Below are 111853 nucleotides of genomic sequence, written 5' to 3' on the forward strand. Positions count from 1 at the left end.
GCCACTTTTGGGGGGTAAATGAGAAAATTAAAAAATAAAGTTTTTCAAACTATATCGTGTTACATACCAAATGAAATAGCTCATTGTGAGAATCTCAAATATATTTTTTTTATAATTTTAGAATAAACAATTTAGAAGTTATTCAAGAAAATAGGCAAAAAACGACCATTCCCCCCCCCCCCCCCCCTTTATCTCCGAAACTACTGAGTCTAAAATTTTGAAAAAAATACACAAAATAGATCTTTACCTATAGATTACAGGAAAACCTATTAGAAACGTGTAGTCAAGCGTGAGTCGGGCTTAATTACTTAGTTTATGATCCGATCCCTACGGGGTTTTTAAAGACTTCACTCACGTTTCACATAAAAAATACATTGTTTAAATTGTGTATTGTACGGAACCATTGGAACGCGAGTCCGACTCGCATTTGGCCGGTTTTTATTTCTTATTTCATTTTTTTTTTATAAAATATATACTAGTTTTACCTGAGCCCTTAACTCGTCAGTATTCGAAAATCAATTGTAATCACACCTTCTTCGGGCATTACGCACGGTACTTGCGCTTCCAAAATAAAATAAAGGTGAGAACATTGTTATATATACAGGATTCTATTTCGCATTTTACAGTGGTACATTATTTACCTTTGAAGCGGGCTGAAAGTGAACTTAAAATGTTAATTAAAAGTACCCTTAAAAAGTTTGACTTATGTATTAAGTATAAACTTATAATCGTTTAAGTTTTGTAAAATACACATGACGGTTTAGTTGTAAAATACAAAGGTGACGTTCGGCAGCAGCAGTATTGCAGCGCGACAATACTAGCGACTGCTTTACTGTTGCAAATGTCAAAATCGAAATCACCGCCTGAATTTTCGACATTTGCGGCAGCTATGCAGCCGACATGTCATTCTGATTCCTATCAGTGTAATTGACCTAATTGACCTGTGTAATTTGTAGGTAGCAGACGTGACGGTAACACGTCTGTATGTATTAGTTAAGTTTGTTAACAGATTAGGCAATTTCCAGGTCAAACCACGAACTGTGGTTATAACTAGTTTGTAACCTATGTCGCGTTCACGGATACATAATAATGTATGACGAATAGTCACCACAGCCACACATCAACAAGGTTTTTGTACCGATTTGAAAATTGTATGGTCGCGCCAACCTTTGAAAAAACCAAAACGTGGAAAAAAAAACACAGAAACAAGATTGTATTTGCAAGGACTTTAATCAACACCTTAAAAGGTTAGAGTTGTGACCATAGAAAGTCACGAAAACATGTGTAATTGTCATTTATTTTCAATTTTATATCGTTACTCTCCATACCATAACAATATAATTTTAGCATTAAACATGCAGTGACATAGCCGAATGATCTGACAAGTAAAATTTTATACAGAAGTATATTACCTATCCGACTTATCAGAGTAATTGAGATAAAAGGTACAAAAACCGCGCTGCAAGCCGAGCACATGATTGACGCGACAGTATCTCGCCGCGAGATAGACTACCCGTCTAACTGTATGAATTAAAGGGGGACGGGTAGTCTATGTCGCGACGAGATTCTCTCGCGCCAATCATGTGCTAGCCCGGCTGGTCGCAAGTTTCGCGCGTACGCGGCGCGTTATATCTTTTTCATCTCAGCAGCTCGAACAAGTCTACTTTCGTCACTCCCTGAAGTGAGGAAAGTGCGATTTTCCTCACTCCAGGGAGTGACTAAAGTGCGACTTTCCTCACTCCAGGGAGTGAAACAAAGTAGGTAGCTTTTTAATTTAAAGGCCATGAACTGTTACTTCATACTTCGGGTCTATTACAAATTCAAAATACATTTTAACCTCTAATATGTTCTCACTACTGAGGTGAAAAATTATATGTGTCACACGAGAGTAAAGTTATTTTACATCAAAAAATCAACACTCGCAAGAAAAATCAACTTTCCTCTCTTGTTGCACAAATAACTATAGTCCACTTTCAATTTTATAATCCTGGCGTTACGCCCCCTCTTAATGCGACTCTAATACGCGTGCAAAAGGCCAGCACCAATCCGATAGTGTTCGATATATTTTCACAACTAGGCTGCCTCTAACTCCAATTAATTGCCCGAGAATCCCATCCCAGCGGGCTTAGCACGGTAGCATTTTTATCGCCTGTCACCATGCCTGTCACGTTCTAACAAGAATATAAGTGTGAAAGTGACAGGCATTGTGACAGGTGATAAAAATGAAACCATGCTGACACCGCAGGTGTGCTTACCTATTTAATTCGAGTAAACAATGGAAGCGTGCTTTATTTGACTGTCGTGTTCGCCCAATTTTTTTCCAATTGACTAAAAATTCCACAATTTGGAAAGAATCATGTGGTTATTGTAAATGTTTATTTACGGCATTCGCATATGATAACAACATCGTTCACAATTTCATTAGAACCGCTATTATAAATTTCATTCGATAGCATGACGTGACGTACCGTAAAATGGGGTGAGTAGGGTTTTCGGGGAGAGTTGGGTTATGAATGGGGAGAAAAGGGATGAAAGGGGGTCGAGATGGGTTTTTAAGGCTACTGCTATTACAAAAATAATGTATATATTTAAAATGGAGCTATATTAGTATAGCTCATAATTAAAAAAAATCGATCCAACAATCTTCCAAAATCACTTTTGTATGAAAACCCATCTCACCCCAATTACGAGGGACTACGGGGTAAGGTAGGATTTCCTGTTTATCGTCAAAGTTATGACATAGAACTACCCAAAATAAAATAAAAACTAAAATACAAACGTCCGACCATTCAGTTTGCATATGTAAAAAATAAAATGGTATCGAGGTTTGAATGTCAGTTTTGCTCCTACTCACCCCATTTTACGGTACGCGTTTGCATTAAATCTCATTTTGAAAGGGATTTTGAACAGCGCGCCAAGCGGGACGTGTTGGAAACTGAAAATCCCATACAAAATGAGACAACTCAAAATGTCACGTCACGCTGTCAAACGAAATTTATGCTAAGCAATTTACGGTCGTGTAATACCAGAGGGGTTGCAAGTGCGTTGCCGGACTTTATGATAGGAGTACGCTCTTTTCTTGAAGGCTTGAAGGAGATTTTGATTCTAATGCAAATAATGGTGTTGCAAGGTGTCCATGGACGACGTTAGTTGCTTACTCTCAGGCTCGTTTGCTTCCATTATATCTATAGGTATATGAACATAAATATTTAAATACATTTGTGAAGTTTTCAACCAAAAGGTACCACATTGTCGCTTGTCGATAAGGTTGATTTCGAATTGAAGCTATATGGAAATAGCGCCTTATTGACAACCAACAAGAAGTACCCTTTTGGTTGAAAATGGAATATTTTATTAAGTTTTTGTTTGTGTTTTATTAAGCGCGCTCCAAAACAGCGACAAGTACCTAATTAAGGAACTTTAAAAATACTTCATTTCATTAAAACAAAGACGACGGGCCCCGGAATGATAGCATTAGAAATTCTCCAAATCGCGGAGCCAAATGAAGTAAAGTTGTGCGAAGTATTCAGTGGCTGACTGCTAATTGCATCATAGATCACCGCACACTAGATCCTGCAGAACAAACCGTATACGAATCGTTCACCATCTTCTTATTTAGGTAAATAAAACAACCAAATCTTATTACTGTTTTATTTTTAACTTTTTGTTAAGTAAAGGTTTAATTCTCTACAATGATGGTCACCCGCGTCGTACGCTTAATTAATAAGGATAAATATTATGAAGTAAAATAAACTGACACTCTGGAGTGAGATACGACTTTTCAAAAGTAAGCTGATGATGATTTGATATGGATAAAGCAGTTTACATAGTGTTCTAATTTAGGATGACTATATGTCTTAAATAATATAAAACTTTTTTTTTTAACTGAAAAAACAACGTAAATTTCAATAATACTGGTAGGAAACAGTTAGCTTATCTGTTACTGAATGCGTAGGGTTAATCCTGCTTACGTCTCATAAAATCATACACGTAATTTCTTCTTAATAGGGTATCTGTAAGGAAGTATTCTGCCTCGCACGCTTCCACCTGTTGACGCTAAACTCCTCTTTATTGCTTTTCAACATTCATTACGTGGCCCCCGTGGGTGACGACATATTACTCTCATAATTGTTACTGCCAGATTACCTTTGTAGAGGACGACTGAACTAAATTTGAAGAATGTAATTTAGAGAATTTGGAGTTGAAACTCTAGGTCCATGGGGTCCCAGCGCGCACAAGTTGTTTGCAGAAATCGCGAAGCGTCTGGTTGACGTAACTGGTGAACGAAGAGCTGGCGGCTTCCTCGCACAACGTATCAGCATTGCGATACAGCGGGGAAATGCCGCCAGCATCCTTGGTACAATGCCTCAAGGGCTTATTTTAGATTTAAGCTAGTTATTAATTTCGTTTACGTAGTACCACTGTGTCTTGTGTATATGTAAATAAAGAGTTTTTCATTTAGAGAATTATTTCAGCTAAATAAAAGAAATGTCATACCAGAAGGTCAAGGAGTTGGCAGAGGACCGGACGAGTTGGAGTCGTTGGAGATTGCTCCACCGACAGGAGCACAGCTCTTAAATAAAAAGAAGAGAATTTAGGGAAAAGGATCCAAACTCACAAAAATAAAATAAAAATATTATGTGCTAATGTAAATGGAACCATTTTGGCCCACCTTTCCGGGTGCATACGACAGACATGTCCCGCCCAGTCCCACTTAAGCTTAGCGGACCTACGGAGCACCATAGACGGTGCAGGCCGGGGTTCAGGCAGACCAAAAAGGAGATGGCGGGACGACTTGGACGTATTCTACCCCAAATGGTGGGAAAATGCCGATGACAAGGTCGAGTGGAGAAAACGAGGAGGCCTTTGCCCAGCAGTGGGACACCAAAGTAGGCTAATAAAAAAAATAAAAAATGTAAATGTGTGTGTGTGTGTTATGTATATGTGTGAAGTTTTTATCTATATGTATCTATTACAAATATCGTCGTCTAGTACCCACAACACATTTATACTAGAGCACATTATAACCACATTTTTTTATTTGCATAAATTATTTTTATGATTTTGACCCATGTTCTTTCACTGATATGCGTTAAAATTGTTAAATAACACACGAAACCGTCAATACTATCTATTCGACTGTAGGCCAAAACTAGTAGCGCCCTCTGAACGAGAATCAAATTTTCTTGATTTTCGAGGCACGTTTTTTCCTTAGACTGTATCTATCTATTACGGAGTTATATCTATCTTTGGTAATAGATACATATAGATAAACACTTAAATACATAGAAAACATCCATAACTCAGGAATAAATATGTGTGATAAACACACAAATAAATGTTTTTACCAGGATTCGAACCCTGGACCTTCTTCGTAGGCAGAGTCACTACCGACTAGGCTATAGAAGGCCGTCCAAAATTTAAAAGTCTGCTTTTTAGCTTAGCAGGGCAACTGTAAAGGACGAATGAAAAAAAGGAATCAAATAAAAAAATTGTCAATAACATTTTAAATTAACTATTTTACTTTGATTATATTACTTTGATAACTATTTTCATTATACATTTCACTTTATACTAAGTGGACAGACAGCTTTAAGGTAAAGCTATAAATAAAACCTTTTTTTTGTCAAGTATCAAATAATATGCCGTTTAATGTTTTCCAACATTTAATCTTAATTGCTTAATCTATTGACAGTAATCTGGTTTCGCACACTTCCACTTGTTGATTTGGAACTTCCTGCTTTATTGCTTTCCAGTTTTTCATTATCTGAGATTCTTAGATCACAATTTATTCTTCGAAAGTAGGTATACCTACATTACCTACAAAGACCACAAAATTATTACCTATCACCATTTGCTTACCAAAATTTTAAAGAAATTGTATTTTATTAAAATTAAATAAAGTAGTGTCTTGCCTGAATTAGTATCTAGTAATGTGTGTCTTGCCGTTTCGTAAAACATCACAAGCCTTCTTAAGCTTACTCTGGGACTTAGTCAATCTGCGTTGGTAAGAATATCCTATAATATTTATTTATTTATTTGTCACGCACGTACTAAACTACTCAATACGACAAGTATTTATTAACTACCAAATATTGAACACAATTGTACTTAAATGTTGATAAAAATTTAATTAAGTAGACTGGATTAATCGAACCTGCTCACAGAAATTTAAAAAAAAACGTATCCATCGGTTTAGCCGTTTAAGAGCTTCTTACGGTGCCATAGACAGACACGACCCTACACACACGACCCTATTCGAACAAATGCTTATAAGAAGTCACAGCGATACGATACCGATCTGTCAGTGTCAAGAGTGACGTTTTTTTGTTGAAGACATGTCACTTTTGTCACTGACAGAGTCGTATCGTACCACTGTGACTTTTTATAAGCATTGTTCGAATCGGGCCGACACTTGTAACGCCCTTTTTGGCGTCGCGGGTTACGGATACCTAAAGTACCTAATTCTGCTATAGGTATACCTTTGTGTAATCACCTTCACCTATCCCACATGTGTCTTTCACGTCACGTTGATATGAGACACGCTCCGCGGCAAGACGTGGTAATAAAGCATTTTATTACTAATATAGTCAGCAAGGCTATAAGATATTAATTAAAGAGCTGCAAAAAACCTTAATAGGAGCGAGAAAAATGAAAGCTGAAAATGAGGTCTTTTATAACGAGTTATCTTTATAGGATAAGTAACAAGTTTATGCCTGTGATTTCGTCTGCTCGTGACTCGCAAATAAATAGGTTCCTATAATTCGTAATGTGCCAAATAAAAATGTATTTGTTTATGTTTTTATATAAATTAAGATCTCTTACAATCTTTCAACAAACATTCTTCATTTGACTCATGAAATGATTTTTTTTTATGTCAATGTTCTTCAACAATCTATTTAGCTTCTTTTTTTAGCTTTATTCTACACTAACTTGATTCGACAATTTTCTAATAGTTATCCCTAACAAAATTTCCTTCAAGTTTTTGGAATAAAAAGTATCTTATAAAAAGAATTATTTATTTAAAGTGTAAATTATAGGCGCACTAGTTCATGACAGTAGGTGTTTATTCTGTGAAATCTGGGACTACTAAACAAAATCAGAATATAAAAAGGAACATTAAAACTACAAAAAAGAATACAATTCAAAAATATAGAAAAAGTATAAAAAGTAAACATGTAAAAAGGTGCGTCGTCCACATAAAGCTCCATATTTCAGTTCATGATGTGCACTGGAGTAACGAGTGAAATCAGGTTACAAAGAGTACCTCTCCACTGGCTGCAGTTAGGAAGCTACCCTGCTAGTTGTTACGACTAGTTTCTCACCGTATGTTCCCATCAGTTACTAAATGCATACAGTATAAAAGCGAGAAAACCAGTGTAACTTTAAGGCGCTTCCCTGAGCCAGAAGGCGAAAAGTCTCCTTATATGATCATGTTTTTCTAAGAGGCGTTGATATTCGTAGACGTGAAAAAAATATATGTAGTTCTTGACTATATTATTTTTAATATCATAGCTTCCGATATACGAATTATGACACTTCGCTCGATACAATTAATTCTCAAAGTAACCTCTAACTCTGGCTTTTAATCCAACTTTACTCGGTTATTTATTATGTGATACTATAAACACAAAAAGGAGAAAAAACAATCTTACCTTAAATAGTAATTTCATAGCTTTCGAATTTCGATATTGTAAGGTAACGTTTTTAAAATAAATAAAAATCGACAAAATTCGATCAAAATTGACACTTGGCGCGCATGATCTTTCCCGTTCTTTCTTACGAAATGTGACAGTGACAGCGGCAAACCGATGGAACGGCCTTAAAGGAATACCGAAGATGCCGGTGGTCAATGTCACTGTGAGAGCGGGTAATTAAATTATGCACGTGCGATAGAGAAAGGAAATGACGGTTAATGTATGAAATTTCTCAATAAAACAACGCCACCTAATTGTGTTTGGGTTTGTTACAATTATCTCGATGAGTATTAGTTGCCTGTGTAAATAGAATGCAGTCAGCGATAAAAGCAAATTATTTTTTCGCCAAAAACTTAAGGTTTTTCCAAACACTCTAGCGTTATTCAAGCAAACCGATGAAACTTCGAGCTACCCAAGTAGCATTTATACGTCATTATGACGTCAGCGACGTCATAATAACGTCATTATAACGTCATTATGAGGTCGCTGACGTCACTTTGCTACCTGGGTACCTACGGAAACACGATACGTGGAACGTGTTCCGATTGTAGACGCCTCCGGGCTTTGACTTACTTCCGACCAAGGCTCTAATAATACCCTACTTAAGCCACACCAAATTTTTTGGAAAGTAACCTTAGGAGCATAACACGTTTTTATGAAATAAGTGCCAAAATATACATTTTTGAACTTTCTAACAGACGTACTGGCGGACAGTGGAGTCTTAGTAATAGGGTACCGTTTTTACCCTTCGTGCGCGAGTCTGACTTGCACTGCCGGTTTTTCCACTTTTAAATTTATTCTAAGTAGATATGATTAGAGTTGTGAGTTGTAAAACGAATTTCAAATAAGGAATAGTTATTTTCACCTCAGCAGCTCGAACAAGCCTACTTTCGTCACTCCCTGGAGTGAGGAAAGTGCGACTTTCCTCACTCCAGGGAGTGAAACAATGTAGCTTTTTAATTTAGTGAAGGCCATGAACTTCATACTTTTATTACATTTTTTTATGGTATGGTACGGTACGGTGAGGTACGGTACGGTACGGTACGGTACGGTACGGTACGGTACGGTACGGTCCGGTACGGTACGGTCCGGTACGGTACGGTCCGGTATGGTACGGTCCTGTCCGGTCCGGTCCCGTCCCGTATCGTATCGTACATATTATAATACTTTTTTTTCTGTTTATTCTGTGTAATTTGAAATACATTTTAACCTTTAATGTGTTGTCACTACTGAGGTGAAAAATTATGTATGCAACACGAGAGCAAAGTTATTTTACATCTCGTGCTTTTGAGTCCCTCGCTACGCTCAAGATTCTACCTTAGAATCACTCGCTTCGCTCGTGATTCAATTATAAAATCTTTCGCTTTCTCGGGACTCAAAATAAACACTCGCAAGAAAAACCAACTTTCCTCTCTTGTTGCACAAAATTTATATCGGAATACTTTGCTAAAATACTAGTTTGCTGGTTATTTGGTTAATTGTAAGTGACTGGAGTGCATAATGTCCTAATTATTCAGCAAGTTTCTATCTGGAAACTAAACACTGATGACTTATCAACAAGTTCATAGTCAATAAGTTTGCCTTCGTAAAGCAAACACCGACGCCGACGACTTGAGTCACCTCTCTTGTGTAGGTATACTACGTAACGTAACTAACTCAAGATAGGAAGGCCAATTCGAACGTACACTGTCATCAAATTGAGATATAAATAATGTTATTTCGCTCGTACTTGTCCGTACATGTATTGGCGCATGCGACACGCACGGGCGAATAAGAACAAAATGACATCATTTAGATAGTATTTTGATATCTAAATGTAAGTTTGAATTGGCCTCAAGATAAATGGATTAGATAAATTAATTATAAGGGTTTCATGCAAAATTGTGTAATAGTCTTAACAATTTACAGCGTGAGGTTAGTAGAACAATTTAAAGCCGGATATTTAAGAAACTACAGTAATTAAATAAATAGAATCTTTCGCTTGTCTTCTTTTAAATCGGAAAGTGTTATTTATGGAACGTATCAACATCATTTCGTAGCATGTTAGTGACAGAGTCTTTTCGTATAATAAAAGATAATTATAAGAAATAATAAATTTACTTTTTTAGGGTTCCGTACCCAAAGGGTAAAAACGGGACCCTTTTACTAAGACTCCGCTGTCCGTCTGTCCGTATATCTATCTGTCACCAGGCTGTATCTCATGAACCGTGATAGCTAGAGAGTTGAAATTTTCACAGATGATGTATTTCTGTTGCCGCTCTAACAACAAATACTAAAAAGTACGGAACCCTCGGTGCGCGAGTCCGACTCGCACTTGTCCGGTTTTATTTATGCCACTTATTGAATGAAACAGCTCCAACGCGAAGCCGAACCATGCGAGTAGAGATGTCAGTCAACACCCGGTGTCTGGCAGCCTTCCCGACACTTGATAAAGCGCGTTTATCTATTATTATTTTTAAACCAACGAAAAGCGACTCATATCTCGTAATGTCATGTCATGTTATATCTCGTAATGTTTGCAGTACATAGCTGCTCGTTAAATTTTCAAAAATTAATTACGGGGTCAGAGTTAAGAGTAACTTCGAAGCGCTGGTGGCCTAGCGGTAAGAGCGTGCGACTTGCAATCCGAAGGTCGCAGGTTCAAACCCTGGCTCGTACCAATGAGTTTTTCGGAACTTATGTACGAAATATCATTTGATATTTACTAGTCGATTTTCGGTAAAGGAAAACATCGTGAGGAAACCGGACTAATCCCAACAAGGCCTAGTTTCCCCTCTGGGTTGGAAGGTCAGATGGCAGTCGCTTTCGTAAAACTAGTGCCTACGCCAATTCTTGGGATTAGTTGCCAAGCGGACCCCAGGCTCCCATGAGCCGTGGCAAAATGCCGGGACAACGCGAGGAAGACGATGAGTTAAGAGTAACTTCAAAAAACTTCTTAATTAATGATTCCACGGATAAATTATGTACCTGCTTTAATTTATTGCCCGTATTGGATTTACGCACTGTATATAAATACATAGAAATCATCCATAACCCAGGAATAAACATTCCTGATATACACAAAATAATGCCCTTATACCAGGCCAGGATACAAACCCGCTGGCAGGGTCGCTACCAACTAGGCTTGAACCCCGTCAAATGTATTAAGTTCGGGACAATTTACCAAAGAAAATCATATTGTCTTATCTGTAATGTAATGTAATATAACCTTACCTGACCTTAGTAACCTTGCGCTTTCAATTCGGCCTTTGTTGTACTCATTCTGCATGAAAATTGAATGCTACAGTCGCAATCAGAAAGTGACCATAAGGAAATTTTTCATGGCGTTTCTACAGGTAATGTGAAAAGTCGCGCGACTTAACAATATCGAAGATAGCACAACATTGACTTACTGTGGTTTATTGGCAATACTAACTCCAGAGCCGCGGTAATTGCGAACACGGCCGTTAAACTAACTTATGGCGACTCCGAGGTGCTTCGAGAAGAACAATATCGACTGACTGATGAGAACGATAGACTGATGCTATACTGTGAATAATTGCTAATTACTTGCTGTTTGTGTAAAGGCGGGATTCCACCAGTGTGCGGCACTGTGCGGCACAAGCATTTTTGTACTGAATTTGCTTGTGCGGCACTGTGCGGCACAAGCATATTTGTACTAAATTTGCTTGTGCCGCACAGTGCCGCACACTGGTGGAATCCCGCCTTAAGTACTCGTATACACCTAACTTTGACTTTGCTGTTAAATAAATTGAATGCCTAGTGAAAATTTTATTCGATGGCGTGACGAGCGTTCGCGTTTGCGTTATGACTATTATTGTATGGGATTTAGAACAGCGCGCCAAGCGGGACGTTATGGAAACTCAAAATCCCATACTAAATGACACAACGCAGACTCGACCTACATCACGTCGCGGTATGAAATTTACACGGAATACTGATCCGAGAGGAGGTGCGAGTTTTTAAGTTTCGTGAAATTTCTAACTATTCCTGTCATCATCAAATCATTTATTTAGTATACTGAAAAATTTTTAAATTGTTTGTATGTTTGGTGCAAAGTATATTTGCGTGAAATTTGGCTTAGCGAAAGCATAATTATTATTTTGTATTCTCATAAAATCTCGTTTGTCCGTGTTAATCCTTGTGAGTCAAATGATAGTAAAGATGACGTCCGGATGACAACTTCAGCTACATTACTGCTGCGGCCTTGACGCAGGCGCTTGTATCTGTCAATTTCCTTGATACAATGAATGACGGATATTAACTAATCAAGTTAGCTCCATTTAATTTAGTAGGTAGTAGTACAATCATCGAAGCCCTATAAACCAAATAAACAAAACTAATTACAAGCGACTGATTAATAAGCCTTAATTAAGTGATAAGTATCACTATTGAATTGATTGGACAAATTAACGCTGAACGTAAAATCTCCCCAAAATGATCGGCATTAATTGGGACTCGATTCAATAATGGCTTTCAGCGGAGTCGCTATTCAGAAAGCTATCCGTTTTGTATAAATATTGACCAGATTCCAAAACCAATTTGACCAACGATAACTAAAGGAATTAAGAAAAAAGTTCGCGCTCCTGGATGCATTGTCCTTGTATATATTAGTAGTGTACCTATCGAACGACGTTCCACACGTTGCTTATTCTTTAAAAAAAAAACACTTATAGTTATGGAGTGCCAACTAAAAATGTAATTATTTTTATGTATTTTAACTTCTACTTGATAAATAAACGCAGCGTTCAACGCATGCGTTAACGGAATGTATGAAAAATGACAATGCGCTTACCGCTATACGCTTACCGTGTAAATCAATATTATAGTGTCATTAGTATCGTTAAAAATTATATGGATGCGAAGCGTGGACGTTGACCTTGAAGGAGGAAAACAAGCTCTTGGTGGCAGAGAGGAAGATCTTTAGAAGGATCTTAGGCCCTACAATACGGGAGGATGGCTCTTGGAGAGTGAGGAAGAACTTGGAGGTGGAAGAACTGGTGGGCGAGCCCAACATCATTGGCGAGAGCAAAGCTGCTCGGCTTCGCTGGCTCGGCCACGTGGAGAGGATGGGAGAGGATCGTGCGGCCAAGAGAGTTTATCTGGGGCGACTAACTGGGAGACGTCCGGTCGGAAGGGGTGGATCCATGAGGTCCAGAAGGACCTATGTGACATCCAGGCGGCTGAATGCCGTCGGATCGCACAGGATAGGAACGAATGGCGAAACCTAGTATCGGAGGCCAAGATCCACTTCGGGTCGCTGAGCCAGCGAAGTAAGTAGTAAGTAAATATCGTTCAACGCAGCGTATATCGCATAAAAACAACCGCACGCTTAAATAGCGGCTCACAAAATACACCTAGCTACGTTCCAAATTTCGTTAAAATACCTATATCATATTCCGAGTATAATGGCTGTGATATTTCCGAATCCGTTTCCAGTAACAGGAACACCAGGAATAATTCCGGAGCCCCGGCCCTGGTGTATCCGGAGTTAAGGGAAATTAACGCTACATTTTACTCTCGCAGGATTTGTCCGTAAGAGAATTAGAACAATGCATAAAAACAGGATTTCATTACGGAAACCACAGTACAGGGGAAATTACAGTAACATCTCATTTATTCATCCGATCTGGGAATGGAGCCCATTCTGATTTAACAATTTGTTACGGTTTTGATCTTATTTTGATACGAACTCGAAGATCGCGCACGGTGATTGATGAACATCGTGCGTCAGATGTACACCAATCACTAAGACGATCGTCAAGGAGGTATCAAAACCAGTTCAAAACCCATAACAAATTGTAAAATTTATCTATAGAAGCTCTCTAGGATTTCAAGTGAATTTCATCCGCGGGCGCACCAGCTCTTAAATAAACTCCCCGCCGAGGTTTTCACTAATAATATGTAATATTTCAAAAAAAGGAGCGAAACAGGTATTTTAAAAGGTCAGCAACGCGCTAGTTACACCCCTGACAGACAATAAAAGCGCGACCTTACGCCAACTGACTATGCCTTTGTGTGTACCTATTAACATAGAGTAACTTATACTAGAGCGGTACTGTCATAGTAAATTTTGTAACTCCAGTAAGTTCAGTGCCATCTGTCGACACACTTTAAAACTAAAAATGAAGATTTATAAAAATACGATAAAATGTATTTAAATATAGATAAATGTTTTTTTTATTTGCATTAATTATTTTTATGATTTTGACCCATGTTCTGTCACTGATATGCGTTAAAATTGTTAAATAACAAACGAAACCGTCAACGCCATCTATACGACAGTTGGCCAAAACTAGTAGCGCCCTCTGAACGAGAATCAAATTTTCTTGATTTTCGAGGCACGTTTTTTCCTTAGACTGTATCCATCTATTACGGAGTTATATCTATCTTTGCTATTATCATCAGTTACCACCAGATTGTGTTGCGTGTAACCTGCGTATTTAGGTAACTTATTTACCTAAGTACCGTTGATAGTTCTAAGTTACACTACTTTATTAGGGTTCCGTACCCAAAGGGTAAAAACGGGACCCGTTTACTAAGACTCCGCTGTCCGTCTGTCTGTTTGTCATTAGGCTGTATCTAATATCAAAATCTCATGAACCATGATAGACAGTTGAAATTTTCACAGATGATGTATTTCTGTTGCCGCTATAACAACAAATACTAAAAAAGTACGGAACCCTCGGTGCGCGAGTCCGACTCGCACTTGGCCGGTTTTTTATACAAATCGACTCAGGTGAAACGGAGCTCCACGCACAACGTGTAACCGCGTAACTCGCAAATTAAGAGCAAAGGTAACTGTTCCCGGACTTTCAAAGATTCGGCCTCGGGCACTGAATTCATAAGCAAATTAAATTATATTTAAACTTTTATACACCCACGTATGTTAGTAGTAGTAATGTTAGTTCGTGGTAATCGTCCTACGAAGGCCGCTGCAACGGCAGTCAACGCCGGGCCCTCGCGCGCGCCGCACGACCTACACCGCCGAACACGCGACCATTCCGTTTTGACATTTCAATTTTCACGAAAACTTCGTAACTATTTCAATTTGTGAGTGAAGAAGGCGTTTAATTTGATTTGGGATTTTTGACGAGTTCTCGGGAAGTTTGTAAGTTTTTGTATTTTTAAAGAGAATGTTTTACCGTTTGTTTTGATTATGAGTTACTCATGAGGTTTTTACGGTTTTATAATGAACCGTGAATAGATAAGGCACGTGATTCAGGTATTTTCAGGTAACCTGTCGTAACTGGAGCGATTGTCGTATTTAAGTGACTAGTAGGTATTGTGTATAGTGTAAAATATTTATTAACCCTAGGGCCTAGGCTCTCAAACAATTAAATGTCAAAAATGCTTTTTTTTAACCGAAACATAATTTTAAAAATCGGCCCCTTCAAAAAAAACTACAAATTCCTAATTTTTTTTTTTATATTGTCCTTTATCAAAAATGGTAAACTCAGTACGTTCAGTCGCCATCAGATATATCGGAGCTGCCGAGGTGCTCAAAAATATCTGAACACGCACTCTAACGCCTTGACAAATAGAGGCGTGTTCAGATATTTGTGAGCACCTTGGCCGCTCCGATATATCTGTTGGCGACTGTACTTACATATCTCATCTTACATCTCCTAAATGTAGGCGTTTTTAAGTTTTTATCCTACAATCTACACAATAACGGAGGATGTAAGACTATATATGGAGAGGATAATAATATAATATGCTTTTAGCAGTCTATGTATGTGGGTATGTTTGTCTCGTATGTTCCATTTTAGCGCCGATTTTGGAGAATGCGGTGTCAGTCGATTTTCTTTCATGATGTAGTTGCTACATACTTAACCAACATTAGGGAGGTTTTAAAAAATGTGGTCATGTATTGCTAGGCCGATTTATATTTCGGTGGCATTTTATTTTTTTTCAAAATACTATTGTACAAAATAAGCGCAATTTCACCCTATAATTATGTCCTATAAAATCTTCCACTGAGTTACGAAAACGTATGGTATTTTCGTATATAACAACGTATTTTACTCAATTACATATCTATGTCCTAATTTTTTGTCGCAAATTGGGATTTTGTACTATTTATTCCACGCAGTACAAGAAGCTCTTCAAACCAGACATTTGATCCATAACGTCCGTAATGCACGTCCTTCAACTGTTTAAAATGTGTTAATTATTTATTTTTAAATGTTAGTATTGTAATTTGTGATTATTTGTATATTGTTTCTTTTTCTTTTTGTATTTTCTGTGTAAGTTAGCAGTGGTTTGGTATTATACTGTCATACTGTTTAACTTGTTTGATAAAACAAAAAATAACGAATAAACATCGACAGCAAAATAAAAAAGTTTAAGTTTCTCGTTTAGATAGACGATATAGACGAAAAAAAAATTGATACTTAAAAACAGTGAGAAAAATCGCATTTTGCTCACTGAGTGAGTTAAGATGAAGTATCCGCAATTTGGACCGCATCTTACAAACATTTTTTTTTAAAGTTGTTGATTGAAGTGTCATTAGGTTTTGTTCTTGTGTTTGATTGCGGTAATTAAACTAAGGCCAGGATTACACTTGTAAGTTTTACTTACGTAAGTAGGGACACAGCTGTACTACAGAATGAGATATGAATATCGTTATCTCATTCTAGCAAATAGCTTTGTCCCTATATACTTACGTAAGTAAAACTTACAAGTGTAATCCTGGCCTTAGGTAATTGTTAGAATATCTTAAGAAAGTATGAAAAAGGATTACATTTTTCAGGTTGTGTATAATATATTATGTTCTCACTGCTGAGGTAAAAAGTTGTGTGTACTACACGAGATCAAAGTTTTTTACATCTCGTGCGCTTTTGAGCCCCTTACTACTCGTACGCTCAAGAGTCTAAATTAGATTCACTCGGTACGCTCGTAAATCTATTATAGAATCTTTCGCTTGCACGGGACTCAAAATAAGCACTCGAAGAAGTATCTAACATTTGCTCTCTTATTGTACAAATAACTATTAAATACAGTGCCCCTGTGTGCGTATTCCGGAAACTTGTCTATAATGCGAAGTTTGTTTGTGTCCCGCGAGCCATGAATTAGAGTCGCGAGTTCGACGTCCAATCAATGCCTTTTGTGCTCTGACGGTTCGGTCTCGTGAGTGTCATTTAAGGGGAAACTTATCAAGGGAAAAAAGGAAACTATACTGTCTCAGTGGGACAATGTTTTGTGATAGTATACAGGTAAATATAGGGCATCAGGGCCGTGGAGACACAACTATATAGGTATAGGTACGTTGAAACTTATCGCTTGTCAAACTATTTGTGACGCAAAATTGGCTTGCTTGACATTTTACATAGGTAAGGGTATTACTAACCACGTCATAATAATAATTGAAGACTGTTTTTTTGGACCTTTGATGTCATAAACTTATTTAGTATATTAAAATAGTCGTAACCTCAGTCCCTCGTGGTTCTTTAACTTTGGAAATAATAGTAACTAGTATGTTTCATTTTTATAACGGAAGTTTGTTTTAAACCTCATAAAGTAGTAAACCAAATCCAAATTCCAAACCTGGTGCCTGGTGGTGGTCCAAATTAGGTACCTGTCCAAAGACTCAAACTAATCTAGTTGTCTGAGCCTATGGAGCCTTTTAATAAGTAAACAATAATTTTTTAAGAAAAAAAACCGACTTCAACGGGGGATGCCGCTGAAAGTTCACTTATTGTTGATGGTGACCTCTTAGATTCCAGACAATGAAATGAAAAAGACAGCTTCTTTTGCCTAATTATGTACAAAAGGAGGTAAAACGACCCACTTTTCTAGTAGCATTTCGTTTTTGTAAGGGTCTCAGTTCTAACCTAACCTACTTTTATGATAGCATTTCGTTTCTGTAAGGGTCACAGCTCTAACTTAACCTAACCTACTTTTCTGGTAGCAGTTCTGTTCTGTGAGAATCGCAGTTCAAAACCCACCCACCCACCTAACCCACTTTTCTAGTAGCATTTCCGGGTCCGGGTCTGGGTCCGGATCCGAGTCCGGGTCCGTGTCCCGCTGGCCGGGTCCAAGTTTGGGCCAGAGTTCGGTCCTGCTGGATTTGTTGATAAAAATACAAAAATCACTATATGTATTTGAGGAGTTCCCTCGATTCCTCATGGATCCCATCATCAGAACTCGAACTTGACAAAAATGTTTCTTGAAAACCTAACTTGCTTAACAAACATAATGATGAGGACAAATCGCCAAACGTGAACTATGCGTCATTGAAGAGTTCCGTTCTGATCATCATCAGCAGTTCCACTTCATCAAATGTCACTTTTTAAATGTAAATGCTTGATTTGTTGATGAAAATACTAAAATCACTATATGTATGCCTTTAATATTTGAGGAGTTCCCTCGATTCCTCATGGATCCCATCATCAGAACTGCTTTTTGACAAAAACGGGATCAATCTGTATGTATATATTTATAATCAAAAAAAGAATTTTCAAAATCGGTCCAGAAATGACGGAGTTATGGAGAAACAAACATAAAAAAAACAACCGAATTGAGAACCTCCTCCTTTGAAATCTTGAAGTCGGTTAAAAATAAATAAACAGGCTCGGCATCATTGATATCAGTCAGGCTTCGAACATCATCTGAAAAAAAAATGTCACCACAATGTCATACAGTACCTAAGTCATATGTACCTAATACGGCTATGATTTACTATTACTCATTAACGAGCAAAACACGTGTAGCCATGCGTATGTGACAATGACATATGATATAATTAGTATAATTACGAAGGAATGACGGCCGTCCAACCAAACCGACAATCAACGGCCAATCGGCGCTGCCCTGTCATTACATAGATGTCACTGGTGATGTGGCCAGGGCTCGGAACCGGTATTTTTTTAAAACCCCGAAATAGCCCAATATTTTGAATTTTTTTATGCTCATTACGTAGGACTGAATCATGTATTTAGCAAACAATTTTGCATTATTAAAACGTCCCATTAAAAATGAAATTATAAACAAAAGAACGAAAAAGAACGTAATAATACCGGTATTTTTGTATGGAGCAAATACCGGTTTCCGACCCCTGGATGTGGCTACACGCGGCTAATAACTAAATTCCCGGGAAGACTAAACGGCGGGAAGCAAAATTCCCGTAAACATACTAGTTATTTTTGTCCTCATCCATGTCCATATACAGTATTCCCTTGCTGAAAAATCTTGCATAAACATGTCGTGGCAGGCACGTATACATCCTGCAAAGAGACGGTGAATGAACAAAGAATTTCAAATAGGAAATAGCTTGACAGTTAAAATTTATGTATATATACGACATGTTATAGCCCCTGATTCCTCTGAAGCTCCTTTATTAGGCGCAGTTTCCATATTTTTATGCTTGTATATGCGTGGTACCTCGTTTATTCAGGATTATTAAAATAACGGCAGATTTTTTTCCTATTATATTTCATTATTTAAGTTAGCAACCGTACGAAAAAATTAAAACTAGTTTACTGATCTTGATAATAAGTTATGAGCTACAGAAAATCGCACGACAAATAACGTACATTTTTTTTAACATAGTATAGACATAGACATAAACATAGACATAGACATAGTTTATTGGTAATAAGGTATTACAGGTATGGATGGTATAGAAAGGATCGCAATCTCTTATGGCAGAATTGTTGTAAAAGTGACCGCGTTAAGCTTTAAATAATAGTTCCTAATCTCTCCGGTGGCGCTAGTTAGGCTCTGGGACATGAGTATAACATGAACCATATAAGGCAACAAATAACCCGACCAAATTACGTAGGTTGTTTTTGGTAGTATTTCGGTGTATGGTGGCGCCGCCTAATTACTGTTTTTTGATGGACACTTTTCATACATAGAGATTTGGCTCCTTTATACAGTCTCCATGATTACAGGTCACAATTTTGTAACGCTGTTTGTTTGTTTTTTTTTTTTTGTTTTCAGTTTTTTTTTACGCTGGAATCCCTTACCTATGGAAATGTCACCAAACAGGCCAATTTGAACGTACACTGATATCACAATGACATAGATATCGCTCCTCCTACTTGTCCGTACATGTATTGGCGCGAACACAACTCATCGTTCATATATCATTCTGATTAGAATTCGCCTGAAAATTATTTTAACATTACAACACGACTTAAGAATGGAACATTGAAAGCCATTTCATTAGCAGCGGAGCACATGAGTATGGCCTATATTTTTTTACGGTGACATATTAATACCGTAATACGCTTCCAAAGAACGCAATGTATTAAAAATATGAATTTTATATACATATATCAAATTTTATAGAAAAATGTTTTTTATATAAGCGAAATCTAAATTTCTTTTAGAGAAAAAAAAACTTTAACCCGAAAGAATACTCAGAACGGAAATATCGGAAATATTGAAGCACAGCACTACGCGGCAGACGATCGGAACCGGACATTGGAATCTTTCATTATCGACGGCGCGTGGCGGAGGGTTGAGTCGAGCGATATGTTTTGTCGGTGTCATGTTGTATGTAACCAGCCGTTTTAGACAATTTCCGTGTTTGCTTTTTTTATTCGATACTGTTCGACATTTTATATAGTATAAAACAAAGTCGCTTTCCGCTGTTTCTGTCCCTATGTATGCTTAGATCTTTAAAACTACGCAACGGATTTTGATGCGGTTTTTATCTATCAATAGAGTAATTCTTGAGGTAGGTTTTAGTCACTAAAACCTAGTAAAAATTTAGTGTATAACTTGTAAAGGGTTTGTGTAACCCATTCGAAGCGGGGCGGGTCGCTAGTTTAAAATAAATTAGAGCTTAGATGTGATCACATCTCCTCCACGTAAGAAACTAATCGAATCCTGGAACATTCTAAAATTCCTAAAACTAATTAAATTCAGGATAGCATTCGAAAATCTATCTCTTTCTAATGCATTCGCGCTATCTCACGCGTATATACCGTTCCGTTCCGTTCCAAGCATTCATCAATCTCACATCCTACATAAATAAGTCGTAAAATGAGTAAAAGTACTTAAAATCTTATGATTCAACATTACTTCAGTATTATATAAGTGCCGGCATGTCGAATCACATTCGATAAGGCTGACATGTCTACATACCTTGCTGATACACGCGTTTGGTATTTAAGAGTATCATTCTTTTTTATACAAGTTATGTATAGTTCACGAATAGTAATTTTTCACCAAGATGGTACTAAACCGGTCCAAAAACTTTTTTAGTAGGTATGAGTTAAGGTTAAGGACAGGAAAGGCCTGTCCCTAATCCATACTAATATTACAAATGCGAAAGTCTGTCTGTCTGTCTGTCTGTCTTTCTGTCTGTGTGTTCCCTCTTCACGTTTAAACCGCTGAACCGATTTAGATGAAATTTGGCATAGAAATAGGTTGAGTCCCTGAGAAGGTCATAGGATAGTTTTTATCCCGAAAATCATCCCTTAAGAAAGTAAAAAGCGGGATGGAATTGAGATAATTAACGAAGTGCCTGCTAATTTGTGTGCATAATATGCTCAAATTTAGATTGCTATGAGATTTTCTCCAGGCGATATTCTTACTCTAGCTGCGGTTACTAAGTCCACGCAGACGAAGTCGCGGGCAAAAGCTAGTAATGTTATAAATGCGAAAACAACATTGTCTGGCTGATGTCTGTTATCTTTTCACGCTTAAACTGCTGAATCGATTTAAGAATATGGTATGGTGATTGGTGATAGTTTGAGGGCCGGGGAAAAACAAAGGATAGTTTTAACAATCACCATTATTGCCCACACAGACGAAGGTGCGGGCAAAAGCAGGTTCAGTTTTTCATAGATTTTCCTCAGGTAGTTGAACAAATTATCCTTTTCAGTTGTTCCCAAACATGACCAGTGAAACCTGTGCCAAAACGTTGAATTTATCTGTGAATTTACCCTTTTTTACCACCAAAAACCTCCACCGACACGCACGACTACAGTTTAATATATCAACCTCATTCCAAGAAGGCTAGATGACAAATTTTCATTAATGGTATCAATCGATCAGGTCTATTTTTAGGATCAAATGTCTATATGGGACCCATTGCATTAAAGCAACAAAAAAGTCAGAAACGATAGCTTAAGTCCGACAGTCGTATTTCACACGCGAAACGCTCCTAACAAAACGATAAGTGGACGTGACGTCAAGGTCACTGAGAGCCCATTTTGATATTTTTAAATGTATGGACAAAACAAGAAAATTGCGTTTTTGTCGGTGAAATATTGCGTTTATGTAATTGCCATACAATCTTTTTTTTTGATAAAGTGTAAGGAATCGAATGGTACCCTTACTTTTTTCCTTTTCGGAAGTTAAAAAATTACTTAAATTTTGAAACTCAAGTCCTTTTTTGTATTATTTCCATATATTATTTTAATATCTACATTATTGTGATAAATTGCTCATTTGCTGTCTATGTTACTAGATTTTGTTATAAAATTCAACATGTGTCATCCTTATAGGCGTAGCGTTCAAAGTGTTAACGATTAATAAATTGTATCGCGATAGTTCCTTACATTTTATTTACAGTTTCTTTGAAACCTGAAAGTTTCAGTATTTGAGAGCCAATTCCGCTGAAGGTACAAGGGAAACTATTTCCTTCGGGACCGTCCTCACGCAAGGTGAGTGTTTGTACATCGTTACGAGTACAAAAGGAGCAGTTCAGGAAGCCACATCCACGGCTACACTAGCTTCACCAGTATTCCGTGGCCCTTCGATGGCATAGATGTGTTCGTGTCTATGGTTTTAGTTATCATAGGTATTAGACGAGTTACGACGAGGTGGTTTCTTAAAGGTGTCAGGACAACAGCGCGTCTCGAAATCCCCTTAAATTGGTACAAGTATAAGTATAACATAGATAGTACTAAGCTCCATTTAGACGTTTCAAGAACTTGCATGCAATTTTCGATACAATACTAACTTCAGAGTAGAGAGTGCGAGGACAACTGAATATGTCGTTGTCGACAAATTTATGTTTATTGCATCCCTGCTCAGGCGAGTGAGACAGAGTCCCAATAGCATTCTGAATGTGATTGCTGAAAAGTTGATTGTTCGATTTTTGTTTACTGGCGAGGGCAAGTAAAACGTGTGGCAGTAACTTTTATTGATCAGTTTAAACATATTGTGTGTTCCTTGCTTTAGCTTTAATTATAATCTATAATAACACTAATACCCGTTGAATTTGTATACTAATACACTATGTGCTTTGAAAATATTCGAAATAAAGAATGTATTGTTATGTCGTATGACAGTAACGTGATGAAATTTTTAATTTTTAATAAAAATAAAAAAGAGCAGAAAAAGAAAGAATGAGTCAATCAGAATGACTTGAGTCAATGTCATATATGCGGTTGCAATGAGAATTAATCAAAGAAGTTTGCAAATAGATAATAATAACATAACTATTCAACACTCTTAATGAATAATTTTAACTTCAAGGATTTACTTACTTCGCATGTGTTATTTTGATGTAGAAATTGCTAACTATCGATATCGATGATACTTGAGTCGATACTTAATTTATCACTAGCACTAGTACGTTATTGTCCACAAAAAAAACCACCACGAAGGACTACTGAGACAATGCCGTGCTCGAAACGTCGGAGGAAGGTCATTTTAAAACTTTATTATACGCGATTAAGTCCCGTTTTCGTAAATAATAATGAGCGCATTGTTAATCGCACTTAAACTACCGTGAGACATATTTCAACATATTTATCAGCACGACGCACAACCGCCGCGGACACTCGTGCCTGAGGATGGATTCCCAAAGAATCCGAAACATGTCGCCAAAAGCGACTAAAAATAATAGTGAGTAAAAACCGTACTGATAAATATGTTGAGCGCATTGTTTTTAAGTAGTGTCATGACTCATGAATAAGCGGTTAAAGTTGGTCAGGTTTTTAAGCCCATTCTGACACGTATCCTCACATTGTTGTTAAGATCTTGGTTCCATACTTCCATATAACACGAGCTGTCAAATAAGTAGAAACATTAATGTTGACGGGGCAACAATAAGGTGCCTCACGAAATTCCTTGATATTTCAGGGAACTTGATATATTTTGAGGGTGTATGCCTATTGGCATACTCCCTCAGTACCTACTATCCACTATCGACCTTATGAAATATGATTTTAGGTCGACGTTCCTTTAAATGACTAAATGTCTTAAACTAAACCCACAATCAAGCCTTAAAATGTAAACCGTCACTCTAGAAGTTATTTGGTCACTAATTCGAGCTCCAACATACATCTTAATTAGGTACAGACCAACTAAATACTTGTCACTTCCCTTTTTAATCTATTTAAATCATAGAGCTAAAAACTAAAAGTACTACCAAAGATAGATATAACTCCGTAATAGATGGATACAGTCTAAGGAAAAAACGTGCCTCGAAAATCAAGAAAATTTGATTCTCTTTCAGAGGGCGCTACTAGTTTTGGCCTACAGTCGTATAGATGGCGTTGACGGTTTCGTTTGTTATTTAACAATTTTAACGCATATCAGTGAAAGAACATGGGTCAAAATCATAAAAATAATTAATGCAAATAAAAAAAATCATTTATCTATATTTAAATACATTCTATCGTATTTTTATAAATCTTCATTTTTAGTTTTAAAGTGTGTCGACAGATGGCCGTGAATTTACTGGGGTTACAAAATTTACTATGACAGTACCGCTCTAGTATAAGTTACTCTATGGTACTACTAAAGACGTCGTGCACGTAATATCCTATTAAAAGTAAGTGTATGACGCGCAGAAATGTGCAATGCTAAATAAGGTGCAAGTGCACGGGTCAAGGCGGGCGTGCAGGTCATAGCGCGCCGCATAATATGTATAGTCAAAACAGTGGGATTTCTAACAATGATTTCAATACTCAATATTTTATTGCAAATTCACAGTCAACTTCAACTTCAACTTCAAAAATCGTTTATTCAAGTAAGCTTAATAATAAATTAATAAGCACTTTTGACATGTCATACAAAATATAAGTAAAAATTACAATCATTAATAATAATAAAAAGAGAATAATAATAATAAACAATTGGCAACAATTAACAACAAATTAAAAGATAACGTCAAACATACATAAAAGGAATAGGAGTCAGCAGAGTACAATAAAATATAAATATTAAAAGTGCAAAAAAAAGGCACAAGTCAACTCAGTCCCAGGCATTTTTGTCATTAATATAATCCTTGATATTATAATAAGCTTTACCAAGTAATTGTACATGTGGTAAACTTATAAGCTAGGTCATTGTGGTTTGTTTAAAAATAGCTTACAGTTGAGTTGGCTTGTTTCGTGAGCAGCAGAGAGGGTGTCCGAAATAACACAACTAGGTACTAATTATAAAAGCAAGTTTGTCTGCAGATCATTTTGATCGCATACCCCGCTAAGCTTCCTCTGCATCGACTGTACCGTAAAATATGTTGGAAACAATATTATTTTTGCATAAGGTGTGGATAATAGTTATTTACGATACAAGTGCGGAAAAGAGGAAATTCGAAACGAGTGGCGATAAATTAAAACACGACCACAAGGAGTGTTTTAAATCGACACGAGTTGCGAATTACCTATTCGCACGTGTATCGTACAACGTTTTACAGTACATATGGCCCTTTAAACTTTCGACATATGCACGAAATATGCTCATTTACGCACTAGTGCGAGAAAGTAGCACCATATGTACTGTAAAAAAATTAAATTAACACTAAACGTCTAGTCTCTCTTTTTTTAGCATTGAAAATCCACTACAATTATAGCCGAATACATAGTGCCCATAGTGGCTGCTTATGAGTATGGGACACTTTAAAGGTGACATTTAGATGTCATCTGAAGCTGCATTACTGGTGTGACATTACGTTGGCGGCGTTGATGTCGTGTCGCCGCTGTACCTGTCAATTTCCTTGATAGAGTTAGTGACAGGTTGGACGTCACGGCCACGTCACGGTCAAGGCCGCGGCAGTAATATCGCAACAGTATTTTTAACACCTTTAATATTTGAAAATATTTCACAGAGAGGTGCTACTCTAAACGGTTTCCACTCTGACAGTGATGTTTCTCATAAATAAACTCACGGTTGTGCTCCGTACAATTACAGCACAATGGATGACATTGACAGCGCAATAGTTACATAGTTGTGTTACAATAACTATACAACTATGGAATACGTTTGAGAAATGCTACTCTCAGCTGTTTCCACTCTTTCGCATAAATAAGACGACGGGTCTACACCGTACAATTACAACACAATCGGTGACATTGACAGCGAACATAGTTACATCAAATTAAACATAGACATAGCATACAAGTAGTTATAGACGCGCCACCGAGCGACCGCGGGTAAGAGAAAGAATATTCATATATGTATACTACGCAATTTATCCGGTTTGCATGTCCAATGTCTTTTCTCTTTCACTCATAAATTTCGGTATTTCGCCATAGCCTCCTTGCTATGATGCCATAACCCGACCATGAAAAAATGTCCGGTCGGTGATAAAGACGTGATAAAGACAAAGCATGGCACTATTTTCTCTTTCCTCTTATAGGAATCGCAATAAGACTATCTTTCTCTATCAAAGATTGTCAGGCCCTTGAAATTAAATGAAGGATCGAACTTGGTATTGCGATAATTGTATTACTAAGCAACTCCCGTGAGATTTATACTGAAGTACAATAGGAAACCAGCATTTATGTTTTTGATTTCAGAGTTGATTCTCATTATTCATTTGGTGGGGTGTTGCTTGATTGATAACTAAATTTACATTTAGCACAGCAAATTAGTGCATTATGTGGATTAGTTAACGAGCTACAGTTTCCAACTGTTTGCATAGTCAAATTTCACTGTCAGCAATCAAATTGGTTAACCAACCAAATCGGTAGGTACGTATCTAAAGTCGGCATCGATATTCATAATTCATAATTATTTAATGCAACCATGGTACAGTATAGATGTCAATTATAATATAAAATGTCTCACATGGACCCTGTAAGGGCACAGCATATCAATAGCTTGCTCATAACATTTTATTATATTTATTGTATTCATCATCATCATCGTCATCATCATGTCAGCCGATAGACGTTCACTGCTGGACGCCTTCAGGCGACTACTACAGGCCTTCCCCAAGGCTCGCCACTCCGACCGATCCTGTGCCGCTCGCATCCACCGAATTCCCGCGACCTTCACCAGGTCGTCGCTCCATCTCGTTGGAGGCCTACCAGCAGTTCGTCTTCCGGTAAGCGGACGCCACTCCAGAACCTTCCGGCCCCACCGGCCATCAGTTCTGCGAGCAATGTACCCAGAATTTATTTAAAAAATATTAAAATAAAAAATGCTATTCTGCGAGCTATGTCGGTGACCCTAGTTCTACTGCGGATATAATCATTTCTGACTCTATCACGCAGAGAAACCCCGAGCATAGCTCTCTCCATTGCCCTTTGCGTGACCTTGAGCCTTCTTATGAGGCCCATCGTTAGCGCCCACCTCTCAGATCCGTATGTTATCACTGGCAACACACACTGGTCAAAGACTTTTGACTTACGACACTTTATTTACTTAAGAGACTTTATTGTATTGTATGTAACAAATTATTAATTTATCTAAAAAATATCAGGTCATATTGGCACAAAGAACAAAACAAGACACTCTTATTGTTTTACAGATAACGATATAGGTACCTATATCTTTTTGTAGAGCTGTTTTTATACTAGGTATTTGAAATCAAGATCAATATCTCAACGAGGTATATCTTATCAAAATTTTATAAAATGTGACATATTGACTAAATTGACAGGGCACACATCACATGTATACAAACTAAATTGCAAACATACACGGATCAGTTGCAACGAAAAATTACTAGAATAAATAACTAAACTAATAAGTTAGGCCGCGGACGCGACAACGGCCATAATCCCGTTAATTGTTTTTTACACCCTACCCGACCCTATTCTTAACGCTCGCCATTCGCATTAGACAAACCAGTACATAAATGGCTAAGATATTCGTAACACGCGTATGTAAATATTAACTTGAGATGAGTAGATGACACTTGTGTAGAGCAAGTACAGAAAAAAGTGTACCATTTTTTTCCAAATATATGTATAATTTTTGGGTGATTTCTACTCAAAATCACGAAGACTATAGATCTAAAAAGTAAAAAAAGTGTAAAAAAAAATGTTTCACATTATCAATTTATCATACCTACATATTTTGTATGAACCGTCACAAAACAAACTTCCAAATTTTGTATGAAAAACTGATGGAGACATTTTTATTTCTTTTATTTAATCAATAGTCCTCGGGATTCTGAGTCGGAAAAACCCAAAATTTGTTAGTTTTTCGAGAAAAGTTAATGGTACACTTTTTCCTGAAAACCTCTTACACTGGTTGTCCAGATGTGTAGTTCGCCCGATGTGCTCGGAAAGCTATTTCAACTATAGACGTCAGCAGCCGGGCCTTTGAAGATAATTATTTTACAATTCCCGCCAAAACTCGCAGCTACAAAAGCTTACAACTAGGTACATACTGTATTTTTATCAGGCTTTTAGATGAAGGCTTAAGGACTAAATCCAGATTAAAGTCGGGAGTCAAAGCCGCGGGCTTTGCGAGTTTAAAGGTTTCGAGTTAGGGAAATTCAATGTCCGTCGGCTACTGTTTTGCCAAAGGATATATATAACATAGGTATAGTCGTACAGAATCAGAAGTGGCTTAACGGGTGAGTTGGCGGTCAAATTTCGTCGTCGTCAAAAAACGTCTCCCTTAACCCTAAGGGCACACTAAGATATTAAACTTTAATATTCCCAAAAGAAGTAATTCAATTTGAACAATTATACTTAGCGTATAGTTATAATATAATAGGCAGAGGTTGCATGTGGTTGACGAAAAAAATGATTCATATTATCAATGTCAAGATTCAAGATGTCATATCAATGACGCCGACAGGTGCACAAATAAAACATTTTACGAAAACACTTCACTACATCACGTTTTGCGAATACTTATCATCAGGCATCGTAAACTGCGAGCGAAATCCATTAAAATGACGTACTTTGACTTGACTTGACCATAGAGTAACTTATACTAGAGCGGTACTGTCATAGTAAATTTTGTAACCCCAGTAAATTCACTGCCATCTGTCGACACACTTTGAAACTAAAAATGAAGATTTATAAAAATACGATAGAATGTATTTAAATATAGATAAATGATTTTTTTTATTTGCATTAATTATTTTTATGATTTTGACCCATGTTCTTTCACTGATATGCGTTAAAATTGTTAAATAACAAACGAAACCGTCAACGCCATCTATACGACTGTAGGCCAAAACTAGTAGCGCCCTCTGAACGAGAATCAAATTTTCTTGATTTTCGAGGCACGTTTTTTCCTTAGACTGTATCCATCTATTACGGAGTTATATCTATCTTTGACTTGACTAAGTAACAACCCTAGTACTTCAATGGATTTCGCTCGCAGTTTACGATGCCTGCTTATTATATCACTGTGTCAAACATCGAACATTTTTTTATCAAATAGGCCACAGGGACACTTTTACATGTCAAATTGTATTGTGTGTAGGTATAGGTACGTAGGTTCGTCCGTATTTTGTAAAAGAAAAGTTAGTCCCTTCAATCCTGAAATTCCACAACTGCTGTCTGTGACGTGCCGCGAATTTTAAAAACATCCGCAATTCGCGTGCTTTCAAAATTCTTAAAAACTCGATTATTCCGTTACACTCGTACAAACGGAACGTTAAAAGCTTTCGTCACTCTCAGGGATTTCAGAAATGTCGAGGGCTCTGCATTTGAATTCTAAATAGTGTCCGCATCCTCTTGCGTACTTTAATAACCTTCCTACCTACAGATGGGCACAAAACCATCATCACATTTTAAAATTAACTATAACTATTAACTATAACGGCCACACGATCCCACCACCAAAAAGCCGCTCCCATACAATTGAAATTACGCTCTTATTTTGAAACGACATGCTTATATTTGATAATACGGCATGAACAATGACGTAAAATATATTCGGTACTGACTAATTTGCGTTGTTATACGTGTACAAAAATAATAGAGCGAGTAGAAGTTTTGTATGTACTAATTTCAATTTGATCTCTTTATATTCCAATATCGAACACTAATAGGAGCGGGTTTGTGTGACTCGTGTGTAACACTATAACATCTAACGCAAATAGTAGCTAAAAATACCTCAGTAGAAACGTTACGTTATTATAGTTAAAAGATCACGTTATTTAATACTCCAACTGCCCTCTCAAAATGATCGAAAATGCTTCCAGATTTTTTATTCTGTGTACATTTTAATGTTTCTTTTAGTGAAAATAAAATAATTAATTCAATTGTAATATGTAACACAAAAAACATTGTGTTACCTATTACAGTTGAGTTAACTTGAATAGGTACACACACACACACACACACACACACACATCCTACATTTATTTTGCGTCTTTTATAAATATAGAAACCTGGGACACAAGCCAGGCTTTCCTCAATATTGGAGATTATATACCTAAACAAGTTACTTACTGTATTTCTTTTTTTATTTTGGGCAGGGTATTTTGTGAAATATAGCGAGGTAATGGCTTCTAAATCAATTCTCTGGGTTCTCTTTACAGACGAAATCCATAAAGAAGCCGATAATGCTGGAAAATTAGGTATTTTTAGTGGCATGCAAGGAAAGTCCTGCAACCTATTCCAAAACGACTTGTCTGAAAGCTTTTCTAATATAATCTGACTCCTCATTTCATGACTACTATGGGTAGTCATAGTTCAACATTATTTTGCAATATTAGAGCGCTGTAAAACGCAGGCAGTGCGCGGGCGAGATAGTGCGGAGGAGTCCGCTGCAGGTACTCATTGCGAACGCTTACCGAGCATTCATCGCAAGAAAACCAGAATAACATAGGTGCCTTTTTACCTATAACTGCAAGTGAGAACTAGAGTCTTACAAGCCAAGCCAATTTGGGAAACTAAACTCTGTTTTATAAAACTACGCTTTTCCAAATCTTTATGAAACTCAATACCGAAATCCGTAATCGACTTTGGAAGTTCGTTTTCTATTGAATTTTGTGTACCTATCTAAAGTCTAAAATCTAAGTTGTTTTCGAAAACAACGCGTCTTACAGACACCAGTCTCTAAAGAAAATCCAGGCTATAAAATCTGCAAATTTCAAAGAATTCAAGCTGATGCTAGGCATGATAACATAGGTAGATAGATAGACATAACAAATTTCCCAAACCAGTTTCAAAATGTTGTGTGGCCGCTGTGAAGCCGAAGTTAATGACTGTGCTCAGTGTACACTGTGTAAAAAGCTATTTGGTTTTTGTTGTGCCGGTGTGACCGAACAGGGCTACCGCAAACTCGGTACAGACCGAAGATCCTTATGGAAATGTACGTCATGCAGAGTGCCAGACCCTTCATCACCGCATACAAGTAATGAGACCATCTCGCTCGAGACTATCATGATGGAGTTGAAGTCTATGCAGTGTCACCTTGCAAGTTTACCGGGGCTGGTGCAGGATGTCAAGGCTATCAAAACTGAAATTACTGACCTCAAAAAAACCTGTGACTTCAACAGCCTGCTACTGGATGATCACAAGAAACGTTTAGATGGAGCTGAGGCTAAACTGTCAGAATTGAGTAGCTTAAAAAATACTATGCAGTCTCTGAACAAGGAGCTTGATAGTCTTAAAAACGACAATGTCAGTAGGGAGCAATGGCAGCGCTTAAATAATGTAGAAATAAAAGGTGTGCCGCTAAAGCAAAATGAAGACCTGTTCCAAATTCTTGACCAAATATCGATAGCGGTTGGCTACCCAATCCATAGAAGTAGTATTAATTATATTTCTCGAGTCCCAACCTATAATAATAAGGAAAAGCTAATCATCGTGGGCTTTATTAACCGCTACATAAAGGAGGACTTCATTGCTTCTGCCCGTGCGAAAAAGAAATTAATTGCTAGCGAAATTGGATTCATTGGAAACTCGCAGAACATCTTCTTAAACGACCACCTGACTCCGGACTATAAGAAATTGCTTACCTTGGCGAAGACGACGCTGAAATCAAAGGGTTATCAATTTATCTGGGTGAAGTTCGGCAAAATACACGTTCGGAAAGATGACTCTTCTAAAATCTTCGTTGTCAATAGCCAAACTGATTTAAACAGACTGATGTAGAATGTGTTTATTTTAAGACCGCATTGCAAAATTTCTTAGTGTTTGATGTATTAATTATTAAAAACCATTTATTTTTTGCTTACAGTTCCTTTTTTCATTTGCTATTATTAATTAAATATGCATATCATCGATTATCACAATGTAATATGATGACTTATGTTGGCTATATACTTATTTTCCTCGCGGACTGCCTTAAAAGTTTGAGAATCTTGCCGTCTGTGGAATGCTTTTGTTTGTTATCGCCACCAGTTGCCCGGCCTGTTACCTGCGCTCGTTACCGAAATGCATTTAAAGATTATATTATGCAAAGTATATTTGTCCCTTTTTTGCTTGTTGTAAATTACTATTACTATTATTGCTTGCCTTGTTATACTCGTGGAATTAGTTCTATGCTTAAATGGTTTACAAATGATGTTCACATTATATTTTTACACTGTTTTATTTTCTTTACGTTGCTAAGTGCCTTAAACGAACATAACAGCATAAATAAAATGAATGCTATTGCGATTAAGCCGTTTTGGGAGTGTTATTCTGGTAAGTTATTATTATGTGTTTATTGGATCTTACGTCTTACGTAATGGATAGTAACTTTAACAAAACGCTTTCCGTTTACTATCAAAATGTTAGAGGACTTCGTACTAAAACAATAGATTTTTACCGCAATAATTTATTGGCTTCATATGATGTTATTTTTCTAACGGAAACGTGGCTTGTGGACGGTATATCGGACTCGGAGCTCTTTGATAATAGGTATGTTGTTTGGCGGCGTGATCGGGACCTGTCGCTGACTGGACAAAGTCGGGGTGGTGGCGTCATTATTGCCACGCGGAAGGAGTTGGCTGTTATACCTCAACCAGCATACTATTCTTCGGCGGAGGACTTATGGCTCACATTGTTATTGAAATCAAATGCAGAACGGGATACGGTAAAATTGCATTTATGCGTTTTGTATCTTTGTAAACAAGGGCAAGGGTATTCATTTTCTGACCAACTTTCTAACTTCCTAAGTAAATTAGGAGAGGTTATGACTAGTAATCCCGACGATAAATTCCTTATCATTGGCGATTTTAATCTGAGTAACATTGTATGGACGCCTAGTGATCAATTTTTATTGCCCTCTAACTATTCCACTACGGATGAGTACAGTCTTGTTGATGAGTTAAATACTCTTGATTTATGCCAATACAACGGGGTTTTTAACGCGTTTGGGAAATTATTGGATCTTGTACTTTGTAATGGTGTAGTGAGTGTGTGTGATTGCCATACCCCGCTTGTACCCATAGACCCGTATCATAAGGCGTTAAATATATATGTAACATTTGCTTCCTTTGCTTCTCTTAAGCAAGCACCTGTCATGAAATATTTTTATAATAAAGCTAATTATGACCGAATTAATTTAGATCTTTTAGATATAAACTGGGACTTTGAATTTTCTACCCGCACACTCGACCAGTGTGTTGACTTTTTTTATTCAAAATTTAAATACTTGAGAGATAAGTATGTCCCTCATAAGTTAATTACCGTAAGTTCATACCCAGCATGGTACTCATCCTCGCTTAAGAAGGCTATTAAAGAAAAACACAAATATCGTCGCAGATATAAACTATATGGTAATAAGTGCGATTTGCTTGCTTTTGAGTATCAGAGGGACAGAGTTAAACGTATGGAAAGGCAATGTTTCATAAATTACACTATAACGGTTGAAAATAATATTAGTAAAAATCCTAAGCAATTCTGGTCTTTTATAAAATCTCGATCTAAATCTTTTGGCATTCCTAGTAGTGTACGTTATGGTGATACTACTGTGAACTCAGGGGTTGACATTTGCAATGCGTTTTCTGATTACTTTAAAACAAGTTTTTTGGATCCTGAATCGCATAACTCTTCGAATAGTGGTACTCTCCATGTATGTGCTGATTCTATTGGTGATATAGCTAGTATTTCGGTTGATAATGATTTGGTTACTAAACTCTTACTGAGCCTCGATCCAAGTAAGTCAGCGGGTCCCGATCAAGTGCCAGCCTTGTATTATATTAACTGTGCTAAAACCCTAACCAAACCTGTTTCCTTATTGTTCCGCCGTTCGTTTGCCGAATGTACCGTTCCCGCGATCTGGAAATCGGCTTTTATTACTCCTGTTATAAAGAAAGGTCCTAAAACGGATGTGACTAATTATAGGCCCATTTCCAAATTGTGTATTATAGCTAAATTATTAGAAAAAATAGTCCACATACAGGTTTCATCTGTACTCAAAAATTCCATAGATAACTCTCAACACGGGTTTGTCCAACGTAGGTCAACTGTGTCTAATCTTGCTTTACTTAATGACTTTGTCTCAGAGGCAATGGACAATGGCCGTCAAGTGGATGTAATCTATACTGATTATAGTAAAGCTTTTGATCGAATTGATCATGATATTCTAATATATAAGCTTTACTTAATTGGTATAAGGGGTGATCTTTTAAGATGGTTCATATCTTATATAAAAAATCGATGCCAGTCGGTGGTGATCAATAATTATATGTCAAGCTGGGTAGCTATACCAAGCGGAGTGCCCCAAGGCTCTTTATTAGGCCCACTTCTATTTAACATATTTATAAATGACATTAGTACCTGTTTCCAGTTTTCAAAATTACTTAGTTTTGCTGATGATATGAAAATTTTTGCTAAAATTGATACGCTTGCCGATACATATGCATTGCAATCCGATCTAAGCCGGCTAGATAGCTATTGTATAAGAAACAAGCTAGATTTAAACCCCTCCAAATGTTTCACTGTAACTTTTTCTCGTAAACGTGACATAATTCCTGCTTCATATTCGTTAAAAGGTGACATTCTACAGCAAGTAGAGAGCATGAGGGATTTAGGTGTTATTCATGACTCCAAGCTTATTTTCAATGACCATATTGACAGTATAGTGGGTAAAGCAGCTAAGTCACTTGGGTTTATAATGCGTAGTTCAGCTTGTTTTACTCGTCCTAAGACCCTTAAAATCCTGTATTGTGCTTATGTAAGGAGCAAGCTGGAATATGCATCTCAGATTTGGAATCCTCAATATCAAATTTATGTTGATAGGATTGAGCGATTACAAACTAAATTCATAAAATTCCTCTGCTTTAAAATGCATGTAAATTATAATTCTGCTAATTATTTTAGGCTGTGTAAAAAACATCACTTAATCCCACTTGTTAAACGCCGGGAAATTGCGGATATTTTGTATTTAATAAACATTATTAAAAGCCATGTTGATTGTCCTAGTTTACTTAGTAAAATCTCTTTCACTGTTCCATCGAGAAGGTTAAGGCACTTACGTCCCATTAGTACTAACGAGGCTTCCACTAAATATAGAAAAAACAGTTTTTTGTGCAGGGCAGGCAAGACTTTAAATAAAGTTTTGCTTAATTTAGACTTCGATATATTCAATGATAGCATATCTGTAATAAGAAAGAAATTAATTGCATTTTATATGGGTGATACTTCTAGCGCAGGTTCGGGCTCGGCTTACTAAAGTTGTCCTTTATAGGTGTATTTGCTTTTTGTTTTTTTTATTTTTATTTTTTGTTTAATCTTTAAAGTTTTGTGCAGTCAGCGGTTGAAGTGCATGGTTACTTTCTGAATGAATTCCATTCCTGTTGTGTCTATGCGGTTTTGCAGCTGGCAGTACACACTAACCTTGGCTTGTGCTGTCGGTACTTGTGTGTTGAACTGAATTTTAGTTATATTTGATTTTTGTATATTTAATTTTTATAAGTGAGAACCTGTAATTGGCTCTGTAATTCTATTGTAGCTTTAAAAATGTTTATAGCTGTTGGTTTTCCATGTATGAAAAAAAAAAAAAAAAAAAAAAAAAAATGATAAAGGGATGACTCACGCTAGGCCGAGCCGGGGCCGGGCCGGAGCTTCCGGCGCTTTGTTTTCTATGGAAAGAAGCACCTGATCAGCGATCAATCGTTATAGAAAATGACGTGTCCAACGTCGGACTTGGCTAACGACGAAAAGACCTGAAACAAGCAGATATGAACCCATATATGGAGATAACGGACAAGGAGAGCCGAGCCAAGTGATGAATTCTTACACTGGGTTGATACAGACTTTTGCGTAGGCGATGTGAATAAGCCCTGGCGTCATCTCCGCTCGCATTCCCAATTTCACGCCCCACGGACCACGGTGATAGCATTAATTTCTTTCACAAAAGAGCAGTGCACTTTAATAAAAATATTAGCAGTAAAGCAGTACCTTGCCTTTACTGACTGGATGGTTGTGGTTGCGCTTTTCTCGTTTATCGTGCCACGCGTCTCTCTCACTTGCGTGATCGTAAAGAAAACGGTGTTAGACGATAAATCGTTATCCATAGATCAGAACAAAGCAGCGCCTAGCAGCACTTAACAGAAAATTCCATCCCCCTTTTCACTGATGATGATTTCCGGGAATCAAACTATCTCCACACCACTTAAGGTTGATAAACAAGACAAAGTGCGAGTAATTCGAAAAACTCGCGCGGCTACAAGATGTAGATGTCAACTTTAGCCATTTTTCTCCGAAACGACGTGGACAGGATAACGCGGTTCCTCGGAAAGTCGGAGGTAAATTTAAAAACTAAATGAAATAATGCTATGCTAAATAATAATGGGTAAAAATCGTAAAAGTTTAAGTTACTGATGTATCTCCATAACAGGCAATGTTAGAGTTAGACCAAAGATGTCTGCAACAATTTTGATTCATTTAATTTCATTTATTTATTCTCTCATATAAGCTTACAGTAATATACAAAATCGCTTACACGGTACGGTACGGTTGATAGCACACGCAGTGTAACTTAGTGTAAGTGTTATTTATAAATACGTAATTTCATAGAAGTTTGACGTTTAAAATAACACTTGCACTCTGTGTGGTATCAAAATCGTTGCAGACTTATCTTGGTCTAAGTCTATTAAGTATAGATCACATGACATAACAGCACCTGAAGTAATCGATTTCCATTTTTATTATCTGAAAAAGACGAAGTAAAGTACGCACCTAACTCCATATTAAAAAAAAAACTACGTAGATCCGAGTAAATGTAAATAAAATCTGTAGACATAGTAGGTTAGGTTGATATCATACAGTAAGATGATGCAAATCTTCTCAGTCAACAGTTTGAATTTAGAATTTCGTGCGTGAGATTACGGTAAACAGTTGAACGTTTTTTCCAATGGCAAATGGGGCAGATTTATGGTAGGTATGTACATAATGTTTGTGTTTTAAATTGCGTAGAAAAAAGTTTGATCACGTATAAAAATAATGAGGAAGCTTACTAAATAAATGTTTACATTATATTTATTCACCAAACATTTCCCTGCAGTAAGCTCCTAAATGAAATTATTATTTAGCTTTGATCATTTTTATATTCCCCTGAGGTTAGGCAAGCTTAATAAAATTCACGTGGGCATTACTAGTCTTTTAATTAGCTTTCTCCGAACACTGAAAGTGGAATATGTTAGGTAATAAACGCAGGTATTCTGTAAATTAATTACGACACATACTCGTAAAGTTTGGAGGGTCGCGGATTGATAGTAAGATAAAACGGCGGACGAGATTGGCAATTTGGTATTTACCAAGGTTTACTGCCCACTTGGACACAGCAAACCAGTGTAGACTGACCTTTGTATTTTTTTATAATATAATGAACCGAACTCAAGTGAACCAAAAAATCTGTAACCTTGCAATCTAGAGCGTGTGTTTTTGATACGACCACATATTCCGCGATAAGTTTTATTTTATGACGTAGGAGGCAAACTAGCAGAGGAATCGACTAGTAAACAATGACCGTCGCCCATGGACACCTGCAACATCAGAGGGGTCGCAAATGCGTTGCCGTCCGTTAAGATGGTAGTACGCTCTTTTCTTGAAGGTTTGAAGGTTGTATCGGTCCGGAAATACCGCGGGCGACAGTTCATTCCACAGGTTATCATATCATATCATTCTGATGGCAACTGCAGCACGTTGTTGCTGCAGCGTCGACGCGACCGATGTCACGTTCATCTTCTTGATAAAACTGATGCCGGATTTTCAATCTCGATCAGCAGCCAAGGCAACGACAGCAAAGCAATCCATCAAGAAGGTGGAACCTTTTCAATGTATTTGAGTATGTTATGTGTAATTCGTAGTAAAAAAAGAAAAAAGAAAAAAAAAAGTGAAAAAAGAAAAAAGAAAAAAAAAAAATGTGTGTCGTGGGAAAAAGAGTGAGATAATGATTTTTAAGGCTAGAAACAAGTATCCCACAATTATACCTCCCGTCCCATTAAACGGCATCGCCCTCACGAGAGTCACACGCTTCAAATATCTCGGCCACGTTGTTACTGATGATCTGAAGGACGATGCCGATATGGAGAGAGAGCGAAGAGCATTGTGTGTGAGGGCGAACATGCTGGCCCGCAGGTTTGCTAGGTGTTCAAAAGCAGTGAAAATTACGCTTTTCAAGGCATACTGCTCTTCTTTTTACACTGGCAGCCTGTGGGTCCGATATACCCAAAAGTCATACAATGCTATTAGGGTGCAGTACAACAATGCTTTTAGGATGCTGATTGGCCTGCCCAAATTCTGCAGCGCATCCACCATGTTCGCGGAGTCACGCACCGATGGGTTTGCAGCAATCTTGCGCAAAAATGCAGCGTCTCTGCTGAGCAGAACGAGGGACAGCCCAAACAGCATCCTAAAGATGATTGCTGATCATGTGTGTTGTCCTGTAATTAATGAAATAATTTTAAATGTAAAATCAAATTTAATTTTTAAGTACTAACATTATTTTTAAGAATATACTAACAAAAATTAAGATCATGTTATCTTTATTGAATAAAATTGAATTGAATTGAATTGAATTGAATTGTAGTAGCTGAAAATATGTTTTTTTGAACAACTACGAGGGTAAGAAGAAGTATTGCGATGGTGAGAGGACGGTGGTCGCAAGGGCCGGACGTCGGATACACACTATTGATACGACTTTACATGAATAGAACATTACTATAAAGGTTGGAAATAGGGAAAGGTTGAGCGAGTGTGATATATACGGGCGAACAAAGGTCGCTTCAGTAACATAAGCCTGACAATGCGTCTTCCGGCTAAAGAATTTATATTGGTTTTTTCGAAAAATGCGGAAATTCGACCATAAAACTAATAGCAACCTAAAAGTCCAATATCGAATGCCGGTATTTACATAGATATATAAAAATAAGAAAACAAAATACGAGTATATTTGGAGTTTACGTCGACAGCCATAAACATATTGGTACTTAAGACGCATTTTTCTGAAAGATTTTTCGGGTTGGGAGTCAAACAAAATGTCGAAAGTCCAGACTAATAAGCGGGAATTTTTGCTAGATTCCCTTACTCATAATATCAGTCACTGTTGAGAAGTGGATTGGACGCACGCGACCTGCGACGCGGCGAGCGGCAAATCAAGGCCATCCATACGAGTACATTATTGTTCTCGACCAAACGTATGAACGGCCTTGATTTACCGTTCGCCGCGCCGCCACCGCGCGTCGGTTGCTGCGTTCCGTTTCACATCCGTAGCCTAATATTTAGCTAATCTCATTGCGGTGCAGACAGTGGTCAGTGCTACAGTATTGTAAAATCATTATCAAAACAAGTTGAGCGTTTAAAGTTTCGAATCTTTACTATTATAGGTGAAACAAAGATATAAGAGATAGAGGAAGATTGGAAAGCTTCGGAATGTGGTGTTGGCGAAGAATGGAAGGGATTAGTTAGAAAAAATATCAAATGTTAGGGTTCTGGATAGGATTACAGAGAAAAGAAATATAATAAAGACAAATAGAAAATAGAAGAAGAGTACTAATTGGACATCTTCTACGACATGATTTGTTCCTTAAGAACAACACAGCAGGGAAATAGAGGGAAAGATAAGAATAGGAAGACCGAGAAAAAAATATTTCAACCAAATAAATGAAAAGGTTCAGGTCGTGTCATACCAGAAGGTTAAAGATTTGGTAGAGGACCGGAAAAGTTGGAGATTGCTCCACCGACAAGAGCATAGCTTTTAAATATAAAGAAGAAGAGACTATTATAGGTAGTGTTTGTGTGGTGGCAGCAGGCGAGTTTACGAGCAAAATTAATTAAACGTAAATCGGACATAAAGCCGGAGTCCTCGCATCAAAAACCCATCTCGTGGTCGCCGCACAGTGGCCGCCGTTATTGAGCAACAACCTTTCTTCGAGGGCCGATGGGGGCGGACAAATATTTAGTCATTTCTTCGTTAAATATTTTGAAGATTGCTTGTTCAAAATATTGTGCGTCAATATTATGACTTGATTGAAAATACAATATACCTACACCTCAACGACAGATAGCAAAAGGTTTAGCTACGAGCTACAAAATATAAGGCTACAAATAGGAGTGAAAATTCCGGTTAGATGTGGGAGTCCGGAATTCGAGTTACGGATTGTAATAACGAACGTCACTAATTCCAAAAGAAAATTTACAGTGACGTTTAAATTGTAGTAATACCACTGCAGTCATAATGGTGACATTTAGATGTCAACGGAAGCTGCATTACTGTTTCCTTGATAAAGTGAGTGACGTTCGCTGCAAAATTACTACCGCGGTTATTCCGTAACTCATTTAATCAAGGAAATTGACAGAGACAGCTGCGACAACAACGACACTGCAGCAGTAATGCAGCTGCAATTGACATCCGAATGTCACCTTTACACATATGTAGCTAAGACTTTATCATGCTAAACTTAGATGTGTCTAAATTAGTCTAAAGCGCTATTGATTTTCTAATATTTGTTAGTCCTATCTTATACGTTTATATATATATATATATATATATATATATATTATGTGAGTTTATTAATTAGGTTAAGAATCCTAGCAATTCAAAATTAATGTTTTATTTCAGGTTGCAGACGGCGAAAAAGGCAGTTAAGGTAATTTTTTTACTAGCTTCGTTTAGCAAGATATTAATCTTATTCCAAGTGTCTGTACTCTTTCTTCTCTACTTGAAATCTTTTACCGAGTTTCGCATTATTAGGCGCTTGTCGCCGACGTCGTATTGTTAGATTCTCTTCTCGTGCATGTACCGGTACAGCGGCTGTGAGCTAATTTTTTAACTAGATTTGTAATAATTATAATATGTAATTTAAAAACTGGTTTCTAAAGCAAAGATTGTTGGGTCTGGTGGCTTCGAAATTAAAAATTGTTGGGTCAAACTCCTGTAAAAACTATGTACCTACAAAATAGTATCTGTGTTTTCAAACCAACCATACCTTCCATGTATGATGAGCTATGAGCAATGTGCCCAGCCCAGCCTTCATACCCCATTGCTGGTTCATGAATTACAGACCTAGTTTCCTGTCGACGACAGAGCTTTGAATTTTACTCATCTCACTGAGTTACAAGATCTGATTTCTACCACTTACCAGGCTTTAAATGTGAGAGAATAAGGCGCAGAACCCACGTAGCGGCGTGGCACCGCTCCGCGGCGCGGCACGGCGGCGGCGCCGCGGAAACCTTGTATGACGGTGTAGGTAGATAAACCGCCTAATTTGCGCCCTGCGCCACAAAATATATAATAGTACTAGGTACTGAAGATTCACTCCCTAACAAAAAAACGCGTCTACTACGCGCAAGGCGTAGCACACGTAGCACAAGGCGTAGCGCACGCGTTCCGGGGCGGTGCGCGGCAATTACTATGAAAAAACCTCAAAATTGAGGCGGCCGCAGGTACTTGTGAGACACGCCTGCCTGCGCCCACGACACGACGCCACGCCATCGCCGTGCCGCGCGGCACAGCGGTGCCACGCCGCTACGTGGGTTCGGCGCCAGAAGCAGCATGCATTTTACCTAACTTCAAAGATTGTAGGTACAGCACGCCAAATGATAAAACGTGCAAGATGTTTTTCAAAGCTTCTTACGAGTTGAACAATGTAGATCACGAGTAACAATTTTTACTATAACAATCCACCTAAAATCACAAAAATGGCAGTTTGGCTGATCGATGTCGATGTTTTTCTTTACCTTCTTTCATTATTTTGGACGGAATAATCGATAGAATTGCATAACAATCCATCTAGCAGAATATGGCTTAACTTTGAAAAAATACCCTTATATTTACTGAGTTAGGGTAGGTTCTTTTAATTTTGTGGAAAGGTCCAAGCTTCAATTAATATTCAAAAGCCCAAACTAAGCAACAAATAAACAAGAGAAACATTATTATTAAATTCAACACCATAATACCAACAATCAGTCAACAGCAGTATTTTATTTGACACTTAAGTAATAAAGCGGCTTTCAATAACAGCTACGAACCCTCGGCCCGTTCCTTTTGATCTCTTGCGTTCAAATTAATAAAGTGGTTGGTGCGAAATTCGGGTTGAATATCATTCTGAGAGCTTACCGAGTACTGGCCAAGAAGGGTCAAGCGAACCGATATTCATAGTTATCATACTCTCATTGTATCAACTGAGAGCGTCCATTGCTTGGCATAAAGCTTCTCCAAGGATCGCTAGAACTGGCCTTGTGCTGATCTCATCCAGCCGTTCGCAACGATCTTAACCAGTCCGTTAACTTGTTGAGGGCCCGGATGTCTAGCCAAGGTGACAATCGCTTGCGCTTCGACAACGAAATGCTTTGTATCTCTCTATCACTCTTCCATATTAGTGCGACAGTGACAGTTGCTTTTCGTTCACTACGAAGCGTAAACGATTGACATGTTGGCCACGCACCATGTTGCCCCAGTAACTTAATTTTACCAGGCACAAGTGTGCTCATAAGAACATCCTCTCCTCGAATATTTCAAATATCGTTATCCTCTTTAATTAAACTGCTTGCTGCACCCTACATGTGTATACCATGTGTCACGTTGTATACCATTCTACGAAATAGGTTAAAATACAATGTGTTATGCAATAAAGATTATGAGTATAAGCATGAGTAAATGTTATCCTCGAGGTTACATTATTTGACTTTGAACTTTTGCCCACGCTGGCCACGCCACACCACGCTCGCTCAAGCAATGAGAATACTCGACCAGGAAATTAGGTACGTACGGGTACGGAGTAAACAGACGCTATTTTGTGTTTGAAGCAACAAGGTGTCTGTTCAAAACGGTGGCGCTCTTCAAAACGGAAGCAGAGTACCTACATGGAATGGCAATAAAAATTACTGCGAGAAATTAGTTGGTAATTTATATGAATTGACTTCTCTAATTGCAATGTGATTATCTGTAGGTGCTTTTCTAATTCCGGTAAATGGAGCCCTGGTGAAAATTTACTCGCAAGATTTGAAAACATGTTTGATTTAGATATATCAGAAGGCGTTCACAAATTTCCGAACAAAACCTCTATTATCTGGCCTCTAAGAAGCACGTGGCGACTGTACGTAATTGTAAATTCAAAATCTTCCGACTACATTAAAACTAACAAACAAGTACTGTATAACAAATACAAGAAAATTTATTAAACCCCTTTGAAGACAAACATTTGTTTGTACAGCGTACATTGAACGCACACACTTCCCACACTTCAAAAGCAAATACCGTACCCTATTCGTCGCGGGTAAATAGTTTGTACTGATGATTTTTTATAGATGTGAAGTCTGCTGCCAGCTTCTACAATCTAGGCTGAATACGTGTCTTTCGGTTAAATTATTCTAAATCAACACACATTTTACAAGATGAAAATGAAAAACTTCCTTAACCAAAACCGTGTCACTTTGCCGTTTATTAATAATGAACATTTAATGAAATGTAGGCAATAAATTGAATAAAAGAGGCCGAATATATGGCTGGGAAGGGTATTGGAATTCCAATTATGCGAGTGCAGCAAGCGAGCCCGGAGTGTGCCGGAGTAGCGGAATGTGGTCAGAATGTTCTTGCTCTTACTGTGGCGAGATTAAGTGTCGAGACGAGAGAGGATTCGGACTTAGGCGATATACTCAGCAACTTAATTTGAAAGTGAAAGTCTTTGAGGTCGATCAAAAAGATTTGCAACAATTCTGATATAAGTATTTTGACTTAAATTTCAGAATTTCAGGTTTGGGCAAAAGTTTTGTAATATTTCTTAATTTTTGATATTTTCTGTACCTATCGCTGAATTGAGCGTCATTTTGGTTAATCAAGCATAGTCGCTTGTCGCCGAGTCAACAAAAATATTTATACTCGTAATATATGACGGTTCATCGTAATTTCAACATTCCTATTATGCTGATCATAAAATAAGCATTAACTTATCATGATTACTGACTAAATAATAACGAATAAATAATTCCTAAAACACATACTAAACTGTTATCTGGAATCAGATTAGCGATAAATAAATAAATGTTCCGGATGTTAAATAAAACAGTTTTTCAGTCTGGCCTGACTGGCTTTTTCTATGTAGGTTTTTACGTTTCTATGTAAAATTTTATACCTAACGATAAATTTTATGTTTAAAGTACTCGTTTTAGTTATTGATGATATGTTTTAATTGTCGAAACATAAAACGTTCATGCTCTGATTTTGCCGTAAACATGATATCAAAGGTTCGGCATCGTTTGGCGCTTTTAAGGCACGAAGTATATATTTACTTTACTTTTTCAATCAAATATATACTTACTTTTTTGTACTTTATTCCTTGGTAATAAGATGAATATTGTGTAGATATTTTTGATGTGAAGTAAAAGAGCAAAGGATAATGATCTTCAAAGAGACTGCGTGAGCGGCATCGTATTATGGCATTAGCAATTTATATTTTCCTAGAAAATGGAAAAATCTATAAAACGATTATGTCGGTGTGCTTTGCATTGACACGTATTAAATTGAAGTGTAGGTATAGGGACTACAGTTGCGAACGAAAACTCAAATGATCATTTCAAGTTTCGATTGGCCCTACTATAAATATGTCACTTAGCCACTTGGCCACATCTCAACACTGCACTTCACTTTTGTGGAGCAGCAACACTGTGCAACATGGTAACATTAGGTAACTTACCTTATTACACTGTTGCACAGTGTTGCTTCACAGTTGCTGCACACAAGTTAACTGCATTATGGATGCACCTTAGCAATTTGCGCTGCTAACTTTCTAAGACCATTTTCTTTTCAATCGCACGTTGAAAACGATTCACAGAATACTGCTGTCTGTATTGTCCTAGGCATTAGCTCTAACTGCCTCCCCTTTAGTCTCCACCCCACTAATAACTGTATTTACTTACCCCTCTACTCTCGCAAGTATTAATCAAATTAATTTCCCTAAATCAACGTCATGCGACAATCGAATTTAAACTGCCGTGTTGACTCAACTATTTTAGTCACTCACGCCGAAGAAAATGGCCTAGGCTCTCTGAAACGGATACGTGAGTTTAATTATATAATAAAATTGGCCGTTAAATTAAATGAGGGAGCCCTATTCAGATTTAACAACTTATTGCGGTTTTGATCTTAATTTGTTACGACCTAGAAGCTCAAGCTGGTTGGTGGATGCGAAATGAAGTAGGTAGGTAATAAGCATGTGATTCGCGCCAATCTGTTAGACGATCCTTAAATTAGAATCCACCTCAAAGTCATGTGGCCGTTACCAGCGAACACTGACTATCCCATTTGTCATCACATTTATATGTAGCCCTTTCCTTTTAATTTTCATTTATTTATTTGCGTCAAACACATAAAAATGCATGCAAATACAATTTAAAAAAAAAACAGAGATCACTACAATACATATTAGAAATAATAATACACACACACATAACTTAAAATTAGACAGGTAAGTTTAACAATAATACATTAATATAAGGATCACAAATAATAAAAACTATGTAAAAAAAACAATAATAATGTCAAATCAAATATTAGATGATTATAGTAAAACAAAATGCGTTAGATTAATAATAAAAGAGATGTCAGGTACATTGGTCAAAAAACTTATCATAGTATTCATTTATGGAGTAAAAAGGACGGCTCAAAAAATATTATGTAACTGCTTTGTCAAAAGTTTAAAAATTTTCTATACTTTTAATTTCGTCAGTCAATAAATTGTATACTCATATGGCAGTATTATTTAAGCTTTTATTTCTATTCCAATAAACGTATACCTCATGTATGTATATAGATATGTGAATGTTAAATAATGTTTATCTTGGAGAGGACGATATCACTTTATTTCGGTCCTTTCTGCCGGCGGCGCGTGTCCGCTGCCCTTGGACGAGGGGTGACGTGAAACTATCACTTTCTAACTTTTTCTAAGGATTGTTACTAAACTATTACAGTTCTAAGGGGCTACAATATCACCTGCGTATTATCGTAAAGTACTTTTTAAGTGAGCTTTCATTTGTTTAGTATGAATTTAATTAAGTCAGGTATGAAAATGGTCGTCGGAACTTTCTTTGGAGTAAGGAAGCAATCTTATTGAGTTTGGTCTTGTCAGATTATATCAGTAAGTAGCATATTCGCACTTAAACTATCGTGAGACATATTTCAAAATATTTATCAGTACGGTTTTTACTCACTATTATTTTTAGTCGCTTTTGGTGACATGTTTCGGATTCTTTGGGAATCCATCCTCAGGCACGAGTGTCCGCGGCGGTTGTACGTCGTGCACTGCCCGCGCCGCCCGCCTCGTCGCTCGTTGCGCACGCGCTGATGGGGCGGGGGGGGGACGGGCGCGGGGCAGATAATAATGAGTAAAAACCGTACTGATAAATATTTTGAAGTAGCATATTGGTCATTTTATTATAAGTTGTACAATACACTTTTCTTAAATTTGGAAATGTTTATGATTATAAAACTTTAGAATTACGAGCTCTTTCGATTTTAATAGGAGAAAAAAGTGTAAAAATCTCTTGAAGTGTAAAAACAAGTGAAGTGTACAATTTAAAATAAATTTGACCTAATGTTTTATAAAAAGTAGCTTGTATTCTTTAATTCGTTTAACATTTTGGCTAAATGTTTTTTCTACTTCCACAGCACGTTATGTATCTCTTGTTTAAGCGGTTGCCACACTAACATACTAAATTACATACACCACCAGTGTGGTAATAGCCATAACCAAAAACAATCTGGCAGTTTATAAATAGACGACCGGTCTAGCCTAGTGGGTAGTGACCCTGCCTGTGAAGCCGATGGTCCTGGGTTCGAATCCCGGTAACGGCATTTATTTGTGTGATGAGCACAGATATTTGTTCCTGAGTCTTGGGTGTTTTCTATGTATTTATGTATTTGTATATTATATATATCGTTGTCTGAGTACCCACAACACAAGCCTGGAATGTGTCCGAAACGAGGCAGAGAGAATAAACTTTAGGCAAAAGTACAACTGTAATTTATATAACATAGGTGAAGTTAACTTCATTTTGGCCAACCCGCAATCAAAAAAGGCGATGAAAATATATGAAATTGTTAACTTAGGTATTAAGCGTAGATAATAAGAGTTGATTTGTCTTGCTATGTCACAATAAGGGTGACATTTTCATTTGTGAAAAAACCCTTTTTCTAATAAAGATTTAAAAAAAAAAAAAAAAAGCCTTCTTGAGCTTACTGTGGGACTTAGTCAATCTGTGTAAGAATGTCCTATAATATTTATTATTATGTAACGTTTTTATAATCTTTCAGATCTAAATACATCACGCAATCTTATTGAGTCTTATTGATAGGTCTTATCTTATTGTCTGTTACTATGCTAAACTATTATCATTTCAAATTTTAATGTACGCAACGAACGTTTACGTTTCCCGACGAGCGAAACGAAAACAGTAGTTATTTCTGTAGCGGCATACGTAACACGAGTACGTCAGCCAGTTTACTTTGCGCTACAGATTTCAGACATTTCAGTACAGTACCCTTACCAAGAGTTTCGCTCGCTCCAATATAGTACGAGCGAGATTCACTGCGAGTGAGTTTACGTAGTCGCTAGAGTCCGTAGAAGCTAACTTTGCACCAATTTAAACAGAACAAAGTGAGGAAATGTCATTATAAACGGCACAGTTTCATAAAAAAATGATTTCAATATTGACATGGTTATTCAAAAAATTCAAAAATTCAAAATTCAAAATTATTTATTTTTAACTAATGTTTACAAACATAGGGTGTCGAATCCTCCTTTTAAGTTAAAAAACTTGTGTTAGGAAGTATTCGCTCTTTCATACAGTTATATTCAGCGCTAAAAACAAAAACAATATAATCCTTAATACTATTCTTAACTAATTATATGTAATTAATAGCTAATTTGCAATGCTAATTTGTTTTTGAGATTTTTTAGTTTTTTAATCTAGTTCTAGAGATTTTTTTTTACTACATAACATGGTTATACTTTGTGATTGCAAATACCATGCAGATTTAGCTTGGTCCGACTCTAACGAAAACGGCCGCGGTAAACTCATGGTATACACAACTCATCTGTGTATTGTGGCTTCAATGATGTGATACTTATATATAAGTATAAATAAACAATATAAACAATACAATACTACAAATAAATATAATAGAACAACCTCATACCGATCGACCTGATTCCACACTAAACTCAGTGAGGCTTTGGTTGTGAATCTAGACGACGATATATTATTATATTATACATAGTTATATATAAATACTTACTATAGTATGAATTTTCACAAATGATTTTTACGTCTAAGACCCTAGGCTGCTAAAGAGAAGCCATTGTTCTTTTGTGTGAGCGGTTAGCTAAAAAACCGGTCAAGTGCGAGTCGGACTCGCGCACCGAGGGTTCCGTACTTTTTAGTATTTGTTGTTATAGCGGCAACAGAAATACATCATCTGTGAAAATCTCAACTGTCTAGCTATCACGGTTCATGAGATACAGCCTGGTGACAGACAGACGGACAAACGGACAGACGGACAGCGGAGTCTTAGTAATAGGGTCCCGTTTTTACCCTTTGGGTACGGAACCCTAAAAAGCAGCTGTATGTATCGTGGTGGTTTTGAGGTTCAAGTCTGTGTACATCTAAAATGTTTTGGTAATGTAGGCCGATCGACCACCTCAATGTAGGCGAGCTCTCATATTATTACATAGATTTGGACCTTAAAACCACAAACGATACAACAGTTTTTTAAACGACATTGTTGCTTTGCCACGTGCTCTAAACGGAAGCTGACCGCTCGCAAAAAAGAACCAATGGCTTTTGTTTAACAGATCTTAGGCGTAAAAATCATTTGAAAAAAATCATCCTATAACTAACTCAGAAACAGATATCTGTGAATAACACACAAATAAATGCCCTTAACAGCATTCGCTACTTGTGCTTCGTTAGCGCACTTACCAGCATTCGCTACTTGTGCTTCGTTAGCGCACTTACCAGCATTCGCTACTTGTGCTTCGTTAGCGCACTTACCAGCATTCGCTACTTGTGCATCGTTAGCGCACTTACCAGCATTCGCTACTTGTGCTTCGTTAGCGCATTTACCAGCATTCGCTACTTGTGCTTCGTTAGCGCACTTACCAGCATTCGCTACTTGTGCTTCGTTAGCGCACTTACCAGCATTCGCTACTTGTGCTTCGTTAGCGCACTTACCAGCATTCGCTACTTGTGCTTCGTTAGCGCATTTACCAGCATTCGCTACTTGTGCTTCGTTAGCGCATTTACCAGCATTCGCTACTTGTGCTTCGTTAGCGCACTTACCAGCATTCGCTACTTGTGCTTCGTTAGCGCACTTACCAGCATTCGCTACTTGTGCTTCGTTAGCGCACTTACCAGCATTCGCTACTTGTGCTTCGTTAGCGCACTTACCAGCATTCGCTACTTGTGCTTCGTTAGCGCATTTACCGCCGAACTCACTATTACGAGTAAGTCACTCACTACCTACCGACTAGGCTCGAAAGCCGCCAAAAAAACTTTTAAAGTTTACAGTTTAGAATATTTCCCGAGTCTGAGCACTACAAAGATATCCCTTATATTGCTAAACTCAATTTACACACCTCTGCTATGCGAGCCAAAAAGTAACGAACTTCTGAATATATATTTTTAGATCCCGTCCCGCCATGCGACGTGTATTTATTGAATAAACCTTTTCTATTTTTCGTATTATATAATTGGATTCTTGTGCCAAAATCACTTGGAACCTAAATGTATTTGACGTTATATCAATGGCAAAGTTATAAAAGAAAAGATATCTTACGAACAATAGCTCCATTATTTTCCTTATAAAAATTGTTTGTAATATAAATAACGAGTCAGATTTTCTGCGTTTATCCGCTCGACAGCCCTTTCTGCGAGCAATTAATAAATGTACTCGTAATTCAGCTAAGTATGAGCAGGAGCCCGATTCAAATATTTTTTTCCCATAAATGGCTTTTAACCGCTCACTAATTTTAGCATGGATGATTCTGCCAATGTCAAGGTGTAGACTTTTGACTTATGAGATGAGAATTTTCGGTAAATGGAAAGGTTGGGAACCTTAAACAAACAACTGCCACTAAATATACAACCGACAAGCTTTTATACAACGGGTAAAAAGGTTTAAACGTTTTACGTTTAAACCTGTACAGTCACCTGCAATAATATGTTACTTTTTGAAGGCCGCTAAATATGTAACACGCTCTTATGGCTCCACAAATAAGATTCGTGTCAGATATTTAAGAGGCCTTCGTTGTGTAACATATTATTGAAGGTGACTGTACTAGCGTCGTTTTCTTGTCGTTGCTCATTTCTGTATTTTTTATTTTTATAATTTTACATTTTTGTTTAATAAATGAGGTATATATATTCATATTACTATGTTTATACAACGGGTTCTTAATAGACTCTTGCATCCAGGGTACGGAATATCATACATTTCTTTAATATGAATGTGATTTTATTCTTAGGACTGATTTGTTTTAAAATCACACCAATTTTAATACTTAGTTCTGCGTTTTACCTCTATGGAGAAACGATGGAAATAAAATATACCTAACATGTATTTATTTTATAGGTTCGGTTGCAGTAAGTACCAAAATGCAACTTTTAAATTTAATGAACGAACGAACAGACTTACCCTCGGATTCAAAAAACTTAGCAATCTCTTACAAACCATTGTCAGATATTTCCAAAAAACCAGAAATATATTAAAACGCTTTGTTAGAATAGACAGACGTTTATGAATAACGCCATAATCATAGAGACTATATAAAAGAGCCAAATCTCTATGTATGAAAAGTGTCCATCAAAAAACAGTAATTAGGCGGCGCCACCATACACCGAAATACTACCAACAACAACCTACGCAATTTGGTCGGGTTATTTGTTGCCTTATATGGTTCATGTTATACTCATGTCCCAGAGCCTAACTAGCGCCACCGGAGAGATTAGGAACTATTATTTAAAGCTGAAAGCGATCACTTTTGCAACAATTCTGCCATAAGAGATTGGCATCCTTTCTATACCATCCATAGCCATAATGTAGTCCCGTTTGCACCTTTTATACATGAAACGCTAAAAATGGCGTAAATTATGCTAATCCGATTGATTCTGGTTGAAGCTGATTCGCATTCATAGAGCGACATAATCTCATTAATATCGATATATCGAAAACGTGTTGCCGCGTCTATTGGGCGTTGTCGATGTATTCAAGGCCGTTACAATTGTGGCATTTTCATACGTCCATTTTCGTTTCAGTATTTTAGGAACATCAGAACGTCACATAAAAGATTTTGTTAAAGGCTATAACAAAGAATATACCTTGTAATTTTAGGTATGTCATATTGCTACATATTATTTACTTCAAGTTTATATAGATATTAGTGACTAACAATTAAGACATGCTGCGCCGACCCCAAATGAATGGGATAAGGGCAAGCAAATGATGATGATAGATATTAGTGACTAAGAAAATATAGAAGGGTCAATATTAAATCATTTTACGGTTTAGACTCACTTGTTTTAGTCACTCGCGCGACATGTTTCGGAGAGCCTAGGTCTCCTTTCTCGGTCGTCGTGAACGCTGCTCGCACTTTAGTGCTTGAGAAAGGAGACCTAGGCTCTCCGAAACATGTCGCGCGAGTGACTAAAACAAGTGAGTCTAAACCGTAAAATTATTTAATGTTAGTATGTCTCACAAAAAATTAAATTCGATTATAGAAGGGTCATACAGATCTTTTTTTTTTCATAAGCGGGATAAGAATTAATCCTGCATGGAAAAACCTTTCTCTCGCTCGTTCCAAAACCTTTTCGAAAATGAAATAGCATACAAAAGAAACCCTTTCCCAGTGAGTGACAAGTTTAGGAGCTCATTTGAAGCGACCATGCAGACGCTCAATCACCGCGCGGTCGTCGACACCTGCCATTGCATTTTTATTGCTATAGGAAACCAGGAAATACCAGGTAAACTGTGACCTCGGCATACTTTACTATTTCAATACTAGGAGAGCGCTTACATTGGTCTTCAAAGCGTTCGACTAGTAAAATGCCTACGTGTTGAAGCGACGGTCATCGCAAACCGTCGAATAATTGCCCGTCATCTACCCGTATACCTGACACAACGTGAGCGTTCGTTTTAGAACCAGCATACCTACATCTGTAACCATGACATTGGTAACAACAACTATAGGCAACAAAATTACTTATTACAAAATTAATTGAGACTGATGACGGGTGCTTGCAATTTTACAATGAAATGTACATTCTACATCTCGTTACGTTGTCGTTTATATTATAATTATACGTAATCGAAAACCACAGGTATACTGGTTCCAACAGCGAACGCTCGCTTAAAAAAAATTCGGTACTACACCTACAAATATAGGGCCTGCACACATTGCTTCTAATCGCCATCACCTGCCATTTCCCCGCGTGTCATTATTGCTTGGACGGCAGCTTGCGCCCTAATCGCCACCAAATGTGCCTTATATCGACTGTCGTAAAGGCGATTATTGCGTGGTTAGGTCGGATGTTTGCCGAACATGGACCACTCTCCGTAATGGTGCAAACACATCAATTAAACAATACGCTCGATTGCTTCCTTTCCCTTTGGAATGCAAATTTGCGGCTGGTAATACTGTGCGAGTAATTAGACGATTCATACGTTACAACTTTAACCATATATATCACTTGTAGGTATGACTGAAAAGAATCTTCAATAATCAATCATAAATATTATACGATCACCGGGGGGCCTAGCCAAGATGGGCCGCGGCCAATTAGAGGCACCTAAAAAAACACCTTTTGTACTTATCAAATATTGTAAATCATTCTTTCATCATTCTCCATAATTTACAATAACCACCATTCTGCACTTAACCGTTTTAGTTAAACCAGTACTTTGGAATATTATAATATCAGTTTACTAAGAATTGACGCTTTTTATTTGAGTCGTCGAGATCCTGACCTGCACGGCGGCTACAAGTACTATGAATCTTTTACCTTGCGTCACTTCTTTTAAAACATTAGTTGTAAAATGTAAAGTTAGAAAAGATTATCGTCTGAAGAATTATGCTTATAACGTCACGTATTGCCGTCAAGTCGCTCGATGAGAAGACGTGACTGCCACGCACAAGAAAGATCGTCTCGTGCCGCTCTCGTATATGTATTATCTTATGTATTTATTTATCGAACTTAAACAATCATGAGACATATTTCAAAATATTTAGATCAGTACGGTTTCACTCACTATTATTTTTAGTCGCTTTTGGCGACATGTTTCGGATTCTTTGGGAGTCCTTCCTCAGGCACGAGTGTCCGCGGCGGTTGTACGTCGTGCACTGCCCGCGCCGCGCCATATTTATTTATCGTTTAAATCCCACCAACATTTAAACTGCAAACGTGTTTAGGATTCGCCCAAAACGTATTGACATTTGTGTGATCATTGACATATAAGTATGTACTTCGTAAAGACTGGATCATGTGACACTAACGCTTTCTTGTCCCATTTTATTTTCTCATACGACACGGCACAAATTTACATATACAGCTAACTAAATGTATGCCCATATTTTCGTCAATCAAACTACAATATTCTCAACTTTACATCTGACGTTATGAAATGAAATACTTGCAAATAATGGTGCTGCAATGGCAACAATTGACCTACGGCAATAAATGCAGCTGTAAAAGTGAATGCGTCGCCGCTCAGTTTACGCTTGCAGGAATAACTGGCCTTCCGTCTTCGACAATACCTATTACATACGTTGTGCTTACACTGTTGTAGAATGCTGACCATACATGTCGAATAAAATTTCGGTTTGAGAAAAAAAACTTAGTAAAAAGATGAACTGACTTCAAAAAGATAACATAAAAAATAACTTTTATATGCCATATATGCGCTAGCAATTTACATGTTTAAAGTCGGTGCCAAACCAAATCTTAAAAGCGTTAACACATTGTGAAACTGTCAACTTACTGATGTGGCGCGACGACCCGAAGTGAATCTTGGCCTAAGGTCGTTTTGCTATAGGTACAAAACTTAAAACGGTAGGTACGGTACGGTAGGTAAAAAACTTAGTAAAAAGATGAACTGACTTCAAAAAGATAACATAAAAAATAACTTTTATATGCCATATATGCGCTAGCAATTTACATGTTTAAAGTCGGTGCCAAACCAAATCTTAAAAGCGTTAACACATTGTGAAACTGTCAACTTACTGATGTGGCGCGACGACCCGAAGTGAATCTTGGCCTAACTTGGCCTTGGTCGTTTTGCTATAGGTACGATTAAATCTGTCTTTTTTAAAATTCTTACTACAAATTGGCCGGCAAACATTAGTCTAGAAATGTACAATATTGTCCACATCTGATTGGAATGGCAACAATTGACCCAGGTCAATAAACGCAGCAGTAAAACCGAAGTCAGCGTCGACACGGCGCCTTTACGACGGCAGGAATAGCCTTTTACAATACCTAGCTTTGTACACTGTTGCAGATTGAGACCACGGATACATATTCTAGGGCTGGAGTAGATCGCTGAAATAGTGCTAGGCATATTCATATTTATTGTCATTTATTGCTTACATGTACATTGATGCATAGAAATACATGGTGTTATATTTATTGTTAGGAAGCGTAATAATTATTATTCGTTAAGTATTAAGGTGCATTTGCTTCCGCAAATGTCTAAATCGTTGTTGCTGCCCGGTAGTAATACTACTGCAGTAGTAATGCTGGTGTCGTCTGAATCCGATGGCACCTTTAGCAGAATGGCAACGTGTTGTAAAGCTTGTCATCGCTGAAATGAAGTTAGTGCTAAAAGCGACCCATGTATAAGTAGGTAGGTACCTATTGATGAATGAGGTCAATATTTTTCTAGCTGCTTTTGGCTAACCCAAAGATAATGAGATATGGCTGCTGGCTACAACAGCTGGCTGTCAACGTAGGTAGTTGGGAGATTTTTAATTTATGGAAACTTAACTGGTTTACTGGTGGCTGGTAACTAAACTTAGCCGGTTTATGATTTATCTGTATTAGATACACTTGGTGTCCCCTCTGAAGCATCGAAATGCGGCTTATCCGCGCCCCGGCCGCACCTAAAATGGCCGCTCATTCCGGGACAATCACCAATTACTTTTGTTTCCTTTCATCGCCCGCTAAATAATTGAGTGCTTTTGTTCGCCCCAAATGACTCTAGATACCTTTTAGCTTTAATTAACAAAGTGCGCTAGCAATATTGTTTTCGTTTCACCTGTGGAATTCGATCCTCAATTATTAGGAGAAACTAGATATGCATGCCCAGCTCTTCAATTTGGCAGTTAATAAACGCACCGGTGTCAGTTCCAAATCTTTTTAGGCGTATTTGAAGTGCGCATTCAATTTTGCGCTGATATCGCAATAACATGCGACAACCTTTGCTCTCATAGTACTAAAGAAAAAATAAATGATTCTTGCAGACAGAAGGCATCTTTAGGTACCTATCGTTTTCATTGTATTTTTATCAGATTCAAATAATTATACATAAAATCATTAAAATACGTAACACGTATATAGTTCCTTCAGAATGCAGTTTTTTGTAATAAAACAATTCAATATTATCTACTCTAGTTTCCTAGACATTATGTATTACAATGATTTAAATGTTATGTGTCTTTCGGTGCTTTTTGATAATAGAAAATGGTGTGAAGCATATCTGAAAAGAGTTTCAAAGATATATATACCTGTATGTGAGGTATCCAACCCGTTTTATTAGCCTCCTATCTAAGTCCCAGAATCGTTAGTCTCGTTTTTGAATTTTCAACCTCGACTTATTTAATCAAACTTAAAATTACGTTCTGGAATAAAGCCTAAAGGTCTCTGGGACTCAGGAGGATATGTCAGTGTGACTATCATTAGCCCAATTTCCCTAAAAGAAGCTTGACCTAATCATTTAGACGTGTAAAGGTGTAATGATTTAAAAATATTAATTTCCTTATTTTGACCTGTTTATAAATAACGTCATGTTTCCCTATACAAGCTCCATTCTATTTTAAAAGCCTAGTAACTTTCTTGTTACCAAAGTACATGAAAAGGCAGAGTTCCGATTCCGATTCCGAAGGCGGAAAACACCGCCCACGCCCTCACGCCCGGCTGCCTCGCCATTACCTTTGAAGAACTGATCCGACTGGGTACTGATACTTCGTAAACTTTATTATCATAGACATAAAGTCCTTCGACGGTCAGTAAAGAGTGTTTCTGTTACCACAGTCTATAAAATAATACAGTCATTCGACGAAGTCATACAGGGCAATCGTGCGGGGTGCGAGGGGCGCGCACCCATTGTCAGTAGCTCGGTATTACGTACAGGGCTAGCGTGTCTTATTAATTGTCACATATTATTTTGGGCAGTTGTGTAAAACAATTCATTTTCATTTCATTTCATTTCATTTCTGTCCATCTGTCACCAGGCTGTATCTCATCAGCCGTGATAGCTAGACAGTTGAAATTTTCACAGATGATGTATTTACTTATATTTTAGATTTGTACGTATTTATCTACTTACTCTTATTGTAATTGTGTTGACAATCCTTTTTGGGGCTATAATTTTATTTTCATCAGTATTTTAATTTTTTTTTATTTTGACGATCATGATAGAAATTCTTATATTTTTGACATTAATGCAAACTTATTATGTAAATTGTCTTTCATAGAATAAATCATCTAATCTAATCTATTACTGTTGCCGCTATAACAACAAACACTAAAAAGTACGGAACCCTCGGTGCGGAGTCCGACTCGCACTTGGCCGGTTTTTTACACTGTGCTGTTACTATTAACAGGACCACTGGTAACAATACACACAGTCCTCAAACGGCCCCTGTGTTGGAGGTTTACAGAATGGCTCAAAATAACGTTGACAAATAATTGTTAGACTTAGACCAAGAAGTCTGCAGAGATTTTGACAGTGCAGGTGTTATTTTAAACGTCAAACTTCTATGAAATTATGACGTATACTTAAATAACATTTGCACTGCGTATGCTGTCAAAATCTCTGCAGACTTTTCTTGGTCTAACTCTAGAAATATTTATCTTATGATTAAAATTAAAACTACAATCGACTAAAACAAAATGTATTATTTTCAAAACATTATCCTTCAGCTTTGATACGCAAACGCAAATGATTGTTAGAATTTTCAATAATATGCCGTAGTAAAAAAATATAAACGCATTTTTGGTGCCACGTTTCATACGTTTCTCAACTTTCACGCGTAGCTTATAGCGTCTCTATTTCACTTGTTGACGAGGATTGTCTACCATTATTTTACCTCTTTTAATAACTTATTTTTCTGAAATAATAAAGCGTAATAGGACTGAAACTAATTAACGATTTTAACGAGGCATGTTTTGCGTATAAGTATTGAAATCGAAATAACAATTTATAACGTGTTAAAATTATGGTGTGAAAATTATCTTTGGGAGATTTATTTAGTGCAGTGCGTTATGTTTACAATAATTAGATAAAAAAAAACTAATATGGCCTATTTCTGATGACAAATGTGACATGGCACTGGCACGCCTAATATATACGTGTCCATTTTCCTTATTTTACTCTGAGCAGCCATGCTGTTACAGCTGTCACATGGGCGAGTCAAGTATTATTAGTATTAGTATTATTGCCTTGCCCTACCGGGCCCATGTGAAACAAACTATTATATTTGTAACACCTGTGTACCATGGATGCAATAAATAAATATGCAATATGAAGTAATCACCTGACAATTAACTAAGCATGATTTTTCTTTGTTTGCCGACCTAGTTTTGAATGTAAATTAACCTAGAAAAGTATGAATGAAGATTTATGCCGTATTGAATCACAGCGTCGACACCTCGAAGATAGATCGCCCAAGCATCCCCAAGTGTCTCGTATCCGCTCTTAATCTATGAAGTTATCGAAAGTGTCGCTTTTGATCTCCGGGAAAAGTTGAAATAAGATAGCGGTTATAGTGAGGGTTGTGATAGATTTAAACTCCTAAGACACTACATTTTTATGCGGGGGCCACACTAACGGAAAACGGCGGGAAACGCCGTTGATTATCGCGATAATCCCAGTGTGGTTGTATGAAAAACGTCGAATTGACGCGCTTCCCGGCGTTTTCCGTTAGTGTGGTCAAAAATGAAAATCGGGCACACACAATTTAAGTTGATTATCGCCGGACATGTTTCGCTCCGTTTCAAAAATGCTGTGCCCGACCAAATACCTTGAATAATCATATGTTGCTGCGTGATTTGACCGTATTTTCTTCCCATGAACTCTCAGGTTGTCGATTGAGCTCATGTGCCGTGGTTTCACCTAGAACTTCAGAAAAACGTGTACAGTGTACAAGATTCTTAAAGAGTCGACAGAGCATCACATTGTTGGAAAAGTACACATCAAGTAGCCTATGGCAAACGCTTCCACTCGCTAGCTTATTATAAAGAGAACACAGACAGTACCCCAAAATCTGGACGCGCCTTTCATATTCCGACATATTGATGCAATTTGCCGTTTCGAGTGCTCCAATTGGCTAGTAATTGAGGTGTACTGTGACGCGGGATCTTATTACCGAATCCCGACTTGACTTGTGGCAGAACCGAAGAACCTTTTCCACCTATCTATACAATAAATTTTGGGGGTTTCCCATACTTGGAACTGAAACTCTAAAAAAATTTTTTCCTCAAACCCATACGTGTGGGGTATCTATGGATAAGTCTTCAAAAATGATATTGAGGTTTATAATATCATTTTTTTCTAAACTCAATAGTTTGCGCGAGAGACACTTCCAAAGTGGTAAAATGTGTGTCCCCCCCCCCTGTAACTTCTAAAATAAGAGAATGATAAAACTGAAAAAAATATATGATATACATTACCATGCAAACTTCCACCGAAAATTGGTTTGAACGAGATCTAGTAAGTAGTTTTTTTTAATACGTCATAAATTGTAAACCGCAATTTACCTTTCACTCACGTTTCACATAAAAAATACTTAGTTAAAATTATGTAATGTACGGAACCCTCGGTGCGCGAGTCTGACTCGCACTTGGCCGGTTTTATCTATCTTGGGTGCACTCGCTTAGTCAAGGCTATCAGCCACTGGTCATCTTGTAAAAAAATATATCTTCTCTAAAAACGACTGATAAATTGTGCCCCTTTTTTATATTGAGTTATAGCATAATTCAATCTTATGTTGGTCATCAAAAGATAAGTAGTCGTTTCATCCAACCGTGTCACTCAACGCGTAAAAATTATGATTAAGGCGGTCCCCTAAGCCAGAAGGCGAAAAATCTCCTTATATGGTCATATTTTTCTAAGAGACGTTGATATTCGTAGACGTGGAAAAAATATATGTAGTTCTTGATTGATACAATGACTTAAGGTATTGATATGAAACCTCAAAGGCGCTGTTTATTTTCTTTAAAATAAAATCCAAATTTTCAGATAAAATAACCAGATCTCATATAACGCGAACTCGAATCCGGGTCACCCTAATTAGTGTCTCAACTGGATATTAATAACTGGTTACCGTCTCCCCTTCCCACTATGCACCAATTCCGGACAACACGCTAATTAATTTCATAACTCACTTTGTTAACTTCTAAGCTGACGTTCTGTTTTCGGCGGAAATTGGCGAAGACCCTCCAAGTTAATTATTTCAGTTTAATAGGGATCCCTCTTCTTAAAATAACTTATTTCACACCGTGCACGACATAAAGCACCAGATAATTATTAGAAAAACATAGATAGCAGTTATTTTTAAACACAATTTGTGGTATTTTATATAAAAAGCCTTATAGTCGATGGCGCTTACGCCATTATAAACGATCCTCCGATATAAATACAATGCCGCGCGACGCTGTGCGGCGTATGCGCCATCGACAATAAGGTCCCTTTTAATCGAAAATGCCCCATTTCTATTTAATAAATCGGATTGAAATATAAAATAAACCGGCCAAGTGCGAGTCGGACTCGCATTCCAAGAGTTCCGTACATTACACAATTTTTAACAATGTATTTTTAGGGTTCCGTACCTCAAAAGGAAAAAACGAAACCCTTATAGGATCACTCGTGCGTCTGTCTGTCCGTCTGTCAAAGCCTATTCTGTAGTCGAAAAGGGCGGCAAATGAAAGAAATGTATGCATAAAAGATCGATCTTTAATACATATTTTGAATTTCGCGCCTTTTTCTACTGACAAAGTCAGTTTTACAAGGACAGGTATGAAAATGAAAAAAAAAATGAAATAGTTATTTGTGCAACAAGAGAGGAAAGTTGGATTTTCTTGCGAGTGTTTATTTTGAGTCCCGAGAAAGCGAAAGATTCTATAATTGAATCCCGAGCGAAGCGAGTGATTCTAAGTTAGAATCTTGAGCGTAGCGAGGGACTCAAAAACACGAGATGTAAAATAACTTTGCTCTCGTGTTGCACACATAATTTTTCACCTCAGTAGTGAGAACATATTAAAGGTTAAAATGTATTTCGAATTACACGGAATAATACAGAGAAACAAAAAAATATATAATAAAAGTATGAAGTGGCAGTTCGTGGCCTTCACTAAATTAAATAGCTACTTTGTTTCACTCCCTGGAGTGAGGAAAGTCGCACTTTCTTCACTCCAGGGAGTGACGAAAGAAGGCTTGTTCGAGCTACTGAGGTGAAAAAAATATTTATTAACTAAGAGTACAATTCCTGTAAGGTTAACTTTGGTGCGGGTGCACTAGGCGCGCCTGTATCGCGGGGACCAAAAACAGTAGGTAGTTGTAACAATACGTTCGTGTGCTCGCATGTGGCTCGCGTAGCCGATTTTATTTGCAAAGACCCGTGCACATCACGGGCAGGGCATTATTTATTTATTTAAAACCGAACCAGAGAGGACCACAGAGATCCTAAAAAGTTCTTCGATGACGAGCTAGTTTCGGTGCAAGTTGGTTCCAGTTCCAAACTCGTAGAAACTCTTGCGGTTTCTGTTTCACGCAATTCATGTTATAGGAGCCGCTACGCTATCCGTTCTCTGTTCAAATATCATTATTTCGGTGAATAAGATTTTGATAATATGATAAGATAAAAGTTTATCTTAATGGGCATGATCTTGAATTGTCTGATTTGTTTACAAAGCTTCTTTAAATATTTGTTAGTCAATTTCATCATCACCGCGGACCTATATCATAATACATTATTCGTGAAGGTGATATGAAAGGTTATAGCTACTACTTTTCTAATCTCAGGAATCATTATTGCAAGATTTGCAAGCAAACCTCAGCCCGCCACTTCGTTTCTATACCTATATAGATTCGTGGAACTGCCGACCTCCTCACACCCCCTTCTTCCCCCTTAGTAGCCCCGTACTTTCGACCCTCATTTAGGGGGCCCTTTTAGGGGATGAATTGTGGGGTTAGTATACGTAATATGCCACGTGAAGTTGTAAATATTAAGTAATAATATGAACAACTACCTGAACATACCATACCTATACCATACCATATATATATATATATATATACCTTATACAACATATATTACCAATAATACCGATCTTTATTGGCATAGATGGATATACACAGACTAACTTATTTAATAAGAAAAATATATAAACTAACATACAACAATATCCAAAGACTTATATTGACCGGGATATAGACCGTGATTACCTTTTGTATTATTAATATCGGGAGCTCACAAATAATACAAAAGGTAATCACGGTCTACATCCCGGTCAATATAAGTCTAGTGAAACTAACCGTGAATCATTCAAAACTCTAACAATATACAACTAGGCATAATGTAAAATAATTAAATTAAATTATTCTATTACAAAATTAAAACTAAAGTTAAACCTAGAAATCGAAAATAGAGATTTCGATAGAGTCGAAGAGTATATTAATGATAAAGATGCATGGCATCTATAAGTAAATGAATAAATTATGAAATGTATTTGTATTGTATTTGAAATTTTAATTGTTGAATTTTGTATCTTGTAAGCTGTTATTTATTTTTTAATTTAGTTGTAATGTATTGACGATTCAAAAGAGATTGTAAAATCCTACTTGATTGAATGAAATTCTAATTCTAATTCTAAATAAAATAAAAACACAAACTATAAAATATACTTACCTACAAAAACCGAACGCAATTACAAAGAAAATATGGATATTATATTCCAAATTCAGTATTCAATGTGCAGTACCTTTAAATATTATTATACTAGCTTTTGCCCGCGACTTCGTCTGCGTGGACTTAGTAACCCAGCAAGAGTAAGAATAGCGCCTGGAGAAAGTCTTATAGCAATTATTCAATTTGAGCATATTATGCACACAAATTAGCAGACACTTCATTAATTATCTCAATTCCACTCTTTCTTAAGGGATGATTTTCGGGATAAAAACTATCCTATGTCCTTCTCAGGGACTTAACCTATCTCTATGCCAAATTTCATCTAAATCGATTCAGCGGTTTAAGCGTGAAGAGGGAACACACAGACAGACAGACAGACTTTCGCATTTATAATATTAGTATGGAATATGGATTTCTTACCACCCAACGAGATACGATTATACGTAATACCTATACCTATTACAATTACAGTAAATGTAATTTTGACACGTTTGATCGCAACATCAAATAGAAACAACACGTCGATATATTTATTTACACAACGATAATCTAGCAGCTCGTCTCTGCAGAATGTGGAATGAGTTGCCTCCTGAGGTATTTCCTTTGTGCTACGACATGGGATTCTTCAAGAAGCGGGTATTTAGGGTTCTCAAGGGTCGGCAATGCTTAAGTGGCTCCTGTGATGTTGCTTATGTCCATGGGCGACGATGACTGCTTCCCATCAGGAGGCTCGTCTGCTCGTTTGCTGACTATCACATAAAAAATAAAATTTACGTATAAAGCATTATCGTGAATCGAACAACAAGACTATACAGTCGAGGCCTATTCGGACTTTATAAATGTTTTTTTGCTATGACTGCTATAGTTGCATTGATAACTACATAGGAATTGAACACTCCTAACAAATGAGAACGAAACAAGCCAACGACACTATATAGTGGCCAATAGGTATAACATCAGTCACACTACTAGCCAATGTCAGCCTTCTGCGTATTTTCCGCCTGCCGTGTAGGTAAGGTACGTCTTCGTTTACGTAGAAATTCGATTATTATTAATAATATCGAATTTCTACACGGTACCTACAAGCACTACATATAAGCTTTTAAAAGCTTCCAGCCTAATTTTCAGCCCTTGGGATAGAATTTAAAAAAATCCTTCTTTTGTGCAGCTCTAGAATTTTTAATAAAGTTTTAAATTTCAAGTCCTGCTTGCAAAAGTTGTCTATGTTATGTATTAGGATAAGAGATCAATTCGTAAATTTGCCGGAATCGATCCTCGAATGTCATAGAAGTCGGCAGGGTGTGCTCCCTGTACTAGTTTTCTATACAAACTCAGTCCTGGAATCGGGAATTCCCGGGTCTCACAGTAGTACTATTAGTTATTCTGTGGTCTGGTCTCACCATACCACAGAATAACTAATAGTAATAGTACTACCATACACTTTCTTTGTAAATTGCCGAGTGGTGAAACGCCGCGCTGGCCACGTGGCGCGGGGCGGGGCGGGGCGGGGCGGGGCAACAGGTGGCTTAAGCATCATTCGCAAACGTTTCTGCTTGATTCTCATACTCATTTTTCATAATAATCTTAAAAAAATACATGTAAACATCATAAAATAAATTATTATCATCACATAATTGAGAATAATGAAAACAATTATGTCTAGAATTAAATATACAACATTAATTTATAATATGTACTTCTATAGGTATTGTGTTATTTTTAATATACCTACGCTTTGTATTCTGAACGCATATATTAATGAAATTAAAAATATTATAATCATTATTTGTAGAATCTTTACACTCTAAAAGTTTTCTGTCGTGTTATCCCGGCGCGGCTGTTCCCCTGCCGATGCCGTGTATATGAATCGATCACGCCCGACAGGGTGCATAAACACGCGCAGTCAAAGAGCGCCATCCATCTTGCGCACGCGCTAAGAGGAAAGGGGACGGCCGGCCGCTTGTCCATACAAACGTAGACCCCATTACCCTCACTGGATATTGACATTATGGACAATATTTTTATATTATTTGACCATATCTATGCCCCAACGTTTGACTTTTTTCGATTATTTGATTATTGTAAAAATTAGGTGCGAAAAATAGATTTTATAAAAAAATTTAAATGCTCTAACTTATGATAATTAAAAAATAGAAAAAAAAATCAAACATAGGGGCATAGCTGTCGTTGATATACAACAAATTGTGTCAAAATATCTTCAATAATGTTAATATCCAGAGAGGAAAATGAGGACTACGTTTGTATGAGAAGGCGATTTCACGCGGGTCCTCCACTTTCGTCTGTGTAAACTGCTATTAATATCCGTGCACTAGCCAATCATAGCCACTTCATAATATTACGGTAGTTCGTGGAACGATAAGGACTAACGTAAAAAGCCAGATGGTCTGTAAAACCATAGCACAGATAAAAATACCAGTGTGCACAGTAAAAAGTATCGAAATATGTAAATTGATCTTAGATAGGTAAAAAACTGTCTTTTATTTTGGTACGGTTCGTATAATACATATGTGGTTTCCGTGTGTACAGCACCATGCATCATCCCCAAGTCCTACAAATGATGATGATGCTCTCCTGACCGATTTCGGCCACAGCGACTGTGTGCTCAAATATTACAAATGTATGTCATATGTAATCTTATTTTGTTACCACTTGCAGTACATCTCACTCAATATATAAAACCACCGGCTACGCCACCGCACCAATATTAAATTTACAGTTCGCCCATACGAGTGCCTAATTTCAGATTAAATAAATACCATTTTTCTTAAATTTGACTCTGACTTCCTCCGCTTGATCTTCCAAAACAACCTCCTCCCAACATAACATAGGTAAGTACTTTAAGTGCATTAGAAAACTTATTCCATTGATAACTGTATTTTCGCGCAATGAATTCCAAATTCAAACTAGTTTTCCAATACCGCTGACGGTATGGTAAAAGTTGAAAGACCCTATTCGTCTTTTATGTTTTCGACGTTTTTAATGATTTAATGAAATACTCTGCAATAAATTTCATAATATTTGTATTAAAACAGATCGAAATTAATGAAACGTCAAACTTAAACAGATTTCTACAGGATTTGTGGTTTACGTAATACCTATTATTTATTGGTGTCACTTTTGTTATAGGGATGATTACTTATAAGATTAAGTATATAAAAGTGGCATACATTTCCTAATTTGTTAGGCGTTCTGTGCTGATTGCGAATGTGCTCATATTTTGAACACCCATTCACGGGTGTCGCGATACAAAGTATGCTATTGCGAACCGTCTGCAGTTCAAGCACGTCTTCAGGACTCATAACACCTTAATGTATATCTATTCTCCGCGCTTATCGTTGAGATTATATCCTACGCTTCTTCCACTGCTGTAAGTATAGTAGCTACTTAAATAGAATTGGTCTGTGATTTGGTTTAAGCATCAACTTAATCTTGATCGTATACACATTATAATTTACGCACAAGAAGCATTCGTCTTCCAGTAATGATAATCATGTGTGAATAAATCCAGTGGTGTGTTTACATTTACTTCAATCTCAAAGCTCCACAGTAAAGACAACGAAGCGTATCACAGGCCATTAAGAAGTTAAATATTTAGTTAACAGGAATAGTCGCAAATGATGAAGATTACCAAATAGTAACTACTTGCAAATTTAACGCCTTTACATTCCGTAAAATGATGCTCCGGTTTTTACAACACATAGAGCACACGTGTGTGATACTTTTATCTGTGTAGAAAGAATTTACTGTTTTACTCTGATACCACGTCTGACGAGAAACATATGGCGCGCGTTAACGCTATAAAAAAATGGCGTCAGGGCCGCGGCAATCTCAAACCTATACCTCGCTGCGCTGTAAACGACCAGTGTGTTTCTGACCTCCGATTACGGATAACTGTGTTTAACCTCGAGGTTAATGTTTTGCGTTACGCTAGTGAGTAGGTACTATATAGACTTATTTAGGTTCGCAAAAAGTTTTATTCAACTCGACACAACCATGCGTAAACGCAGATTTATTATCTGCGCTTGAAGTGCTACATAATATAGTGCACCTGGAAATGTTCAACTAATAACAGCAGATGGAATTAAACGGCACTAACGGCTGTCTTCCCATTTCTTGGCGAGCGTAAGCAAACAGGCGAACCCTGACTTCCAATTCTGAAACTATCCAAACTAACTAACTAAACTAGTAGTTTGAAACTTGGTTTTGGTGACTTTGCAGTTGCAGCGTCGTAGTTGCTGACGCTGTATCTATCAATTTCCTTGATGAAATTAGTGACGGAATGAACGTCATGATCGCGGCAGTAATACGACGGCGAATGTCACACATTTTATCAAGGAAATTGACAGATATAGCTGCGGTAACTACGACACCACAGCAGTACCTGGATTTGACATCCGAACGTCACCTTTAACGTGAACTATTAACAAGTTTGCGTCTTTGGAGTGCGTACTTACACTGGTCCACCTGACTCCTCTACGCTCTTTTCTCAATCAGAATATTATTCCTGAGCGTAAGCTATACCTACTAACAGAGACACTCTTAAGTGAACATAGATAGACCTTTTGGGTTCGCAATAAGGTTGACATAGTGTCAACGAACAGCGTGGCCTGCGGTAAGAACAATAGCGTAATTTTCCTTGAACGGTTGCCACATGCGGTGCAGATTGATCGTGCGTTAGTGAAACTAATCGCTTGCGAATCTCGCCACATTTTGCTACTAACCTGATGTTTTATAGTACTGTCAGCAGCTGGAGATATTAAGCGGGAGCGGTGAACTTATGGCCCAGGCAAATTAACCCGGAAAAAGCTATAGACACCATGATCTCCTAGAATAACCGATTTTTATGACTTTTGGCCTTTAATAACTTCCGATGTGCACACGCGATTTCCTGTGACTTTTAGGAAAATCTTTAGAACGCCATAATGTGGGTAAACGAGTTTTCAACTTATTATCTCTCATTCCGAAATGAGACCCTTAGATTTACTGGCCCATTATTTATTAATTCAATTCAATTCAATTTATTTATTTCGCTTGAACATACACAGTTATGGTTACATGTCATTGGGATAGGATTAGCATAGGATTACCAATTTTCTTTGACAAAATTGAAGATTCTTGGATAAAAATTGGAAAGTCTTCACATTTTAGGAGTAGGCGAAATAAAACTTTTATTTCCAAAATGGATTCCATTACTTCTTGCAAATTTTTTCAACTTTTAAGAAACTGTCCGTAACTTACATATCTGTAATTCTGTCGAATTTCCCCTCGATAGGTATATGGTTTGAGTGCTCGAGGCCTCAAACTCGAGTCGAGGGAAAACGCGATCGCAATACGTTTTATTGTGTATCAATTCCACCTCGAAATTGCATACGCATTATGTTCGTCATCGGTTGAGTTTCAACGCTTTCGAAAGGGAATAATGTGGAAACCTCTTGATACTAATTACTGTGAATGTGTTCAGGGCCTGAATACAAATTAAAATAGGCACGCGGCCTGATTTTTTTATGTGAATCTCCATTAATTGCCAAAAAAGTCGAATTATTGGGTCATCAGTGGGGCTTGCTGATGTAGGGCTTATTTATTTTACTTATTATTTATTCTGATGTAACTGTAAGCTCGAGATCCGTAACAAACGTTACGTAAAACTCTGCGTAGCTGGCTTTTACTGCGGTAGATAGAGGATATTAAAATGTTATTCAATTCTTGAATATATTAGGGTAAATCAACAACTCGTTGCCATGATTACGGTCTCGTGGGTCACTCTTCAAAACGTGATTTTAAGGCATTTTATTTCACCACACGGTGCTTTATGATAGTTATAAGCCTTTTCCGTTAAGGGCCGACTACCATTAGAACGGCGTGTTATTAGAACGTGGTGTACACGAGCGGGCGAGTGGTGTACACGTTCTAATAACAAACTGTGCTACTATTGTCCCCTGGCCGACAGGACAGAATAGTCCCCACTCTCTTATATTTATTTCTAGTTCCGTTGTTTCATTCCCAAACTTGTTCGGATTGCTTCGCTCCATAACCAGCCGGGCTAGCACATGATTGGCGCGACAGTATCTCGCCGCGTGATAGACTACCCGTACCTCTTCAATTAATACAGTTAGAAAAAGACGGATAGTCTATCTCGCGGCGAGATACTGTCGCGCCAATCATGTCCTTGGCCTACTAGAGCTTTATCGAGGGATGTTTGCGTTGGCTACCCGACTCTTGATCCGAATATATGTATATGTTTACATTTAATATATATTCTGTCCTAGTCTCTAGAGCAAGTCTCATCCTTTAGAGTTAATTAGCCTTGGGGCGTGATGGCCAGATAAATAAGTAGTTTAAAAAATTCACCGAACGAAAGAGACTTATTAGTTTAGCCAAACTCATTTCGTGAGCAATTTTCGTAAGTGGCAATTACGAACTAGTTGCTGAAAATTAGTTGAAAATACTTTGCTTTTGTTGAGTTTTACAATTTTATGTTTATTAGGTACTTTACTATTTAAACCGGCCAAGAGCTTGCTAGTCTGACTGGTAACCATAACAATTTTTCAATAATTTTTACTTATTACTAGAATCAAAGAGGATATAATAAGATAGAGCGGTACTGTCATAGTAAATTTTGTAACCACTGTAAATTCACTGACATCTATCGACATACTTTAAAACTAAAAATGAAGATTTATAAAAATACGTTAAAATGTATTTAAATATCTATCTATATTTTAAATATGGATAAATGATTTTTTTATTTGCATTTTTTTTTTAAATATGATTTTGACCCAAGTTCTTTCACTGATAGGTATGCGTTAAAATTATAAATAACAAACGAAACCGAAACCGTCAACGCCCTCTATACGAGAGTAGGCCAAAACTAGTGGCGCCTTCTGATCGAGAATAAAATTTTCGTGATTTTCGATGCACGTTTTTTCCTTAGACTGTATCCATCTATTACGGAGTTATATCTATATTTGCTAGAATACAAGCATTTTTTATTTTCCAGCCCTTGCCATGTAAATCTAGAGCCCGATTTAGGTATAACTACTTCATACGGTTTTGATCTTATTTTCACACGACCTTGAAGATAGCTCACGCTGAATGAAGTAAGTGGTGAAATGCGCGCTAATCACCAATAAGGTGATAATCTAGATCGTGTCAAAATCAGTTTAATACCATAACAAATTGTTTCATTAGAACGACAATCTATTTTGCAGACCATAGTCTGTAAGCCGAACTGAAGGATAAGGAGATACGTAATTATACATATGTACCTATACGTCGTGTGTGGTCTAACCAAAGTATGCACTAATCACCAATAAAATAATCATAACTAACTTCATAATCGTCTCTTGAGTGTTTTTATATTTGGGTACAGTATAATGAAGTTTAGATGGTCATAGCGTCAAAAACGACTTAAGTGCGTTGTATGGAACACGTCACACTGGCGTTTTGACTCAGCGTAGCGAATAGCGGCATCATCTGCATACTAATAGCATTGAAGGCATTATGAAGCGATTTCATGCCACATTGCCACATTGTACTCTCGGCTTTAGTCTTCTAAATAAAACAGCCATTGTCTTGCTTAGAACATTTTGAAGATGACAATTGAAATATTCAGTTTAACTACATTAAAACTTAGGTTTAAATTGAAATATTTGGGGAATTGTCTTGAGTATTGTTTTAGACGAAATAGGATATAATTAAATAAATGTTTGGAATTACCAAATACTTCCTCGTAAGGACTAGTTTATAATGGACTTGAGTTGATTAATCGTAATTACAAGTTTTTAGATTAACTTATGACAAAGCGGCGTGGCAACTAACAGTTATTTAATTAGGGTGTTATTATTTAGTACCTACTACCTATTATTATTTACTTTAACGGCACTTAATCGCGTATACATAAACCTTTAAATTAACTCCGACTTTTCGGGGACGGCATTGTCCCCGTGGTCTCGGAAAAAGACAGTGTTCATGTTTATACGCGATTATTTAAATAATAATACGCGAAAATCGTGAAACTTTAAATCAGTGTAGTGTACTACCTATTCCTAATTTCCTACTTAAACGGTCTGTCGTCGTCGTCTGCCTTGTTCGGTTGTCTGTCCTGAACTGGTGTCATTTTTGTCTTGTAATTTTATTGTCATGTCGAATTTTGAATTTAAATGTTGGTCGTTCCAAATACGTATGTCAATCAGCCAGTCAGTCAGTCGGTCTACGGTCGCCACGGAGGTTAGAAGCCCTAGCACTACTTAATATTAGTTTGGGGATATATTTTATACTGCTCGGTATAGAATGTTCCTTTAGAAACAGCTCATCGATATTCAAGTTAGGTACCGTACCGAATAGAGATGTGTTGAAAAGAAGCAATGTGATTCCATATTCAATGTGAGTTGGTTGGAGACGGCAAGCCTCGGCAATGAACTGTAGGCCCGGGTTTTGTCGTTTGCATTGCAAATGCATCAGCGGCACCTGCAGCGGGCTTACGATGCTAATGGGCCATCTAAAGGAGGAATCAATAGAGACCTTGAAATAAATTTTGGTGATATGGTTCCGTGAAATCGTGAATGTCTTCAAGAGCCTGTAAAGTAAGTGATTTTACAGTATGTTTTGTCATCGGACTGATATAGTCTCGCGCGAGTGAATTTTGTATGTATCTATCTATGTTAGTTAATGTGGGTCAAATCTTGGAAGCGTTTAACCCACTTCCCGATTTTCTATTGAGCTGAAATTTTGCATACATATATGTAAATCGGATGACAATGCAATATTATGGACTCATGATGGACTCTGTGATAAAACAACCCAAACTAATTGTCTATTATTGGATGTTATATTTATAAATATTGCTAATATGGGGCATTTTGTATAAAAAGGGACCTTATTGTCGATGGCGCTTACGCCGCACAGCGTCGTGCGGCATTGTATTTATATTTACGTAAGCGCCATCGACAATAAGGTCCCTTTTTATAGGAAATACCACATATGTATTTTTCATGCCACTATATGATGTCATAATGTTGTATTGACTTGTATGTAATAGAGTCCTTGATGCCTACTTACACAATATTTTTCTGAATTTTGGAGTTTTTTTGTGCGTGATGAAAGGAAAGAATAAGCATTATCGTCGTGAAAGAATGAGGAAGCGCACGAGCATCCGCTGACGCACAACCGTTTCAACAACTCACGTCAGACGCTCATTGGTTTTAAATAGCAGTCATTCCTAGCCGCCACTAACTTATACGAGTATGATATAATATTGATATAAGTAATACACAAATATAATGTACCTACCCAAAATACTTTCGTTTTTATTGCCTAATAGTTTTAATGAACACCTAAATTGATATCGGGGCATTTCCCCGTCCATTTGATAAACATGTCGAAAAAGAGGGAAGGGGGGCATGTTGTCCCACATTATTATTGAACGCGAGCGGCTTTTAACGCTCCGCCGAACATCACATTTCGGATTATGAATGCTGCTTGTGCTGATGGTTATTATATTATATTACCTATAACGTTAAACGTACGTCAAAGCTACGCAACAAATGCTGTAATAAAAGGATTATAACTTGGATATTTACTTCATAAAAGCTTCAATTTTGAGCCATCATCGTGTTGGGCGGGTTCCGTACCCAAATTGTAAAAAACGGTACCCTATTACTAAGACCGCTGTCTGTCTGTCTGTCCGTCTGTCACCAGGCTGTATCTCATGAACCGTGATAGTTAGACAGTTGAAATTTTCACAGATGATGTATTTCTGTTGCCGCTATAACAACAAATACTAAAAAGTACGGAACCCTCGGTGCGCGAGTCCGACTCGCACTTGGCCGATTTTTTAATACATGAGTGTGTTTGTACAAACAGTATTTTTTTCTTTTGTCAGAAACCAATTTCTATGTCTATCTTAGTTAGTATACCTAACAGAAATACATCATTTGTGAAAATTTAAACTGTCTAGCTATCACGGTTTATGAAATACAGCCTGGTGACAGACAGACGGACAGACGGACAGACGGACAGACGGACAGACGGACAGACGGACAGCGGAGTCTTAGTAATAGGGTCCCGTTTTTACCCTTTGGGTACGGAACCCTAAAAACCAGTTATAAAAAATTAAGATTTAAAATGTTATGCAATGAAATAGAAATAGAAATACTTTATTTCGTGTAAAACATAAAACTTAACCTATTAAATCTTATTCTAATATATTCTAACACCAAAATGGATGCCACTCAGCATAATTATGCCGATGACTAAGACATTTAGCCATGGCGCTGGTTTTCACGGCAAACAGGGAAAACAATGCAGCCGTATTTTCGTCGTATTACTTTCTATATCAGAATATGATCGTATTTGTCTACGTGGCAGCGTGATAATGCCGGTGTCTGTCTCTCAATCACTCGCTGTTCAAAAAAGTGACGTTCATTTTATTACGTGGATAACACCATCCATCATGCGCCCGCAGCGCTGAACACGATCCGAGGGTGTATTTTCTGAACTTTTAGAGCAGCTTTACGTAAAGGAACCTACAGGGCCTTAACCTGATTAAGGTTAAGGCCCTGTAGGTTGGTGTTCTTATCTCTTACTCTCACTGAGCGCAAGCGTGAGCGAGATGGATGTGCGTGCGATACCATAATATATGCTTTTGAATTTTTAGTTATTATAAGCATAGAGTAACTTATACTAGAGCGGTACTGTCATAGTAAATTTTGTAACCCCAGTAAATTCACTGCCATCTGTCGACACACTTTAAAACTAAAAATGAAAATTTATAAAAATACGATAGAATGTATTTAAATATAGATAAATGATATTTATTATTTGCATTAATTATTTTTATGATTTTGACCCATGTTCTTTCACTGATATGCGTTAAAATTGTTAAATAACAAACGAAACCGTCAACGCCATCTATACGACTGTAGGCCAAAACTAGTAGCGCCCTCTGAACGAGAATCAAATTTTCTTGATTTTCGAGGCACGTTTTTTCCTTAGACTGTATCCATCTATTACGGATTATTAACAAAAAAAGTAATCGATGAGCTCTCAAAACAATAGAATTAAGTACAAATGGCGGACTTAATGCCTAAAGGCATTCTCTACCAGTCAACCATAGGGCAAAACAGATTCTCGAATGAGGGTGCAGTGAGAAAAATATTTCGGAAAACGTACCAACTAAAATTTTAAGGGTTGTGTCTGAAGTGAAGGATCTGGGTTTAAATCTTGATAGTGAACTACAATTTCTTTCACATATTGGCAAAATTTCAGCGAAAGTATACAGATGATGGGATTTATTTTTCGACAAAGCAAGGATTTTACAAACCCTAAGACTGCAACTTCTATTTAACGCATTTGTTAGGTCAAACTTAGAATACGCCACTACCAGTCTGGAATCCTCATTTCAATGTTCACATTCACACAATTGAAAAAAATTAAAACAAATTTATTAGAACAAATAAATATAAATTTAAATCTTTTAGCACTGACAATTTAGTGTCTCTTCATCTTCAAACACGTACCTAGAGAAATACGAAATCAGATTTTTTTGTTCAAAATCTTACATGGCCTTATTGATTCACCAGATCTTTTAATAATAATAAATAAATAAATAAATTAGATATTAGAATTTGTTGTTGTTGTTGTTGTTGTGTGAACTGTGTGTTGTATTTTTGATATTTCTCCCTCAAGCTGCATAATGTGAATAAATAAGTACTTGACTCAATTCTCATACTATTGATTCTTTAGTATTAATGTCAGTTTTTATTCCCAGAGCAAGCCTACGGCACAATTTAAAATTAGATTTATAAACTCGTAGTCTACTATACATTATATACTCAAAATTCGAAAATATGCTAAACTTAGCTGACTCCTGATTTTGTACATTTTATCCTTGCTTCGCATATTGCGCCCGCTCTGCAATAAGTGCACTTTCGCCCTAAGCCAATAAAGTCTACAAATTTCATAATAGCACACAGCTTTCTGGCTCAAGTTGCAGCAATAAAACAGCACCCTCTATAAGCCTTGCGTTACAGACGCTTACCGTACTCGTTCACCTTCAAGAAACCAAGGATAGACTACGAATATACTTCTTACTTCGACTAGTTTTATTACTCGTACCCATATAAGCATAGCTAGACCAGAGGTCGAGGACCAAAACCCGGCTCATACTAATGAATTTTTCGGAACTTTATGGTCGAAGAAAACATCTCGAAGAAGCCGGCATACATCGCATTGAAACTTAAAGGTTCTAATTCATGCTTGTGCCCAACGGGCGGATAGACATCTAAGGCTTTTGACGATACTGGTTTATCTGATTGTACGCTTGGCAAGCTTTATAAATAACATCGGTGCAATAAGGGACGCCACACAACTCTCAATTTCCTCGCGTTTGCGGACAATAACCGGAGATGTCTTCCAACTGCTCACCGAACACTGGCTAATAAATCGCTTGGGCGAACCAGAGCAAAAACTCTTCGATAACTAAAGGACAGACGCTATTTTTATCACTTCTGACAAAGCTAAGAAGCCGATATTTGGCATGAAAATCTTTGATAATTTAGCTTTAAATTCAAATACGTTATACAGATTTTTGCAGGTTATTAAGGAAGCTGCTATACGCGTCACGTTCCCGAAAAGTATACCTAGACCTTTTTGACTACCGACTAGACCAGGAGACCGATCAACAACGGTTGGTCGAGAACTGGATGCTTGCAGCCAATCAGAATACAGTCACAACTAGATATTGTGAGCACACGTTTGAGAAGATTGTAAGATTTGCTATTTGCCCGCTTGCTGCAAACATGCGGTGGCATTGCGGCTCAATATGTTGCCGCGAAGCCGGCGTCACAATAAGCAGAAGACTGGTATATTATATTGCGACACGGGAGTGAAATGTATAAAATTGGATAAGTACGTTTCGCCTCCAGGGTCAAAAACTTTTTCAGCAAAATAAGTTAACGTTATGCGACTTTCTTGTGGACAGAACAAAACGGCAGATGTCTCTAATGTTATGCTCCTTGTGTAAGGGTGGCTTAAAGGTACGACCACAGATTTAATATATACGCTAGATGACGCAAATGTAACGATTTGTATTGAAACCAAGAGTGCCGACTTTCTCATACAAAATTTACATTACTCATTATATAATTTTAAAATTAGTTCTGTGATAGGAAATATGTCCTTGCCTTTGGGGGCTCGCAATTTTTGGGCTGTTGCAGTTAATTATCACGCAACGAAGCATTTTTTAATTTTTCACGGACGTCCGGCTGCAACAACTGACGCGAGTGGACTGTCAATCAAGAGCGAAGGTCAACCTCGACGCTTGGTCGGGGTTCGGACGCGAAGTAGATGCATTTGCGTCATCTATGGTATATTTATAACTGTGGGTACGACACGACAACAACGCAATTATGTGACACATACCAGCAATGCTGCAGCAGTAAATGCTACTGCAGATGCAATCCAAATGATTCGAAATAACGCTTTTCAAACAATAGTTTACAATTATACTCACGTACTACGTTTAGTCATTATACACAACATATTTCGGAAAACCTATGTCTCCATTTTCAACGACGTAGACAAAGAGAACGGATTTCAGCACTACCAGCACTCTCAGAACTCAAAAATACCTAACCTAGGTTCTCCGAAATTAAATATACACCTGAAAACATAAATGATGCTGATGTGCTCGCAGACGTATCCGGGGACGGCGATATCCTGACAGTCCTGACTGTAGGTACTGCCCGCCAGCTTTGCGTTTACCTCTGTGGATAGCTCAGAGTAAAACATTGCTTTAGGAAGCAGTCTTGGTGGCGCCATACGTACAGGGTGCCCACACCAGCGCAATTGGCCTTTTATGAGCAGACATTCCATACCCGGCATATCCGTGCGATGAAGACCTCCGAGTTTGGAACATGATCCTGCCACTTCAACCGTAGTATTATGACTCACAATAGTTAAAATTAGATGATAGTAACCCCAACATTTTCGAGGTGTTGTAAGTACGTAGTTTTTCCCCTAAACACTTTGGTTAAACACTGTAAGGGCTGAAAGGGGCAAACTTCAGCGCACAAACACGAGTTGTGCGTTATCCCACTGAAACTGGTCTCGTGAGTAATGCGTCTCGTCGCCGTTATTGTACGAGTAAAGGGCACTCAACTGTTCGACATTATTTTTGATAGCTTATTGTGACCTTACAACTTATGTGAACACTCCTTATTTATCGCATACCCCAATAAAAAAACAACAAAAAATACTTATTTCTAGAACAGGAAAAATATTTAACACTACAAAGTTTTCTCTTTAGATGATCACCTGCAAAACTATGATATAAATGAAAGATATTGACCATATATGTAACTTCTTGTAAGTGTAGTGTACTATGCAACTTACAGCAACGGTAACAACCATAACTGCCGCTAAAATGGCCACCATTATGGGAATATTGCAAGCTGCCGTTAAAACAGTTGAATAAGACCCAAGGACTCTCATTTGTCTGCCGCGGGCTGCGCCGGCCACCGCTCGACAAATGTATTCATAATTACCCTCAGAATGAAACATGACGACGAGTTTCTACAGTCGACAGATAATTAATCTACATTTTGCTTAGAAATTATTTACAAGCTGTACAATGTTCACCTGTATATTACTCTTTACTAAATAGGTACGACCGCATAAGAATACTTACTTTGTGGTGATTTATGCGGAAGGCTAATCAGCACTGGGCTCTTGTGGCGGAACCAAATGGTTCATGATATAAGAAATAGAAATATAGAAATATAAAATATAAAACTTAACCTATTACATCTTATTCTAATATATTCTAACACAAAATGGATGCCACTCAGCATATGCCGATGACTAAGATTTAGCTATGGCGCTGGTTTTCAGGGCAACCAGGGAAAACACAATTAAATTAAATAAGTACCTACCTATTTGAAGTTTCAACGGAAGAGACTATTAATCAATAACAAAAACACACCTACATCCAAAAACATGTTAAATATCCAACAACACACACATTGTATACCTACTTATGTAACAGTAATAATCAGTTCGTTGTTTATACGAAAATGATTACACCATTCAGCCGGCGGGTGTTAGTAAATATTCCCCAACCCATTATTGGCACATGCATGATAAATCTATCAATTTATCTGTAAGTTGGCTTCTCTCCAGCATCTACTAGTAATGTAGACCGTTTGCGCGGAGATTTGTTGCCTATTTATTAGCAGGTAAACACATCGGAACACATTAAGCTTTGTAATATTGCTTCCATATTAGATACCACATGCTACATATATGTTTATCGTACAACATTTAAACATGTAAACACTTACATACATACCTTTACCATTTATTTTAGGCATACTATCCACCTGATGGCAAAATAATTAAATAAAGTCTACTTCATTCATACACATGGATAAAGCTTGCAAATTCAATCGAGTCGGCTAGGTACCTGTTTTTAGAGTTCCGTACCCAAAGGGTAAAAACGGGACCCTATTACTAAGACTCCGCTGTCCGTCTGTCCGTCTGTCTGTCACCAGGCTGTATCTCACGAACCGTGATAGCTAGACAGTTGAAATTTTCACAGATGATGTATTTCTGTTGCCGCTATAACAACAAATACTAAAAACAGAATAATATAAATATTTAAATGGGGCTCCCATACAACAAACGTGATTTTTTTGCTGTTTTTTCCGTAATGGTACGGAACCCTTCGTGCGCGAGTCCGACTCGCACTTGGCCGGTTTTTTTTTATTAGCCTGGTTTGGTATCCCACTGCTGGGCAGAGGCCTCGCCTCGTTTTCTCCACTCGACCCTGTCATCGGCATTTTCCCAACTGGCACCTTGCATTTTTATCTCATGCTATGCCAGGGAATTTCAATAGCTTAAAATTGTTTATCATCACCTGAGATAAAGATAAAAGTACAAGGTGTTCCATATATATCTGCCAATACAGCATGAGATGAATCTTTCTTTATTCAGCATGACTAGAAGTAATGGCTTGTGGTATCACTTTTATGACAAGCGAGAAAAATAAGTTGAAACATGCCGAAATTGAACACAGAATCATTATGTTTGTATCGCGTGGGATGATCGTTTGCTCCGAGACTGAGCGCAACCGCGATAACGAGGAGACAATCCCATTACTGCGAATGGTCGGCGACAGATTGCTGGTACTCGCGCAAATTGCCGGCAATAGTTGCTGCGACAGACGCGTTTAACAACACGCCAGATACCCGCGGCAAATTGCCGGCAATAGTTGCTGCGACAGACGCGTTTAACAACACGTCAGATACCCGCGGCAAATTGCCGGCAATAGTTGCTGCGACAGACGCGTTTAACAACACGTCAGATACCCGCGGCAAATTGCCGGCAATAGTTGTCGCTACGGGTTTAACAACAGATTGTGAATGTGGAACGAATTCTTGTCATTGGCTGTAAAAACCACGCGGCACTTATAGAAGTTACGGGGTCGCTGGTTCGTTGCACTTGCAATTACCCCAAGGGATGGAGTTCAATTACATGTTTGTGCTGTTTGACTCGAAAGAGTTTAAGTAAAATAATCGTGTTAATAAACGCAACTGTTAAAAAGTTGATTTTCTGGTGATTAATGTCACGTTTAGTACGAATCAAACGAAGGCCAATAATTCAGCGAAAATTATTATTCATCAAAATTTGAAAATTAATCATCGAAATTAGCTTCAGAAAAATTACAATTTTCAGTCGAAAGATTCATTTTGTGAGGGCATTATATTCGACTTATATTCATACTTTGTATGCGACCATGATACCGCTGCTGGTGTGCAAATTTGAACTTCATATGTAGTTTCGACCCGCTTAACAGAGTGGTAAATTTACATTGTAAATTCAATCTGAGATGTATGGAAGAAAAAGACATGCTGCGCCGACCCCAAGTGAATGGGAAAAGGGCAAGCGAATAATGATGATTCATACTTTTTGTAATAATCAAGTTTTTATTTTTCCAAGTTTATTGCCAAAATATTAAAATAAGTAGATGATAGTGAATGTTGACGTATTACAGTGACATTTACATCTCATCTTCAACAATTTTAAGCGCGGCTTAAACGTATCGATTACTTTTTTCTTATTCAAAAGTACAAGAAAATAATTAAAAAACATGATTGTAAGCAATAGTATAATTTACTCAAGAAAACTAGTTCAATATCCGTAATATATTCATTCATATTCTTTATTTGTATTAATCATACATACTTTTTTAATTAAAAATAAATGTACAATAAATCAAAATGAATTCAAGAATAGCCACGCCGAAGCCGAAGCCTAAGGGCCAGTTGCACCAACCACAATTAGCAGACTGATTAACGTCAAGCAGCAGAGAACTATAAAACTTTCCATACAATAAAATTTAGCGAACGCTATAACGGTTGGTTTGGTGCAACCGACCCTAAATCAAGAAAGAGGCGGTCGCCGGTGTCGCAGCGCTTTTTATGCTGGTGGAGGGGCGCCACCACCACCTGGCCGGCCGCGCAGCAGGTAGAATCTTGGCGCGCGCTCAGGGTTGCCAACATGATAGGTATCCGCGCTCCCGGACATGCACTTCCATCTCGCTTACGCTTACGCTCAGTGAGAGTGAGAGAAGAACACAAACTTACTGGGCCTTAAGCACGTTTTAGCAAGAACACAAAATCGAAAATACGTCTCAAGTTCGTTCTGATTCGGAGCCGATTAAAACGCTTCAGCCGTTTTAACAGTCTCCTCCGAGTTAGTTGACCTAAGTGTGAGACTCAGGTGTACTCGGGCGCTTGACGTTTAATCGTGTGGCCCTAGCCCTAGTGTTAGTCGACCTACGAGTACCTACCTATGTGAGGTGTGCTCGAGCGCGCGGCATCTCGCGCCTCACGGCCACCCCGCCCGACCCGACTGAGCATCCACACTTCGCACCTCTCACCTCGCTAACGCATCCGGGAATGCACTCAAGCTGCAGAGCTGTTAACTGCTAAATTAGTTTAGGGCGTTAGTCATTGCCTACTGCTGAGCTCAGAGCTATTTACAATGTAAACTTACCACTCTGTTAAGCGGGTCAATATATCTATAATCTATATATTATTATCTATATATATATATAAATGCAAGTGTCCTGACTTCCTAACTGATTCATCTACGCAGAGCCGAAACTACATAACATAATATGAAGTTCAAATTTGCACACCAGCAGCGGTATCATGGTCGCATTTTTATCACCTGTCATGTCATGCGTCACTTTCGCACTTTCATACTTGTTAGAACGTGACAGGCATGGTGACAAATGATAAAAAGGCGACCATCTTAGCCCTACAGGTTGCATTTATAGTATATTGAGAAATTCAACCCCTAAGGGGGTTAAAAAGGGGATGAAAGTTTGTATGGAATCAAGTTTTATATTAAGTTAGGAACTTGAAACTTCGTAATATGACATTTTCATAAAATACTAGAAAAGTTATTTCAGCGTTTTTCAAAATTCATCCCCTAATAGGGTTAAAAATAAGTTGAAAGTTTGTAACGGGAACGATTTGAGTAGGAACTTGAAATTAGTAGGAATAGAAAATGTTAGAAATTACGAAAAAAAAAATTTAGAGCTTTTGAAAACTCAACCCCAATAGGGTTATATAGGGGTTTAAAGTGTGTTTCGGGAAATAAATCCACGCGGACGAAGTCGTGGGCAACAACTAGTAATCTTATAATCTACCTATGTATTTACTTCTAATACCACTAAAACATAGTTAGTGACACTAAAAACTAATTAAAATGTTATTAGATATCACAAAATGTCGTGTCGTGTCTCCGTGAAGACGGTCCTCGTAAATTGGACCGAAACATGTCGAGCTATTCGACTTAATAATACGTGAGTGACCCGATTTAAAATAATCTAATATCACAAAATGTGCTAAATTTATTGTTTTGTTTACAGGTGACGTCGAAATCCAACAAATAGTACCTATAGCAGCACAGCTCGCATCGAAGCAAATTGTATAGCACCAGGTAAATATGATTATTATGATAAACTTCTTACAAGGAAACCTACCCGACTCTCCGGCTCAGATTTGATTTATTTTTATATATTAGACGTATATTGACCGGGATATAGACCGTGATTACCTTTTGTATTATTTATGAGTTCCCGATATTTCGACGCAGTTACATGCATCATGTCATGAACATGATGCATGTAACTGCGTCTATATCCCGGTCAATATAAGTCTAGTGAAACTAACCGTGAATCATTCAAAACTCTAATTTTTATATATGTTATAGAGTAGTCTAAAATAACAGACACGTATTTTTTTAGCTTTTAGCTTCCCAAACAAAAAAAAACCGCATCAAAATCCGTTGCGTAGTTTTAAAGATCTTAGCATACATTGGGACAGACAGACAGCTGCCCAAACTCAACCTATTGGGAGAAATTGTACTCGGTTTGCTTACAAAGGACACACTTTATAAGCAAACCGATCGATTCCCTAAAAATATACGGGAACGATTTGAGTAGGAACTTGAAATTAGTAGGAATAGAAAATGTTAGAAATTACGAAAAAAAAAATTTAGAGCTTTTGAAAACTCAACCCCAATAGGGTTATATAGGGGTTTAAAGTGTGTTTCGGGAAATAAATCCACGCGGACGAAGTCGTGGGCAACAACTAGTAATCTTATAATCTACCTATGTATTTACTTCTAATACCACTAAAACATAGTTAGTGACACTAAAAACTAATTAAAATGTTATTAGATATCACAAAATGTCGTGTCGTGTCTCCGTGAAGACGGTCCTCGTAAATTGGACCGAAACATGTCGAGCTATTCGACTTAATAATACGTGAGTGACCCGATTTAAAATAATCTAATATCACAAAATGTGCTAAATTTATTGTTTTGTTTACAGGTGACGTCGAAATCCAACAAATAGTACCTATAGCAGCACAGCTCGCATCGAAGCAAATTGTATAGCACCAGGTAAATATGATTATTATGATAAACTTCTTACAAGGAAACCTACCCGACTCTCCGGCTCAGATTTGATTTATTTTTATATATTAGACGTATATTGACCGGGATATAGACCGTGATTACCTTTTGTATTATTTATGAGTTCCCGATATTTCGACGCAGTTACATGCATCATGTCATGAACATGATGCATGTAACTGCGTCTATATCCCGGTCAATATAAGTCTAGTGAAACTAACCGTGAATCATTCAAAACTCTAATTTTTATATATGTTATAGAGTAGTCTAAAATAACAGACACGTATTTTTTTAGCTTTTAGCTTCCCAAACAAAAAAAAACCGCATCAAAATCCGTTGCGTAGTTTTAAAGATCTTAGCATACATTGGGACAGACAGACAGCTGCCCAAACTCAACCTATTGGGAGAAATTGTACTCGGTTTGCTTACAAAGGACACACTTTATAAGCAAACCGATCGATTCCCTAAAAATATACCTATTTTACACAAACGAAGCCTAGTGTGTCTGTCTGAATGAAACATAGAACTCGCAATTTATCAATTTCCTTGAATTTTCAACTTATTGCTAAAAAAAATGACTAAATTCAAGTTATGACCATTGGTTCCAACTAACATTTGCATTATGTCAACACAGGAAAAATCCGCGTTATAGGTGTCAAGACGCGAATCGAGTGGCATCATCCACATGTCTTTCGGCACTCGTAAAACGATAATTTCTCGGTATGTGTTCAACATAGAACCGTGTAAACTGTGCCAACAAACGTTAAATAGTAATGAAAAGGTAACGTTGAGGTCACCGGGATATGAGTTCTATGGAGACAATCTCGGTCGCGTTAATTGCGGGGGAGCGAAGGCGCCGCTTCCAATCACAAACGGTCCTTTAAAAGGCATTCACCTCGTAAGAATAGAATCAAAAAGGTGTATAATTCTGTTCATATATTATATTGTAGTTAGATGTAGGTTCAAGACAAAAATAGAAAAGTAGCTCTGTGAACTGTAGACCTCGCGAACTTCCATGGTTCTGCCATTTTGAAGAGAATACAAAAACGAAATCTATAAAAAAATGCTACATAATCCTATACCCAACCTGCTTACAAAATGTCAGGAGAATCGGTTGAGAAATGAGACTATTTAGGAGGCCAATTCGAATTTACATTACAATAACTTCATGAACATCATTTTGAAATGTGCATGCAAAAATGCATTTCGCTCATACTTTTAATAACTTATATACATTAAATGTCGCGTAGCTTACGTTCGAATGTTCGTTGTTCGTTCCTGTACAAGAGAACAGCAGGACAGCCGACAAGACACAAAATCATTTTTATCTCGCTCGGTCAATAAAGTCCACCAATTGTTAAGTACTGAAAATATTTTTATTTATAAATTTTATTTCTTTTTGTTCACATTATTGGTTTGTATGATTATCTTATTTTTTATTTTGTTGCTTATTATTTTTGGTATACATTTGATGATCTTTTTGTGAATTTGTGATATTTTTAAGTGAAAACAACATGTAATTTCCAATTAGAAATAAATATCCTCCCTCCTTGCTTCGTTCTCCTCAGTGCTGAGGGTCGTGACCTCCTACGTAGAGCAGATTTCCAGGAATTTCGATTTCTTGCGACTTCTAAGGCATCATGGACCTTGATAGATAGCGATTGGCTAACCTGGTTGGACCACCGCGTTGGACTGCGGCCCCTTCTCTTTCCTTCCACCAAACCAGTGACCATTAGTTTTAGAAATAAATATATCTATCTATTTATCTACCTTTAAGTAACAACATAACTATCTAAATAGATGACTACACTAGTTTTTCCTACACTCTTTGTTTTCACCATGCTAAAGCAACCCGATCCTCCATTGTATCGCCCGTCTCGCAAAATTTTCTTATTTTTCCTCTCTCCATTAAGAAAGGAGTGTCAAGTTGATACGTTTTAATAAAGAGCCGTCGGACCGGCGCCGACTTGGAGTCGTGACATCACACGTTCCCACATGTAGCCACACGAAGGGTGGCCTTATGAATCCGATAAGGCGAGTGATACATGACCGGCGTCTTCACGCGGCGCTAAACAAATGGGGAAGGTAACAGTACGGTTTATAATTGTATGTCTGTGACATTATAGAATTCCCTACTCAACAGGGACCGTCGTCGAAAGTGCCAACTAAAATCAGATATCGGACTGGCTTTCATATGGCATGTGGCCATTATGCTAAACTGTTTTTTTTTTAAACGTGGGATGGAGAATGGAGAAGGCATCGTAGCCGAGTGTACTTATTCAGAAACCGTGCCGCCACAAATTTTGAGTAAACCTAAGGTTCTTAAAATAGCAAAATTGTTAAACGTGTTTTGACACACTGGATAAATGTATTCGAATCGTAATATTACTTAGACTTAATATCATATAATATAACACTAATCATAATCTCTTCAAAAAAGCCCAAAAGCCATTGGGTATATTTATTCACGATTCACCAGAACCACTTTTCCTTTATACATCTCGGTAATATTGGCAAAAATTACTAGTACATATTGTCAACTTCTGCAGCAAAATTAGATGATAACAGCCCAAACGACCTTCGAAAGTGTTTGAAACAAAATGCCCATGTATAGTGACAGAAGCGTCAAAAACCACCCTCATTCTCGCTGCACTGATTGCAAGGCAACTCTGTACGCGCAAAATCTACGTAATAATACATTTACATTCAGTGTACCCTGTACACTACAAATTTTTTAACTAAACGAGCGAGTGCGCCCGAAACTGTGGTGAGCAAACCGCCTAATATTCATGTTAATCTTTTTTTTTACATTTGACAGGTTAGTGGGTACACTATTCTTTTGTACCTGGGCATTAGTTACTTTAGAGATAACGTTATAAATTAATAACGATGTTATGTTTTGATTTTGACCATTCTGTCACGCTTTTATTTCTGTCTCTTGTCAAAAAAATAGCAAAAGTCTAGGGCCATTGTACGTCTACATTTTATATTGGTGTAGGCAATATTTTCATTTCATACTAAAAATCTTCACTCCGTCACATTTTGGGAACAATAAACAAGACAACGAAAATAATTTCGACCCTACAACTTAGGGAGCAAACCTTAGAGTAAAAATGCTCGCCCTTCTAAGGGCGACCAACCCAACTCTAGTTGGTCAAAGATGAATAGACTTTCAAAGATTGCATACTCGAGAAACCGACGGCGACGTGACCGGGTAGCCCAGAGGTCCAAGGCGTTTGCCGCGTAAGCTTAAGACGGCGGTTCATATCAGGTTTCCGCCACTGGAGGGCTTGGTCACATTAATGCATTTATTTCAGTTTATAATTTCAACCCTTTTAACATAATTTCCCTATGCAATTACTACCCACAGTCTACGAACAGAATAGCTTGCATTAAGGTCGTGGAAGCCGACATTAGTTTCTGCAATATCGCGGCTCATAAAATTTGAGTTACTCCGAGTTGCAGGCAAATAACTGAACAACTGTAGTTAGCGGGATGTAGTCTGGATGTAGTCTGCATCGCGTGACGATGTCGCAGCGACGTAGTAACGGGTAACGATAGCTTACACTAAAACAGAATGATTTTTACATGTTTTTTAGGGTTCCGTACCCAAAGGGTAAAAACGGGACCCTATTATTAAGACTCCACTGTCCGTCTGTCACCAGGCTGTATCTCATGAACCGTGATAGATACAGTTTCACAGACGATGTATTTCTGTTGCCGCTATAACAACATATACTAAAAAGTATGGAACCCTCGGTGGGCGAATCCGACTCGCACTTATCCGGTTGATCTTGGCACATTGATCAGTGTTTTTTGCTAGTTCAGACATTTGCCAGTAAAGAGATTTTAGCAAATGCACGGCAATCGTCAAAAAGCCAGTTCAAAACAATAACAAGTAGTGAAATCTGAATCGGGCTCTATATTGTTGTTTGTTACCTCGCACCACGCACCACGCCGGGTTTTAGGCACATTTCCCCGCCGTTTAGCCTTCGGCCTGGAACTCACAATTTGTATTAATTATGATCCGCCGATATCTGATTACTGCCGTTAATTATGGTACGCCTCTCCTGAGACCGCGATTTTATATATTATAACAAGCTACCTAAATCCGAACAGCGATACCTAGAAACATATTCAGATTTTTAAAATATGATACTAATTAATTTGCAGAATAAAAGCCTTTACAATACATAATCCATTATAGGTATTTATGCATTTATTTATAAGTAATGTATAAATCCGAAACAAATGTGATACCAAATTCATTTCATTAAGTGCATTGTACTTTTGCATAATTATGTACACTCAAGTTCGAGAGTTATAAAAACGAGTCACATTATATGAAAGTTTCCATACAATCAACAACAGAATGCAGTGCAGTTTACAGATACAAAAATACAATACAAAATATTTATTGCCAGAAAACATTGTTAACAAATTTTTCACAGTGACTCTGACACTAGGCCGAGCCTGTCCTGCCGAGTCCCTTACAGGAATTTAACACCCTGATGTACCTACTAACTTTATTGTTTAGGGAACAGCCTGTTGAGTTTATTTTGAACTTGCCTATCTATAAATCTTCTATAACGCTTCTTTAGCACTGTGAGATTGCCAATAGAGATGCGTAATAAATCTTAATACGCTTCTTTAGCTTTGTGAGATTGCCGATAGGGATGCCTAATAAATCTTAATAGGATTCTTTACCTCTGTGAGATTGCCAATAGGGATGCCTAATAAATCTTAATACGCTTCTTTAGCTCTGTGAGATTGCCAATAGAGATGCGTAAAAAATCTTAATACGCTTCTTTAGCACTGTGAGATTGCCAATAGGGATGCCTAATAAATCTTAATACGCTTCTTTAGCTCTGTGAGATTGCCAATAGGGATGCCTAATAAATCTTAATACGCTTCTTTAGCACTGTGAGATTGCCAATAGAGATGCGTAATATATCTTAATACGCTTCTTTAGCTCTGTGAGATTGCCAATAGAGATGCCTAATTAATCTTAATACGCTTCTTTAGCACTGTGAGAATGCCAATAGAGATGCGTAATAAATCTTAATAGGATTCTTTACCTCTGTGAGATTGCCAATAGAGATGCCTAATAAATCTTAATACGCTTCTTTAGCTCTGTGAGATTGCCAATAGAGATGCGTAATAAATCTTAATACGCTTCTTTAGCTCTGTGAGATTGCCAATAGGGATGCCTAATAAATCTTAATACGCTTCTTTAGCTCTGTGAGATTGCTAATAGAAAGTGATGCCTAATAAATATTTCACTTGGCTAAATGGGAATGTAATTTATTTTCTATTCAGATACAATATTTTTGGGATCTAATTTCATTCATTTTATTTTAGCACCTAGAATTTTAGTTATCGTCTTATCGCACATCTATCGTTATTCTATTACTTTATAAGTATTTGAACTGAGCCAAATTAACTTATTTAATTAATTATTTTCTAAAGTTAGTCGTTCTTATAGGTATTTTTTGCAATATAATTCGAACTAGAAAGTAAAATATATACATCTAGTATTCGTAATGATTATAATTATGAAATTTATATAAAGTATGGCACCAATTTAATCACTAGTGAGATATAAAATACTGTAAAAAATATTATAGGGTAAGTATGTACTCGCTTCAACTAACTTCATGTCGGTAGCACCTAAAGTAAGGACGCTTAAGAGCCCATCAACGTGCTCACTGGCGCCACTGGTAAATAATTGTGATTTTTAAATTGTTTTGTAAATTGTTTATTTCAATCAATCTAAAGTGATGACGTACTGTATTTTAGTATTTAGGTGCCTTTTAAATACATTATAATAGTTTTTACGGTGCTGGATTCGTCAATCTATGCGTCCAAAGTGAAAACGGCCGTTTTTGTTTTGAGTTCATAGATCGACGAATCCATCAGCAACATAAAACTAGTTTGATGTATTGAAAAGGTACTTAAATACAAAGCGAGGGCCGCTACGTACTTAATTTGTATTTAAGTACCTTTTTAGGGTTCCGTACCTCAAAAGGAAAAAACGGAACCCTTATAGGATCACTCGTGCGTCTGTCTGTCTGTCTGTCTGTCCGTCTGTCACAGCCTATTTTCTCCGAAATTACTGGACTAATTAAGTTCAAATTTGGTACACATATGTAAGTTTGTGACTCAAAGATGGACATGTAACGTAAACAAATTAATTTTAAACACCTGGGCCACTTTTGGGGGGTAAATGAGAAAATTAAAAAATAAAGTTTGTCAAACTATATCGTGTTACATATCAAATGAAAGAGCTCATTACGAGAATCTCAAATATATTTGTTTTATAATTTTAAGATAAACAGTTTAGAAGTTATTCAAGAAAATAGGCAAAAAATGACCCCCTTTATCTCCGAAACTACTGGGTCAAAATTTTTGAAAAAAATACACAAAATAGATCTTTGCCTATAGATCACCGGAAAACCTATTAGAAATGTGCAGTCAAGCGTGAGTCGGACTTAATTACTTAGTTTTTGATCCGACCCCTACGGGTTTTTTAAAGACATTTCACATAAAAAATACATTGTTTAAATTGTGTAATGTACGGAACCCTTGGAACGCGAGTCCGACTCGCACTTGGCCAGTTTTTTTAATCTATTTTTTATTTTAAATAATCACAATTATTTAGCAGTGGCGCTAGGGAGCACGTTGATGGGCTCTTAAGAACAAATAATTCCGTACATTAACCCGCCTGTTCCTGTCTCTATCGCACGCGCGTAATTATATATTGCCGTCCCAACTATGATGCCGGAGGTCAATGCAATGTAATAATGTACGTGCGATAGAGATAGTTACAATACACTATACAATAGCTCGTGTGGGGTACATTAATAGTGTCAAAGTTCTTAAAACCTGATGCTTTTACCAACAATCGCTAACTGAGCACCGAGTGATGCTTCCCACGCCTATCAGACGATGAAATACGGAGCAATTAAGTTTTAATCTGCGCGTTAATATAAACTCAAAGCTTGTGTTCCAAACGCTCACCGAACGTAGTCGAGTCGACAAATCCAGCCAAACCGTATAAATGCGGTCTATGAATACGCATACTTGTGACGAAGCTTTGCCTATGTTTACACTGGCGCTAGAGAACTCGACTCGGGTTCTTTTGATGTTGTAAATGGGAATAACCTCCGGCAATTATGCGCCGGCCCGACCCGCGGGACTCAGCGCGAGGCCGCTTGAGAAGCGAGTACCTACTCATATCCCATGTGCAACGTTTCGACAGGGCCGAAATTGCATAGATATTAAGTGGCTTTCATCGCATCCAACGGGAAGCTTTAGCGACTAAATTTATTTTGTATCGTTTACGATGCAACTTGGTTACAGATAGAGAGTGTTAGAACAGCTTTTATTATGATGCTACTTGGCTACAGTAAGGAAGAATTGGCATATGATAGAAAACTGATCAAGAAAGTTTCAACGACTAATGAGAGTAATGATATGAGAGAGATCAATCAAAATCTGCCCACTAGGATTGATGAAATATTATTAAACACTGTTTTACAGCAACGGAACTGTAAAAGATGTAACTGACGCTCGCCTAATCACTTGGCGAGCGTTGTTGATGAGAGAAAGCCGTTTGTCATCTCTGCTACGAGTATCATTCACCGTTGAGGCAATCTGGTAAGAAACAAACGATCAGTCTGTAAAAATACATTTAAATAAACACTGAATCATTTTCTATTCAAAGTTGTGTTCAAATTTACATAGCCACTCACGATCTCGATACACATCGACGATATTGACCTATTTAAGACACATAAATTAAATAGTAAGTATAATTATGTCCTTGCCTACGCAGATTCAACATTGTCATTGACTTTCATTAATATTTATCGCCATATCACCCGTATTGCACAATGTATCGTCAGCATCAAAACAGATTGTCAGAATGGCAAAATTTATTGCAATACACATTTGCTACCATGGAAATTTCGAAGTGTTAGCTATATTTCGCCACTTTGGCTTTAACTATCTAACTATTTGATGCTGTAGATATGATGGTCGTTCTTGTCTACGTGACAGCTTGATAAAACGGTGTCCGTCACTTTCTATCCCCCGGTGTTAAAAAGTGACAGTTATTTTATTACGAGGATAAAACCATCCATAATACGCCTGCTGAAGTTCACAAAATATAATCCCACCAAAAACATTTACATGTAAAATGTGTCCAAGACGAAACCATAAGGCTCGCACTGTCAAAAAGTTATCAGATCTCCTGTAGAGCCAAGCTTCTAACTCTACAAGCCCTAACTTCACAAACTCTACACCTTAGTCAAAATATGTGCCCTTGCGCTTCGCTTTGCTCGTCTTGGCGGGGACACTACCGTGCCCCAGATATTCACCGATCTCTGAGTAATGTTATGGTTTAAATTATATTTCATAAAGTATACTATCTTGCTTTAGTATTATGAATACAGCTAAGACTGAGTTTCCGACTAAACCAACATTAGAAAGCCGGCTTAACCCGCGCAGGCTACAGCTTAGCGTAATGTTATGCATACGCAATAAGCAGAACCAACACTTATCAAACACTACCACTGTGTGCGCGTTTGCTTGTGCATGTGTGAGTTAATACTACTTTAAAACTCATCTTGATTTGATATTTATTTGATTCACTACCAGTATAGGTATCTAAATCTTCATTATGTAGGTAAGTGTACAACAAATACACTGTGAGTACCTAATGTCAATTATGAAATCAAGGTGAGATTGTTGAAGTTCGAAATGCAGCTGTAATTTATTCTTGCTGAGTAGTCCGTACGAATAACTTATTTTTTACCTCAGCAGCTCGAACAAGCCTACTTTCGTCACTCCCTGGAGTGAGGAAAGTGCGACTTTCCTCACTCCAGGGAGTGAAACAAAGTAGCTTTTTCATTTAGTGAAGGCCATGAACTGCCACTTCATACTCTATTACAAATTCGTTTTTTTTTGTTTTTCTGTATTATTCTGTGTAATTCGAAATACATTTTACCCTTTAATATGTTCTCACTACTGAGGTGAAAAACTATATGTGCAACACGAGAGCAAAGTTATTTTACATCGCGTGTTTTTGAGTAAATAAACACTCGCAAGAAAAACCAACTTTCCTCTCTCGTTACACAAATAACTAGGTATAGTAATGGAGACGGGCAAACTCAAATCTAATTTATAATCTATAATAGTTATTAAAATTACAAATTTCACCACACAACACAAGGAAAATACTATCTGTCTGTCTGTCCGTCTGTCCGTCTGTCTATCTGTCTGTCCGTCTGTCTGTCACCAGGCTGTATCTCATGAACCGTGATAGCTAGGCAGTTGAAACTTTCACAGATGATGTATTTCTGTTGCCGCTATATAACAACAAATACTAAAAACAGAATAAAATAAATATTTAAGTGGGGCTCCCATACAACAAACGTGATTTATTTGCAGTTTTTTGCGTAATGATACGAAACCCTTCGTACGCGAGTCCGACTCGCACTTGGCCGGTTTTTTGCTATGTCAAGCTCGACCATCAATCTTAGTTTTCTCAATACAGTCTGTATTTTTTTCCTGTGTATTCGTTTGAAACGGTGACAAGCCTCGTTCTCGGCTTACGCTTATAATGCGAGCTTAAAAGAGCGTTAATTAACAGTCCTTTTAATTATGAAACACTGCCGGCCTAGGACGTATTACTAGGGTCTTTACTGGAGTAGGGGAGATCGAGGTAGGTCGAAACAAAGGTAAGTTAACAGAGATCGTCTGTAATAGTAGATATGTGTGTCCACCTTCGAACATTTTCCATTCCCACCAAGCCGCGATAATTTATTCTACGGACCACAGCGGGTCACAACCGCCAGATGGTGAGATATGGACTTTGCTCTGCGTCCCATTTCTTTTATTTCAACCCGCCTCGATTTCTTTTCAATAAAGAAAGAATTTTACCTATGCCAAGAATACATTTTACGAGTAGTGTCTGGATACGCTTTTGCGCGTATCGTGCTGGTATTTGTAGCAACCAGTGTCTTCGTAATAAACTTAATGTTCATAATAATATCAAAGTATTCCCGACATCCCCGTATCTCAGCGCGTAATAATGTAAAGCGGGTCGTGACTTCACTTTACAGAATGTATTCTACGCTTGCTGATATTGTTCACCTCCACATCTCAGCTTCCTGATTAGTTTATAATATTGATGAAATTTCCGCCGCTGGCATCTCCCACCATTAAGCATTCAGTAAATTAGCTGTGTGCCTGCATGAGAGCAGTAGCTTAGACGGCAGGCAAGCAATTGCAATTGCTAGTTAGTACCTACCTACGCGTAACGCAAGTGACTGATGTCTTAAACAATTTGAAACACGCTTTGTTCAGCTTTGATGTAGAAAAAGTACACAATTATTGCATCAAAGCTGTACCTCAGATTATTTTAATTTACTAAAACAGCCTCCTTTCCTTTTGAACCCTAGTCCCTTTCCAAAAACTTTTACAATAACTTATGAAAGGTTCCATTACAGAGTTTTAATTTGATTAAGGGGTTTTTTTATATATTAGAATCCATAACTTAATAATTTAAATAGTAAGCAGTTTCTTTTTTTTTATTTTTTTATTTGGAGATCCAACAGCAGTGAGTGTGACATTAACATAACGAAGGCAATTATAGGACCTCACAGCATGTGAGGTCCTATAATTGGCTTCGTGAGTCACAGGTAGTGACATGATACTAAACTAATAATGTACTAAGGGTACGCACTATCGCAGCCACATATGTGAACAAAGAGAAAAATGATACCTAATAAGGATAATTTGGGAGTAACTAAAATACAAATTAACTTAGCAACATTAATCAAATTTCTATAAGGGAAAGTACCTACTGTATGTAATTGCATGAATTCTACAGTAATTTAAATTTTGTTTTTTCTTATTCACTCGTAATGCATGTTACTCATCTGTTTTTTGACATTGGACCACCAAGTTGCTGGTCTTCGGATTGTTCCTGTGGAGTTACTTAGCCTTCCTCACTGCGTATTAGTTTCGTCCCTTCGCGTAACGTGACCATATCATATCATATCATATTATCATATCATATATCATATCATATCATTTGTTCAATGCAACTATGGTATTTTACAAAGATGCCACCACACCATACCACCACCATACCACCACCACCACCACCTTCATGCACTTTCTTAGCCAGTCCACTACAATCCAGGTCTCTGCTCCAAGATTTTCCGTTTTGTCTTTATTAGTTTTATTATTAAATACGTATTTATACTGGTTCTAAACATTCAATGCCCCCGTGCAATTAATAATTGCAATGCCACCCCTAACCCTGGCCTGGAGAGACAATGCCGCCTTGCCAACAGGTTCATTAAAACTGTCCGGGCTCATTATTCATGAAAGGCGAACGCCGCGGTCGAACGGCAAATTACGCGCAATTACCAGAGATGCAATGTGCAGTAAGCGGAGCTCCGGAGTAAACAAAACAAGGCTAGCCAGAGAAACACCAGCTGCGGGTGGACAATGAAACTTGGGTCAATCAGAGGAAATTAGAAAATATATGTTAAGTAGGTACATTTGTTGTGTATAAAATTTATTATACTTAAGTACACAACAATGTAGTTTTATTGTATAGAGATGACAGCTGTCACCGTACCCAAGCTATATGAATAATTATATTGAATAATACTTTAACAAAGTCGCTGTCGTCACAACCACCCTGATGGAATTTTGTTGAACGTTGAAACTCGACTCCGATTTTGGCGATAACAACTGCATTGAAGACTTTCATAATCTCTATTAGGTTTAATCAGATTAAATTCTTTTAATCGATTTAATTTTAGAAAAATGACGGTTCTAAATAAACTTTTATTTTTTCGGTTTGTGGGGACCGCTTCAGCCGGCAGCCGCCGGTAAATTCGGGAGCTGGAATCAATCATACCTGCTATTGGAAAAATGCTTAAGTTGCTTAAATTCGGAAATAAAATGTCTAAGATGTTTTGATGAAACAATTCCTTAGAGCCAACTCCGGCCCGCGATAGGATTTTATCCGGCCCGCCGAAGGTCCTTCGAAATAATTAGTATAAGGTCCGTGATCCTGGAATTAGTGACTAGAGTTACAATTTTTATCGGTAATGGCTAATAAATTGCAGTATTAGGTAGTAAGTATTTCTTATCATTCTTAGGTAGGTACATGGTACATGGAACTTCATTCCGTTAGGAAATTCCGCGGGATGGAATGCGGTCAAATACCTTTAGCGTACCTACAATAATTAGATACAAGCCAACATCAATTATCACGTGATAGACGAGAGCTGCATCCCCATATCATCTTGTAACTCGATCATGATAAAGTGACCAATTCAAATAGATGTATAAGCAACACGTTTGAAAACATTATGTACTCCCAAGGCCGTACCTTAAAGCCTTCAATTTTATATCTATTCCCATTACTTTGACGACCGGTCTGGCCTAGTGGGTGGTGACCCTGCCTGTGAAGCCGATGGTCCTGGGTTCAAATCCCGGTAAGGGCATTTATTTGTGTGATGAGCACAGATATTTGTTTCTGAGTCATGGGTGGTTTCTATGTATTTAGGTATTTTTATATTATATATATATTGTTGTCTGAGTACCCATAACACAAGCCTGTTTGGGCTTACCGTGGGACTTAGTCAATTTGTGTAAGAATGTCCCTATAATATTTATTTATTTATTTATTACTCTATAGTCTAAATAAACATTGGCATCCCTTTTAAAGGAAATAGAAGCAGTGATTTAATCGACCCCATTTAATTACCGATATTACGGTACGTTATTTAGGCCGAATCCTAAGTAAAAAGGTTGATGAGATTTCGGTTGACCGTGGGGTACGTGGGCCGCGATCGCGCGATGGAGGTGGAGTAAGTAACAAAAAGTAAATTGCGTCACGTTGTTTTCTATTCACCACGTTTTAAAAACTCAATCCGAATGTGAGGGTGACCCGAAGTTTTAGAGCTAAATATTTTAATGAATTTTCACACAAAGCTTTTTTAGATAAAAACGAATGTGTAAGGAAAAATAATACCCCTTAGGGCCACTTGCACCATTCCACTACCCCGGGGTTAACCGGTTAAACCGTTAACCCAGTGTCCAATTGTACTGGTAAACATGGTAATTCCAGGTTTAACCGGTTAACCCCGGATTTGTGGGATGGTGCAAGTGGCGCTTAATTTCACAACTGAAATGCATACTTAGTTTTGATCACAAATCACAAGATTTGAATGTCAACTTTTTAAAACCAGAGTAACAGCATAATGTACGAAGCCGCACCGCGCCATCTGTATTAGCTGTCAATATCGAAGCACGAATTTGTATGCACATCTTTATACAATCAATGAATTTTCGATTGAAATTTACTAAATAATCGGTGAGATTTCATCATTGTCAGTGAATAATACAACATATTTTATAAACAATTGATATCAACGACCCGTCGATAGATTCTAATGAAGTATTAAGTACGTAGGTCTCCAAGTTCCAAAAAAAGTCCTGTAAAAATAAAGAAAACATTTCTTCTCCGTAATGCTGTTACGCTTTTATGAAAGTTATACATCGATAACTAGCTTTCCCCGTCTCGCCGGAATCTGCATTATCCAGTAAAAGTTGGTGAAACCATTAGAGGATCCATCATCAGAGCTTTGCAACAGAAAACAGAATCCAACAACGGTATTCTGATTTTACAATGTGTTAAAGTTTTGATACTAAAAAATGTGCCCTTTTAGTATGTTAATTCTATTATGTAAATTGTAACTTCTGTTGGTGATCCTAATAAACAAATAAACAAATACTGTTATGATAGGCCCTTGGCAGGCGCACCATAAAAGCGAGCCAGATGCCTATTGACACGACTCGCAGTGCACTTCGCATGCACCAATCAGTTTGAACAATCGTGACAGCTTTTAAATTCAGAATACCGCTGAAGCACCAGCGATCAATTGAGTGGTGCGAATTAATCCGATAATTGAGTTTCATGTTTATGCTATTCAAACACTTTAATGAAATGAACGAGCTGGTTATGTCCAAGCTAATAGAATTTGGAATATTTTTTTAAATTTCGTGTCTGCACAAAGCTGGAACATTGTTCAGTTACCTATATAAATTATAGGCGCACTAGTTCATGACAGTAGGTGTTTATTCTGCGAAATCTGGAAGAATACTAAACAAAATCAGAATATAAAAAGGAACATACAAAAAACAATACAATTCAAAAATATAGAAAAAGTATAAAAAGTAAACATGTAAAAAGGTGCGTCATCCACAACCTACATTTACCTAGTTGTGGAGTTGCGAGGCAGGTAATGTATAGAACTGACATCTACATTCCCTCTGTTGATGTAGATCCAATCCAGTAACAAATTGAAACTGCCAATCTCTCAATTCAGACGTTGCTGCATCATAAAAATGTAGTCAATTTATAAGGACGCTGAGAAGAAAAAGTAAATAATATATGGAAATGATATTACCACGAGGTTTTTAATTAATTTTTTTTTATTGACTTTGGTGTTTGCGTTCAAATAAGTAACCCATCTCAAAGCACCTGCTGATATCGTTGAGTCCGGAAGCCGGCTCCGGGGCCGGAAACAGCAACAATTTACAAACGCTACCACCACCACTTACGCTGACCTAGCTCCGATTACGTTCAGTTGTCACGAATCTAAGGGTCAGAGTATGGGTTGCGCCGGGGATTTGTATTGTTTCAGCTCCACTATAGTAATATTCGAAACTTGTAACACCTACGCATTATCGGGCACACCAGGAAACATATATATTTGTTCATTTCACAAATATCATTTCATTTTCTTACTGGGTATAGTCATTAAGATATTAAACTGAATATAACCTATCCCATCAAAAACATTTTCATGTGAAATGTTGCCAAGACGACCATATGGTCCGCACTGTCAAAAAGTTATCAGGTCTCATGTAGAGCCAAGCATCTAACTTCCTAAAGCCCTAGTAACTTCACAAACTCTACACCTTGGTCAAAATATGTGGCTGGGCCGTTTCATTACTACAAGAATATTGTATAACAGAAAAGTAATGATCAATGAATACATTTTTCACTGTCTCCCATGTGACGTAGCAAAACAGCCAAGCCACATATTTGGACATAATTTTCCACAGATAAAACTTGCTCGTCCGCACTATTTTGGTAATAGCACTGTTAACGATGAAAAGAGCAAATTATACTAGAGATGAACAAATGAGCTTGTAGACAGACGTCCCGCGGGTAGCGACTCGTCCTGGTAGGGAAGGGACGCCCATTTATAACGTATAGGTTGTAATACATGAGCCCATTCAAAATATTGTGGGTTATCGCCTTTCAAACGGTCGTTCGCTGTCGCCGCTGCGTTTCGGGCTATAATTTATGGTCATCCACATGTTTTGAACCCTTCAACATTACGGCGATTGTTAGCAAACTCCCAATAACAAAGTCGTAATAGGCTATGAAACAAAAACATGATTAAAATAATGATGTCCCTACAAATAGTTCAAATTGGTTAAGATACCGGATGCCCTCCCCGCGCCTCGACGTGCTTCTATACTAACAGATTTAAATGCGAAAACTTGATCCTGCAAAGTTACGGCAGAAGAACAAGCAAGTTAACAAAACCCGCCTTATTCGAGTTTCTTTATGTTAAAGTTAAACAGACTCAACGCAGCCGGATAAGCAGCGCGGCAACTATTACAAGTTTTTCAACAGGGTTTAGTCTATTTGCATGTAACTGAAACAATCTGTAATTTACAACAAGTTGTCAGTTTCTAGAAAATTTATATAGCGTGTCTTTCACCATGGGGATTTAAATGCATGGTTAGATTCTACTGGCTAAACCGTCTCTTTTTATGGAACATGAAACCAACCCCAAAACGCGAATTTTTTTTTACTGTTTCATGCATTCTGGGCTGACCAGATGTCTGTGTCTTCTATGGATATAAAGCCCCATGGTAAAAGAGAAAGACACGCTGTTACTGCGCTAATTATTCGTAAACTCTTTTTAATGTGTTATAATCGCTTTAGACATTGATTTAAGAGCGCTATTACATTTCGGCGTTGAGCGAGTTTAGGTATTTTACGCGCTGCGGCGGGCTGTGCGAGCTCAGTATGCCGATCCCTTCTACCACGTTTTCCCTCTCGCTCGCACTACAATGATGGATTAAATAATCTTGATCCTTCGTGAAGCAAACTGAAAACAATTATAACGACACTAACTGTACTTAAATTTTAAAATCCTAATTATTGTTATTTGGTACGAAAATACTAAATCCAGTGCAAATGTACTTACTTTTGTATTATAAAAGAATTATTTTATACTAGAAAGAAATTATACTCGCTTGTTTACATGTTTCGTCATTACATTTGGTACAGGTACAGGGTAACCGTACCGCTTGGGTAGCGAAACTATTTTAGCTATATGTAGCAGTGTAATGTTGGCCGTAATTGTTAATTTTAATTAACCATTGATCACTTGCATTAACCATTAGTTCCGCCATTAACCAATTGCATCACGCACCAATTGCATTAAAGTTAATTCGAATTAAATTTTTGAGACGTTAATGGCCATTGAAGTTAAAGTTTTGTTTAGTGTTGTTTGACATATCAGTCAAATTTGACTTAGTACCAAACTTTAACAAAACATGTTAATTTTCACTAAAAATGACAAAAACTGTCTAACTGTCAATTTTGACAGTTTTGACAGATGTGTCAAACTACATTTTCCATCCCATGACTACTAATGTTGAAGGTCCTATCAAAATCGGACAAACCGTTTCGATTTGGGATCCAAAAATGTCAAACTGTCACAAAATGTCAATTTTGACAGATTGTATAAATCTACACTTGACAATGTGACTTGGTGCTAAATTATATCCCAAAAAGATAATTTTCACTGAAAATGACAAAAACTGTCAATCTGTCAAATTTGACTGATATGTCAAACAACACTAAACTATGTCACTTAGTATCAAACTTTAACAAAACATGTTAATTTTCACTAAAAATGACAAAAAACTGTCAAACTGTCAATTTCGACAATTTTGACAGATGTGTCAAACTACATTTTCCATCCCATGACTAATGTTGAAGGTCCTATGAAAATCGGACAAACCGTTTCGATTTGGGATCCAAAAATGTCAAAATGTCGCAAAATGACAACTTTGACAGATTGTATAAATTTACACTTAACAATGTCACTTGGTGCTAAATTATATCCCAAAAAGATAATTTTCACTGAAAATGACAAAAACTGTCAATCTGTCAAATTTGACTGATATGTCAAACAACACTAAACTATGTCACTTAGTACAAAACTTTAACAAAACATGTTAATTTTCACTAAAAATGACAAAAACTGTCAAACTGTCAATTTTGACAGTTTTGACAGATGTGTCAAACTACATTTTCCATCCCATGACTAATGTTGAAGGTCCTATCAAAATTGGACAAGCCGTTTCGATCTGGGATCCAAAACTGTCAAAAATGTCAATTTTGACAGATAGTATAAATCTACACTTAACAATGTTACTTGGTGCTAAATTCTATCCCAAAAAGACAATTTTCCCTGAAAATGACAAAAACTGTCAATCTGTCAAATTTGACTGATATGTCAACCAAACCTTAGTTCCACTAGGTACTGCCAGGGTTCAGCATCAGCTCTATCATGGGTACTGCTCTCCTAAGTGCTCATCAAGACGAGTCGGATGACTAAAACAGCGTGTGCCTATGTTGCACCAATCCTAAGTTCCACTAGGTACTGCCACGGTTCAGCATCAGCTCTATCATGAGTACTGCTCTCCCAAGTTGCTCATCAAGACGAATCGAATGATCAAAACAGTGTGCGCCTATGTTGCACCAAACCTAAGTTCCAGTAGGTACTGCCAGGGTTCATAAGGAGGATGAGTAATACATACTCAAAACTTATACAAGTTCAGTCTTAGTTATATCGGAGCATCGTTTATAATGGCGTAAACGCCATCGACAATAAGGTCCCTTTTTATAGGAAATACCACATTTTATTCTGTTTTTAGTATTTGTTGTTATAGCGGCAACAGAAATACATCTGTGAAACTTTCAACTGTCTAGCTATCACGGTTCATGAGATACAGCCTGGTGACAGACGGACAGACAGACAGACAGACAGCGGAGTCCTAGTAATAGGGTCCCGTTTTTACCCTTTGGGTACGGAACCCTAAAAACAGAATAAAATAGATATTTAAGTGGTGCTCCCATACAACGAACGTGATTTATTTACCGTTTTGTGCGTAGTACGGAACCCTTTGTGCGCGAGTCCGACTCGCACTTGGCTGTTTTTTTTTTAATTTACTACCTATAAAATGTCAGGTAATTTCAAATATTTTTATTGTTGTTCGGAAGTTTGTTATGTTACTATACTATATTATAATACTATAACAACAAATACAGTACTCGGATCAAAGTTTCTCAGTCGCAGTTTACACGCACACAGTATAGCGTTTTACACGGCGCCTGCCGCACACAACGATAAAAAAACCTCGTTGTCGCCGTCGAAAACGTGCGGAACCGACCGACACAGGTCCGACCTCTTCAAGCTCTGCCGCGGTACTGAAATCGCCAGCGCGCGTCATCGGCAATATAGAGTAGTTTTCAAAAAATTGCCAAAAAATTAAAGTAGAATTTGATAAACACAAATGTATACCAACAGTATAAGCATACGTTGTAGATTGCTCGTGTATAAAAATGACTTCGATACTAAGTAGATTTTCGTAGGAATTTACACTTGTTTCGAAGAGAAAATTCAATTCGTTTAACATTGATTTTCTCTTTCTTAAAAGCATGTAGGAAGAATATCGTTCGATATTCCTAAAGTACAGGATATTAGTAATACAAAATATCCAACTTTAGCAGAGTAAACTTTTCAAAATTTACAAATAAGAGCTCACAATTCAGTGCTTCACGCGGTTTTTCGTAAACGACCATCAGAAAAAAAATCATTACTAATTTAATTAGTCCTTTTTCTAAAATGTACAACGATATTCCTAAAGATAAGAAGACGCTCTTACTGGAACAAGTACTCTTTATTTCTAATAATGAGCGTGAAATCTTAAATCTTGTCGGGAATATCATCAATTTTACATTATTTCGACTTTTCTTGTAAGAACGCTCTTAAGAGAAACAAGAAAAATTTTATCACGTATCCTATGCTCATGAAATCGTACAGATGTGTTTACCTGGTCCTAATCTTACAAAATAGGAAAGATATTATATGTTTAGTGGTAAAGTAAAACGCGAATATAATCCCTTCCAAATGTAGTGTCCATCCGTGCGTGAAAGAGCGCGCTCTGCGAATATATCACCCGGGCCATAAACCGCACGCCGCCAGATGTTGCGCAGGAGGAGGAGGGGTTGCGCGCACGCACACGGTTGTTTCTGTTTGTTTGTGTATAAAATAATAATGTTCTCATTTTGCTCTGAAACAGCATGGCCAAGGTTTTTGGTGAATGTTATGTGCAACAACAGTCATGGGCCTTAGCTACAACCAGCTGAAGTGAAGCTACCCTAGCTAAGAATGACGACAAATGACAAATGCTTTAAATAACTTGTCTTCATTGAGCAGCTAACCTAACCTAACCTAGCAGCCATTGAAAAACCAAATTAAGTACCTTTTGGAATTTATGGCGCGATAATTCAATTCAATTTATTTATTTCAGGCAAATGCCCATATAATTTGTTAGTAATACAATTAAATTAATCTTAATATGCTAATGTTAGTAAACACATTAAATTACAAATAAAAAATGTATATCACATCTAACTTTACATAATGAAGACTGCCACATTCCAAACACTACTGCTGTACATGCAACAGCATCCAGTGGTGTTGGAACGGGCAGTCTAGCCTCTCGGCCAGCACATGCAACAGACTGTTGGAGCTACCGCGCAACCTCCGCATCAGTGAGGCAGTACGCTTACGCATTATGGCCTGGAATCCATCAGTTCGAGCCTCCGCAAACATACCTGATGCACTGCAGAAGCGCGGCAGACCCAACAGTACCCTAAACCCATTATTATATTGTACTCTCAGGGTGTTGAGAGTACTCTGCGTATATCTTACCCACAGGCTGCACGTGTAGAAGCTCTGGCAGTAGGCCTTAAACAATGTTATTTTGACTTCTTTTGTACACCGTGCAAACCTGCGGGCAAGCATATTACAACGCACAGCCATGGAGCGTCTCTCCCTTTCCACGTCTGTGCCATCTGAGAGGTCCGCAGTCACCCAATGGCCCAAGTATTTGAACTCTGACACTTGTTTGAGTTCACTGCCGTACAAGTAGACGGGGGGTACTGTCCCAACAGTACCACCACGCGGCTTAAAAACAAGGAGCTCGCTCTTGGTTATATTATACTTGAGCCCATGTGCAACTGCGTACCTCTCACATATCCCGAGCAGCTTTCTAAGTGCACTAATCGATGGACTCAGCAACACCATGTCATCAGCATAACTGATGTTATTGAAGCTTACGCCATCAATTGAACAACCGACCTTGGCATTGCTGAGCTCACCGATTAATCCGTTCACATATAGGTTGAACAGCTTTGGCGAGGTTAACCCCCCCTGACGAACACCGCAATTCAACCTATATGCGTCAGATAACTCTCCTGCCCATCTAACACAGTTTGTTTGGTTGGCATACCAAAACTTAAAAAGTTGTACTATTTCAGACGGCAGATCTGTCTCACGACGCAACTTGTGCCACAACACTTCATACGAGACCATATCGAAAGCCTTCGTTAAATCTAAGAAACACGCATAGACCGGCGTTTTTCTATCCGTGTAGTACCGAACGGCGCGCTTGAGGCACAGCACAGCGGTTTCCGTCGATAGCCCGGGTTTGAAACCGAACTGAGCATCGTGGAGCTTCAGGTGCTTAGTTAAAAGACCATCAAGCAAGCCGTCCAGCACTTTGGCAACAGTGGTGGCTAACGATATAGGTCTGTAGTTGCCTCTGTCAGACAAATCCCCCGTCTTATTCTTCACAAGTGGGACAACTATAGTGCGCATGAGGTCCCCAGGCAGATACGCATGTCTCAGACAAATGTTGAACAGCAGAGCTAAAACCCTAGGCAGATGAATCCCCGCATGTTGAAGGTGCTCGATGCTCAAGCCGTCATGCCCCGGTGATTTACCTCTGGTCATGTTCTTAATCACTGCCGCAACGTCACTCGCAGTAAAAAGGTGAAGGTAACGACTTTGGCTACCAGGAGCGGCATGAGCATCGCGCACCTCCCCAGGCGACAGCACCGCTGGTACAACCTTAAAGTGTTTAGCAAACATTTGTGCTATTGCCTTCGACTCGCTCACGCCACCGACGCTAATGGGAAGACTTGATTTGGGACACAGCTTAGCAGTCTCCTTCCAAAAACCCTTGAAATTTTTAGATGCATGACGTGATGCTAGGATGTCCATCTTAATTTGTTCCTGGTTTACTTGACACCATTTAAGGCGAGCTTTAAACCGTTTACGCTTTTCACACATCATGTCATAACAAGGACCTTCAGATGGCTTACCTTGCATCACCCACGCCTGAAAATAAAGCCTAGCCTCACCATGAGCGTCCCTGACGTGCTTGTTCCACCCGACGACCCGCTGCTGCGGCCGTCCTTGCTGCTTGCGGACCTTGGCTGTCCGTTCCGCTGCCCCACACAAAATATCTATAACTTTGTGATACAACGAATCTATTATTTTAATATGCTCTAAGTCAGAACACATACCATGGCTACACTGTATAAGCTGCTCGGGCATATCAATACTTTTTAGGCGCTCATTACATAAGGTCATGTATTCATCAATCTGTGGGCCCTCTCTCACACCCCAAAAAACAGTATTCGTTGACCTGTCAATAAACTGTCGCTTTGGTTTTAGAGTGCTAAAGTTACACGTAATTTCAAGTGGGAAATGGTCAGACCAATACGTGTCATAACGTACTATAATCTCGTCCACTGATTGCCAGGCTCCTTCCGTTACAACACAGTGGTCTAACCATCTCACACATCCATGTACATCGCTCACAAAAGTGTAAGTCCCTAGAGATGATTTTAATATTTCCATGTCCGCACAACGCCACTTCTGGTAACAACAAAAATCACTTAGCTCGTTCCAAAACAATTCATTGGGATGTGCATTAAAATCACCCAACATATAGACACATTCTATCCCACTGCTATCAATTATTGCACTCATTTCGCTTAAGCATTGAGTAAACTCAGGTACATTCTCCGCACAGTTAGTAGGCATATAAATTGAGAACACTAGCATAGAACGTGCCGCGGACTCCACCTTTATAGCAACAATACGCACACTGTTGCATTTTATTACGGAAACTGATTCGAAGGCCGACTTTCGCCACAACAAAGCAACACCGCCGTGCGGCCTGCCCCTTACAATCCCCGCAGTCGTATCCATAGCCGAAATGCGGTAAATGAAAATTTTTCAATGTATTTTACGACTGTTATGTGTGGTGTTGGTGTGGCTATTTGATATGATAAAAAGGGCAAGGAGAGCCTTAAAATTGAATATTGGTGCTAATTCCATTTAGAAAGGCGTTATAGTAGTTCCTACCTACTACCTAAGACTAGAGAGTATGGTACGATTGCTGTATTACGATTGTTGTATATTTAACAACGTTTAATAGCTTTCTATTCGAAAAATGGGCTCCATAATATTTATTTATTTATTTTCAAAAAAGTATAATACATTAATAATACATACATACATACATTAATATATTATTAATACATTATTACATTATATATAGATTTAAGAGCTTTCAATTATGGAATAATCCTAAAACCTCAATTGGCATTTATTAACCACCTATATTTTACCTTCCAAATGGAACTCACTAAAATCAATGAGGATATAAAGGTCGAACACGGCAAAAGTGGGGCATGTAAGATTGACTATTGTAAAAAAAAAAAAAAAAAGGTATATAAACTTTTTAAGCAACTATTTGATCACAAGGAACTGGCCTACAATATGTCAATGTTTTTTTTAAATTTTATTTATTCGTTGCCAAAATGTCGACCAAACAACATAAGCAACGTGAACGTATTTTGCACGAATATGTAGAAAATTCAATGCTCAGCTACAGAGACATCGCGAAAAGACTGAAATTTCCTCAATCTACGGTTTGTCGCGTATTAAAACAGTTTCGTGAACGCCTCACAATAGATCGCAAGCCAGGAAGTGGTGGGTTACAGGGAATCAAGAATAAAAAAAAGGAAGAGAGTGTTTTAAGGAATTTTGCCTCAAATCCAAAAATCTCATCTCGTGATGTTGCCAAGAAAGTTAAAATGTCTCAGTCCTACGTTCAAAAAGTAAAACGTAGGGCAGGGCTTAGAAGTTTTAAAGCCCAGGCCGCACCAGATCGAGACTCAAAACAGAACTTGTCTGCTAAAAAACGGTCACGAAATCTCTATGAAAATTTTATTACGAAATTTAAGTGTGTAGTCATGGACGATGAAACATACATAAAAGCGGACTTTAAACAAATTCCTGGGCAAGAGTTCTATACTAGCACAAGTCGAACAGATGCTCCTGAAGAATGTAAATTAAAAAAACGGTCTAAATTCCCCAAAAAATTCCTTCTCTGGCAGGCAATATGCAGCTGCGGAAAAAAAAGTCGCTCGTTCATTACCACCGGGACCATAAACGGCGATATTTATCAAAAAGAGTGTTTGCAGAAACGTTTGCTGCCTTTCATAAGAAAGCACGACTCACCGCCGCTGTTTTGGCCAGATTTAGCCAGTTGCCATTACGCAAAACCAGTGATGGAATGGTACAAAGCAAACGGCATCGTGGTAGTACCCAAAACATGCAACCCGCCAAATAGTCCAGAACTCCGGCCCGTTGAAGAGTACTGGAGTATTATGAAAGGAATCTTAAAAAAGAAAGGCGGTCAAGTAAAATCGGTCCCTGAGCTTGAAAAAATATGGACCTGGGCGACTAAACGGTGTCCTAATGAGATGGTGCAAAGTCTTATGAGCCGTGTGCGTAGAAAAGTTAGGAGTATGGGTTACTGTGTAAATAATATTTAAAATAAGAACTGTTATTTTAAAGTCCGTTAAATTTGTCATTAAATGCAGTAAACTTCATGTATTTATTTATTGTAAATATTATTTAATATTAATTTTTGTGTGCCCCACTTTTGCCGTGTTCGACCTTTAATAAGATAGAGCGGTACTGTCATAGTAAATTTTGTAACCACTGTAAATTCACTGCCATCTATCGACATACTTTAAAACTAAAAATGAAGATTTATAAAAATACGTTAAAATGTATTTAAATATGGATAAATGATTTTTTTATTTGCATTAATTATTTTTATATGATTTTGACCCATGTTCTTTCACTCGTATGCGTTAAAATTATAAATAACAAATGAAACAGTCAACGCCCTCGATACGAGACTAGGCCAAAACTAGTGGCGCCATCTGATCGAGAATCACATTTTCGTGATTTTCGAAGCACGTTTTTTCCTTAGACTGTATCCATCTATTACGGAGTTATATCTATCTTTGCTAAAATGAAATCGCATTTCGGCCTTTCAACCATTCAGTGGGCCAAAAACAATAAATTACTTGCGAGGGACGCGGCGCGGGGGGTTCCGCGCTACTTTAATTATACATAAATTTAATTCCGTAAGTTACTCGCAAAGTTTTAGGATCGCTGGAATTAAGAAGCAAATCGCTAAAATTGTTTTGAATGATACAGATGACGAATGTTACTTAGAGCTAGTCCATTGAAAATGGATACATTGTGTATAGTATGCGAACAAAAATGTCATATTCTTTTTGCTGTTCAATGAGTACGGTGTATAATTGGGATAAAGCTTAAATCGCCGGGCTGTCGACTCATTACTAAATTTTCTGTCAATGTCATCCTCCAGCACAATTTCGACTAATTAATCTTTTTTAATAAAGATAATGACAAATTTTACGATATCAATCATATGATATGGAGTTATGGAGCAAGCAGAAGTTAAATATTTGGATTCTAATGCGCTTACGACGATCACCGTGTGTTTGAAACTAAAATAAAAGCCTTTAACCACGCCAGTTAGGTAGTCTCGGGAGGAAACACCCGCTCACGTGTGGCTTTACAATACATTCCCGCCAGGCTCAGTTTTGCCACTGTTTTGTTTTGGCACATAATATGACGTGATCGTAATCTGTTTAGGAGTCGAGGGAGCCAACGATCAACATTCAACTCCATAACAACGCCTATGTCCACCAACGCCCTGTCTTGTAGGCTGGTATTTGTAGTGATAAAAATTCATGTGTGAAATGAACCGCGTTCAGTTTTGCGTTTTTAAATGCAAACTGGCGTACGAGCGTGCGCATTATCATACTGACATGTACTCCGCGCTGCGGTACACAGCGCGTGGTTGTGTATGAAATAGGTTTATGAAGCGTGAGGCGTAAAGTGAAAAGTAAGGAACTTCTTGGTCATCGTTGGTGGTGTTATCAACATCGTCGGAAGCGACCTGTATCGCGTTCATTCGGGTCAATGAATCGGAGTTAGAGATTCGGATCCGGCCCGGATATAACACTAATTACAAGATCACTCGCATCAGATTAGACGCATTATCACGCTTCTAATCAGATTATATGCTGTCACGCTCCTAATTGCTATAGGGATATACGTACCTACAGATATAGGTATATGTCTCTCGCATATACCTATCAGTCAGACAGATATGTTTGGCGAACAATAGCGAAAATATATCAATGTATAGCGGAAGTCAAACACATATCTTTCTGCAAAAAGATCTTTCAAATGAGCAAGCTGAGCTGAGCTTTGAGATGAACTTTGGCTACGGAAACCTAAAAGCTAATCGTACACTTGCACAATCCCATTAACCCGGGGTTAACGTGTTAAACTGTTATCCCAGTGTCAAATTGTACTGGTAAGCATGGTAACTTCAGGTTTAACCGGTTAACCCGGGGTTAGTGATGGTGCAAGTGGTCCTAAGACAATTGAATAAAACTTTCAAAAGCTACCGAGGTGGGTGTGGTACAAATATATCTATCTATACACTATAATAGTATACAGAGTCAAGACTGCACGCCCCGGGGGACTCGGTTCTACCCACTGTCCCCTCCTCGCGATTTCATAGTAAATAATGTGAAAGAATAATACCTATGTAAACCACGTTTGTTCGAAGAATAATTTTAATGAGGAGCTGCGCGAATTACAGAGATTTTATTTAATTTTATATCTACTGAGCTATTTAACAGCGTTGAGCAGCGAGAAGATTCCGTTCCACATATTTTAAAGGATGTTGTATCGCTATAATATCTATCCCATTGGCGCCACCTAAGGGTGCCTAGAAGAGATCTTTTTTTTTCGATAATGAGATATATAGGAGCCAGGAACACTGGGATAACTAATTAAAAAGGTCAATGCACGTCTGTTCGTATTCAAAGATATATTCGAAGACAAGTTACAACTACCACCAAATTATGACATCGAATTATTTATAAAAATCTTAACCTACCCGCGAGTTGACTGACCGAGCGATCAGTTGTGATACGTGTCTATGTATGTACCTGCGGTACTATACATGTACATATATCACACCCTACCACTTAACTAAAACTACATAGTATACGGTCGTCGGCCATGTACTAATATGGCAAGTAAGGATCCTGTGAAAACTTCTCCTCCAGGCCAGATGAAATTAACCCTTAAGTAAATGCTACTAAAACTGACATGGAAAAGCCGTCCCCACTATAGATAGTCGTATCTACTCTATCTCTTACCTATTACCATAATAAACTGACAACAGAACTTTCTTAAATATAGTTATTTATAAAGTACACAATAAACAATTATAATACTGGTTATAATCTACTTTTTTTTTATCCTAATAATTGTATTATTACAAATAACAAATAAGTACCTAATATAATATGGGATTACCATATCTTTCTACGGGCAATGGCACACGTTTAGGTATCGGGGCGGGTGGCACAGAGGCGAGCTCCGGTGGCGGGCACGGCTCCGAGTTCTCATGGTTATCGTCATCGTCCGCCGCTGGGCACGCCGTTATAGCTAAGCGTGAGTTATTGCGTAACTGATCTATATGCCTTTTAATAATTTGACCGTCTTCCCTTTGCACCAAATAATTACGCGAACCTAATTGTTCCGTGATCGTACCGCTAACCCATTTCTCCCCCTTGCTAAAATTTCTAGCCCAAACATTATCATCTACACTACACGACCTTGAGACGCCCCCCGCGTTTTCGCGCTGTCGGAGCTGCGCGGCGCGCGCACACTCGTGCGCCGTGGCGCCAGCATCGGCGCGCAGCAGGTCAAGTCGTGTGCGCAGACCTCTTCGCTGCAGCAACCTCGCCGGCGACTCGCCGTCAGTTCTCCACTCGTGAACGGCGGGCCATTGTCCGATACCATCATCTTGGGTAGCCCGAAACGCGCAAATATCTCCCTTAAAACTCTGATGACGTCATCTGCCGTCGTCCTCGTCATTTGTTTTACTTCGATCCATTTGGACGATGAATCTACGACAACTAAATAGGTCATGCCGTTTAAGGGTCCTAGGAAATCCATATGCAACCTACTCCAAACTTCTTCGAGATATGGCCAAGCTTGTGGTGTAGATTTGGCTGGAGCTGGTGCTTCCAAAGCGCATGTGGTGCATTCTCGACACGTTTTCTCGATTTCAGCATCGATGCCGGGCCACCAAACATAGCTCCGGGCAAGACTTTTCATCTTGACCACTCCAAAGTGGCCTATGTGCAGCTCACGCAGAACATCAAATCTTAATGACGTGGGTATCACCATTCTGTAGCCCCACATGATACATCCTGCTTCTGAGTACAGTTCGTGACGCCTTACCCAATACGGCTGCAGCTCAGGATCGTCGCACTTTGCCGGCCACCCTGACTGTAAGTACATAACCACTTTTCTCAGTAGACTATCTGTTTTTAAATTCGTTTTGACTTGATCACTAGTAATTGGTAAGAAATCCTGTACGAATTGTACATATGTTACCTCTGTCCTGTCCGCTGCTTGCTTCCCCACTGGTAACCTGGACAGTGCGTCAGCTCCATTTTTGTCCGTAGGCACGTATTCTATGTCATACTGGTAACCAGATAAAATTACCGCCCATCTTTGTAGTCTGCTCGCGGCCATCGATGGAATACCTCCCTTATCTCCGAAAATTGATACCAACGGCTTATGATCGGTCCTTAGCAAAAACCTTCGGCCGTACAGGTACTGATGGAATTTTTTTATACCAAACACAATTCCCAAGGCTTCTCTTTGAATCTGAGAATAATTTACCTCCGCCGCATTGAGCACTCTGGACGCGTACGCAACAGGCCTTTCCGTTCCATCTGGCATCTGGTGCGAAATCACAGCGCCCACGCCGCTCGAACTCGCATCCGTAGTTAGACATAAGGGAAGTTCAGGGTCATAGTGCGCCAACACCGAACTGGAAACCAAACAACGCTTGATGGCATTAAACGCTTCCGAACATTCCTTGGTCCAAATAAACGAAGCCCCCTTCCTTAATAATTTGTACAATGGTGTTAAAGTCATACTTATATTTTTAACAAATTTCCCATAGTACATAATCATTCCTATGAATGAGCGAAGCTCGGTTAAATTAGCCGGTATCGCCATGTCCTTTATGACTTTTATCTTTTCCGGACACGTGTGAACCCCTTGTTTACTAATACGAAACCCTAAATACGTCACCGACTCCGCGAAGAAAGAGCATTTTTCTTTCTTTACTTTCAACCCAAATTTCTCGAGGCGTCCTAGCACTTGATGTAATGTACGCAAATGATCCTCCCTGTCTACTCCCGTTATAATTACGTCATCAAGGAAAACACCTACTCGCGGTAAGTCTGCAAAAAGTTGTTCTAGTTTCCTCTGAAATATCCCCGGACTCGATGAAAGCCCATAGATAAGCCTATTATACATATACAAGCCTTTATGTGTGTTGATCACGGTATAAGGTTTGGATGCCTCGTCCAACTCGAATTGTGCATATGCTTGAGACAAATCAATTTTTGAAAACGTTTCCCCCCCGTGTAACTTGACCAGCAGGTCTTCAACCCTAGGCAAGGGAAAACGGTCAATTTCTAAGCATCTGTTCAGTGTTAATTTATAATCGCCACATATGCGAATACCTCCATCACGCTTCACTACCGGTACTATCGGCGTGGCCCAGTCTGACGTTTCGACCGGCGTCAACGACTCGTCTTTTTTTTGTATTCGTTGACGAAATTTGTAACGTTCCGCCATTATGCTCCTTTTAGGTTGTAAATGATTAGTCATCAGCTCTTTTAGCGCTTCAAAGTTCTTTGTTGACGGTTTGTCCGGCGTACACAATGTCACTAGTAACTCGTAACTTGCACTGCCCATCACTGTAATTAACGTAGGGA

At 37.8% G+C, this 111853-nt stretch overlaps 1 long non-coding RNA gene across 1 annotated transcript; it reads left to right on the plus strand.

The window, feature by feature from the left end:
• The first annotated feature begins 14623 nt into the window (after window positions 1–14623).
• On the plus strand, window positions 14624–81392 carry LOC134746332 (uncharacterized). The gene is made up of 3 exons (XR_010128227.1): window positions 14624–14808; window positions 40809–40836; window positions 81320–81392. It is a non-coding gene; the product is annotated as an uncharacterized LOC134746332 (long non-coding RNA).
• The last annotated feature ends 30461 nt before the right edge of the window (window positions 81393–111853 follow it).

This window comes from Cydia strobilella, chromosome 12, assembly GCF_947568885.1.
Source record: "Cydia strobilella chromosome 12, ilCydStro3.1, whole genome shotgun sequence".
NCBI classification, from domain to species: domain Eukaryota; kingdom Metazoa; phylum Arthropoda; class Insecta; order Lepidoptera; family Tortricidae; genus Cydia; species Cydia strobilella.